Source organism: Panthera pardus, unplaced genomic scaffold (genome assembly GCF_024362965.1).
Source record: "Panthera pardus isolate Hobbes unplaced genomic scaffold, ASM2436296v1 HiC_scaffold_15, whole genome shotgun sequence".
Taxonomy (NCBI): Eukaryota; Metazoa; Chordata; class Mammalia; order Carnivora; family Felidae; genus Panthera; species Panthera pardus.
In genome coordinates, this window is record NW_026526710.1 from 72,919,040 (window position 1) to 73,063,218 (window position 144,179).

The following is a 144,179-nucleotide window of genomic DNA, read 5'->3' on the forward strand; positions in this document are numbered from 1 at the left end:
ACTTTCAGGATAGAGCTGCTGCCTCTCTTTGCAAGTTGAAGCCGTGGACTTGGAAATTGTTTCTGAGTCTGAGCACCAGGGAACATTTTCTACGAGGCTGCATGTATTTGAATGTGCGCTTTCCCTTGGAGACTTAGGCTGCTTTGCTGCTGTTTACATCTGGATAATTTTGCAGGGAGATGAAAGGCAGGGTAACAAAACTAGACTTGTTGTGAGACTAGGATTTGAATATAGAAACAGGCTTTGGAGGTACACGGTTTCACATAATGTCTCCTGTAACACACTGCTGCGCTGGGTAGGAATTTTATTTGGGAGTTTGACACTTGTCATGTCAGGGTATATGGTCAGTCTGAACACGTGGCAGCTATCTCCTCGGCCGGGTCCTCCCCCCTGAGAAAGCAATCATTGGTGCCCAATAAAGGGATGGGTTCCCAGGGAACCATGAAATCATGTCTTTTTTACAAGCACGGATACTTGGGAATGGTAAAGGTGGAGGGTACACACAGTTTGGCTTTTGCAACTAGAATTGAAATGTGCTGTAGTCTTTTTTTTTTTTTTTTTGAGATAATAAAAAAGGTCTTTGTTTTCTTATTTCGAAATGCTTTCCGTGGCTTCACACTTCATTTATATCAATCTGGAATAGCAGTAACCATCAACTCATACAATCAGAAAGTGATTTTGCAGCAGGTAAATGATTCCTGCTTTTGTTTCTGTTATCTCTGTCCTTATCATTTACTTCTCCATTCATTGGACAAAAACGGAGATCACAGGTGCCACCAAGACTGAGAGAAAGGAGTAATTCAGAGAGATTGACAGGGATGATCATCCATGGATTTAGTTTCTTCCCATAGGCAACAAGGGATGTTTTAGCAAAGTACAAAAAGAAAGTTATTTTATATTATTTATTAATAACTTCTTTCTTCCACAAAGTATTTGAGGCAGCATACACAAGAACACACACGCTAAAAACATACCAGCCACAAATTTCATATGGCTAGTGCAGTGAACTTCACACTTATTTTTGAAGAAATGGAGACATTTTTATTTAAATAATTCTCATTAGCTTAGAGGAAGGAACTTACCAATCATCGGATGCTACAAATTATTGTAAGAGTAACTCTGAGTCACTGAAAAAATAAACAAACCAACCAAAAAAACATTAAGCCTCTGGCAGAATGTTGGATTCACAAGATAACCGCATGCACAGTACAGGAACATGTGGGAATTAACAACTCGAGGGTTTTGTCATTAGGCTGGTACAAAAGCCAGGGCAAATTTTTCACAAATATCACTGACGCATTTTGGTCTTGGTCTTTAATGAACATGGGCAATAACACCATCACCACCAATAGGCTCTTTGTAGCAATTAGTATTCTAATACATTTTTCTAAGCACTATATATATATATATATATATATATATATATATATATATATATTAAGCACTATATATATATATACACTATATATATATACTAATACATTTTTCTAAGCACTATATATATATATATTTTTTTTTTAATGTTTATTTTGAGAGAGAGAGACAGACTATGAGTGGGGGAGGGGCAGAGAGAGAGAGGGAGACACAGAATCTGAAGCAGGCTCCAGGCTCTGAGCCATCAGCACAGAGCCCGACGTGGGGCTCAGACTCACAAACCATGAGATCATGACCTGAGCCACAGTCAGACGCTGAACCGACTGAGCCACCCAGGCACCCTGCACTTTATATTTTTAAAATGCATTAAATTCTCTAGTAACTCTATGATGTAAGTATTGTTAGAGTTCCCATTTTATAGAAGAAAATGGAGGCACAGAGAAGTTGAATATCCTGCAGGAGAGATCATGCAGTAAGTGACAGAGCGGAGATCTCAGATAGTATTTATTATGTCCATAATCTACAAAAGATGTTTGACTTTTACAGAGTGGGATGAAAGAGAAGATGAAAATGCATATTATCGTTTACACTATTTCTCACTACTTTGTAAAACAAAGTCTGAGGGAAGAAAGGAAAGTCAGTATCTGTTGTTCGGTATCGACACCAGGGGGCACAGCTGGTTAAAGCCACACCTTGAAAATGAAGGTCGAGGTTGTAGCATTTATATTTGTTTGGACCAGTCAGCTTTGTTTTACTTTCCAAACTGCCCAGGAAGAGGACTGTACAGAGTTAGTAAATACCGGTGTGGATAGAACCATCCCCAGCAAAGGAAAAGTAACTCAACCACACGCCTTTCTGTAAGTACGCGGCATATTCCCCAAGGACAAGGCAGTGCATCCTATCAATGACTGTCCTTAGTGTAGTAGTGCCCGGTCGTGCCCAGTCTTTCATCCACAGGTGAGCATCAGATCCATTACAACAGTGCTGAGACAATGGGCTATATGAAAATTGTAATGGGACAAGAAGGTGTGTTTTTAATAGAATATTGAGGGTCCTTCTGTTAACTAACTTCCAGGTGGCTCTTTATTTTTTTTTAATTTTTTTAATATGAAATTTATTGTCAAATTGGTTTCCATACAACACCCAGTGCTCCTTCCAACAGGTGCCCTCCTCAATGCCCATCCCCTCCCCTCCCCTCGTCCCACTCCCCATCAACCCTCAGTTTGTTCTCAGTTTTTAAGAGTCTCTTATGCTTTGGCTCCCTCTCTCTCGCTTTTATTTTCCCCTTCCCCTCCCCCATGGTCTTCTGTTAAGTTTCTCAGGATCCACATAAGAGTGAAAACCTATGGTATCTGTCTTTCTCTATGTGACTTATTTCACTTAGCATCACACTCTCCAGTTCCATCCACGTTGCTACAGAAGGCCAGATTTCATTCTTTCTGATTGCCCAGTAGTATTCCATTGTGTATATAAGCCACAATTTCTTTATCCATTCATCAGTTGATGGCCATTTAGGCTCTTTCTGTAATTTGGCTATTGTTGAGAGTGCTGCTATAAACATTGGGGTACAAGTGCCCCTATGTATCAGCACTCCTGTATCCCTTGGATGAATTCCTAGCAGTGCTATTGCTGGGTCATAGGGTAGATCTATTTTTAATTATTTGAGGAACCTCCACACTGTTTTCCAGAACAGCTGCACCAGCTTGCATTCCCACCAACAGTGCAAGAGGGTTCCCGCTTCTCCACATCCTCTCCAGCATCTATAGTCTCCTGATTTGTTCATTTTAGCCACTCTGACCAGGTGGCTCTTTAAAATGAAGTGAGATCTATAATAAAGAGCATTAAGATTTCTGTTTCATTAAGTCAATAGATTTGCCCTTAGAGAAATGAGGTCGTGGGTCACTTTCCTTACTACTCTGCCACTAAACAGATGATATAAATTATACATAATGCCCCACACTTAGTCAACTTTCTCTTTTTTTGTCTTTGAATACTCTTGTATTTAGAATATGCATGTGTTTATGGGATATAATATCCCTACTAAACACTCCTGATTTTGTCTTTTTCATCCTCTAATTTTAAAACAAGTTTTAAAAATCAAGTAGCAACTGATGTGAAATTCTATAAATTGTATTTATTAGTGCAATGCTTTGTCTAATATGAGGAATTAAAAAGTATAAAACAGATAAAGTAATATTGGTGTGGGAAGGAAGGAACAAGTATTGCTCTGGTAAATGTTAATGTTATTGCTGTAAACGAGCATACAGTTCAGCTCTTATCTCCTGTAGCTAAGGCAAAAAAAAATGAAAATGTAATTACTTATAGAACTTATCTTCTTGTTCCCATAGCAACTATATATATCTCTAACATTGAACTTATGCATTGTTTTGAAATTAACTTTCTTAGAGTCTGTCTCCCACTGGACCGTGTTCCTTGAAGTCAGACTCTGCTTCCGTAAAATAGTTTCTCAAAACACCCTAAATTCCCTCCCGCCCGCCACCCTGCGAAACTGGGACTCATTGTCCAGAAAGACAGAAATAATCCAAGTTCTTGCAGCAATACAGGTTTTCCATTTACTAAATCTGAAGGGGAATTTCTTGCTTGGGATCTTCTGAAGGGTCCATTGGGTGATACCTCAGCCACTGTTCTCAACATGTTTTATAGTGAATCCAAATGTCCGTTTCCTGTGGTGAAATCTGATATAATTTCAAGTTTTAGTATTATAGCACCCCTCATAGCAGCGTTCTTACAGGGAGCACTCTAGGAACTGCACACATGTAAGCTTCCGGTAGTTTCCACTAATTCGTAGGTGACAGAGTCTATGCCCAAGGAATTGTGGGTTACGAACTGACACTCGTATTCTATGCACCCTGGTTTTCTGCAGGGCCCAAGAATTGACTGAGGAGGAGGGAAGAGGAGGATGTGACTGGCTTGTTTGAATAATTCTACCCCTGGTTGAGAACTGAAACCCGCTACTCCGGGATTCAGCAGGAACTGCCCCATGTCCCTTGGATAAAGAGGGGCGTTAGCCAGGGGACCTCGTCCTCTGGAGCAGAGTGGGGAGGGGAACTTGAGTTTAAGGCCATCTGAGGCCCTCCCAATTTCGCCAAATATTACAAGGCAGCACTTAATATTGAACTTTACATCACATGATGATATAAAATATTATCAAAGAGTGAGCATTTTACATGTAGGACAATTGAAAAAAAATAAGAGGATAGAAAAGAGGGACTTTAAAGCAGTTGGATATGTTGGGCATTTATTTTACATGTTTGCAAATGAAGATAAACTGCAAAGTGACCTTCACTTGAATGGGAAACGGTACTTTTTCCTTCAAGCAAAGGTGAGGTGGAGGGAAATAAAATCCCCCCCCCGGAAAGCCTTTCCTTTTGGCACATTGTACCTGATGGACACAGCTGACATGCATGGGACTTGCAGAAGTATGTTAGTGGACCGAACGGGCAAGAGATTTCTCCTAGTGTTGTCCTTGACTGCTATGTCATCCCCTCTGTTCTCACACATAAGCGATCCCAACTGGAAGCGTGGCCGGCAACAAGAGTCCAGCTTTGTTTCGTCTCGAGGTTTAGACATTATCTGTAGGTCCAATCTCAGCAAAACAGAGAAGGAGGAGGAAGTAATCGTTACCTTTCTTCCATGTTCTGTCTCTGGGCCCCTTTGACCCTTGGCTATCTTCTTGAACACTTTTTATGCTGTCTTTCTGGTTTACTTTGACACTCTAGAAGGGCTAGCTTTCATCAGATGATTGTCCTTCCTCCAAATGATCTCTGTGCCCGTCAGAACTTGCATTTTCTCAGGGTCAGTATTTTCAATTTATGTGCCATGGTGTAAGGAGAGTTGGGTTTTGAACAAATGCATCTGGACTCAGGTACCGTCTCTGCTATGAAGTGTGTGACTGTAAGCAACTTCCTTCTCTAGCTATGAGTGCTGTTATTTGTTGAACTAGTTACACTGACGGTGATCTCTAAGTTACCTTTAGTTCTTTTGATTCGTGCCTCTGAATCTGCCTGTCACAAGTCTGGACCTTAGGCTTGGTTTAAAGTGAATGAATGAATGAATGAATGAATGAATAGAAAAATAAAGTTGGCTCTTTTTCTATTAGAGTGAGTATCAGAAGCTTTCCTGCTGAGAAGAGGCTTACTCCAGCTTTCAAGTCCATGTGGCTGGGGATAGATGGGCCTCTGCTGACTACCTGGCCCTCATCTTGGGTTTCATTTCTGATGTTCCATTCTGCCTTTGACAGACACCTGGCTTTGGGTTTTGTTCTGCAATTGTTCTTCTCCCCGACTCCTGTCCATTAATTTTTTTTTCTTGCCTCTTGGCTCAGATTTCTAATTCTGGAGTTTAATTGGAGCCCACCTTAGGAAGGGTGACTGTATCAACTGGTTTCAGGAAGAAAGGATCTAATTAAACCTTGGCGGGATTAATAGACCATGAATTGGATAAAATTTGGAGTAACATTACACAGGTGATTGCCTGCTTTCCACGCTAATAAATTCATTTGTACTGGTAATCATTGTGGGGAACCAATTTTCTTTCTTTTTCTGCACAATTACCATTCCTGAATGATTCCACTAAATATCCTTCTTGGACTTAGCGACAATCAACTTTGGTAACTGCTATCTTGGTAGCTGAGCGTTTCTCAGCCTTGGCTTCAGAGTAGATGGCTTTAAAGGGGTTTGTACAAGGAACTGGTCTTGTCTAATATTCCTTTTATATTTCATTTATTGAAACAGAAGGCCCAACAAGGGAAAAACTTGATGTGATTAAATAAATTCTCATAGGAAGCAATTTTTTAAGCCAACCATTCTTGATAAACTATTGAGATATAATGGATGTTTATTTTAATATTAGCCCATTTTTAATGGTACATTGGGATTGTCAATGGAGTGTAAATTATTTACTTTAAGATTTATCTCCATTATTTTTCATCATTATTGAGTAATTTAATAACATTTTCATAAAATTAATGAAATAACATAATGATTTCATAATCACTTTCATAATTATTTAAGCCCCCAATAGAAAAATTAATCCTTTACCTTAAATTTTTGGTAAGGGCTTTCTGTAAAATTTAAAGCTAAGGAAAAGAGCTAAGTTTTGGCTTTGCAAGGGCAGTGAACAGCTTAGGAAATACAGATTATTATCCTGATCCAGTGTAACTCACAATTTCCTGTTCTGGGAGGAATCCCAAAGCAGCATGACTTGCGTAGTTTGAGGATTTGTTAGGACTTTCCAGCAGGTGGCATTACAAGTATTAAAGTCATTCAGGGGTTTCCCATTAGACTCCAGTTTGCCTCTCTGACTTTGGACTGGATTGTGGAAAATGTACATATTCTAATTTCAGAACAGTTGGGAATAATAAGACATGCTTTTCAAGGGAAGGGCTTGACTCTGCGCATACTTCAGAGTTCCATTGTGGGTCTGCATCCCTGCTGAGCTTGTCTCAGAAGCTTGGGGCCTTCCTGTGTGCTGTTTTTCCCAGGCTCCTGACTCTGAATATCAACACCTCCATTCCAAGGCACCAGCACAATAACATAATGTATGGGCTTAGCAGTTGAACACATGGGTGGGAATTCTGCCTTCTCTATCTCCCACATGCCTTTGGGAACACCACTTGACCTTTTCGAGTTCTAGCTATCTCGAGAAAAAAACAGGGATAATAACACATCACTGTACCATAAGACCTGCCATGTGTGATAAGAAGATAAAATGCAGTGTCTAGAATCTTTTTGGGCTGATACAAATGGTACTTTATATTATTTTATTCATAGACATTCTGACTATGGTACTCCTCTACATGGAAAACTCAGTCTAATTATCTTATATTATGAGGATGATCCTGGCCTGCTGTGCAACAGTAATCTGAGCATGAAACCCAGCAGAGTTAATCATCACTGCTACTCTGTTTTCTCCCTTATTAGAAATTCAATCCCCAGGATCGCCTGGGAGACATCTGAAACAAAACCTGGAGTTAGAGACTTAAAAGTTAGTTTGATTTTGAAAATGGTCAGGTTATAAATTATAACTTTACAAATTTGGAAAGACCAGGAAACTAAACAAATTTTACAGCACAACTATGTTTACTCCCTTGGCCTTTAAACATTTTTTTATTATAATTCAACAAACCATGCCATTAACAACAAAACAAACGCTGCTTTCATATAGGGTGCTTGTTAAATTACTTTTATTTTTTTTTTAAGTAGTACAATGATTAGTGTAATATTAGGAGGTGGACAAAGCCATAAGAAAAAATAAATATTCGTATCAATTTAAGCACACCATGATAAGAGCCATTGCCTCATTAGGCCACTTCTTAAGTTAGTATTTTATAGAATAAAATCGTTTCTGGAAAGTTGGAAACCTCTTTAAATTAAATGATATCCATAGGTTAAAGCATCTACAATTGACTTCCCATAAAAATATTAAGGTAATGACCCAGGTTGTTCACCCCAGTATCCCATTCACCAAAATTTAGAAAAGACACAAACATACTGGAATGCTAAATAAAGTATAACAGAATAATTCAAAGAAACACTATTGGTCATTTGAAGTATGAAGTAGCTGTACATTATTGACAAAAATGCTCACTGTATATTTTCATGTTAAAAAATAGGTTGTAAGATAGTGCGTAACACGATCCCATTAAAAATATTATCACACTACTGTGGTAATACATGGAGTGACAACATATCTCTTTGTGGTGAGGTTGGCCATGGAAGATGGTAAGAGTTATGTATAGTGAGAAACACTCTAATCCCTATATTGGATGACATACGTCTCTATCACTCATGACTGATCTCACTTAACATTCATAACCTCCCCTAAATATGCTCTGCAATCCTACTTGAGTTTCTCAGTCAATTCACTCTCCAACTTCCCTATGGACTATGCATACTGCCTCTTTCCCACTGAACCTTCAATAGCTCCTCTTTCCTTTCCACCATTGTCTGCGGATAGCCTTTCTTAGTTTGCTGGAAAATGTAAGCAACTGGATAAGAACCCTTACTCCCTCCTCCAAGTTCACCATCCTTTCTACATCTGTACCTGCACACTCTGCCTTGCCTCCTATTTCAGTGGCTAAGCTGTGTGTGTTGCTGTCCAAAGCAACTTTTTGAGGGTCTGTTTTGTAGTTGTGAGAAAGTCTTCTCTCGTTCTCTCCAACATCGAATTTTCCTTTGGGATTTCAACATGCTGTAATCGTTCATTGATCACACATCACTTCGTAGCTACCATTCACTTCTCTCATCACTCTTTACAGTGAAAGTTTTCAAACATCATCTCTACTCACTGTCCCCTCTTCTCCTCCTCCTCTACTCTCTGGAGCCCTCTTTAATCAGGCTTTTATCTCCATAGCCATTCTCACCAAGGTCACCAATGGCTGTTCTGGCCCCATTTCTCAGGCTTCATCTTACTTTTTCTCTTAGCAGTATTTGATATATAGATCATTACCTTTATCTTGAAATACTTTCTTCATTTGATGTCCTGGATACTGCTCTCTTTTTGGGTTCCCTCCTATTCCATGGACTGCCCTTTCTTTGTCACTTACTATTGGATCCTTCTCATCTTCTTACCCTTGACATTTTGTAATTCTACAATTTTTTGTAGGGTCAGCACTCATTTTTTCTTCTTGTCTCTGGCCACACTTATTCTTAGGTGATCTCACTCCCATGAAATTTAATTCCAGGTATAAATTTCATTTTGTGTGAATATGTGTATACTCAAAGTAGCTCCCTCCTCCTCCATTTCTCACTTAATGCCAGACTAATAGGTCTTACTTTCCATTGGAATATCTGTAGACGTGTCAAATTTGACACGTCTCGCACTGAACCCTTGTTTGAATTTTCGTCACCTCACCCCACCCCCCGCACACATTCCACACCTTGTCCTCATGCAATCTGATAAGTGGAAATTCCGACTCATCTGTGGTCCTAGCTAAAAACCAGACAAACAAAAGCAATTGTATCTGACTCTTCACCTTCTCTTATATCTCACATCAACTCCTGGAGGAATTTCTGCTGGCTGTACGCTAAAAATGCTTCCCTGATCTGACGTCTTCCTACTACTACCGCTGTTGAGTCTAAGTGCCACCATTTCTGCTGAATCACTGCAAAAGAAGCCTACCTGGCATTTTGTTTCTGCCTTTGCCTATAATCTTCTCTTAACATGGCAATCAGTTGATCCTTTTAAAACATCAGCCATTCATCTCACTTCTCCACCTGGATGCCTCCCATGGCTCCATCTATCTTACTCAAGGTAAAAGCCAAAAGCCTTCAAGTGGCCCATAGGGTTCTATACTGTCTAGCTTCCTGTTAACCTCATTGGCTCATCAACCCCAACCTCATCTCCTACTCTCCCCCCGGCTCTCTCCGGTCACCTCATGCCGGCCTCCTTGCAGTTCCTTGAGCACATCAAACAAGCCTGGACGTCAGGGCTTTGGGTGTTTGCTCCCCTAGAGATCTCTCACCCCACTCTTTTCCCGACAGCCGCACCACTTACTTCCTCACTTCATTCTGGTCTCAGCTCTAATAACATCTTATTAGAAAAGACGCTCTTGACCATCCTCTGTAAGCTGGCAGTACTCTCCCCCATCACAGTCTTCCTTATCTCACTAAAACTTCACAGCTTCATAGCCTGCCATCACCTGCTATAGTTTGTTTGTTTATTTATTTATTTACTTACTTATTTAATTTGTTTATTTATCTATCTTTTCCAGCTAGCATGAAGGCTACATGATGGCAGGAACTTGGCATATTTGGTTATTGCTCTCTGCCCCATTGCAAAGTTCCAATCTTGCTTCTCCATCCTTGGGGCCAGATCACCTGGAACTTGCTCTGAATCAAGAGCTCTGCATAGACAAGCTCTGCCTGAGCCCACTAGCAGGACCTCTCGGCCAAAACTGACCCTGAGTCTGGTCCCTGTTAGGCTGGGCCACCAGCCTAAAAGTCCCCTGATTTTTAGGGGCCCACATCTAGTCTACAGGGTATCCTCTCCCCAATCCTCATCCACAGACCTTGGCTGAATTAAAGTTTCTGAGTAATTATGATTTTAAATGTGCCCAGAACGTGAGTAGAAATTTGGTAGGTGCTCAGTGATGATTTTTAAGCAAAATTGAATAATGCCTTTAACTAAACATTTGGAAAAAATCGTATTAAATTACACTATCAAAGCTAAAGAGCTGTGATAACAAGTGGTCTTGGAACTGTCCAGAAGACAAAATTGGGAAATAACTGTTAAGTTGCATGGTGTATTTTGAGCAGGGATCACGCTTAGAAGACCCTAGATGTGGGTCTTAGAAGACCCTAGATTCTCCATCTTTCTGGGGAGCTGAGGTTTGTAAATTCAATGATTCCTTGGAAGAAGTTTGGATCATAAAGTCATAAATTTATATACTTTAATATGAAAAAACAAAGTTTTTTTTTTCATTTTTCTGTGTAACTCACTGTTGTCATTTTGAAACTATTTATGGTAATTTTGGCCACAGAATCAACATAATGCCTTCATCAAAAAGCTTTTAGTAAGTAAATGCTGCCTCACTAAATCATACATTTGTGGACGTGTTTAGCATTGAACTAGGAAGAATGTGAAGGGTTTATGATCCAGGTTGATTGTCCGATGATTGATACTTTTGTTTGGGTGGAAATACAAACTTTTAAGCATAAATAAAAACCAATGTTGCCGCAATACATCAATTTGAAAAGCCGAAAGTACTTGGAGGAGTATGTAAACCATGGCAACTTAAATGTAAAAGTATATTTGTTGAGAAGATACAATTGCGTGGAAAATTATATTCATCATTGTCGGTTAAAATTCATGTAAGATAGTGAAATAGGGAGAGAGCCTATGTAGTGTCAGCTATATCCCGACTACTCATTTTACATATTCCTCAGGGACTAAGGGACTTCTAAGTTAAAAGCAGTCTGGGAAGGATTTTGTAAATTATTATTAAAAAAATGTTTTACTATTGAAATATTGTTGGCAACAATGTTGTATTACTTTCGGGTGTGCAACATAGTGATCTGACAATTCTATGCTTTATACGGTTGCTCACCATGATAAATGTAGCCACCATGTGGCACCCTATAAAATTATCATAGAATTATTGACTATATTCCCTATGCTGTTCTTTTCATCCCCGTGATGTATTTGTTTTATAACTATAGGTTTGTACTTCTTAGTCCTCTTTCCCCATTCCACCCACCCTCCTCCCCCTTCTGCTCTGGCAACCACCAGTTTGCTCTCTGTATTTATGAGTCTGTCTACGGTTTTGTTTGATTGCTCATTTGTTTTGTTTTTTTATAGTCCACATATAAGTGAAATCCTATGGTATTTTTTGTCTTTCTCTGCCGGATTTATTTCACTTAGCATTCTACTCTCTGAATCCATCCTGCAAGTGGCAGGATTTCATCTTTTTTATGCCTGAGTTATATCCCTGTGTGTGTGTGTGTGTGTGTGTGTGTGTGTGTGGGTGTGGGTGTGGGTGTGTGTGGGGGGTGTGCATGTATACCACATCTTCTTTATCCATTCATCTATGAAAGGACATTTACGTTGCTTCTCTACCTTGGCTATTATAAATAATGTTGTAATAAATATAGGGGTGCATATATCTTTTTGAATCAGTGGTTTTATTTTCGTTGGGTAAAGGCCTAGCAGTGGAATTATTAGATCCCATGGTATTTCAGTTTTTTGTTTTTTGTTTTTTGTTTTTTTGAGGAATCTCTATACTCTTTTCCACACTGGCTGTACCAATATGCATTCCCATCAACAGTGCATGAGAATTCCTTTTTCTTTACATCCTCACCAACACTTGTTATTTCTTGTGTCTTGTTTGTTTGGTGGAGTGTGTGGCTGTTTTGTTGTTGTGGTGGTTCATTTTGTTTTTTGTTTTTTGTTTTTGTGTTTTATTACTAGTGATTCTGACTGGTATATGGTGATATCTTGTGGTTTTGATCTGTATTTCCCTAATGATGAATGATGTTGAACATCTTTTCATGTATCTGTTGGCCATCTGTATGTCTTTGGGAAAATGCCTATTCAGATCCTCTGTCCATTTTTTGACTCTATCATTTGTTTTGTTGGTGTTTAGTTGTATGAGTTCTTTATATATTTTGGATACTAATCCTTTATTGAGGTGTCCTTTACAAATATCTTCTCCCATTCAGTAGATTGCATTTTTGTTTTGTTGATGGTTTCCTTCACTGTGCAAAAGGTTTTTATCTTAATGCAGTCTCAATTGTTCATTTTTGCTTTTGTTTCCCTTGCCTGGGAAGACATATTCAGAAAAATCTTGCTAAGGCCGATTACTGCTTATGCTTTCTTTTAGGAGTTTTATGGTTTCAGGTCTTACATTTAGGTCTTGAATCAGTTTTGAGGTTTTTTGTTTTTGTTTTTGTTTTTGTATGGTGTGAAAAAGTGGTCCAGTTTCATTCTTTCGCACATAGCTGTTCAGTTTTCCCAGCACCATTTACTGAAGACACCGTCTTTTGCCCATTGTATAATATTGATTCTTTTGTCATAGATTAGTTGATCATATAATTGTAGGTTTATTTCTAGGCTCTTTATTGTGTTCCACTGATCTACGTGTCTATTTTTGTGCCCATACCGTACCATTTAAAAATTTTTAATTTAATTTTAATTAAAGTATAGTTGACATACAGTGTTATATTAGTTTTACATGTACAATATAGTGATTCAACTATTCTATACATCACTCAGTGCTCATCATGACAAATGCCCCCTCTTAATTCCCATCGCCTACATCACCCATCCCCCCCTTACCCACTACCCTGGTACCATACTGTTTTGATCACTAGAGCTTCATATATACTTCAAATCTGGATCATGATACCTCCAGCTTTGTTCTTCTTTCTCAAGATCGCTCTGACTATTCAGGTTCTTTTGTGGTGGTTCTATACAAATTTTAGAATTATTTGTTCTAGTTCTGTGAAAAATACTATTGGTGTTTTGATAGGAATTACATTAAATCCGTAGATTGCTTTGGTGAGCATGGACATTTTAACAATATTAAATGCTCAGCTTTACCTTCTAATAGCAACAGATGAAATTCATAGGAACATAAAACTCATATGAACAAAAACTTTCGGGGATCCTCAAGATTTTTAAGATTATAAAAGTTGTAGATACCAAAACTTTTGAGAACTGTTGGTAGATGGGTTTTCTGAATTGACCCCATTTACTGTTAGGAATGACAAGCCCAAAACTTATATCCAAGCTCAAAACTATCAATGGAAATCATGTAAATATTTTTGTGACACATAAAATGAAGCATATCCAAAGTTCTTAGAGAAGATAAAAATCTACAATAAGAGGGCTTAAGAGATCAAAAAAAATGCAGCACATTGTATCAAGAAAAGAGATTAAAACAACCCATCACCTCTATTTAAATCAGATGAATGAACACACATAAAATGATAACATATCCTAGTTTTATACTTTGCTGCTAAAGAGAGTTCACTGTAGTTCACTACAAACTTCAGCAAATGAGAAGATTCAATCAAGTATAAATTTTATTTTGTTTTCCTTTTACAAATGGAAGTGTTCAGAACTGAACTTTCGGTTCCTCATATACTATACTAACACTCTTCAGTGCTTCCTCTGTGCACTTTATTTAACTAATGGGCAACCCTAATATTTATTAGCCCCCATATAAATTTCATATAAAAAAATTTTAGGGGCGCCTTGGTGGCTCAGTCGGTTTAAGCGTCTGACTTCAGCTCAGGTCATGATCTCCTGGTTTGTGAGTTCGAGCCCCGCGTCGGACTCTGTGCTGACAGCTTGGAGCCTGGAGCCTGCTTTGGATTCTGTGTCTCCCTCTCTCTCTGCCCCTCCCCCATTCATGCTCTCTCTCTGTCTGAAAAATAAATAAGCATTAAAAAAAATTTTTTTTAATTTTAGCCTTCTAGGCTAACATTGAATAAATTTCTACATTTTTAAATGAAAGGCTTAAAGTAAATTTTGATAGAGTGAAAGATTCCAAAGGGAAAAAAGTGCAAAGAAATGCATTGACTAAGATTTTCTTGGTTTTCTTAGCTTTTTTTTTCTTTTTCTTCTCTCTTTTGTTTTATATGTTAACAATGATTCAGTTTAACAGTGAAAATACCAATGACGATGGACAGCATGGCTCAGTATTGCCCTCCTTTAGGTTATTACAATTTCTTACAATCCTCTGAGAGAGAGAATCTATCCATATATGACCATGGACTTTGGCCAGGAGGACCCTCGGTGCCGTGGCATCACAGAGAGCCCATTGGTTATGAAACAGTTGCTCTTACTATATAGATCACTCACTGTCCTTCTGGATCAGGAACAATATGGCACCTTTAACACCTTACAGGGGACTTTTTCATGGCAGGGCTGGCAAATGGACTTGTCATTGACTCTCACTTGCGGTTTCTTAGCCGTAACAGCCACAGTCAAAACAACCAAAGTATTTCTCCTGCCAGGTGTGGTCTTCTGCCTGCATATCATCACTGCCAGTACTTTGAAGTTCCTCACCGTCTCAGTATAGACTACCCCACCATTCACTTCTATTATTTCAGAACTGAATCATGGCAGTGTAGAGTTCTCAGCAGGCGTTATGGATGAAACAAGATCGGTGACAGTTTGTCATACCCAGTCGCCTCAGCATAGACGGTGAGATCAGCTCTCCTTATGCCCACTTTATTGCAAAGCAGGAGTGCTGACTTGTTCTGAGATTTGCAGATTTATCCGCTCTGCTCTCAGCAGCTCCCATGCTCCTCTCCTCACCGCAAGATGGATTCCATTAGTGGCTTGTTCATCCACTTCACTGGGAAATTTCACATTTCCTCTCAGAGTCTCCTTTGGTGTTTTACACGTTAAGCTCAGGGGAGGGCAGACACGAGCACAGCTTCTTGTAGGGTCTTGATCATGAGCAGCGAGCTGCCTTCCGAGCCGCTCCCCACAAGGCTAGGCCCTTCTGAGGTAGCTGCGGCAGCTTCTCAGAAAGGCCTGGAACATATTGCCCAATTTGTGCAGATGACCGCCCTGTAAAAACCAACACTTTGACAACAAAAACAGCAAATGAAACAGAAGCAAACATTCTAAAATTAATACATTTGCCTGTATGGAAGATTCAGAGGCCTACTCATAGATGTATCTGGGAGGTTGGTTGTTTTTTTGTTTGTTTTGAGCATAAAAAGGAACTGCCAGAAGGAAAACAGACAGAAACACCTAAGTACACACGAACACAGACCGGTTGCAAAGGAAGAAATATCAGACTATTAAATTACAAAACTAATGGATACATATAAAGATGCAATCGACAGTTTTTATAGGACATAATGTGACTCAAAACATCTCTAGCTCATCAAGTTGGGATTATTGTGCGATGTAACATAAAGACATTTTCAGTTATTAAAAGATTTAGATAATGTATTACTCTTATTGACTTCATGAAAACAACAGCAGCCACAACAGTAAACACAACACTCATGGATTGGGTAAAGACAGACACATAGAAAATGCAGACACAGACAGAGACATAGAGGTAAGCAAGATGGAGGCATAGACATTGGCACAGGCCAACAGTACAGGACTATGTAAAGGTCAAGTACAACATTGTACAAAGCTATGTACAATAGCTGTCTGCGACATGAAAAGCTTACTGCTGTCCAAGAGTTAAAACACACATGTGCACACACATGCATACAGCTCACACAGTAAAGGCAGGAAGAATAGAAAATAAGGAAGCATGAAATACCAAAACATAGAACAAAGCATAAGACAATGAAATGAGATGAGAAAGACCAAATGTATTACTTTCAAACTTAAAAAAAAAAAACAAAACAAACTTAAGTGTAAAAAAGATAAAAATTTCCTGTTAAAAGATAAATGTTATTAGTGTCAAATAACAAAACCCAGATATTTGAATGTTTGCCATTTCCTTAAATGAAACACTACAGAAAGTTAACATGAAACATGTCTTTGGAATGTAAGATGTTGATAATAGAAGAAGCTGGCATTTGGTGGAGAGGAGCTCCTTGTATTATGCTTGTAATTTTTCTGTACATCCAAAATGGGTCTAAAATTATAAGTTTGTTAAAAAAATAGAATTCTATATACTCCATTGCAATTTGCTATTGTTTTGTATATCAACATGCCGTAGAATGTTTTCTGGTATTAACACTTACAGAGTTACACGATCATTTGTAACACTTGCCGTAATTCCTTATGTGACGTAGCTACACTTATTAAAAACCCTTTCTTGAGGCGCCTGGGTGGCTCAGTCGGTTAGGCGTCCGACTTCGGCTCAGGTCACGATCTCGCGGTCCGTGAGTTCGAGCCCCGTGTCGGGCTCTGGGTTGATGGCTCGGAGCCTGGAGCCTGCTTCCGATTCTGTGTCTCCCTCTCTCTCTGACCCTCCCCCGTTCATGCTCTGTCTCTCTCTGTCTCAAAAATAAATAAACGTTAAAAACAAAAAAACAAAAAAACAAAAAAAAAACCTTTCTTGAATCTTGTGCCTCTGCAACAGCGTTGTGAGGAAATATCTGGCACAAGCATTTTCTGCTCTGGTAGTTTGAAACGACGCACATCAAAATGTCATAAGCAGCTACCAAAGGATGGAAAAGTGAAAGTAGTGCTTATTTTCATGTTTTTAATTCCGTGTAGTTTCTCAATTTTTGTGTATTATTTTTTTACCATCAAAAGAGTACATGATAAATTCTTTTTTACAAACATACATACATGTGAGTTGTTTTGGTTAGGAGGTGAAATATATAATAAAAGTGGTTATATTTATGTTGAAAAAGTAAAATAGGCAAGTGCTTGAGTCTCATAGAACATTGCACCAAATGTATTAAATAAACACTATGAGGAAGGTGACCTATACCTGTCAATCATTATGTGTCAATTAACTCTGTGGGCCTCCATGTAGTGGGCTTGGCAAGCCATAACTACCTGAAAAGGCTGCAAAATGTATTTCATATCATTGATTTAATAAATACACACTGACATCGTTCTTTCAAGTGCTAAGAACATTCGTTACATTTGATGACATATGAAACCATATATATAAAACACTTATAAAAACTCGAAAAGCTGAAATCATAAAGGCCAAACTTAGACACATCAATAATAGCACTTTAACTGTTTTCCTATCCCATATGTAATTCATATTGTTTGTTTATAAATGGGTTCAGAAGGTTTTTTAATTTTTTTTTAACACTTATTCATTTTCGAGAGACGGAGTGCAAGTGGGGGAGGGGCAGAGAGAGAGGGAGACACAGAATCCGAAGCAGGTTCCAGACTCTGAGCTGTCAGCACAGAGCCCAACTTGGGGCTTGAACCCACGAACTGTGACAGCATGACCTGAGCCGAAGTCGGATGCTTAACCCAACTGAGCCACTCAGGTGCCCCTGCAATACAGTATTGTTAACCATCGCCCCCATGCTGTGCATCAGATCTCAAGAACTTACCTTCCATGATAGAAACTTTGTACCCTTTGACCGACATCACCCTATTTCTCCTTCCTCCAGGTTCCTGGCAACCATTGTTCCATTCTCTGCCTCTGTAAGTTTGACTATTTTAGATTTCATATCTAAGTGAGATCATGCAGTATTTGTCTTAATAGACAAATGCCGTTAAATATAGATATGAAGTTAAATATAGATATGACCACAGTAGAACATATATTGTCACAAGGGAAATTTTGAATGATTAACGAAGTTTATTTTCTTCTACCCCTCAAATTTCAATCGGCTCCAATTCCACACCTTCTCAGGTGACAGGAATGTCAATCTCAACACCCCAATATTTCCAACCCCAAATATTGTATTGCGGGTCCCTAGGAGATGGATGGAGCTGTGTAGTGAGGGATCTTATATGGCTTCTACTATTTTCTAGTAGTGTATTATTTCAATATTTTCATAACCTGTATAATATTTCAGAACTAGTTGAATACAAGCCCTGATTATTACCAGTCCTGTCCCTTAGGGAACTATATGAATTTGGAATAAGCAGCAGGAAAGACAGTGAGGTTAAAATTTGTTCAAAAAACCCTCAAAGACATGGTAAAATAATATACAAGAAAGCTAAATGAGCAGCAAATGAGGGAAAATAAAATATCTATCCTGATGAACAACATCTTCTCTGATTGCCATTTGGAACCTACAAGACATATTTATATTTTCTAAAGTTTGGTTTTTATAAACTTTCTGAGAAGCCAACACATGTTTTTCAGTAGAAGATTTTTATTTATTGCACAAGAACACAGAAAACCCTGACCTATGCAATCGTGCTCTTTATCTGTCTGGAACCCAAACTGACCAAGTGCTTAGCATACAGAACTCAGGCAACTAAAGGAAGGAAAAGCTGGAGAGTCCAGTAAAAAAAGGTGGTGCTCATAAGAGAAGTTACTCTTGATTTGCCATCATTAATTCAGACATTTTTCTTTTGAAAGTTAGAAGCAACTTTAAGAAGTCAGAAAGAAGAGTAGAAAAAGTCATGAAGTGGAAAATAATGGATGGCATTATCAAGAATAAGATTTACAATTGCCCATTTTTATACCGTCAGATCAGATTGCTGAGACTCAGAAAGCTGATTCATACGAAAGTAACCCATAAATGACACCTCTCTAACAGTGAAAACCATCAGTCTCCCTGCTTTTTTTTAATGTTTATTTATTTTTGGGAGAGAGAGAGAGACACAGTGTGAGCGGGAGAGGGGCAGAGGAAAAGGGAGACACAGAATCTGAAGCAGACTCCAGGCTCTGAGCTATCAGCACAGAGCCCCATGCGGGGCTCAAACCCACGAACTGTGGGGCCTGAACCCACCAACTGTGAGATCATGACCTGAGCGGAAGTCAGACACTCAACCGACTGAGCTACCCAGGTGCCCCTCCCTGCTTCTAATATTCAGATACTGCCCTTTGACACAACCGAAGATTCTTGTAAGTCAATAAAAAATAAGCAACTTATCTATGAGGTCTCCACTATATACTTCAGTGGGGGTGAGCTAAAGTCCATTTTGTCACTGACATAAAGCTACCAATAAATCATGTACCCAGAAATACAGGGGACATTTCAAATAATGCTATCTATCACATACATTGTGTCGGAAGTCAGGATTCATAGCAGCAGATGAAAATGTCAGCAGGCAGTCAGCAAAAGGGGATGTGTTCAGAATAGAATATTACCCTCACGCACTGCACTATTCACTCAGACACACTATTTCTCAGAACGGTGTAAATGCTATATATTTGCTGCTTTGTGGATGTGGCTTTGTGAGGTGTCATCTCATGGTGTACCCTGAAAGTCAGTCTTAGAGCCCGCCATCAGTTTCACCACATTAGAGTGATGAAATCGTTCCTGTGACTTCTCCCCCTGCTTTATCCAAGCGCATCACCAAAGGGTGATGTGCCCCATTTGCAAATATGCCCACTCACACCAACCATTAGCCGTGGAGAAAAAATGGTTAGAATCTGAGTGCAGCCCCATTCGTTCGCTTCATGGATTTTTAGGTCCCCGCAAACATCAGAATGTTTTCCTTATAAAAATAATTGTAAAGTTTATAGAGGCAAGCCTTTTTGTTATCACGGACACTTTCACGGAGTTGTCAATTTCTTTAAACTTCCAGGGTGCTCCTACCTTAAGGGTAAACAACTGAGGCGTTCAGAGTGGCTTAAAAGAGTGAATGGCTGACTTCATGAGTCCCAGCTCTGACCCCTCAGGCGCCTGTGTGGCTCAGTAGGTTAACTGTCCGACTTCAGCTCAGGTCATGATCTGGCGGTTTGTGAGTTCGAGCCCCATATAGGGCTCTGTGCTGACAGTTGGGAGCCTGGAGCCTGCTTTGGATTCTGCTCTCTGCCCCTCCCCTGGACTCTCTCTCTCAAAAATAAATAAACATAGATTTTTTTTTAAGGGAAAAAAAAATTCTGACCACTCATTCCTATGTATGTAAACTTTTCTCTCTCATGACACTTCCATGGGACAAGAATATTGATATATGTTCCCCCTTAAAAATGCGGACATTATAATGCTTTGGAATGAAGCACTGGGATTTTAATCCAAGTTCCATCACTTATTTACATAAATAGCTACATCCCGGGACCTCGTCTTTAAAGTGGAGAAAATAGGGGCCTCTGGGTGGCTATTGGTTGAGTGGCCGACTCTTGGTTTTGGCTCAAGTCATGATCTTGCGGCTCATGGGTTTGAGCCCCATGTCAGGCTCTGTGCTGACAGTGCAAATCCTGTTTGGAATTCTCTTTCTCCTTCTCTCTCTGCCCCTCCCCTGCTCGTGATCTCTCTCTCTCCCTCCCTCTCTCTCAAATTAAACAAGTTAATTTAAAAAAAGTTTAAAGTGGAGAATAAACATGTAATTGGAAGAAGGGTGGTGGGTTTTTTTTGTTTTGTTTTGTTTTTTTGCAGCTCTGAGGAATCAGTTTAAAATCTAAATGAATTGACTAAAAGAAGTTCTTATTGTCTTAAAATTCGCCTAAAATACTGAAAAACAAAATGTCTTTAAAATAGCAATGCCTAGGGGCGCCTGGGTGGCTCAATTGGTTAAGCGTCTGACTTTAGCTCAGGTCATGATCTTGCAGTTTGTGGGTTCGAGCCCCACATCGGGCTCTGTGCTAACAGCTCAGAGCCTGGAGCCTGTTTCAGATTCTGTGTCTCCTTCTCTCTCTGCCCCTCAATCACGTGTGCTCACTCTCTCTCAAAAATAAATAAACATTAAAATAGCAATCTCTAGGGGATGCCTGGCTGGCTCTGTCAGTAGAACATGGGATTCTCAGTCTCAGGGTTGTAAGTTCGAACCCCACTTTGGGCAAGGAGCTTACTTAAAAAAATTAAATAGCAATGTGTAAAATAATATTTATCTGTTATTAATGTATGTATGGTTTAATTTCAAATTTACCCCTTTTCTACATCTGTGGCTTTCAATTTATGAAGTCAAGATCATCATTTTATACTTTGTATCTACTAGAAAATGTCTATGTCTTTAGGATGCATGGATAAGCATTATAGGGAAATAAACTGGCAATTATAAATAGCTTCGTGATTAGCATTGCTATTTATAGAATGAGTACTATTTATTAGTAATTCAATAGCTGATAAACTAACGCTAAGGAATTTTTTTAAACAACAATACCCACAACAATTAGAATAGTGAATAGCACAAAATAATTATTCACTAATTTTCTATCAAATGAAGGAGTGAATGAGTGAATATGGGCATATTATTTCATTAGATCTCCAGAATGATGTTTAAGGAGTACATTAATCTGCGATGTTAATGAAGTTTTCTAAGTGACCCAAATTCACACTGTAAGTCACCGGGTTTTTTTTGTTTGTTTGTTTTTTGTTTTTTTTTGCAGTTGCCTATTGAACCATTCTCAAACAAGGGTTCCCTTCCCTGAGGAAGAGGGTTGCTGTTGATGGGTCTGCAGTAGAATCCCTGATTTGGGGCTGTTTCTCTAAGGTAGAGACATGCACTCTACAGGGTACTGGAAGTAGGTTCTCCCACATCCCTGTGAATTATTGGCCGTCTTTAAAGACTTTGTCTTTGAACACAGTCTGTACTCATGTCTGGTTTTCTTCTCAGTTAGCAGAGAACACAACACAAAGTTACTTTGCTTCTATTTGCCATTGTTTCACAGGAATATACATCCCTCAGGAACTCACATGGGGGGCAAGTGAGGCCCTGTAATTTGAGCCAAGGACCTCTCTCAAGCTCACTTCTGGATGTCAGGTTAACTGATTCTGTTAAATGAGATTCAGTTTCTTAATGCAACTTTCAAGCATGTTTATGCAGTTAGGTTGGGCAATCGTTCTTCCTGTCCGTATTTCCTGTCGTGTCTAAAGTAAAAGTATCAGTCATAGATTTTACTTTTTTTTTTTTTTAAATTTTTTTTTTAACGTTTATTTATTTATTTTTGAGACAGAGAGAGACAGAGCGTGAACGGGGGAGGGTCAGAGAGAGGGAGACACAGAATCTGAAACAGGCTCCAGGCTCTGAGCTGTCAGCACAGAGCCCGACGCGGGGCTCGAACTCACGGACCGCGAGATCATGACCTGAGCCGAAGTCGGCCGCTTAACCGACTGAGCCATCCAGGCGCCCCAGATTTTACTTTTTTCATTTGTGGTTCACCTAAAGGGGAAAGAACAAATTTGTGAAGCCATTTAATCTCATTACACAGAGTTGTTTTAAATTTGCAAATGGAAGATGATTTCATGCTATGCCAAGAGGCATAAATTGGAATTCTTGTAAAGAGAAGATAAGAATTTCTACAAGCTCATGAAAATAGCTTTGCCATATTCCATCATTTTAACCAAGATAAGGATGGGCTGAGCAGCAATGCAAGGCTTTGTCTCATCCACCATTCATGAGAGAGCTCCAGATGATTTATACGCATCATTATTGTTTGCGCTTGGCAGAGGAAGAAACGTATATTCAGCAAGTCCAAATAGGTATCCGAAGAATTTAAGGGAGAAATCTAAACTAAAATGTTGTACTCTTTTATTCCAATTGGGATTCTCATCAAATTATTTCACTTTTAAACTTTCTGTTATCTCTGACTCTGACACGTTTATCCTAAAATGCAAATTTTATTATCTCTCCTGCTGAACAACATCCGATGCTCTACTTTGTTGTTGTTGTTGTTTTTTTAAGCACTCACACCAAGGCTGTCTACAGTCTGACCACGACTTTTGTGATAAAACTAATGTCCCACTAAGCAATTTCTGGCTTGTTTCCCCCACACTTTGCATAGCTTTGCCTTCCTAAATGCTATTCTCCTTGATTCTTTCACTTTTGTTCCCCTCCTACTACATCATTAAAAATAACATTGGGCTCGAAGTCTTGATGCCTTTCAATTTTAGTTTCACAGTTTGCAAAATGAAGTTGAAATTAACCTTTCCAAGTTGTTAATAAGATCCAATGAGGCAGCGTGGAGGCAAGCACTTTATAAGTAATAAAGCCCTCTTGAACTGTAAGTTACATTTACTGGCTGTTACTCACATCACAGCAGAAACCTTCCTTGTGGGTGGTTTCTCTGTTTGCTTTAGGTCACACTGACAACAGTAATAATGAACGCTTCTGAATCACTTACTACATCCCTGACTAATGCTATGCCAGGCACCATTCTAACTGCTTCAGATATTTTAACTTGTTTATTCTTCACAACAGTCCTAAGAGGCAGGTTGTATTATCATCCTCTAACTTATAAGCGAAGAATCTGAGCCACAAAGAAGTCAAAAGTTTTATACATCTACTAAATGGTGGACTTGAAATTTGAATTCAAGCCACCTAACGAGAATGCCTTATTCAGGACTGTAATGTTAGTATGATCTGTGCGCCTCCCCCCCCGCCGCCCCACTTTGCACATAAACACATGAGATTATTAATAGGACGCTGCAATTATACTGTTTGTCTACCCAGAAAGTTTATACATCCTTGAGAAGAAAAAACACATATTTCTTGTATATTACCCATATGGCAGAGTGTGTAATATATGCACATCGGTTACTTCATAAAATTAACTAATCAGAGGAAGACACTGTCTGAGGATGAGTTCCCTGGGAAACTGGTTATGAGACAGAAATCTGAGTGTGGGAGGTTTATTGGGGAGCACAGTGGGGAACCTCTGTGGAGCGAAGGAAGAGAACTGGGTGGACGGAGAAGATTAATTGTAGTGCAATAACAACAAAGACTTTAGCAAATGCCAAAGAGGACTCCGGGTTGCTCCAATTGAGGCAACGGGGCTAGGACTTCGTAACCCTGCACCCATCAGTCATTAGAGATGGGCTTCCTGTGCCCGTTTTCTTGGGAAGTCTGTAACACGAAGCGAGGAAGTTTTCTCTGGCCAAAGGCAAGTGACTCAGCTCTAAGCCATCGGCTGCCAAGGCTCCCGGCAGCTGGGGTAGTTAGTGTTTCCGATGGGGGCGGTGTGCCACAGTGTCCATTCCAGTTCATCTCTTGCACTCAGGGTGTTTTGTAAAATAAGTTTGCACCATCCAGAAATAGCTTCTTTAGAATTCTGGTTGGTCTCGTGGCTGGGAATCTCTCAAGAGTGATGGTAGAATGTTCTGCTACTCTAAGCACTGAAACTGGTCTGGGGACTGCAACTGCCACTTACCCCCTTCTCCCATTCTACGTGCCTTTCACCCACAGTGGGCACGTCTTCCTCCCTGATACGGTGGCCCAAGTGCTCACAGCTGAAGGCTCTGACACTGACCACAATGCTCTTAGCAGACTCCAGATGCTGCGTTTGTTCTCTTAACCCTCAAAATCGAGCCCGGTTAGAGAGGACAGTGGATTACCTAGGCGTTAAACCTATTCCCTCCCCCGACTGTGCCACAACAGACTTAGCTGAACGTGATGATCAAGGTCAATTACCACGGCCAGGGCAGTGACTCCTTTCTTTGCCTGCAGGTTTCATGGCACAAGAAGCCTGAAGGAACCAGGGGGCAGCTGTAGTTGAATGGCATCTTGCTGTGTTGTTCCTTGGTTGAAGCATTCTCGGTCTGGGAGGTAGAACTTCTGAACCTGCAAAGAGTTGCAGGGTAGGAAGTATGACATCCCCAAATGGCTCACTGGAAGGGATGATAATCTGGCCCTTCTGCTTCTACCTGTGTTTCAGAACTTGTGTATTCTAATTATTGGTGACACAATATCATAAGAGGGGTGTTGATTTATGTTGGACACGTTTTCCCAAAGGAGAGCACCTTATCCTCACAGGGTATAATCTCCTAGCTACCCATCAGGCGGACCTTCAACAAGCTGTTGCTTTGCTTTCAGAGGCTAGAAGCTGATGGCTGATGTAGTGTGTGATAAGAGTGGGGGATCTCCTGGTTGTATGCTCCTGCTGCCCCTCCTTTGCTACATAAAGTGGGTTCTTTGGTCTGCTGAGATGTTTTATGGAATCCCACGACGATAGAGAAGACACCTGGACCAGTAGTGCTGATTGAATCCCTGTGATCAGGAAAGGAAAACGCTATATCTCTCCCAAACAAAATAAGTCACTGCCCCTTTGAGGTTGGAAGGAGGTCCAAACTGATCTACTTGCCATAAAGAGACTTTTTTTTTAAATTTTTTAAATGTTTATTTGGTTTTGAGAGAGAGAGAGAGAGAGAGAGCGAGCATGAGTGGGGAAGGGGAAGAGAGACAGAGATACAGAATCTGAAGCAGGCTCCAGGCTCTGAGCTGTCAGCACAGAGCCCGATGTGAGGCTTGAACTCAAGAGCTGTGAGATCATGACCTGAGCCGAAGTCAGAGGCTCAGCCGACTGCGCCACCCAGGCTCCCCATGAAAAGATTTTTTTAAATCTCTAAAAGTTCTGGAAATATAATAAAGGAGTAGTCATGAAAATTAAAAACTGTAAGACATTGTGACTGGTGAACGAAGTTCATGTAAGGAAGAAATTATCACTTGGGTTTGAAGATTGAGAAAAGTAGAGGTTTATGAGATGGGAAATTTAATTGGTCAGTACTCTTGATGGAATGAACATTTATGCTGGGAAAATTAAGTCTCTTACATTTTCATACCTGACTTTGGGAATCCATCAGTACTAAAGGTTCTAGAATGTAAACATACTTAAATTAGTGCCAGGCACGTAGCTGAAGCCAATACAAACAGCCTCCATTTTCTTGGCTATTTCTGCAATACATTCCACTAACAAATTCCTAGTATTAACTAGATTCACTAACAAAAGTGATATCAAATTATTGTTCCCCAAATTGAAAATAATGCATTCTTAAGGTTGGAAATATGATTTGAGGGAAGCTGGTAATGAGAAGGGGCCAAGAAAGTCAACCTACTGAAGTAGAAATTTACTTTTGGCCCAGGATCATATTCTGTGTTGAGAAAATAATTTTTTTAATTTAATTTTGAACTTAAGATTTTGTTTTCTAATGTTTTGGTCTGAACTGGAATTTTTAAGATTCTATAGTAGTTGTAGGTGCTGAGTGCAATATGTTATCATGAGTATCCACCTCAGAAAAGGAGAATTATATATCCAGAAATTTTAAGAAATACATAAAGCAAATTTAACAAACAAGAAAGAGAAAGACCAAGAACAAAAGAAAACAAAAAAAATAGAAATCATCTTTTTTTTTTTTTTTCAGTTTCTTATGTTCAATGAGATGTGTACATTTTTGTGTTCTTAAAAAATCGATCTATCCATTCATCAGTCGATCGACACTTGGGCTGTTTTCATAATATGGCCATTGTAGAAAAGGCTGCCACCAACATCAGGGTGCATGTATCCCTTTGAACTAGTATTTTTGTATCGTTTCTGTAAATAACCTAGTAGTGCAATTGTTACATCATAAGGTAGTTCTAGTGATGAGCAGGGGTGTTGCATGGATGTGTTGAATCGCTATATTGTATACCTGGAACTAATATTACACTGAATGTTAACCAACTGGAATTTAAATGAAAACTTAAAAATACATATAAAAATTGATTTATAATATCTGTTAGAATAAGGTGTTAAAAATGCTTAATTAAATAATATATTGAAGCAGAAAGTATTGAGGAAAAATGAAACATAGGATCTCAAATAATACCAAATAAATGCTTTAAGGTTATGTATATTATAATTTTTAGAATACATAAATTTAATTTTCAATGGCAAATTTTGAATAGGCAAGCTAAATTGCCATATTTTTAATTTATTGTTTAATTCAACATGGATGAAATTAAATACACATACTTGAAAATGGGGTGCCTGGGTGGCTCAGTCAGTTAAGTGTCAGACAGGGCATGATGCCATGGTTTGTGGGTTCAAGCCCCGCATCGGGCTCTGTGCTGAGCTAACAGCATTAGCCTGCTTCAGATTCTCTGTTTCCCTCTCTCTCTGCCTCTCCCCCACTCACACACTCTCTCTCTCTCAAAAACAAGTAAATAAACATTGAAAAAAATACTTGAAAACGTAAAAATCAGATAATAGTGCATTTATAAGATTTTATATTGAAAATTAAACTTTATAAATAAAATACAGTTTTTACGTATGGACTTTTTGTTCATTTAATTTTTAAAATTATACAAGTAACACATGCTTGTTTCTGTAACTTGAAATTCCATATTCAGCAAATATGGAAATATACAAAAATAGTAATCTCTAATTCTATCTCATTGGAGTTAACTGTTTAATTAATATCTGCAAGATTTTCTCTATTTTCATGAACATGTACTTATTTTCTTTTTCTTTCTGTTTAACTTTTCTGTTAAACTTTTCTGTTTAACTGTTTCTGTGAACTTTATTTTGTCCTTTCAGACATGTATATGTAATAATCAGAGTGCTGCACATGATGTATTTTTTAAGTCATGCCTTTTAAAAAACTACATAATATTCAGTAATATGAAACTACTACTAATTATTTAACCAATTCCAAACTGATGGAAACTTGGGCTGTGTCTCATTTCCTGCCACTAGAAAAATTCATAATAAACACCTTTATAGATTGTGTAAAGTGAAAAGGCATTGAGTCTGTAGACATTCTTACCTACAAATACTCCTTAGTACAAAGAGTGAAAGAACAGAGAAGCTTCGTTTTGACTATTAATACCAGAATAGACATGAACAAGAACAATCTCTCCTTTGACAATCTAAAAGTATCTGCAGAATAGAAATATAACCATAGTAATTATATACATTTGAGTGCACAGGGCCAGGTACTAGCCTGTTTTCCTAAAATCGTAAATATGGATAACACCGAGAAAGAAAAATCTGTTTAATTGGAGGTAAAAATTGTGGCAGGAAAAGGAAAACAGGAAAGGGCACAAAATCTTATTTTATGACTGTTATTTATGCACCAGACACATTCCCATGTGAAGTTAGACTTCACAGCGACCTAGACAGGGTGGCCTCATCCATATTTGGGAGACGGGAAAACCCCCCCGAGCACAGTTTCCAGTTATCACACGGGTTGTGAGTAGTAGAGGTAAGGTAGGAACCCAGTTCTGTCTGCCTCCTGAGCCTTCCTCTTCCACCGATTCTAAGACATCATTTGTGAAGGCCGATAAGGTTGTATTTAAGATTTATAGTTTCACATTAAGATGGGATGAACTTACATCCCATTGCCCAGGGCAGTTCTGATTTATTCCTATGGTAATGTTTAATAATATCCTTTCCATTCTCAGAGTGTTGAAATGAAAAATGATCTATTTGCTTTACATAAGGAGGACCACCCCAGGTAAAATCCCAAAGTGAGAGCACTCACCTAATGGGAGAGGAAAGAGAAGCCTCTGGCTGCGATCACAAGGGGAGAGTCAGGGGTGCTGAAAATGGAAGATGGTCAAATTCTGTTCCCCTTCAGCAAACACGGGCCCTGCCTGGGCCTTCGGTTGAGAAGGGCTCTTACCTAAGCCCAAGAAGGACCAATTGCAGATTTTGGTTCTGGAGTCTCTAGACTGAGGCCGTGCGAGGGTGGCTCTCAGGAGCCTAGTGAGAGGGTGATAAATTCACAAATAACTGTAAACCACAATAGACATGCTTTGTGAGAGAGAAATAAAGAGAATGTGTGCAAAAAGAGAATTTGTACACCACAGGTACCAAAAAACTTGGGAATTAAGATGAAATATTTGGTGAATATTAATGGTTTGGCAGGATTTTGAAGTAAGGAAAGGGAATGGGGGGTTCAGTCAGTTGAGCATCCAACTTCGACTCAGGTCATAACCTCCCAGTTTGTGAGTTCAAGCCCCGCATTGGGCTCTGTGTGACAGCTCAGAGCCTGGAGCCTGCTTCAGATTCTGTGTCTCCTCCTCTCTGCCCCTCCCATGCTCATGCTCTGTCTCTCTCTGTCTCTGTCTCTCAATAATAAATAAATGTTAAAAAAAAATTAAAAAAAAAAAAGGGGAATGGGATAAAGCACATTCATCTCCATCAAAGCGGGGTTGGGGGGAGATTACATTTCTAGCACCTACATCACAAAATGAATGTTATGAACAAACTGAAGATTTTACTGGGTATGGATAAAAAAAGGATTTATCTCACTGTGGGAATCCTGGACCAATCATATTTGCTTCTCCCTCAATTTGACTTTTCTGAGCTAGTACGTATCTTCCCCAGAATTGAAATCCAGTACCAACTGCCTCAGGATAAATCTCACCACCTCATTTAATTAATAATGTTGCCAACGATTTCGCTGTGTTGTCAGAAAATTCCTGTATAAGTAATACAGCAATCTGATTTTCTGAATACACTGGAAGAAGTAAAAGCATAATTTGACTACCAAGTAGTTAAAAATACTTTTGTTTTTTGTTCTGGTAAACAAAGTGAAAGGAGCTGCTCCTGCTCAATTAATTCCTTGAATTTCATCCTGCATGGGCTTCCCAGGTCTGATTGTAAGTACAACAGTGCCCTCTATGCCCCGTTCTCTGTACAGAATTCTAGAGTTCGAAAACAACACCTAATGATCAAGGGAACAAAACTCTAGTCTTGGATTTATGATTTCTGTCCTCTATACGAAGAATAATAAGAAAATTTCAGTTATGTAGGCTTTAATCCAAAATACATATTCTCAATATTTTCTTTTAAAATAGCAGTATCTTCAGCGGTTTTCTAAGAAAGGACAGATGTCCGGCATAGCCGGACATATTTGCCTATTACTTAAGGTTTTTCCAAAGGCGTATCTGAACTATGAGAGATCTTGGAATTTCTTTCTTTAACGATATGATCTCTAAAATATGTCACTGCTGTGGAATGAATGTCTCGGGAATAAAAGGCACAGCGTAAGGAATGCAGTCAATGATATCGCAGTAACATTGTATGATGACAGATGTTAGCAACACTTGTGAGCGCAGCACAGGATAGAGAAGTTGAATCACTACTTGTACTCATGTTACCTGAAACTAATGTTACATGCTGTGTCAACTGTACCCAAATAAAAAAGATTATTAAGTTTGTCACTGCTAAGAACTAATGGAGCTGGATTTTCAGAAGTTCGTAAATTTGAAATGAGGATGTAAACAAACAAACAAACAAACAATAACAATCAGACTCTTTTTTTGGATGTGGCATTTCAACTTACTATTTAGTTCTAATCTCTGGTAGATTGAGGGAAAGTGATTTTAATTTTCGATCTGATAGTTCACTCATTAAAAAAAAAAACAACCCACAACAACCTGTTTTTAGCTTTTCAGTTGATAAGTATCCATGTTGTTGGGTGGAAGGAGTTGAAAGGCGATGTAGAAGGTGCAGTTTGCAAAACTATCTTCCAGTTGTAACAACTTGATCTTGACTGATAGTAGCAAGGACACTGGCTTATTTCAGCAAGATGTTTTGTGTGAGGCTTAATGCATGATCATCAGAGCAGTTGGATCTATACAGTGAAGGTTCTGAACTGCTAAAATACCATTTGGTCAAGTTTTATTTGCATAGCGACTGGTTTCGAGATAAAATTTCTAATTGTGATTGATCTGAAAGGCCCAAGTGGGGGTAGGAGGAGATAATGCATAAAGAATTTGATATCTCCCATGGATTTTATAAAAGTTTGGAATTCAAATATTTTAGCAATCTTTCAATTATCCTTTTTGGGGGTGTGAAATAATTCTTAACTGGATTATTAGAACCACATATAAATGGTTTACCTCAGGTCTTTGATTTGTATTAAATTAGTGTGTTTTTTAAAATTTTTTAATGTTTATTTATTTTTGAGAGAGAGAGAGAGAGAGAGATAGAGTGCTAGTAGGGGAGGGGCAGAGAGAGGGAGACACAGAATCTGAAGCAGGCTCCAGGCTCTGAGCTGTCAGCACGGAGCCAGATGTGGGGCTTGAACTCACAAACCATGAGATCACGACCTGAGCTGAAGTCGGACGCCTAACTGACTGAGCCACCCAGGCACCCCAAAATTAGTGTGTTTTAACTAAAGTCTGATAACATACCATAGGTAAAGTTGGTAAATTTAGATAATCTAAGTAAATAATCAAATATCTACTATTCATTCTTGCTTTAATTATCTCGTATTTAGTTTCAAAATAGTCTGTTATTTTTTAAAAGAATGTTTGAGTGTAAAAACCAAATTGACATTATTTGATGTTAACCACACCTGCCCACTGATAAGGTTGTAAGGAAGGTTCTACTGCTCACCTGTAGACATTGTGCTTGATGTCAGCAAAGTTTCTAAGTAAAACAAATGGCGATTTACAAGTGCAAATTTGCAACTTTCGTTGTAAAACGATCCACGGTTTACCTCATAAAGCCAAAGGCACTTACATTTTTAATACATGTTGAAACTGAAGGTTTATAAAAATCAAACTACAATCCCTCATGAAAACCAATAATTTAGTCTATATTTTTCTAGGCTGATAAAAAACATTGTAGCTGTTCTCCAAAATAGCTGTAATCCATCATGTGGAAATTGAAAGTTTCCAAGGGAAGATTGATTCAGCATTTTCACTTCTGCACAGAGGATGAAGTGATTTGGATACTAGAGAAACTAACAAGAAGGCAGCTTCTGGTGTAAGAGAAAATCATGCATTATTTGACGTATTTCAGAAGAGATACTCTAACTTTGACAGAATAATTCAATGAGACTTGATCTCATGACCAAATGTATTTCTAACATATTTATACTAAAGATATTTGCTATAAAATTTTAAGCTGAAAAACTTGATGAAGTTGATGTAGATGATCTCGTCAAAGTGTTTCAAGTTTATTCTGTTCTATTATTCTCTCTCTCTCTCTCTCTTTTTTTCTGAGATTGGGCTTCAGAAAGTAATGGAATATAAGGCTAATTATAATCACAGGATAATAATGTCAATTATATCTCTCAACTGGAAGACACTTTATTTCCTTTCCATTTGTTAAATTTTACAAAAGAACAAACTTGTATAGTTCAAACAATACTTGAATGAACAATAATTGAATTTCATGCCCCATCAGCCAGTCAAATTTAAGAATATTCCCTATTATTATCCCAGAGCACAAAGCATGGATCTCATTATATTCAACATAGAACAATGTCCTTTAGGGCTGCTAACCTTCTGAGTTCTGAGAGACTGCCTAAGGACAATTGCCTTTTAGAATAAAGCAAGTCTTCTGACCTTTCATCTAACAGTAGCCACTCTGAGAATTAAACTCCACCTCAACATTCATCCTTTTGATGAGGAAAAACTTAAGATAAATACCTGTGTATTTTTAGCGTTGGCCATAATTTGAAGATAAAATAGTTAAGTTCTAACTCTCTGGCCTTCCAGGCACTCACTGGCTTTCTCTCTGCTGTGTGTGTGTGTGTGTGTGTGTGTGTGTGTGTGTGTGTGTGTGTGTTAGAGGTCCTTTCAGCTTTGGTCTTCTTCTCTGTTCTCATGGTAAGAAAAATGATTACTTTGGCTCTAACAAACAGCCTGCTGGACATCCCACTGTACAGCAGGGAGGGAGCGAGTCAAAGTCAAAGGGAAATGAAGGCTCTTGAATCAGAGGAATTAGAGACCACTAGCTGAAATTTGCAGGCTGGGTCCTGTAGATAGAAGAGTTTAAATGACAAGGGGGTATTACATGTGCCCGCTCCCCATGCAGACAAGCTTCTGTAACTGAATACACGGGGCAAGGTATGTCTTAGAGCCAAAAGCATGCAAATAGCTCAATCCACATTCCCATCTCCAAACAAGTGCACTTATCACACTGGTGTCTCCATGATTTCTTCGTAACTAGGGCCTTCAAACCTCCGTATGTTTTGATCCAGTCTCCTTTGCTTGAAATACTCTTCTGTTGTTACCCATCCCTGTGAAAGCTTTTCCAGCTCTCGCAAGCAGGGTAGGCCATTCTCTCTCCCCGTTCCCATACTACTTAATATTTATTGCTTTTCTAACTACAGGCTTCCCTCAGAGATATTGTGGGTTTTGTTTAGAGCATCACAATAAAGCACATACAACAAGAAAGTGTGTCACATGAATTTGTTGGTTTCCCAATGCAGATAGAAAATCTGTTTCCACTATACTACAGTCAATTACACGTGCAGTAGTATTATGTCTAAAAAACAATGTGCATACCTTAATTACAAAATACTTTATTGCTAAAAAATGCTAAGCATCATCCGAGATTTCAGCAAGTCATAATGTTTCTGCTGGTGGTGGCGGAGGGCTGCTGACTGATCGGGGTGGTAGTTGCTGAAGGTTGGAGTGACCGTGGCAATTTCTTAAAATAAGGCAACAGTGACGTTTGCTACATTGATTGACTCTTCCTTTCATGAATGATTTCTCTATTGCATGTGATGCTGTTGATAGCATTTGACTCACAGCTGCCTTCTTTCAAAATCGGAGTCAATCTCAACCCCTGCGGCTGCTTTATCAACTAAGATTATGTAAGATTCTAAATCTTTGTTGTCGTTTCAGCAGTCTTCACCAGGAGTAGGTGCCATTTCCAGAAACCACTTTTTTGCCTCATCCATAAGAAGCAACTCCTCCTCTGTCCAAGTTTTATCATGAGATGGCAACAGTTCAGTCCCATCTTCAGGCTCTAGTTCCAATTCTAGTTCTCTTGCTATTCCCACCACATCTGTGGTGCTACCTGCACTGAAGTCTTGAACCCTCAATTGGTAAAAAAAAGAATAATGCATTATCTGCAAAGTGCAGTAAAGCTAAATGCAAAATAATGAGGTATGCCTATATTCCACTTTGAATATTGGATTCAAATTATTTGAAAATATAAGTAGAATGATCTACAAGTCAAGGAGAATCACTCTTAAGGAGAAGAAAGACATTGTGTGATAAAAGTGGTTCAAAATAGAGGAGTTTTTGAAGTTGGAAAACCTTTGCATTTCTATAGAGCCCAGTGAAATCTATATTAGTCTATTATCATAGACTGAGTAGCCTAAGAGTAGAAATTTATTTTCTATCAGTTCTAGACGCTAGAAGTCTGAGACCAAGATATGGATAAAATTTGTTTCTTCTGAGACCCCTCTCCTTGACTTATAAATGACAGTGTTTCTCTGGGTCTTTGCTGTTTCTCTATGTGTTTTTGTGTCCTAATCTTCTTATAAGGACACCAATCATACTGGATTAAGATCCACCCTAGTGATCCTATTTTAATTTAATCACCTCTTTAAAGACCTACTTCCAAATTCAATTCTAACAGGGGTTAGAACTTCAACATGAGTTTTATGGGGACACAATTCAACCCACAACACTTTCCGTTGGAACTCTGTTTCCAGTAAAGGGGAAGAAGTTGAAGTCATAAGACAAATAGGGGACTCATGAGGGAATGAGGTCCCTAAAGAACATCGGCTGGAACATGATGCAGAGGACGATGAGCCATAGAGGAGAGATATTGCTTTAGATAATAATGATTGAAAAGTAGATAAATGAAGATGAATTTATGCTTCTAGAGAAATTGGAGCCTGAAGGCTTGTATCATTTTTGGGAGAGGAAGTATGGTAGCGGTCGAGGTAAACTTTTGAGGAAGATTTGCTGAGTGGGAGAGGCTAGAAAACAATAACAAGAAGTTGAGACCATAGGCAAGAAATGAAGTCATGAGCCCCTGGGGCCTATGCTGTCTGGGGAAGGGACAGAAAATGGAAAGAAGTTAATGAAAGGTAGTGACAAAAGTGTTGAGGGCCGAGAGATCTCAGGATTTAGGATTAATTTGAAAAATAAAAACTGAAGGATGATATTTCTTCTAACTTTTATTGTTAGCTAAATATATCAGTTTTTTGTCTTCTCCAGACATCACTAAACTTTCTATATTAAAAAGTTGCTTGTTCTTTCATAGAGGTCAATACAATCACCCAGGACACGCTTTTATACCAGGTATGGTTCATTTATGATATGAAGCGTGTTTTCTCAGTATGTTAGGATGCTTTGAAAGATGTTGCCCTTGGGTAAAAGAATATAATACTTATTTTGAAGGAATAGAACCAAGGGTTAAAACGTTCATAATAAAACGAAATTGTTGCTAAAAATAGATTGCAGCTAGAAGTGGAGGGCAGAAAAATAATTTTGGGAGAAATGTCTGGAAAAGAAAAGAATGGTGTGTGGGGGTGAACCTCACCGACAAGGGCTCCAAAGTATATCAAATGAGAACTGAAGAGTGATCACAATTATGTCCGGGTTATAAAGGTCTGTTTTAAGTTCATGCGGTTTAAAATGTTTATCAGTTCCCTCTGCCATAAATTAGTACTGCACTATTATTAAAGTCTGCTAAAGTTCATATCCTTTAAAGCAAGAGAAGTAACAGGTGAACTTATTAAATATTCAAATGTCAAATGATGCATTCTGTAAAAAAAGAAAAGCCTTTATTTTCCAAAAGTATAGCTAAAATGTCCTGAGATAAAAAAAAATAAACAACTCACCCTGATTATTCATCACTCCTACTATCTTCACCTATTACTCACCACTGCTTTACATGTGATATAAATCCACAAAACTCTGGAATGAATTATGGATCCTTCCTCAATCTATTGCTTCAGCAGCTCCCCTCCTGCTTCAGCTACTCTACAGTGAAAAAGAGGAAATAAATTATTTTGATGATTTGAAATGGAATAAATAAATTGTACACGTTCATGCTCATTCCAGTCTTTCTATCTCAAAGAGTGTCATTCTTTTTTTTTTAAATAGAAAGTGAGCTACACTGTATTGAATTTACACAGGAAAAACCAAGCAGCTTGTAACTCTGATCATTCTCAAAGAGCATCATATTTTCCACCTTCTTTCAAATCCCTTCCTCTTTGTCTTTTCTTTTAATGTTTGTTTATTTATTTTTTTTTTTTTTGAGAGATGGAGAGAGACAGAGCATGAGTGGGGGAGGGGCAGAGAGAGAGGGAGACCCAGAATCCGAACCAGGCTCCAGGCTCTGAGCTGTCAGCGCAGAGCGCACCGCGGGGCTCAGACTCATGAACCATGAGATCATGACCTGAGACTAAGTCGGATGCTTAACCAACTGAGCCACCCAGGCACTCCTCCTTGCCTTTTCTTGGACACCTTTCTTCTGCCTTCCTTAGGCACAAGGGTACTGCAGATCTGACTGTGGAGATAGACACAGGTGGAATCTGAGCCTCAGAGTTAAGTAGCTTTTGAGGGCCAATGTTAGTTTTAAAACATGCGTTTAGGATTTAGGGCCAGATCAGTCTGGACACATCCACATTTGCATTATGGTGGCCAGTTTGAGCAGAGGGGAAGTTTGCCTTGGGATAGATGGAGAAAGCCAGGTAAGACTCATCTCAATAAAAATAGGATGACATAGGGATCCTCCTAACAGCTTCTTTGAAGGGACGAGATTCTCACTGTCAGAGATTCAGTTCTGAGGCTAAGATCATTTTTTTATTCATTTTGAAAGACTCTTAGTTGAACACTTACTATGTGCAAGGCATACACTAGAGGCATGAAATACAGAATAAAATAAGCACCATTCCTAACCCTGGAAAGATCATAGTCTGGTTAGAGATATTACTTGGTTTATGCTTTTTGTTTGGCTTGACTCAATCAGTTATGCGATCGTAGTGGTTCAAAAGTCTCTTGGGAGAAGTGGGGAAGATACAAGTTAACTGTGAGAGAGGTCGGGAATCTTCACAAACGTGACACGATTATGCTTTTGGATATGAGTAAGTTGGCTCAATATGTAAAAGGGAGAGAGTATTCCAGGCCAATGGAATAATATGAATAAAAACACAGGGAAGTGTTTAACTGCTTAGACATAATTCACATCTGCTCTAAATAGAGAAGATTTCCCCCCCCCCAATGGTTTTTCTCCAGAGAGAAATCACTAATCCTTATGTGACTGTTTAAATACATTAAAAAAAAAAAACTTCAAGATGATTCAGTTTTAAACATAGCAGGGAGGGCAAACTGATGGGGACACTATGCCAGACTGGTGAAAACTAAGCTAGAATAAACTCACGCTGATGAGTGCTCTTCTAGAATAAATTACAACTTTATCCCATGTGTACATAAAATACTATCCATATATAGAAATTTATCTCTCCAAAATATAAGGGAAAAAGTACAGCACAATCACTTAAATAATATTTATTACAATTATTTTGTATGTTTTATAATAAAACTTGGCTGTCAATAAAAGCCACAATTAATCTAAAAGTAATATGGGTGGGAAAGTCCAGATTCCATGATTGCGTGAGGGAGGTAATCAAAGAAAATCAGTGTAAATGTAACTTTCACCATTTCACTGATTACAGTGCCTCTGGTTTACAGTAGCAGCAAAGAATTCTATATATTTTATGTTATTTACTTGAAGATTTTGGGAAATCAAAAAGCAAATCACTGTTTTTTGCAAATCTATAGCTTGTTAGGAGGAAAATAACTGCTCCACTTTGCATAAACTCCAGGTCAGTTTCTCATCTGAAGTGCTGATCACTGCTTTCTGTCAAAGTGAGAAATTTGCTCAGGAAGTTTGTCAACAGGATAGTACCAGAGTAGGAAAGCTTTCCAGTGGGAGGATGTGGACGATAAGACAGAACAATAATTGCAGGATGACAAAAGTAAAAACAAACAAAAATTCCATATTTTTTGGTTGCAAAAGAATGGTCGTAATAGTAGATTGGAAGCAATTTTACAATCAGTGCTCTCAGATCCCAAGAGTTCCAATGTGAAATTAAACAGGAAGACAAGTCCACCTAAATTAAAAAAAAAGTTTTTACTGTTTATTTTTGAGAGAGAGAGAGAGAGAGAGAGAGAGAGAGAGAGAGAGAATAGGGGAGGGGCAGAGAGAGAGGGAGACACAGAATCCAAAGCAGGCTCGGGGCTTGAACTCATGAACATGAGATCAAGACCTGAGCTGAAGTCGGACACTTAACTGACTGAGCCACCCAGGTGCCCCCACCTTTATTTTTTTAAAAGATAATGACATAAGGTAAAGAGGAAGAGAATTCATTGATTTCGCATTGTAATAACAGACTATTTCCTTTAACCGTTTTTGAGAACAGAGTGTTTTCCCTATCAATTTCTTTTCATCTTGTTCTGTAATACATCTGATAAATTGAAGACATGTTTCCATTTAATGATCTCATTGCAGATTCCAGCTCAGTTTCATTTGGTGCCATTCACAGTAATCAGGAGAATGTTCCATCACAACTTTTAAAATCCTATCTATAAGTTTAATCCTGACTCTCATGAATCAATTTGTTTAGGATTAGCATCTTCAGAACTTGGGAGAATATAGAATAAGAATTCTAGAACTGAATATGGAATTGGTTCATAATTTTCCATCCTTCCACAGTGTCCTCAGTTTGTTTCCTTCTGACTCACATGTCTGACAAGATCAGTCTCCAGAAGCTTTAATATTCTTGGTTTGCAGGGAACTGTGGAAGGTTGATTGTTCCCCTCCTAAGCCAAACTGACCATGACCCACTTTATGGTTAATATTAATATGGAGGCTATTTTGAATTAAAACCTCCTACAAGTGTCTACAGAAATATAGTATGACCTGGAAAGTCAACATCCAAAGACTGTTGAGGAAATGGAGGGATTGTTCTGAATATTTAATTCTCTTCTTACAATAAACTTGTATTGAGTACACTATGTATATTTACATAGTGGTTCTAATAACTGAGTGGTATATACTTTTGGTTTGTTGGTTTGTTTTTTCCTCCTTTGCAGTATAACAAAATCTCAGGGCATACGGGATTGACATTTTCACCATAAATCCACAGGATTTCCACCATTAGTGTTTAAATTCTGGGAAAGAGGCTCTGTCTAAATTTTGTGGCCTCATATTCATGTATATTCACTTGAGGAAAGTAATTTTAAAATTACAGACTGCTTCAAATGTATGGAAAAATACAGACTATAAGAAACATCCATGTATCCACTGCTAGTCTTAACATCCATCCTGTTTGTTTAATGTCTTTTCACAAGTTTGACATACAATATCTGATACACTAAGGGGATATGTGTAACACAAATGTAAGCTAAGAAACAAAATGATTAAACAAACACCTGTTAACACCTGTTAACCTGTTTTCTCCTTCACTGGCTCATTTCCCTGCCTCTGCTCTTTCATCCTGAAAACTAAAGTGTTTCCAAGTTTGTTGCTACCCCCCATATGTTTCTCTCCATTCCCAATCTGTCATTCTGCACTGCCTTGAATTTGTTGTGTATAATTCTCATGCCGACTCTTTCTTTAACCCTTTTATAACAAATGTATGAAAACTAAGCAATGTGTACTTATTTTGCAAAAGATTTATTAATTTGATACTTGGAGCTCCAGTTAATTTTATCTATATATTAAATTAAGATACCAATATTATTTATCCCCTTTTCCATGGATAGTGTTTGGATAGTGATATATAGATATGGATATATTTTTTTCCTGTATGTGTCAATGCTTTGGTGAACATTCTTATGCAAGTTGTACACAAATGTTGACATTCTTCTAAGGTGGAGGGTCTTAACTTTGATGCACGTTGAAATCAGCTGGGGAGTAGTCAAAAACTCTGATGCCTAAATCCCACCCCCAGAAATTGTAGCTTAATGGATCTGCAGAGTGTTTTGGGTATCACGATTATATTCAAGCTCCTCATGGTGAACCGATTTGACACAGATTTACCTATCTAGAAGAATTACGAGGTTGTAGGAAATGTGTATAAATATCTTCAACTTCACCATATATTAATACACTGTGCCTCTGGGTGGGGGGTACCATTTTACACTTCCAGCAAAAGTGTGTGAATATTCTGATGAGTGGATAAAGAAGTTGTGGTTTATATATACAATGGAATACTACTTGCAACGAGAAAGAATGAAATATGGCCCTTTGTAGCAACGTGGATGGAACTGGAGAGTTATGCTAAGTGAAATAAGTCAGGCAGAGAAAGACAGATACCATATGTTTTCACTCATATGTGGATTCTGAGAAACTCAACAGAAGACCAGAGGGGAGCAGAAGAGGGGGGGAAAAGTTACAGAGAGGGAAGGAGGCAAACCATAAGAGACGCTTAAATACTGAGAACAAACTGAGGGTTGATGGGGGTCTTTAACATTGCCTTGTCCATGTTTGATTTTTTTTTTCTTCCTTACTAATTTTAGAATTAGCTGGTCAAGTTAAGCTTTTGATGGTAATTCCCATGAATGTGTAGATAAATTTGAGAAGACTTGCCATCATCATGGGACTGGGTCATCTTAAGATGGGGCAAATAATTCTATAAATTTAGATCTTTTCTTATGGCTTCCACTAAATTTTTATTGTACTCTCTCTAGACTAATTGCATCATTTCATTGGATTTCTTCTTTTGTTCTTAAATTTTTTTAAATGTTTTTACTTATTTTTGAGAGAGAGAGAGAGCGCAAGCAGGGGGAGGGGCAGAGAGAGAGGGAGACAATCAGAAGCAGACTCCAGGCTCTGAGCTGTCAGCACAAAGCCCGATGCAGGGCTCAAACCCATGAACTATGAGATCGTGACCTGAGCCAAAATCAGGAGTCAGACGCTCAACCTACTGAGCAAACCTGGCGCCCCCATTGGATTTCTTCTTAGGTAGCATGTAATTTTGTTGCTATTATAAATGTTTTCTTAAAAAATATAATTTTTAGTAGTCATTTATAGTCTATAGGAACATAACTGATTCCTGTAGATTGATTTCAAATCCAATAAACTTGAACTCTCTTATTAGCTCTAACAGTTTACCTATATATATTTGATTGGATTTTCTGTATTGACAATGATGTTGTTTGTAACCAGTGGAGGTTTTAATCTTTATAACTTATTTATTCTGTTTGACTATGTGATCTAGGACTTGAAGAAAATTTTGAACACAAGAGTGATAAAATTCATCCTAGAAACATCCTTGATTACATTTACCTTACTCTACAGCTTATTTTGTGTGATATTAATTTAACTACACAGCTTACTTTTAAATGTTCTGCCCTAGTTTTGTTTTGTTCTTTTACTTTTAATCTTTGGTGTCCTTGTATCCTTACATGTGTTTTTTGTTAATAATACATATCTGGATTATGTTTATTATCCAATTTGATTAACCACTGTCTTTTTTAAAAAAGGGTTTCATTGAGATATAATTTATAGAACCACAAAATGCGCCTATTTAGGTGTGCTCTTCATTTCTTGTAGTGAAATTATAGAATTGTGTAGCCATCACCAAAATCTAGTTCTTTTCCCCTAGAAGATCACTTTCAGCTACTATGGGTAGTGCTGCAATGCACATTCACAGACAGATCTTGTGTGGACATAGCTTTTATTCCTTTAGGAAAATGCCAAGCAGTACGGTTGCTGGGGCTGATGGCAAGTGGATGTTTAACTTTTCGAGAAACTTCAAGTTGTTTTGCAAGGTGACTGCACTGTTACATTCCCACCAGAGATATGGCAGGCGCCTTGTTTCTTCACACCCTCCATTTGTCTTTTTGTCTCCATCTGTCTTTTGGAATACAGCCAGTCAAGTACTTGGGGAATAATATGTCATTGTGGTTTTAACTGGAATTTCTCAAATGACTCATGATACCAAACATCTTTTCATGTGTTTATTCACCATTCATATACCTCTGGTGAAATGTCTATTCAAATATGTTCCCCATTTACAAAATTGGGTTGTTGTCTTCTTACTGAATTGTTAGTGTTCTTTCTATGCTTTTAAATAAGTCCTTTGTAAATTATATGATTTGCAAGTCTTTTCTCAGAGAAGGTGGATTTTTTTTTCATCTTAATGGTGCCTTTTGAAGACTATTATACTTTTAATGTTATATATTCAAGAGCCCTTTGAGTAACTGAAGTTTACACAGCAGATCCCGGAAGGTCCTATGTTTTCTAATCTCTCTCTTTGGCTGATGACTTCAGTCCATCTGTTTTTGTTTTTTTCCTGTCAGAGTAGTTTTTAGATCTATCTTTTATTTTTTTTTTTCATTCTTTAGTGTCACTTGTCAACAGTGAGAGGGTTCATGAGTTGAAAGGATATTTGTAATAATATAAGAGATGCCTTTCATTCTGTCACAGTGGGTGCTTAGGTTTTTCAGAGGCCACATGACGGATATTGAGACAGGTAGAAGGCAGAGGTTATCTTCTCTTAAGTTGTAATTAAGGAGATTTGCAAAAATGTGAAACAATGGCACTCTTCTTAGTAGTTTTGGAAAACGTAGTTATTTTTCATGTAAATATTTATGTTAATATGTTTTATTTTTTCCAGTGAATTATCACACTGGAGGGGGTACTGAGACCAAAGTGTTTGAGAATTGCCACACTGCATCATGTTCAGTGCACTGTGGGCTTTGTTTGTGTGTTTATTTGTTTGAGTCCTGCTCAGGACTGCATGTTCTTTGCTTGTGAGGGCCCAGAGCTTTCTTTCATTTCTGAAACATCAGCCATGATCTCTTCTAGCAGAGTCTTTGCCTTTCTCTTTATTCTAGTCTTCTGGCTTATTTACTGGACTTAACTTATTTTTAAGTTTATTTATTTATTTATCGAGAGAGAGAGTCCACACATGCATGTGTGCAGGGGAGGAGCAGAGAGAGAGAGGGAGAGAGACAATCCCAGGCAGGCTCCACACTGTCAGCACAGAGCTGGACACAGGGCTCAATCTCACCAATGGTGAGATCATGACCTGAGCCCAAACCAAGAGTTGGATGCTTAACCGACTGAGCCACCCAGGTGCCCCTTTACTAGACATACTTAAACCCTCAGTGTGCTGTCTTCTCTATCTCTATTGTAGTTTCATTTCTGTGTCTCTGTAATGTATCCACAGTGATTCTTCACACTGTTTTGAAGTTTGTTAATTCATCATTTGTTTTATTTTAATATTTTCTATCTTCGTCGAGATGTAATTGACAATTTTAAAATGTGTACATTTACGGTGTATGCAGGATGGTTTGATATACACATACATTGTGAAATAATGACCACAATCTAGCTAATTCATCCATTACCCCGCATACTTACCTTTTGTGTGTGTGTGGGGAGAAGAATTCATCATTAGCTGAGCTTTATCAAATATACTCTTTAATTTTTCCACTTGATATTTAATGACTGGGGATTCATTTTTAGAAATAATATTTGGTTCTTATGAAAAACTGGTTGTTTTGGTAGTTTTTTTTTTGCCCGTCAAAAAAATCTTCTATTTAGTGAATGTGATCCCTTTAAAATAAACTTTAATAACTTAATTGTTACAGTTCTCAGAATATAATCTTCTCGAATATTGTGTCTATGGGTTTCCACTCATGGTGGGCTCTTCCCTCATATTTGTTGCAGGTTGAGACTGGGAATCATCGTCTCCGGGATTTAACTTGGGAATGCTGCGTGGCTGGAGTGAGGAGACTGTGTGGCTCTAAGTGAGCCCATCTCCAATTTCCATCTTGAGGAGTTTTGCATTGGCTTCAGCCAAATCCTCTCCAGTTACATCCGTGTCCAGGGTTTACTATTGCATAAAGCGTTTTCATTGTTATTGCTGTCAAGTGAATTCAAATCCTAAACTAAAACGTAGTCAGGCCTGTGGTTCTGAATTCTCAAAGGAGACTCCCCCCCCCCCCCAAAAAAAGAGCCCAGGATGAAAAAAAAAAAAACATTTCTTCTTCTGAAGCTGGTGGACAAATAGTCTCTAGTTCGTCTTTTACTGAGGGTGAAAGCTTCCCGGGGTCTCAGTTTTAACTTGCAGCCTTAAGAAGATTCTATCCCTCCCAGTGTATTGACATCCAAACTCTTGGTTCCTGAGATGAGCAAAGGCCACTTCCTTTAAACTTCCTTCCTAGTGATACAACAGTGTCCACTCATGTGCTTGTCACAATTCTTCCCAGACCTGCAAAGATTTCCCCAGTTCTTTGAAAGGGCTCATGAGACTCCAAAGAGCATACTTGTGCAAGTCCTTTACTTAAAGGCAGAGAATGTGGTAGGATAAAAGAAAGAGAATGTAGCAAACATTTTGAAGCGATAGACATCTCAAGGGCAAGATGTCCAAGGGTCCTGTTCACTCCAACATGGACTGCGCTGTGTCTCCAAGCTGAACCTCAGGGTCAGTGGGAGAAATCATGACTTTGTGAAAGCTCAAAGAGAAGCTTCCAAGGAGGCCCTTCAGGTAATCGAGTCAAGCTTATCAAAGCAGGTAGGCCGATTGCAAAATTTAGATAAAGAAGCTGACCCTGGGAGCCACCAGGGAACTTAAAACAGGATATCCTAAGCAGTGAATCTTAAATTCTGCTGCCTTGATCTTTGCTCAGAGTAAAAGCCAGACGTGCACACTTCTCTCGAGGTAAGGGACAAAGCGTTTCCATTCCATCTGAAAATCAACTTTATTTCTCTTTTGTTGGTTCCTGGAAGTTTCTCTTACTTTCATGTGAGCTCAGTCATACAATTAAATGTACGATTGTTGTATTTTATTGAGAATTTGTAGGTGATTTTTCATAGGGGACTTTCCAAGTTGTCTCAGTGTTACTTAAATCAGTAGTCCTTCATTATTTTTAACGATGGGAGTGACATAATTCATTGGGTTTACTATGTCCCAGTGGGCTAGAACCCTTTCCTGGGTCTGCACACTTTTTTGTTTCAAGATTTTATTTTTAAGTAATCTCTACACCCAACGTGGGGCTTGAACTCACAACCCCGAGATCAGGAATCATATGCTTTGACTGACTGAGCCAGCCAAGCCAGGTGTCCCTAAACTGCACTCTTTATTGTGTGTCTGATCTTCTCTCCAAGGTTACTAGATCCTGTTTCTTATACTTCAGGCCACTGGCTGGATTGCTGTATAAAAGAACCGTTTGCCATTTTACTCAACTTCCTGTTATTAGAACTTGGTCTCAGTTATGCTTGTTTCCTCTTTTTTTTTCTTTTTCTTTTTCTTTTTTTTTTTTTCAGTCCTTGTAACTAGGACAGCTCCCTCATGCTACCTCTTGGCCTCAGAAGCCTCTTGCTTTCATAGATCACCACTGCTGATATTTGATTGATTGAGCATACATTATAACAGCGAGTTTAAAAACTAAAGTTTCAACAGAAGAAAAAGCATACTTCGATCTACATTTTTTCCTGTATGAAACAAATGTTTTTCTTCAGTCATTTATCTTGCTGGGAATTGAAAATTATACTAACAAAGAGAGATCCCTCCACATAAATATGGAACATGCATGTAGGATAAAGACTATAGAGCCAGGATAAAATTCTACACAATTTATATAGCAAAGCAGGTACAAAGTACACTTGCGAATTGAGGGAGCTATTTGTTTACTTAATTGACCTTCTCCCAAAGAATAATAAAACTTTTTTTATCTTCCCAAGAAACTGATGGTTACACATGGCACTGTGCACCTAAAGATCAGAGGAGGGAATGAATGGAAATATTTTTTCATACATTTCATTATTATGCATGAGCCTCATGATTACTGAGTAAAGGAGGAAATAGACCCATTTCACGGACTGCAAAGACCCCAAAAAGTTGAAGTGACTTGCTCAAGAACATGCAGTCAGCTGATGGAGTGTTATGACTCCTCTCACTTCCTTCCTCCCTTCCAACCAAACTTCCTTCCTTCCTACCTTGCTTTTTAAATAGTAAGTTGGAATTTATTTTTTTCTTATCAAAGTAGCACACAGGGATGTAAGATTGTCAAAATACTGCGTTTGGGGGGCGCCTGGGTGGCTCAGTCGGTTAAGTGTCCGACTTCAGCTCAGGTCACGATCTCGCGGTCCGTGAGTTCGAGCCCCACGTCGGGCTCTGGGCTGATGGCTCAGAGCCTGGAGCCTGCTTCCAGTTCTGTGTCTCCCTCTCTCTCTGCCCCTCCCCCGTTCATGCTCTGTCTCTCTCTGTCCCAAAAATAAATAAACGTTAAAAAAAAAAAAATTAAAAAAAAAAAACTGCGTTTGGCCACTCTTCCACTCTTTAGTTTTCTTTTATATCTTTTTTCCTCATTTTTATTCTATTTAGTTAAGTTCATTATAACTTTCTATACATGACTAAGCTTTTAAATTACTGCAGCATTTTCAAGGGTCTTTCTTATTATTGGGGAAATGGAATTTTCCCTGAGGGGAAATCATTATTAACTTGATTACCTTTTATCTGGAAAATAAAAGAAAATAATAAAGAATTATTTTCTAAGTCAGCTTTTTAAAGAAAGCTTGCCCACAACTGATTGAAGTAAGTAAAATGTTAAGTATGCTTTGAGCTCTATATTATTGTTATAAATATTCAAAATTATTTTCTTTATAGTTTTATCAGGAATTTTTTTTGGTGCTCATTGATTCTTTATATCTTCTATTTTATCCATTTTATATATATATATATATATATTATCTGCATTATATATATTATATATATATAATTATATATTTATATATAAATGCAGATTATAATGCAGATTATATATGTAATGCAGATAATATATGCAGATAATATATATATAATTATATATATATAATTATATATATTTATATATAATTATATATAATATATTAATATATATAATATATAATACATTATTAATTATACATATATAATTTTATAATATATTATATTATATTATATTATAATATTATATATATATATTATCTGCATATATTATCTGCATTACATATACATATTATCTAGAATATGCCAAGCAGAGATTTTGAGTGATAAGTCTATAGCAATACATAAAGGAAAGTCTCAGCTTTCAAAGAACTTATACTTCTGTGGAGAAGAGAGATACAATTAAATATTTAATATCTTAGGTAAAATGCTCTGCAGTGGTAACAAACAGGAGGGAATTACTGCTGTGCTGCAATTTAAAAATAATAGGAATTTAGATAAATTTTCAAGTTTATGCAACATTGCTGCCAGCATATTGGTTTATCAGTCCTTTTAAAATTTTTTTTTAATGTTTATTTTTGAGAGAGGGAGAGGGAGACACAGAATCCGAAGCAGGCTCCAGGCTCTGTGCTGTCAGCATAGAGCCCAACGTGGGGCTCGAACTCCTGAACTGTGGGATCATGACCTGAGCTGAAGTCAGACACTCAACCGACTGAGCCACCCAGGCGCCCCGGTTTATCACTCTTAAGAGAAGCTGCAAAGGAGTCCAGTACCCTCTCTATTAACAGCAATTATCAAGTGCTTTTTCTTATTACTATACACAAGTGCAACTCTGTGAACTCTGAAACACAAATCTGATAATGTCATTTCCATGATAAACTTCGCAATGGCTTCTTGTATCCTATAACACTTTTCTCAAGCTTTTCCACTTGTACCAAAGGAACCAAAGCTTTTGCACAGGTACCAGAGTACCTCAGTGAGAGTAAAAGATACAATAAAGGGTATGATGACCAAAGCTCAAATGATTGTCTCAGATTGTGAAAGTACTTAAATGTTGTGTTTTGATATAAATATACCAGCAGATTTGCACCCTACACATAATATGCTTACTTTAAAGTAATATTTTATTTATAATGATGTATTATAAGGAGAAAACCTACTGTCCTTTCTTTGATTATCAGCGCAGTCCCGGTGCATTTTGCCTATTAGTTTTAGAAAATTGAATTGAGAATTGACATTTTATTTTCATTTCAGTTTAAATTTTGATTCTCAGATTTCATATTGCAATGTTGCATTAATCTTTATTACCAAAATTGGGTAACATTCATGACACAGGAATGTATATGTGACATAACGCTCCTTCCAAATACCAAGATTTTACTTTATCCTCTTTTTAGCTTTGCAGCTGTTAGAAAAAAGACCTTCAAGATAATTTATAATTCTTTAGCATAGCAGTTGTTTGAACTACCTTTGTAATAAAAATACAAAGAAGGAAGGGGTGTTGGAAGAGTATTGGAATGGTTCACAGAAGGAAGCATTCCAGAAAACAGGGCCACTCTCTTGCTGGGTGAAGTGGGGAGATACCAGGGCCCTGGGGCCTCGACCCAGCCAGATGCAAAGGAGTTGCCAAAGGTTGTTGGTCTTGTCATGAGAAGGAATTCAAGCTTTTGGGAAAGCTTATTAAAGCTTAGGGGAAGTTTATTAAAGCAAAAAGAATACTCTCGAAGTTTGACAGTAAGTAAACCCGAGAGAGAGAGAGAGAGAGAGAGAGAGAGAGAGAGAGAGAGAGATGCACACCCTGGGAGTTGGATTTCTATCTTTTATTGACAGTTGTCAACTAGGCAGTGGAATATTCATTACTTGGGGTGACATAATGACAGAGTTTCATGCTATTTCTTCCCAATTTGGTCAGGGATTTCCTGTCATGGCACCTGCCATCCTGGACCTGTCAGGTTTGATCTGGCTTATTATGCAGCGTAACCAAGATAGGCCTTGGATTTTCCCCAATAGCTGGCCATGATTTCCTCATTGCTGACCTCCAGGTCTTATTAGAACCTAACTACCTGCCTCCTCTAACAACTCTAGATTCCTTCAAGAAACGGAACCAGAGGTTGGTTGGATACAGAATTCGCTTTCTCTGCCTCTTTTTTTTTTTTTTTTTTTTTTTTTTTTAATGTTGTTCTCTGATAATCAGCTTCATTCACTCTGGCTGATTCATGTGGCAGAGAACACAATTACCAGCCGTCTGGGGTCAGACACTGATATTTTAGTGAAGTAAAGAGGTCTTTAGCACCTATTTCAATTAAAAAATTCTTGGGGAAGGGCTCTGACTGTTCTAGCTCGGGTTATATGCTCAACCCTGGATGAAGGACAATAGTCATAGGGTATGTGATTGATCAGGTCTTGGGAGGTATGTTTGGTCCTCCAGGACCTGTGTGTTTGACATGAAGTGGAACAAAATATACCACCCCAAAATATGCCTCTCTAGTATACTGACCTTTTGAGGATGAGTATTTTTAAGAAAGGGCAGATCCAAGAGAAGCTCTGAAAAATGTGTGGAAATTATTTTTCTATGAAACATTTACACATTTATTGGATATCTCCATTTATGAAGGTGTCTCCATCTCTCTACCAGAAAGAGGAAGGTGACTAAATCTTTTGAAACTCTTATCGATAGAGAAGGCAATGGCTTACACTACATAACCACCATACCTTTGTGTGTTGTGCCTTCCTGACGACTTCCCATAACTGGTCTCTGCTCCCTGCACCCCCAACATTTTCTTTTGTCTTTAGCTGGGTTGGGCCATCTGGATATCTTCCATTGTATATAGGAGGTGTGCATGCTATATAGGAGGTGCTATATATAGGAGGTGTTCATTTTTCTCCTACTAATCTGTCTTTTGGTATGGGGGTCTCAGCCAAGAACCTAGAAGAGTGGAGGGGAAATTATTTTCCCTCCTTGACAGACACATCAATAAATGTCCTTTGACTAAACCAAGGTAGAAATGTAAGAAACACTCACTCAGCTATGGTTTGTAGGATTAGAAGAAAACATGAGTACAGAGAAGAAATTCAGTTAGGAAGCTATTGAGATATTGTTGGCAGCTTAGAAGACGAATGAGGCAAAGATGTGATTAAAAGTTGACTCTTCAAAGTGGAACCTTGATGTGGCAGCTGCTGTCGATATCTCACCTCTCTAATAGTTCGTGTCTCTGTATAACCTAATATTTAGTAATTACGGCTTAAATATAATTCAGAGGGAAAAAACAAAAGGCTATATATGTAGCATTTATCTCAAGATTTAAGAACAGAGATTTTATATTTTTTCTTTTACAGCAGGAAATATTCTTTAATTCTTATTCAATAATAATACAAAATATGAAGATGGTACTCTTGATACTTGACTTTCCCTGGGTAAAGTTTATTTCTTTGGTCCTCACACCAGGACATTTGAACTGAGCTGATAGAACTTGCTGAAGTTTAACTCACTGTAGTTAATACAAAATAACCATCTACTACATTCTCAGCTGTGCACCAGATCAAGACAGACAAAGCCCAGTCAGACACAAAGCTGAATAAGACACAGTGCTAGGGTGGGACCCCTGGGTGCCTCAATTGGTTGAGTGTACTCTTGATTTCTGCTCAGGTCATGATCCCAGGGGGTGGGATTGAGCCCTGCTTCGGGCTCCACACTGAGTGTGGAGCCTGCTTAAGATTCTTTCTCCCTCTGTCCCTCTTCCCCACTCTCTCTGTCTCTCTAAAATTAAAAAAAGTAAATAAATAAAGACACAATGCTAGTTTACCTCAAGGAGCTGATAATGTAGTCAGTGATGTAAAATGTATATCAATAATTATAGTGCAAGATATTTTATAAGCACTCTAAGGTAAAAACACAGAATAAAACTTAAAATACTCTGTGTTAATACTGAGGAAGCAAAAGATTATTTCATCTCAAGATAGTAAGAAGGACTTAAGGGAGTCCCGTAGGAAAAAGTTGGACTCAAATAATAAAGGACATTTTGGGAAGACATGCAAAGCTGAGTTAACAATTTAACAAAGCTTAATCTCTAATTCATGCGAGGATACTTTCACAAGGAAATAAATATACTTTGGACCCTATCATCTTGGATATATAGATCACCCAGGAGACTAAGTGAATGAGTGTTAATGGGTGGATAGAAATCTACCTCGCACCCTAAAAACTAGAGAGATGAGGGATAAATGTACTATCCTCTGCTCTTTCCTAGTTAATCATCATCTCTGACAGTTTTCAAGTTTTCTAATGTATAAATAAGACTCCAACTAATACCTCCTTTTCAAATGGTGTTCAATTATGCAAATCTCTACCTTCCATCTTTGCTTTCATTAGCATAGCAGGGCCCAGTGATTATAATGAGAGAGCACTTTTTTTCAACTATTCAAATGTCATTTATTTAAAGAGCAAAAATTTTGCATAATGAACCTTCTACAAAGGATCAAATAGATCAATAATTCAGGTAATGTTTATGAGTTTATTCCTTTGTTTTGCAAGCCTTGCTTCTCAGTAGGTGAATTAATATGCAAATTAAATATTCATGAGCCAATCTGTGTTATTGGTATATTTTGTGATATCCAGATGTTATTTTTTTCCTTCTCTGTATTCAGTAATGATCACTTGAGATTCAAATGCAAACCCTAGGTGCCGTCGTCACACCTAGACATCATTAAAAATGAATAATAAGGTGCCATATGTGAAAGCATTAAACTTATTGCTTCCTTTTAAATAAGACCAAACCATTAGGAATCTTATTTTCTACTTCAGAATAATTTTGTCTCTACAACATTAAAGCTCATGAGGTCAGCATTTTATAATGCAGTAGCTCTAAAACTTTTTGGTCTGAGAATCTCTTTATATGCCTAAGAATTATTGAAAACCTCAAAGAAACCTCAAAGAATTTGTGTTATCTGGGGTCTAACCAATAATTTTAGCTGTATTATAAATATTATAAATTAAAATGGGTAAATTTTTAAATATTTATCAATTTATTTTAAAATAACAGTTATATTGGGATGTCTGGGTGGCTCAGTTGGTTAAGTGTCTGACTCCTGGTTTTGGCTCAAGATCTCACAGTTCTGTGAGCCGAGTCCTGCATTGAGCTCCACACTCATGGTGCGGAGCCTGCTTGGATTCGCTCTCTCTCCCTCTCTCTGCCCACCTTCCTCAAATAAATAAATAAACTTCAAAAATAAAATAAAATTGTATAATATATAGTCATATATTATATTAACAATCACATATATTAACATTAATAACATCATTTTATAAAAATAATCCTGTTTTCCAAAACCAAAATAAAAATAGTGCCACCATTCACTTGTCAACCACCAGACTGGCTTCTGGTCTCATATTTCTTTTTTTCTTCTTTAATTTTTTTAGTGTTTATTTATTTTTGAGCGGGGGGAGGGGCAGAGAGAGGGAGACACAGAAAGCAGGCTTCAGGCTCCAAGCTGTCAGCACAGAGCCCGACACGGGGCTCGAACTCATGGACGGTGAGATCATGACCTGAGCTGAACCAACTAAGCCACCCAGGTGCCCCTCTGGTCTTATATTTCATTGCAACTTGTTTTGGCAAGGACAACCAATATTCTCTCTACTGCCAAATCCAAGTCCTTGCCCTTACAGTCTTATATGATTGGTTTTGGTTTTCTCTATATTTGCTTTAAACAATGAATTATTTTTTAGAAAAAAAAAAAAACTTAAAAAGAAGAAAACTACCTTTACTCACATGTTTATCATTTCTAACACTCTTCATTCTTTTGCATAGAGCCAAGTTTTTTAAAAAAAATCTTTTTATCATGTATATATAACCTGAAGAACATCCTTAATGTATCTTGCAGGACTATCAACAAATTCCTCTGTGATGGAGAATGTGACATACAATTCTAGGTTTTAGTGCCTGCTTGTTTTCTTTCCGTACTTTAAAGAAACCTTTTCAAAAAAAAATAAATAAAATAAATAAATAAATAAATAAATAAATAAGAAGTCTTTTCATTGCTTTCTGACTTACACGATTTTCTGATGAGAAGTCTAGTAGTGATTAACATCAGTCCCCTGTACATAACGAATCTTTACTTGGCTGTTGTAAATTTTTTAAATAACTGCTTTTAACAATTTGATATATGTTTTCTGGCATGGTTTTCTTTCTGTTTGTTCACCTTGGGGTTTGTTGAGCATTCTGGGATCTGTGGGTTTATAATGTTCATCGAATTTGGAATTTTTATAGCCATTATCTCTTCAAATATTTTCCTGTATCTCTTCTTTCTGGAACTCCAGTTAAGGATATGTTAAATTGCATTATTTTGCTGCACATATCATTAGAATTTAGGTCATCTTTTCTTCAGCATTTTTTATCCTTTTGATTCAGCTTGGATAGTTTTGATTGCCCTTTCTTCAAATTCATTAGTCTCGTCTTTTTTTCCCTATAAGCTCTAATCTTCTATTAGGCTGAGCTAGTGAACTTTTTATTCCAGATATTTTCGTTTTTCAGCCCTAGAAGTTCTGTTTAACTTAGTTTTATTATTTCCATTTAGCTTTTTGTTATGTGCATGTCTTCTTTAAATTCTTGAATGTATTTGTAGCAGATACGTTTTAAAGTCCTTACCTGCTAATTTCATTATCTCTGTCATTTCTGGTTCTACTTGTTGATTTTTTTTCTAGGTGGCAAGTCACATTTTTTTAATACTTCTTTGTATATTTTGTCATTTTTATTGAATGCTGGACATTGTGAATTTTTTAGTTTGAATATAGATGTCATCCTTCAAAGAGTGTCAAGTTTTGGTAAGTAGTTAACCTACCTGTGGGTCAGAGTTACTTTCAGGTCTTGTTTTTAAGCATTGTTAGGTCTCGAGTAGCCTCTTATTCTGGGGCTATTTTTTAAAGTAAGTAAGTCACACTCTGTCCAATCTAATAGGCAACAATTTTATAATTTTAATTATTAAAATACTGATAATGTATTATCAATTAATTTGTCAATTATTAAAATTTAAAGAATGTATTAAAGGCACATTTATGTGCCATTCCTTGATTTCTTTTGAGATTGACAATTTTTTTTTCATTTGCCTAATGTCCATTTTTTATTTTTTCCTTTTGTTTCTTGTTTGCAATCTTCCTCACATCTTCATTTCCAACTTTGGTGATTTGACCTGGCTGGGAGGGACAGATTGATTCCAGGTCATATAACCTGATAAATACTGATAACCCTCAGTTCCTAAAAATACCGAAAAATTAATTGCTTTAATTATCAATTGTTCTATATATTTTTCATTCAGTTACTGGATTAAGTTGTCTCTAAATCACAATTATTTGTAATGAAGTAGATACTATTTAGCTGTTTTTTGGTTTACATCATTGGGATAACTTGAGATTTGCCTTGATTTTCCAAGACTCCTGTGAGTCAATTAGCACAGATGTTATTTATAGATCTGGTTCAAGCTAGGTTGTACTAAAACCTGTGAAATTCAACTTGGAATTATTTGTCCCTATTAAGTCCATATCCTAACGGCATTCTTCATAATGCAGGCTTTGAGAAAATGTGGGAAATTTTGAGGAAAAAAATACAAATTACATGTATCGACAAATAGAATGTAGAGATACAAATGGCAATTCATTCCCTCAATGTAGAGAGACATTTAGAAATGCCTCAACTAAGGCAGATAATTGAAAGAATTAACGTTGAAAGCAAAGAATGAATACTGCTTTACATATTAATATTTTACATTTAGGGAAAAACATACATTACCTGAAAACAATTTCAGATTCTGATAACAACACACGGTCTATTTAGAAAGCCACCAGGTGGAAAGGAATAGTACGTTATGTTGTTTTAGAGAAATGAAGACATTAAGGCTGGAAGATCTAGTTTTGGCCTAGGGCCAAAACTCTGCCATGACGGTTGTTGGTTGTACTTTGTTGGGCAAACCCTTTTAAGTTTTCCATAGGTTTCTATGCTGTGGATATTTTGCTAGAATTATACATCTGTATAAAGCAAATGGTGATTTGCAAAAACGAAACAAAACTCTTTTTTTCAACTTTAAAGATACGCTAATAAAGGAAAGCTATCCTGTAGTCTAGACACAATAACTACAAAGGAAAATGTATGGTTTCAAGTATGTTCTGTGATTTTTATCGTTTCTCCTTTCGATGTGTACAAACAAGAAGTTTGCAAGTGCTTGTGGGAAAATTAAGCTGAAATGGGAGATCAAAGAATCACATGAATGTAAAGACCAGATAATGCATGAGTGATTTTCTCTCTATACTTTGTGTATTTAGAATATCATGCTTCATAGTATTGTCAGAAACAATTTCCCAAAGATGAAAAGAAATTTTCCCAGAAGAGAGCAGTGACTTATGAAAACACATGAAGTTAAACCTGACAAAGTAAACACATATCAATATGTCTCCGGGTGTTTATCGAGTTATCATGTCTTTGTGTTCCGTGGCTTTAGCTGTTTACTGTATCTTCAAATTTATCTCTACTTTTGAACCCATATAAACCAGAAATTGTGTGGAAAGAAAGGCTAATACATATGATCTAGGTGAAAGTAACAAATTAACCCTTCTTTGGATTTTTATAAATGTGTAAATAATTGAATGATATTAAGCACTGTGGAGGCATATAAGGAATTGAATGCTACTTTTTCTCATCTTCAAAGTTCACACAGTCTAAGAACTAGAGTATCCACATAGGTAAAGTTAAAAAAATAATAAAACACTAGATAACAATTGTCACAATCTTCTATGTTTTACATGTTGAAATTCCAAACATTTTTTTATATCATCATCCAAATATATTTTTTTTAATTTTAGTAGTTAATAAATGCATAAATGTGGGCGAGGCATGTAGCTTTTTTGTGCTTCCGTTTCCTTATCTGAAAAATAGTGCTACAGTATCTGCACATGACCTAGATTGTTAATTCTCCCCAACATCCATCTCATCTTTGTTTTCGTAATGGTCAACGTCCTATTCTCTGCTCACCTCTTTCCTGCCTTATGTACAAAGTGTTAACAAGGAAGATGTCCATCCAGCAGGAGACTATAATTTCTACCCTAACTTCCATCTTTATAGGGCCATGTCAGCTCTCTGGTCACATGACTAAGTTCTGACCAATAGGACCTACACAAGTTCTACATTACACCTCAAGTGACAGTCTAATTTCTCTTACTCCCCTTCTCCAATCCCTTGGTGTAGAATTCAGATACAGTGCTAGCAAGCTAACTTTGTGGATGAAAAGTGGGCAAAAGCAATAATTTTCCCCTGTGCTGTCCAGTTAAGTGGCAACCAGCCACAGGTGGCTGTTCAGCACTTAAAATGTGATGGAAGAAATGAATTTTTAATTTTGTTTGGCCTTAATTAAATTGAAAAATTGATACTCTAGTTATTGAAGAACTTTTAAGTATGTTTGAAAACATATGTAAATTAATCTACCGTTTTCAACTGAAACTTTCATGAAATCTAAGAATAGACCAAGTATTTCCCAATTAACATGTAATTAAAACACCCATTTAACATCTGATTGAGATTCGATGCATGTTTGAATTATAGTAATTTGGATATAGTAGGTTAAGCTGAATGAATTTTTAAAGTTAATTTCACCTGTTTCTTTTTATTTTTTAAAACTATGATTAACAGAAAATTAAAAATTATACATGTGCCTCACATATGTTTCTATGAGAGAGCACTGATCTAGGCAATGGAAAAACCGCAAGATAGAAGGAAGTCAGGCCTTTGGACAACTTCATGGACAGAGTAAAACAATAGCTCTGAGCCATTTACCCATTTGGACTTCTAGCAATAAATCTTCTAATTGGCTTAAGTCACTACTATTTTGGTTTCTATGAAAGCAGCCATATACTGTTTTAATTAATAAACTACTTCATAGAGTTTGGGGAGGATTAAATGAGCTAATCCTCATTAGAGGCTTAGAACAGATCATGCCACATATTAAAGGTTCAATGCCTATAAATTATTACCGTTATTATATCTCTCAATTTCAATGAAATTTTCCACCCCCTTATAACTCTATATCATTTTATGTATTTATACAATATAGTGCCATCATCATTCAAATTCATGCATTTAAATTAGAATTCATATTGAAAAATTTGTCAGAAGGCCTATGCCTCTGCTCTATAATCTGTTCATCTCAAAGATGATAAATAGCTCTTACTCAAAGTTTTACTAATATACTTAATAGTTCAACCACCAACCCGTCACCATTGTTTCTACAACCATAAGGAAGTCACAGTCATGTCACGGTACATCTCAAACCATTCTCTGGTTTTCTATTGCTCTAAGGATAAGCACTAAACACATTCATGTGCCCTTCCCACCTCCCCCAGGATTACTTCTCCCTGTCCATTTTTTGGGCCGTCCCATACTCTGGTTTTGCCTTATTTCTTCAGTTGGCATCTCAACATCTTGTGCATTTGTTTGACGCTTCCTTGAATGTGTTCTCTTCCCTCATCACCTAGTTACATGATTCTTTCCCTTCATATTTCAGCTCACATATCATCCTCTTTAGAGAGTCTTAGATGGCCTTCTAGACTGGGTTAGTCTTCTGCTAAATATGCACAGAGCACCTTGGCGGCACCTTCCTGTACCACCCTGTCCCATGCCTCTTCTAGAATCTATGATTATAATCTTTACCATAAATGTAGCACTTTTCCCATTATTAAAATATGATACTATTTTCTGTCCATTACCCACTTTTCTCTTAAGTTGTAACTTCCTTAAGGGCAATACTGAATGTACATTTTGTACTTCCCCTCCCACATCAAGACAGAACTTTTTAATTATTATTATTATTATTATTTTAAATATAAGCTCTATGCCCAATGTAGGGCTTGAACGCACGACTCTGAGATCAAGAGTCGCATGCTCCACCCACTGAGTCAGCCAGGTTCCCCAAGATAAAACTCCTGATAAACACATTAAACTGCCAGATAAACTATACAAAGTTGACCAATATTTGGTGTGATGATTCAGATGAAAATAAAGATCACTTCAGCTCAATGGTGGAGATAAGAAAATATATTTTTTTAGTGTTTATTTGTTTATTGAGAGAGAGAGAGAGAGAGAGAGAGAGAGGGAGAGGGAGGGAGGGAGCATATGCACAAGCAGGGGAGGGGCAGAGAGAAAGGGAGAGAATCCCAAGCAGGCTCTGTGCTGTCCATGGAGTTAGAAGCAGGGCTCCATCCCATGAACCATGAGATCATGACCTGAGCCGAAATCAAGAGTCAGATGTTTAACCAACTGAGCCACCAGGTGCCCCAAGAAAATATTTATGGAGCTACTAAGATGTGAGTGGGACTTGCTAAGGTAGAATTCAGGATAGGGGTTAAGAGAGTATATTTAGAACAAGAATGACTGGGATTGAATCCCAGCTCTGCCAGTTAGCTGTGTGATTCTTGGCAAATAATGTGACTTATCGGTGCTTTAGGTTCTTCATCTGTAAAATGGAGAAAGGAAACAGCAGCGGTATCTTATAAGGTTTCAGGAAGAATTAGATGAGTCAATACAAACTTAGCTTAGAAGAGAGTATCAAGTACATACTAAGTACTTGATAAATATGTGTTAAATGTGACCTTTGGATTAGAAGAAAGGGAGAAGGAAGCCATTTAAAACAGGTGAAATTTCACAAACTATAATGCAGGGGATTAAGAAAAGAGACTGACCTTCCTTTTGAGGTGCAGACAATTTCTGTAAATGAATAGTAGGAGGTAAGGCAAAGAAAGGGTCAGTGAAGGACTTGATAATATAATGGTTGGGAGGTCAGTGCACATTTCTGATCAGAGCAGTGGCATTCTTAAAATTGTTTCCTGTTTGTTTTTGCCTGTCAGCATTGCCAGAGAAGAGAGACATAAATAATTGTTGGAAGCACTTAAGAGGCCTTATCTCTTTTGATATCTTAAAGCCATGAGTAGGTATTAGTACGATGCCCACTTTATTGACGGTGAAATGGAAGCAAGGAGAGGCGTGAAACAGAGCAAGACAATAATAACGTCAAAATCACAGGACTTCTATGAGGATTCAACGTATGAAAAATATTTAGCTCCATACAAAATACGGCAAGGGTCTGGTGAAAGAAATCTATAGGCTTTAATATTAGGATTGCTGTCAGAAGAGGGGAGTATCGCCCTCCTTTTCCTCTTTTTAGTCCTGTATCCTGTCGTGTAATATAAGAAAGCTTTCACATGCTTTGTCAAGAAAAATTGTGAGTTTTAATTTCAATGTGCCTGTGTTGTACAGACATATAAAATTAGGGGGAGGTGAAACAAACAACAACATGAATTTCCCATGTTGGGGAGGGCCAGTTCTATGCTCCTATGCTCAGCAGATCTATAAACGAAGACCTAATTGCCAACAGCGAGGACATGAAAGGGAAAAAAATGAGTGATAGCTAGAGAGCACTTCATGGCTCGAAACCCATTTCCTCACAACAGGGATTGTTTGAGTCTTTTTGAACATAGCGTACTGGTGGTTATTATGTGCGAGAGAGGACGGAGAAGGTGGCGAACTTCGGCGGGTGACCTTGGACTATGAGGGCAGTCCCACGGTGCGACCACTGGGGCGAGCGTGGGTGGGTTTATTGACAGAGATGAGTGCGAGTTCAGGAGTCATGAGAAGGGTTCGTCTTTACAAGATGATGCGACAATCTTCCTTAGTGGATGCCGCAACCCCATCAGAGCCAAGAAACTCTGCAGATGGTTGAAAGAAATGGAAGAGCAGCTCCTTGGGATTTATTTATTTTTTTTTTTTCCCACTTCTATGCCACCTCTACAATCATCAGTTGATTCCTCTGGAAAGCAATGAAAGGAGGAAATGGTTTTCAAATCATCACACGTCTATATTCTTGTTTGTTACAGCCTCTAAGTGAACGTCTTAATGAGGCAAAGGTTACAATAACTGGTTCAAGTTGGATTGGAAGTTGTAAATGGCTTTTGATAAGCCACAGTGTTTGTTTCTATTATTAGAATAAATTAAGTGTTACTACTCTTTTTATAAATTGCACCCAAATGCCTAGGATAGAAACCAAGGTATCCCAGGTGATTTTCTTATGTGAATCATCAGCGTTTTCCTGCTTTTTCCTTAACATGCTCAAACGTGCTTAACAATGAAAAATAATGTTGACCAGCACATTATTCAAGAGCTGTAAATCCCACGGGATAATTGAACATTTGATAAATTCTGGAGGAAATGTGTCCTTGGAAATGGGGCTCAGAAGTGATGATCATTATGTATTTTTGGATTGTTTAAAATGTTAAAAGTTTTGGGGGGACCTGGTGGCTCAGTCAGTTAAGTGCCGACTTCAGCTCAGGTCATGATCTCGTGGTTCATGAGTTCAAGCCCCACAACAGGCTCTGTGCTGACAGCTCAGAGCCTGGAGCCTGTTTCAGATTCTGTGTCTCCCTCTCTCTCTGCCCCTCCCTTGCTCACTCTGTCTCTCTCTCTCTCTCTCTCTCTCTCTGAAAAATAAACATTAAAAAAGTTTTTTTAATGAAATACAATGTTAACATTTTCAATCCAAAGGCAAAAAGTAACACCTGTGTTAAAAGGGTGTGAATTGTATCATTAATATGACCATGCATATTTTTCATTTTCTACCCTGTAATGTTGAGTACCTAATACTTCACCCTGAAGATAAAAGTTGTAATTGTCAAAAGGGAAGTTGAAACCCATTCCTTCTTTGACATGAAATCATACTTTAAAAAAGCCATAATGTTTAAACACAAATACACTACCATCATCTTTCATTTAATTCTCTAAACAAAAAAGAGCATTGTATCCCTGCCCTTTTTACAAATAATGAAATTGCCTCAGATTTCTGTGCCATCAATAAAAAGACTTTAAAAGAGTCTATATTATAAATTACAGCAGCTACACAACTTTAATGGTCAAGTTCTTTTCCATCAGCTAAAAGCACCCTCTGGCTCCACGTATTCTTTTAAAGCAGATACTATTTTTTTTCAAACAACATGGAGTGTGGAGATACCCTGGCAAGTAAGTTAAAATTTTGTGAGAAGAAATGGGGATTCAACGGGAATTATTATTAACTGAAAGAGTGGGATTGGGGTGTTACTTACCAAAAACTGCAGACTGTCAAACAAGTCTTACTTAAGACTTATCTTATATGACTATTAATCATGCATATTAATCATATACACATATTTTGACAAAAATACATTAGCAATCTTTGTCTTACTTAAATATTTAAAACATTCTGTTTTGTTGAAATTTTGTTATTTTTGTTATTAAATATAAATTTAACCGAGTTTTAGGTTGTAGATTCAATGTGTGTTGAGCTATAATGGAGTCTAATTCTTCTGTCAAATCTTTTGGTTTTTACATAGTTTCTTTATAAACATTTGTAATACTATCCCATGTGTAGAATCTTTTTAACTTCACTTTTTCTTGTGGTTTATGTTTCCTCTAATTATTTGAAAGGAGTTATGTTTCTAAAACTTTAATTACTTTAGAATTTATTTATATTAATATGTATTATTCACTGTGTATAGCAGTGAACCTTTCGAAAAGCAATTTTCCTCTAGAAAAAATATTTTACAAACAATTAACCTAATATATGTCTACCGGGCCAACATGTAAAATGAAATTTGTTTTTAGGTACACTGCATGCTTTGCAAATTGTCTCACGTTTCTGTCATTGCTGTCTCATACAGTTTTTTCATGATCAGGATTTTATTCTTTATGGAAAAAGCTATAATAGAACATTTTTATCTATCATACATAAACACATAAAAATGTTTAAACATTATATCAATGCTTAAAAACTAAACTGAATTATTTTTGCTGCAGTATTCAAAAATTCAGTCTGAAATATTTGGGGAGAGCTTATTTTATTTTAAGAAAAATCCATTAGAACTGGAAGAAATTAATACTACTAAGCTTATAAAAGCAAAACTATAAAATTTAGCTAGAAACCATTTTCTGATTACTTCATGTTTTCTCCATGTCTAGCTACAAGTAAACAGCTTGATATTATGAATTCTAGTCTATACTTTCTTTTCTCTTCCAGTTGTCCAGAACATTAAAAGATACCTAAGAATGGCTTGTTTGCTTGATTGGATGTTTGGTTCAATATTTTTATTGAAGAGGACCTCAGGACATACTGTTTTTAAATTTAATTTTTAAAGTATAACTTAATGGTCTTTGGATTCAAACATCTGTCTATCAATTCTAGTCCCACCAGATAAGCTCTTTTTTTTGTTGTTAATCATAATAGCATTTCTATCATAACTATGTTATGAGGATTGAAGAGAATAATATATGTGAGATTTCTGGGCCATCATATGAGTTCAAAAAGTATCAATTATTACTATTACTTAACTTCTTTAAATCTGTTTATCTGTGGGGCCCCTGGGTGGCTCAGTGGGTTAAGCATCCAACTTCGGCTCAGGTCATGATCTCGCGGTCCGTGAGTTCGAGCCCCGCGTCGGGCTCTGTGCTGACAGCTCAGAACCTGGAGCCTGTTTCAGATTCTGTGTCTCCCTCTCTCTGACCCTCCCCTGTTCATGCTCTCTCTCTGTCTCATAAATAAACGTTAAAAAAAATTTTTAAGACAGCTTTTTTTTTTTTTAACATTTATTTATTTTTGAGACAGAGAGAGACAGAGCATGAACGGGGGAGGGTCAGAGAGAGGGAGACACAGAATCTGAAACAGGCTCCAGGCTCTGAGCTGTCAGCACAGAGCCCGACGCGGGGCTCGAACTCACGGACCGCGAGATCATGACCTGAGCCGAAGTCGGCCGCTTAACCGACTGAGCCACCCAGGCGCCCCAAAAAAAAATTTTTAAAAATGCTAATAGCAGGATCTTATTATGAAATAAGAATCATTACTTACAACTAAGCCATGAGAGGTCTTAATTACTAAATTCCTAATCCTGTACACTAAATTGATATGAAACTAACAATCACAAATTGTATCATTGGTTCTCTATATGGTTATAAAAGAGCCTTACATGATTTCAGTAGTATTTCTGCTTCTCCCCAGTTTATAGCTACCCACCAGAGATCATGTGTGAATATAAATAAGAATTTCAATCGTTAAGCATTTCTTGGAAGCGTCTGTGTGGCTACAGATAAAAGCAGTAAATACATATTTTCAGCATGTTTTAATAATCAAAAACTATTTAATTTTTTAACTTAGATAAAGAACAGCTGAGAAAAAAATCTGGTCATGCTTTTCAATCAACTGAGAAAAATGTGACAGAAGGGGCTCACACTGAGGAAGTAATGATTAATTTATCAAATGCTTATGCTTCAGGTATGGATGTCATTAACAAACGTTTCATTTTTTAATAAAAATGTTATGTCATTTACATATTTATTGAAGCCATTGTAAGGTCCTTAAGATTTGATGCTTTAACTTACTTTTAAAAGTGCAACTACCTGGGGCACCTGGGTGGCTCAGTCAGTTGAGTGACCGACTTCGGCTCAGGTCATGATCCTGAGGCTCCTAAGTTCAAGCCCCGCGAGGGGCTGCTCCGAGCCTGGAGCCTGCTTCAGATTCTGTGTCCGCATCTCTCTCTGCCCCTCCCCTGCTCTCTCCCTCTCAAAAATAAATTAACATTAAACAAAATTCAAAAAGTGCAATTACCAGTTCATTTGTTTGACAAGGCAACGATAAGGTCCATCTAGGGGATCTTGAAGGTTCAATTACTCCAATGGTGTGCATCTAAAATGGCTTTTTTTTTTTTTTTTTTTTTTTTTTTTTGGTGAAAATTGTTATCCAGTGAAACTTTGAATGAAGATTCTGAGTAAGATTTGAACACATGCTACTTGTTACTTCACATGGCCTTTTAATATCTTTAATGTCCAATGATCAAAACTCTACGCCCATGGGGATTTTCCTTGCCATTCTAGTTACTGACCTGGCTTTTTATCTCTTTTTTTGCTCTAGATTTGTTGCCATCCAAGGATGGTAAAGATTTAACTAAATGTTTTCTGCTGCAAGTGGTAAATATTCTTCTGCATTACATCAAAAAAATGTTTGATGTTAAGAGTAAAATACTAGACTTTCATCATCCTCACCAACTTCTTGAAGGTTTGGATGGGTTTAACCTAGAGCTGTCTGACCACCCTGAATCTTTGGAGCAGTTACTTGTTGACTGCACGGATACCTTAAAATATGGTGTTAAAACGGGTAATTTTCAAATCAATGCACCTGAACTGCAGACTGAATGAATGGCCTTGAGGTTTTGTGTGTGTTGGAAAACGGTCCCATTTTATTCATTTTTACTTAAAACATTCGTCTAGTTTGTTTTCAAATTGGTGTTATCACATATAAACTGTTTAGTAGTTAACAAAGAAAAGTAAATACAGTGGTTTGGGCTTGAAGCATTATATTCCAATGGCAATTAAACATACAATTTTAACTTACTTCTTTTCATTTGCCCATATTCATTATTAATGCTCAATTGACTATCCTTCTACATCAATAAAATATATAGCAATAAAATTATATATATATATATCTACATCCTATATGTTAGATATATATGTAGATATATATATCTGTATCCTATATGTTAGAAATTATGTTTTCTGATTAATTTATTGTAACTTTATTCTTAACCACTTAAAGCAATGATATGTCCCGGGGCTAACAATGTTTGACTAGGCTCTATGGGCCCCTTTTTCTAAAATCTTAAATGTATACTAAATAATGTATTTGAAACAACATAATCTTTGGAAAGAGGCACACACAAAAAAGTGTCCAAATACAACCTGTATCCCTGGGTTTATTACTCATTTCTTATTATGTGATCTTTGAAAATACTTCATGTGCTAATAATTGAAAGTTATTTGTGTATGCCGACTTGCCTCGTATTTGATAGACATTAAACAGACACTTAAAATAATGTATTTTTGACATCACAGAAACTTTAAGCATCATGCATATTTTATCTTCAGACCAAACTGATCAAGCATGCCAAGAAACAAAAATAATTTCTATTTGAGAATGCTCATTTCTGCATTAATTTTAATAACAAAAATAAAAAAGTGCCTCATTTTCACATTTATCTTGTATAACCTGGATTTTCTTTGACAGAACACTATGCAATATTGCCATTTAAAGTCCTGGGAGGGGCACCTTGGTGTCAGTCAGTTAAGCTTCTGGCTCTTGATCTTGGCTCAGGTCATGATCTCATGGTTGTTAGATCAAGCCCTGCATCTGGTTCTGTGCTGGGCATGGAACCTGCATAAGATTCTCTCTCTCTCTCTTCCTCGCCCCTCCCTGATTCGTGCGCATACATGTGCTCTCTCTCTCAAAAAAATTAATTAACAATTTTAAAACCTATACAAAAAAAAAATCCTAAGAAAGTCATTGATGATTTCTCACAGAATTTTAGTTATTACAAAAAGACATACCACATGGGGAGCCTTGGTGGCTCAGTCAGTTAAGCGGTTGACTTTGGCTCAGGCCATGATCTTGTGGTGTACAAGTTCAAGCCCCGCATGGGGCTCTGAGCTGTCAGCACAGAGCCTGGAGCCTGCTTCGGATTCTGTGTCTCCTTCTCTCCCTGCCCTCCCCTGCTTGCGCTCTGTCTCTCTCTCTCTCTCTCTCAAAATTAAATAAAAACATTTTAAAAAATGCAAAAATAATAAAAAGACATAACACAAAATAATATGCTCAATATGATTTCAATTATATTTAATTGTATTTTAAACTGTGTGAAACTGAACATATATACATGCACATGTATAAAACTACCTGTTCATAATAAATACATTCTTGACTTATATCTTCCAAGTGTTATAAATATTGTAAGCGTTTGGATAGCTAAGTAGATATTTTCTCTACATATATGCATAAAAATTACTGTCCTGTATGTAATGTTTTCTGGTCTATGCATTTCTGTAACGTGTAATATATTTACAACTGGAAAAATATTATTAAATAAGACAAAAAGAAAGCTTCCTAGGATCGTGAAATAAAAGGCATGTGTCAAGACTGAGTTCAACTGTGTAAATGTGAAGTTGAAATAATTTTTAGTTAGAAATAAACATAGCAAAAGGAAGTTCTGAAAAATAGCAGGGCAATTGAAGCACCGTGACAGCTTTAAATCAAGTTCTTCATCCTTCCCTTACCCAGCAAGGCAAAGGCAGAGGAATCTCCAGGGACCCATTCTCCCCACGTTTGCATTTCCCAGTATCAAGCACAGAAGGAAAAGCAAAGATACTAAAAAAGGGAAAAGTCAATAGTAAAAAGAAACATTTCGTAACACAGCCCCAACTTCCAAACCTTCCATTCCTTCCAATTTAATGAACATTTATTAAGGCCCTACTTTTAGAATTAACTACGCGGGCATAGGGGCTCCGCAAGTAGGGGTAAGTGAGTGGAGGGGAAGGTGACTCACAAAGAGTTGTGATGCTGGTCATTGTTAAGACATGTTGTCAAAGAAGTGCAAAGAACAATCTATTTTGGAGCTCAGGAGGAGATTAATTTGTTTTAATGTGTATTTATTTTGCGGGAGAGAAAAAGAGAAAGAGTGAGTCGGGGGAGGTCAGGGAGAGAGGGAGAGAGAGAATCCCAAGCACACTCCACACTGTCAGCACAGAGTCCAACGTGGGGCTCAATCCCACGAACCGTGAGATCATGACCTGAGTTGAAATCTAGAGTCCCATGAGTAACTGACTGAGCCACCCAGGTTCCCCAGGAAGAGATTAAGTTAAACTGAGTTGAATATAGAATGTTCAATTTGGTATCTAATGTTTGATGCTCTTTTTTTTTTTTTAAGTTTGTTTTCGAGAGAGACAGAGACAGCACGAGTGGGGGGTTGTGCAGACAGAGAGGGAGAAAGAGAGAACCCCAAGCAGGCTCCGCCCTGTCAGCACAGAGCCCAATGTGGGGCTCGAACTCATGAAACTGTGAGACCATGACCTGAGCTGAAAACAAGAGTCAGGTGCTTGCTTAACCGACTCAGGCACCCAGGCGCCCCTTGATGTTCTTCATTAATACAAATCTTCAAAAATTCTTTGTAAAAAGGACCTGATATTTTGTCCAAAAACACTGAAGCAGCTTTTGAGAAAAAAATTATTTAATCTTTCGGGTGGTGACTTCCCCATTCACTGGGGTAGTTTTATGCATCCCGCCCTTGGTCTTTCTACTTCAGACACAGGATGGGTTCCTCACCCTCAAGCTTACGAGCTCGTTCTCAACTCAGCGACTTGACTTCTCCCAAGCTGCTCTTCATACCCATATTGGGTCTCCTTCACTCTTTGTCTGGAAGCAAACTTTTGATCTGACCTGAAAGATCACTTCCTCCAAGAAGCCTGCCCTAGAGATTAGCTCGCCGGCTCTCCTGATTGTCTTAGGCTCCCTGGGAATGGTCTTAAAACATCCTGATCTTTTCTTCTGTGCTTTCTACAATCGCAGTTAAACACATTTGTGTCATTATTTATTTGATGAATACCTTTTTCTTCCACTGGTCAGTAAGATCCACACGGTAGTGCCTTGTTTACTACTGTGTCCCCAAAGCTGAGCACTGTCCCTGCACGTGATAGTTCTCAGCAATATTTACTGAATGAAATAATCCGTTTATGTGTGCTCGATCGATGAATACTTGTTAACTGAGAAACTGCTCTGAAATTGAACCACTCTTTAGCCCTATGTTTTTATTTTGGCTCATTTGTAATTTTGTCTTTTATCTAGGACATCCTCGCTTTTTTAACCAGCTGTCCAGTGGGCTAGATGTGGTCGGACTTGCCGGGGCATGGTTGACAGCCACTGCCAATACCAACACGTGAGTATTCTCCAGGGCCTAAGGAGTGTGAGAGCCGGAGACGTGCGTAAGGAAGAGTGAAGATCGAGGTTGTACATTTTGCTGGATACGATGCTTGCCGTAACAAATACAAATAGTTGGTACCCTGAGGGAAACGCAAAGAAGCCGCTGCCTGTTCCCCGGGTAACGTGTTTGAGACTTGCTCAGTCCTCTGGACAGCCTCTAGAAACTCTCAGGATCTGAGTTCCCTGGTAAGTAGTACAGGTCAGTTGGTCAGCCTGGGTTACTAGTGTGCAGACCATGAATGAGTCCAGTTCTGGGGTTGGAATCATTGAAACGCTACCCCAAACAGCCCATAGCACACGTAGCCAGATACATACCCAAGTATTTGGGAAGTTGCCTGAATATAAATTAGAACCTGAATCTGATCAAAGCCTGAAGAAAGTAAACTTTTAAAGGAAATCTAAATCCAGCTCCAACGTGATTCATTAAAAATTCGATCTTTGGGGGACCTGGGTGGCTCAGTTGGTTAGGCGTCCGGCTTCGGTTCAGGTCATAGTGTCACAGTCCATGGGTTCGCGCACCACATCTGGCTCTGTGCTGACAGCTCAGAGCCTGGAGTCTGCATTGCATTCTGTGTCTCCCTCTCTCTCTGTCCCTCCCCCACTGGCACTGTCTCTCTTTCTCTCAAAGATAAGCGTTAAAAATAATTGGACCTTTGCCACAATAAAACTATTGTCCATACAAAAATTAGATCTACTGCTAATGTGTTCTGAAGGAAAGTTAATTTTAGGGGAATATTTTTCAAGGTTAAAAGGACAGGGAAATGATTGGGTATGAAATTGAAAGGAATAGTCTGTGTCAAATGTTAATATAATTTAACTAGCAATCAAAAGGGAGAGCTGGTAGGAATTTAAACTTTAAAACCAAGAACTAAATGTTTATGAGGAGAGACTGCTTCAGAATGTGGAACAACTAAGGCTTGCTTTAACTGTTTAGTTATCATTTGGGTCTTAATGGTGCATAGTTCATGGTAGTAGTCAGAATTTTGTAGATATGAAATGCAAACATAAATGGCTTACACAAATGACTGCTATTTTTAATTTTCATTGCTTGATTATGGTCCTTAAAACATGCATAAGGTAATATGCTACTTAAAAAAAATTTATTGCTTGGGGCGCCTGGGTGGCTCAGTTGGTTAAGCGTCTGACTCTTGATTTTGACTCAGGTCATGATTTCACCATTTGTGAGTTCGAGCTCCACATCAGGCTCTGTGCTGACAGCACTGAGCCTGCTTGGGATTCTCTCTCTCTCTCTCTCTCTCTCTCTCTCTGCTCCTCCCCCTCTCGTATGTGTGCACACTCTCTCTCAGAATAAATAAACTTTAAAAAGAGCAACTTTATCTTTTGAGAGAATGTTTCTTTGTTATGTAGATTATTACATAAACTCAATTTATACATTTTCCTCCATTGTTTAGAATCCCATTGTTGTGAGACTTAATCATTCTCTAAGTGAAGAAAATAGAGATTCTTGATGGAAGCAGAAAAAGAGTAGAAAGAACACATGAGAGGTGGAAGGAGAGAGGTTAATAATAAAGGGAGAGAAAGGATTTCAGACAGCCTTCTTTACCTTCAGGGTGTCTTCATTTTTAATGAATGAAGATCTCTTACCCTAATCTGGGATAGCATAAAGCCTGTGAGGTGGAAATAAGGAGAACCTGATTCCAGTCCCTAATTCTACCACCTACAGTGCTGGGAGGTTTAGTGCATCTCTGTTGTCTGAAAATAATAATGCCCTACTCCATTGAGCTGAGGTAGGATCAGAAAGGCAATGTGCGTGTGTGTTGAGATTGGCATAGCAAATGCTGGCAGAAATGAAGCCTTGTTGAAATACCAGTGTGTGAGATTTGCTTCTTGTTTCTTTTGGAACTAGAATCTTAATTCCCATAGGCAATGGGTTTCCTTCCTGGGTCTCTGTGCACAGCCCCTGGGCAAGAGCTTGTGTGTTACTACTTTTTTTTTAGGCCGGGCCATCTGAGAAGAGGGGTTGAGGGAAGATGAAGGGAGTCAGCACGGGACTGAAGAGCAACATGAGGGAAATTATAGACCTGGCTACCCCTTAAGTATCAGCAGAAGCGAATGCTTCATCTCCTGGGGGGTAGTGCCCTTATAAATGGCTGCTTCAAAGGGCAGTCCATCTGTAGGGAACAGAGGAAAGAAAAGATTGTCATCCAGGTCTCTTATGGCCAAAGGACTGCACTGTGGGATGTTAACTTCCCCATGGTTGGGCATTCTTGGGACTCCCAGAAGATTCCATGACTTGTCATGCATGCCTGGATGCAAAAAGAGACCCTGGGGCTGGAAGTCAGTGCCTGCCTTGCAGGTGGGAGGCGATTCTCTGTTGGGCTGTGGGTGTATCTGAGTGAAAGTGGTCACAGCAATGGCTGGGCCTGAATATTCTCCAAAGGCTTTAGAGACAGAGCAAGCTGAGACCATCTGAAATGGCACATAAATGGAGTCTGAGACTGGTAGCTCTATATAAGAACACCTACAAGGGTCTTTAAAAGGTGTTTGAGGACAAAGAAAAGAATTCCTTGAAAATAACTGAAGCTACTCTTTGATTTCAGAACCAACATAAGTACCTCATTGCTTACTGTATATGGTATGTATAGAGAAAAACTTACAGCTTTCTTTTTGATCTTAGCTGCTGCTTTTTGTGGAAGGGACTCTAATATCAGTGTGACTCAGAGGAGAGTCCCCATCGTCATGCTCTCTGACTTCTTGTTCATGGGGCCATATTGTTCTTGCCTTGAACTATCTACTTGCTTCGAGCTGTTACTGAAAACAGAATAGTTTTTAGCCCCCCCCCCTTTTTTTTGGTGTGCTTGCCCAAAGTACAATTCTTAGGTAGAAAATATTTTCCCAGAAAAGATTTCCCCAGAAAATCTTTTTGAGAAAAGGCTTTTTTCTATCTATTTCATGTTCTGCAAAACACTGTAGCTCTAGATCTCTTTTTAACTTGCCATATCTATCTATCTATCTATCTATCTATCTATCTATCTATCTATAAGTGGGCATTTTCTGGCTCTAACAGTAATGTATATATTCAAAATTCCTTTTAGTGGGAGAGAAATTCCCAGCTACTGCACAATACAATGGAATCCATGATCCTTTCTTTGTAGCACTAATATACTCTTAATCTGGAAGGGGTGATTTGAAGCATACAAATTGTAACTATTTCTTGTACAGTCTGCTATAGAATACAAAAAATTGTATATAACCTTATCTAGCACATGACTTTATTTATCCTTTTCCATTTTATATAATTCACAGTCGAATTTCTATATATGTAATATAGGTTTACATATGAAATAGCTCCGGTATTTACTATCATGGAGACGATTCTTCTTAAGAAAATGTATGGAATTATCGGCTGGGGAGAAACAGAAGCAGACGGAATATTTGCACCTGGTAAGAAAAAGCAAGACATCATTTTTCTGAGCTAAATGAAACATATATTCAGAGACGCTCAAAGTATATTTGAACTAATGCTATTATTTTTAAGAGATTCATAAGTCATTGTGTTAGCTACAGTTGCCAGCAAAATTTCCACAAATCTAAAAGTTATGAATTGTGTGATATTTCTCTCAACACGTTTAAGGAAAGATATTCTTGAAATCACGTTAGTGATTTGGCAACACTTTAGTTTCAGAAAGCACTCAAGTTGTCATGATTTTAGTAACCATTTCTGATTTTTGAAATTGGGTTAACAATCACTATTTCTCTTCTAGGAGGAAGTATCTCTAACCTCTATGGTATATTAGTAGCTCGTTATAAGCAATATCCAGAGATAAAAAGACAAGGCATGACCGCACTTCCGTGTTGTGTGTTATTTGTTTCTGAACAAGTAAGTATCAAGTCTAGATTCTTCCATCTTTTAAGAATCTTCTGAGGTAAACTGTAAAGTTACTGAAAGATGGAGAATATTAGCTTCGCTCTAACATTATAGAGATTCAGTAATCTCTGTATCTGTGTCTGCCTATTGATATTGGAAAGACTAAAAAACAACTTTCTGTCAACATGGGCTCTAGCCTATAATGGTGCAGATAATTCAAGATTAAAATTTAATTTCAAAATATGAGAAACTAACAAAAATGTGATTATAAATATAAAGCATTCTGCTATCTTTACCAAGAAAAAAATCAAACTATGAAAATTTTAAAGACTTGATTTAGTGATTCCCTTTATCATTGAATGAAGAGAACAAGAATGTGATTGATATCTTATTTTTCCAGTGAGGGTCAAAGGAATTAGTAAAAAAGAAAGGCTCATTTTTGTAGACCAGGACCTCAGCCAAATGTTTCAGATATTGACAATGTATCCACTGATGTCTCCTTTGGTTTTAATGTTCCAATCTTGTGCTCCTTTAAAAACAAATTGATTCATCCCTTTAATAAATCTGGTTGCTTTTTTCTTTTCTGCCTAGCAACAGTTGTGAGATTAAAATGTAATAGTAGTCCCACTTTGAGAATTCTACCTAAAAGTACCTGGAAACACAGGGTTTTCTTTGAAATGTTTCTGTGTTTGCAATATGCTTCTATGACCAAATTCAAACTGGCATTGTATATATGCATATTATCAAGTTGGAGACCACTGATGCATATTTAATGATATTACTATAAAACTTAATGTAACTTAAGATGCTTGTTTGCAAATGCCTTTTTCATCATTTGACATAATTTTTATATATAATGAGTAAATATGCCGAAACTCCATAATGTAGATGTAAAAAACATCATTTCCTATTTAATTGGTGCATTCTCTGTTGAAATGAAACTGAGTTAGGGTTTTACGTTTGCGCATTTTTTTCCTTTCATATATCTAGTCTTTTCCTGGCAGCTAAAAACAACCAGGTCCAAGTTTGTATCTGAGCTGCTGATACCTTACATCAGGCAGAATGATGCAGGGAAATAGCAGTTACCTAGAAGGCAAGAAATTATAAAGTTGGTGGCAAAGTCAAAATCAAGAGTTCCAGGCATCAGAAGAATCAAGGCATTTCTCCAAGCCTCACGCCTTAAAAAAAGGTCTGCAATGCAACAGGTACAGCTATCTGGAACACGTAAGGTTTTTATTACTGGAGAATATTAACACTAGATCTGTATCGGACATGATTTTTTATGTATATGGAGAACTAGCATATTCAAACTCCCACTGCCTGTAAAGTGTGTTCTGTGCTCGTGCCTTCTCAAAGAGGCGTCACAACCTTCTTCACCTGAAAAACTGTCAAGACCAGGGTCTGGAAATACGCCTTGAGACCTGTACGTGTGTATATACGTGTATATATGCACAAACTCATTCAAAGCTATGTGTATAAGCCCCCAAATGCTCTAGTGTAAATGATCATTTAATGCAGAGAAGTTAATACCTTTCCTATTTCCATTTTTGCCCAAGGGTCATTATTCAGTAAAAAAAGCTGCAGCTATTCTTGGTATTGGAACTGACAACGTAATTGAAGTAAAATGTGATGAAAGGTATGTTTCTAACACGTTCTCAAAAATTTATTATTGTCATTATGCTTCACAGATTAAAGAATAATCTATAGGTTTCCTATTCCAATTTTTAGCAAGAATACTCCCCCAGGTTAGTTTCCACCCCCCCCCCAGGTTAGTTTTAATAAATTTTAACTGCAGCAATTATGAAAGAAGCACCAAAGTCATCTTATCCTACTCTTAAAATTTCTTTACTAAATATAGTCTATACAAGTGGGACTGTCACATATCTTCCCTGTTTTAAGTATATTGAATTATGTGTACTATAAATAAACATAAAAATATAGTAATGTTTGTAGATAAAAATTCAACTGCCTTAGCAATCTACAAAGCAAAAATACATTTACATTTTCTTTGAATACCACCTTAAAACATAAATAATATTACAAATATTGCATATATTCTGGAAGATCATTTTTATGGATGTCAAACTTATTCATACATCAATTCTATGTTGTGTTCTGTAACTTGCTTTAATTTTTTTTTTTTTTTTTTTGGTTTGGGAATGTGTTATAAATCTTAAAAAAATTTTTTTTAATGTTTATATATTTTTGAGAGAGAGAGAGAAAGAGAGAGCGAGCGAGCGAGCACAAGTGGGGAGGGACACAGAGAGAAGGAGACACAGAATCCGAAGCAGGCTTCAGGCTCTCAGCTGTCAGCACAGAGCCCGATGCGGGGCTCGAGCTCACAAACCATGAGACCATGACCTGAACTGAAGTCGGACACTTAAATAACTGAGCCACCCAGGTGCCCCTGTCTTAGAAATCTAATCCCTTTCCTTATTCTCTTTTCAATAACTTTGGAGTTTTCCATTTTATGTATGTAAAATAATTTTATAAATCTTATTTTTAAAGAAATTTAAGGGTTTCCCCCTAGATTTTAATATGTAAGAACAATGATTAAATTAATATGATTATATAAATATATTTGAGAGTCTGTGTTTGAATATCTCACATGAATTCCTAGAAACTGAATTATTGGTTCAAAGAACATCTGCATTTACAATTTCATAAAATTTTTCATTTGCTTTTCAAACATTTTAGAGTCAATTGATACTCTTATCTGCATATTATCAATGTGAATATTATCAATACCTTTATAATTGAAAATTCTGATAGACAAAAATGTTTTGTTGTTTGGAACAATGGCTATTTTTTTTTTAATTTAATGTTTATTTATTTTTTGAGAGAGACAGAGACAGAGTGCAAGCAGGGGAGGGGCAGAGAGAGAGGGGAGGGCAGAGGATCCAAATCAGGCCCTGTGCTAACAGCAGAGAGCCCGATGTAGGGCTTGAACCCACAAGCATGAGATCATGACATGAGCTGAAGTCAGATGCCCAACCAACTGAGTCACCCGGGTGCCCCGCCAAGCATTCTTTAATTCAACATGATATTTAACATTGGTTTTTTGGGACTGAACATTTACCGAATATCTGTTTACTCACATATAAATACCTCACTAAAAACTAATTATTTTAGCCTTGCATATCATTTATTCTTCTCATTGGTAGAATTGGTTTATTTGCTCATAATAAATCGACATATATTTGTATGTTTAAGGGGAAAGATGATTCCAGCTGAGTTAGAGAAAAATATAGTACAAGCTAAGAAAAAGGTAGGTTCTATCTACAGCTCCATACTTAACGTGCAAATGCATTTTTATTTTCTTTACCTATTTTCATTAGCAGAAAACAACTGGTAAGGTAATCGCTGAAAGAAGTAAATAATCCCTAAATGAAGGAAATTAAAAAAAAAATTTTTTTTAATGTTTATTTATTTTTGAGAGAGATAGAGCATGAGTGGTAGAGGGGCAGAGAGAGATTGGGAGACACAGAATCTGAAGCAGGTGCCAGGCTCTGAGCTGTCAGCACTGGGCCCGACCGAACCATGAGATCATGAGCTGAGCCAGGGTCAGACGCTTGACTGACTGAGCCACCCAGGTGCCCAGGAAATTCTTTTTTTTTTTTTTTTTTTAATGTTTATTTATTTTGAGAGCGAGAACATGAGCAGAGGAGGAGGCAGAGAGAGAGGGTGGGAGAGAATCCAAAGCAGGCTCTGTGCTGTCAGCACAGAGCCCAATGAGGGGCTCAATCCCACAAACAAAGGGACCATGACCTGAGTCAAAATCAAGAGTCAGAGGCTTAACTGACTGAGCCACCCAGACACCCTAGGGAATTCTTTATAAAATTAAAGTGAAACAAGTAACATGGCAATATTTCTCTAATAGTTTTCTGTCAAATATCAAATGAAAAGTTATCAGGACTAAGTAAAGGAATTGGGTCACGTCTATTTTTGTGGTATTATTTTGTGAAGACAAATTTGGAGAGAAATAATAGTAAATGACACTCAGAGGCAGTGATCTGAGTTCATCTCACAGTTTCACTACTTTCCCCAGTACTGGAAGTACCTCGGGGTGTTTGAAATGATTAGATACTTAGTGTTTCGGTCCAAGCCATCCCGCTTCCTGATGCCCTGATGGTGATGTAATGGTAGGATTTCTGTGGACCTCCTGAGACCAAGGATTCAGCTTCTGTCATCACCAGGGCCACATTCCCTTTTGTGTCACCGCCTCCGCTGGCAGCACAGTGTTCGGGGCCTTTGACCCTCTCCACGGATATTTGCGAGGCGCACAGACTCTGGATGCACATGGATGTAAGTCCCTTCCTTCCGTCTGGCCCATAATTTCCCCTTGAGAAAATGTATCCTATGAACAATCCTTAAAATCGTTTAATTAGCATTGCAGGTAAGATGAAAACTTCTCTGGAAACTAATTTTTATAATGATTCAAAGAGACTTAATACCTAAGTATGGAAAGACCACAAATGTATCAAGTGTTTGAAAAGAGTCCAGACCCCTATCAATATTCAACCTACAATTTAAAACATTGTTTTGAAGAAATAGTTAAACCTGATTAAAAATTTGTTTTTAACGTTTATTTATCATTGACAGACAGAGAGACACAGAGCGTGAGCAGGGGAGGGGTAGAGAGAGGGAGAGACACAGAATCTGAGGTCGGCTCTAGGCTCTGAGCTGTCAGCACAGAGCCCGACATGGGGCTCAAACTCACGAACTGTGAGATCACGACCTGAGACGAAGTCAGTTGCTCAACCGAGTGAGCCACCCAGGCACCCCTAAAGCTGACTTCAAATCAAAAGAAGGTTTAGCCCATTACTCTGAATAAACATTTTTAAATTAATACCTACTAAGGAAATCACAATTTTTTAAAAGTTTACTTATTTATTTTTGAGAGAACAAGTGGGGGAGGGGCAGAGAGAGAGAGAGAGGGAGACAGAGAATCCCAAGCAGGCTCCCCACTGACAGCAAAGAACCTGACACAGGGCTCCAACTCATCAACTGTGAGATCATGACCTGAGCAAAAATCAAGATTTGGATTCTTAAACAACTGACCCACCTAGGCATCCTAAGGAAATCACAATTTTTGATGCTGTTGACTTCGTTCAATGATTTGGGGCAAACCTTTCTTTGGCTTTGATGAGAGGTGGACAAATTTAAAGTGACACAGTATGGTAGATTTGTTCATTTTTCTGTGGTCTTGCCAAATTCGATGCCAACTTTTCTTATCTGTCTCTGGAAATTATACAGAAGGTGTTGGAACTCATTAGAAACCTCAAACTTTCCTATGTCACGAATAGACAACGATAATTCATAAGAGGAAATTTTAAAGTGCATTGTTCTTATAAGTAACATAATGATAGCCAAGTTTATAATTATCTAACATAGCAATTAGAGCTTCATCAACCTTTGAAATAAATTTAACATGGGAAAAAGCCACTGATGCTATTTAAAAAGAAATAAGTAATATAAGAACACATATCCTTTGTATCTGTAGGCAGCTTGGGGGGGGGGTGGGGTGGATTGCTGTTGTCCAGAAACCACTCCCATAAACTCAGTGGCATTGAAAGGTGAGACCCGCACCATTTTTTGTGAAAATCAAAATAACATATGCAGGATTCTGTTCTCTTTCATTAGACTCTAAGCACTAATTGGAGCTGTTTTATCACCTAGGGCCCACTCTGTGACCTGGAATCCACATAAACTCATGGGCGTCCCCCTTCAGCGCTCTGCTATCCTGATCCGGGGAAAAAGTAAATGCTTTCTATTTTTAAGTAGAGCTATCATGGATATCTTGGTAATGACTAGCTTCGCTGTGAATGTTTAAAACCAAAATAATTATGGCCTCACCGAATTAACACAGTGCAGCACAATTTGCCCTACTACAGAAAACGGATCCTTCCCCCTTAATCTTTAAGTAGCAGCCAGCGGGTAATGGAGGTGCCACAAAACCAGAGTTGTAAACACAGGTGGTAACCCAGTGTGTGGATAAGATCCGGGCCGACACAATGGACAGTGATGAGGTCTATAGAAGACTTGATCATTCATGCCCCGCTTATTAAAAATGCCTTGAACAAACAAAATATCTCTTAGGGATCAAATTTGGCCCACTGGCCCATTTGGCGTCTCGGATTATAGGGCCAGAAATATGGCTCATTTTAAATGTAGAGAACGATGAGTAACTGCAATACATTTTCAGCATAGAAATTTATGGGTTGCATGACATGATTTTCTGCTAATATGTTTTTGCATTTTATCTCCATCAATAGTAAATGCAAGGCAACACAAAGAGATAAGCCCATGATCTCCTCCAAGGAGAGATACAATTATAAAATTCAACCTGGGAATCCTTATCTCCATGTAGTTGTCAGAAATGCAAATGCATTTTATGTAGTTTCATTTATAACTTTGTTTTCTTTCGCCCTGACTCACAAGCAATTCAAAGAGTTTGGATTAAAAAACAAAAAAAAGTGTCTGTGTTCCTATTACAAACCGCCTTCACTAGCACGCTTCACTTTTTATTTTTTTTAATTTATTTTTATTTGGTTTTCAAAAGTATTTAAATTCCAGTGAGTTAACATACAGTGTAATATTAGTTTCAATTAGTGTGCAATATAGTGATTCAACACTTCATACAACAGCCGGCGCTTATCACAAATGTGGCCCATCACCTATTTAACCCGTCCCTCCCCCCCACTTCCTCTCTGGTAACCGTCAGTTTTTCTCTATAGTTAAGTCTGTTTCTTGGTTTGCCTCTCTCTCAAGCATAAAGAAGGATGAAATCTTGCCATTTGCAACGACAGAGACGGAACTAGAGAGTATTATGCTAAGCAAAGAAGTCAGAGAAAGACAAATTTCACTCATAAGTGGAATTTAAGAAACTCACTCACCCTTGAGTACTCAGCGCCCACTTTGTCTCTTCGGAGAGAATCTTCACTGTCTCCTAGCCTAGAAGGTTCTCAGCAACGCAGACTGGAACTTTTAGCTCTGCTTTAGATTCTGTTCAGCTGGCCACATGGCAAGAATATTCCTTCAATATCCCATCAATAAAATGGCAGCTCACCCATGTTTGAAGCCTGCAGATTAACAGGCTACTCCTTCCTGTCCACTCCTGAGTGTCCAGTACCTGGAAATTCTAGTTTGCCTTGCATATGTCTTCTTTAAGACGTGTCTGAGTTTGCTCCCCCTTCCTACCGCTAACAGGTATGTTTTCAACGTTCAGATTTCTGATACCTTTATGTTTAGGACTCAAATACCAATATTTTTCAGTCTTCCCTGATTTCTCCACCCATAGTGAGTATGTTGAAATAATCCATTTTATTCTATTATTACATGTTGTGTGTTCCTCAGAGAAGTTAAGTTGTTGTTTTCTTGTTTTATACTTCTTTTTTGTCTTTTCCTGAAGATAGATAGATGGTCGCTAGAGGTAGAGCAGAACCCCCAAACTACTCAGCTTTTACTGTTTTTAAGGTCATTGCTGGAAAATAAGCCTATTTTAGTGTAGCTTTAAATTAAGAGGGGCATTTGATTTTTATCTTTTAAACCATTTGAGTGTCTCAGGTTGTACGTAACGCCATTTTGACTCATGCCTTAGTGAGCAGTGTAAACCAAGTATATTCAATATTAATGAATACATTTTCTGATGCTGAAAAGGCACCTACAGACACTATAAGTATATATATTTTGCTGTAATTGTACATAAAATACAATTAAAACTAATTTCCAATATCTTTTACTTCATTGTTGAAGGGGAAGGCAATGCCATTTGTTTAGAAATGAAGTGCTAATCATGTCAGTCTCTTTCATTCATAAGGACATTTTCACGGTGCAAAATTGAAACTCATTCAGTGGCTTCTCATTGCTTTTTGGATGGGATTAAAATCCCTGACATGATCCCCAAGGCCTGGGTGGTACATACCCTTCTCTGCTCTCCCATTCACCTTCTGCTTTCCTCTGCTTTTTGCCCTTGAGATCCTTTGACTTGCCCTTACTTCCAAGAAGGAGTCATGCAGCCATGCAGCTTCTCACATATGACCTTGGCATGAGTTTTTCCTTCTGTCTATCAGGGTCTGGCTCTGCTTATGTCTCCCACACCCTCCCCCAACATCTTTCTTGTTTAGCTCTTACTGAACTCAAAAATGACTTTTACCCTAAAGACTTCACTTCCTAGACCTTCAGACTAAGTGAAATCCTTGATCCGTAGAATATTAGAATATTCTCTTGTAACACCCTGAAACTCCTCCATAGCATTTATCCTGGGTACAACTTCACATTCACATATGCCCCATTGTGTTTAGTACCTAACTCTGCCCTTACCCCACCCAACCTCCTGCAACCCAGATTGTAAAGTCAGCGGGGTAGAGGATTTTCACCCTTGCTTACCTCACACCCACTGACCTGGCAGCGCGTGTCAGATTGTAGGTAAATATGACTAACTATAGCTTAATCGTCACATCAGAATAGATAAAACTTAAATATTGATTATACGGTTTTAAAGTTTTTTTAAAATTTTTTCCCATATTGTTCATATAAATCTATAAAGTATTTTAAATAGTTTCCAACTCTTGCCAAACATAACATTGAAAGGGGAGTTTGAAGTAGACTAGAGAGAAAATATTTACATGCGTAAGTAGGACACTTAGGATATAAAAACACAATGTACTCTTTTTTAAGGTATCATTTCTATTCCTTTTCCCCCAAATACTTCAATTTTTACCATCACATTGTGCTCCTTTCCCTAGATCCACAAGCCTATTCTAAGGAAAGAGAAAAACAACAAAAAAAGTGTGAGAGTTCTCCTTTGAAGTTGGGTTTCCACCAACTTCCAGAGAAATTGCCCTTTTGTCAGATCCCAGATTCATCACTATTTGGATATATGACCTTAAAAATTGCTTAATATGTTAAAGTATCAGTTTCCTCGATCTATAAAATTGATACAACAATAGGACCCATGCTATGAGTTTTCTGTGAGGCTCAAATGATGTGATATTTGTGAAGTGCCCAGTATGTAACAAACACATAATAAATCTATTGTTATTTGCTTCTTACACAGAAGTTACGCTTGATGTACCTTTAAACGGTCCCCTGTCAGTGCACACAGATTTAGCCTCGCTTGTGCTGTTCCAACACATACCCTTTGAGCAAAGCCTCTCTTTGCTGGGTGACGGGAAACATTTCTTTGCTCTAGTGATTACTTCTTAGCCATCCGCAGCAAATGTTTCTCCATCCTTCAACACCAAAGAGGAACATTTTCAACATCTTTTATGTGAGAAGCACAAAATTAAGTGAGTGGATTACTTTATTCTCTACCTACTGAGACTAACAGGGCAGTGTGCTGACTGACACCTATCGGCTGATTCATGGGATAGTTTCGTTCAAGTGAACGAGGCCCTCAATTCTCATTAAGACGTAATAATAGGAAATAATCTCAAAAGAGCAAAACATCGAGGCCTTTGAGAAAAGTTAAAGAAAAATGGATAAATTTTGTGTTAATCCAATTATACCACTTGTTCCAGATAAACCCAAAGAACAACAGGATATACCAAAATCCTAGAACAGTAACATATTTTTTTTATATAAAATAGACAAAATCCTATTTAAAAGTGCACACACTGAGTAATGTATAGAATTGTTGGGTCACTGTCTTCTACACCTGAAACCAATAGAACACTGTATGTTAAGTATACTGGAGTCAAGACACAAAAACTTTATACAATTTAAAAAATAAAATTAAAAAAACGAAGGTAACACAAAGTGCATGTAATTGAAATAAATAATGGTGGTTTCTTACTGAGAGGTATATAACCTACATGTAGACATATTACTCCTTTTTTAGGGTCTTCTGGAAGCATGCAACGAGATGCACGCTGCTTATCTTTTCCAGCCAGATAAACTCTACAATGTTGACTTTGACACTGGGGATAAAACTATTCAGCGTGGCCGACATGTTGATGTCTTTAAGCTATGGTTGATGTGGAAAGCAAAGGTAGGAGTTTGTCATACCTTGTATTAGGTCCTGTTCATTTGGATGAAGAGTATAGACTATTCCTTTTTTTTTTTTTAGAGTTCTATTTGGGTGTCTTTTCCAAAGTTTTGTATTTTTCCACACATCTCTCAAGAAAAGCGCTGTATTTCTAACTGCAGATGACAAGCTTGGCTTCTCAGGTATAAATTCTAATGGGGGTGGAAAAAAATTTGGTATGTTCCATCATTATTATACGCTCTACCAAACCATGGGAATAAAAATCTATCAGGAATATAAACTTGTCCACAACTTTAAAAAAAAAAACAAACTTTTTTCCCCCTCTACTAATTGGAAGTGTTAATAGTCAAGTGAACTTGAAGTCAATATAGATTCTTAGAGGTGAACCCTTATTTATCACACAGACGTACAATCTACCTTATAGTCAAGGTCAGCAGATAGTCTCTCCAAAGATGATAACAACAGCAGGACGTGTTCTGTGCCTTTCTCCTGCCCTTTGTTTATAAGCTTTAATTTAAATAATTGGCATGCTTTTAGAAGCTATTTCTATCATTCCAGTCCCAGTGCCCCATAGAAAGATGGACACTGGGTTCTTTGTAGGTGAAAGCTTTGACGTGAACTACCATCACCTATAATATCTTACCAACCCCTTCTACTTAATTTGAAGGTGTTGTTTTGGTTTTGGTTTTGGTTTTCGGTCAGAAATATACTACCACAAAACCAGAGACACCACTTTTTGTACAAGTCACCCAGCAATGACCTGACGTCTAGTCAACACTCTGACTCAAGATTACCAGTAACTCAGGGAGACACTCAGTCATTAGTTCGTCTTGGGAGTTTCACCAGTAATTTTTATTATTCAAAGATATGCATTCTGTAAGTTCTTTTCCTGAAGATTTTTAAATAGCCAATTTGGAAATTTTGTTAAACTTGCTTTAAAAAATATTCCAAGGTCAAATTTTAACAAACACAAAGCTCCAAATTTTGTGTCGATCTCCCAGGCACCGATAATCCAAATATCCCTCAATCTGATTCGGTAAAGATTTTATTTATATAAATATTTTCATGAACTTCCTGAACTCTGTAAGAGGTTGCCAGTTCTTCCATAGCTTAGCTGTCCATCACAGCATATACGGTGGCTTAGCTTAAATGGGCACATACACGTAGATATTTGCTATCAGGTCTATTCTTGAAGTCACAAATGCTCAATATGTATCACAACTTTTAAAAAATGATATATTTAAGGGATTATGCAAAGGATCATATAGTGTATCTATTCCTTTATAAAGTAAAGAAGTGGCATTCAAACTTTTTAACACAATCCACGCTAAGAAATACATTTTATGTTGTGGCCCAATAACATGTTCACAGACACATAATTAAAACAAGTTTCGGAAAAACACCTTCTCATATATGATATCCTCTAATGTTTTCTATTTCACTCTATCTCGTTGAAAGAAAAGCTGGTGTGACCCACTTAACTGGTTCTATTACCCACAAATGGCCTAAGACATGCAGTTCAAGAGGCACAGATAAGCTCCTTTGGCCTGGATTGAGCCAGACCATCGGAGAATTGTGTACTTGAACCATCTCCTTTGGCCCTCTATAAAATAGACATGACCAATGAATTTTTAGTATTCGTATTTATTTCCTTCATCCTTCCTGTAAACACAAGGTTTCCCAGTCAGAGGGAGATCAACTGTTTACTTAGAGAATATCTCAGTGTCAGGTTCCCACACCCTGTTTCCACCTCAGGACAACATGGTGAGGCCATGGCACATCACCCTACATGTGCAAAGGAGATTTACTTCCCAGGAGAGGGATCCTGCAGTCAGGCAACTGGAATCTTACACGTGAGCTGGCATACCCACTCTGAGAGAGAGGAAGGGAGGGAGAGAGAGAAAGGAAAGGAAAGAGAGTTTATGTCTACTCCTGAATGTTATGGAATCTTCTTTCGGTGTTGGAAAGAGTCTATGCCATTCAGCCCCAGAATGAGAGCATTTGACTCCTGGAGAGATAAGAAAGCTTTTATTACCCTTTCAATGGGAGCAGATGATTACATAAAACTCAGTATACACTGGAATGGACATGCTTTTCCAACAAGAAAACATGTCTCACACTGGTAATCAAGTTCGGGAAATATCCATGGCAGGTTTGAAAGGGACGAGTTGACTTGCAAGTCTGAAAAATTCTGTTTTGTCCTCCTTTGCTCTAATTACACAATGGATACTTCATTGGTGGTAGAAAGAGGAACCATAGTTCATGAAATTCATATTTTGTGTAAGTAAAATTAATTACATAAAACTCTGTGATAATTTATAAAAATAAGAAGAAAATCATATAATAAGATTCTACAGACGTTGACTATATGTGCAAAAGCAAACATAATGTGAAAGCTTCTTTTTACATGGATTTTCTACATGGGTTGGTCTGGTTTTGGATTCATAAAATCAATGTGTTTTGGCCAGGAGAATGCTATCGGGAGATTAATTGTCCAAAAGCCCCATCTGCTTCTCTTAAATTCATAATTACATCTGCCCTGGGGCTGTTTTCCAAAGTTTTCTCCCAGCCAGTGACAGCATGTCAGGGATTCTAAGGCATTCATTCCATTCCTGAGAAGCACAAGACTCTTCCGACAGCTAACTTAGTGCAAGGCCTCCCGGTGCCCTTTCTGAATTTTCCTACTGTCTTCCACACAGGTATTTTCACTAGTCAAATCCTGGCACCTTTAATCTCTTCATGATGTCTGCATTTTGGAGAACGTGGGCTAACAGAATCCAATCAAACTTAAACTAGAAGTGCCATTGTCTTTTATTATTATTATTATTATTATTATTATTATTATTTTAATGTTTATTCACTTTTTGAGAGACAGAGACATAGTGTGAGCAGGGCAGGGGCAGAGAGAGAGAGGGAGACACAGAATCCCAAGCAGGCTCCAGGCTCTGTGCTGACAGCAGAGAGCCCGACATGGGGCTTGAACTCACAAACCATGAGACCATGACCTGAGCCAAAGTCAGATACTTAACCAACTGAGCCACCCAGGCGCCCCTGCCATTGTCTTTAATATTCAATCTTTGCAGATTTTTTTTTACAGAACTTAAAGATGCATTTGCAATATGGACACATACCATGATATTTTTTAATGTCCATTCAATATGCATGATTGCCACCAAAAGTTCTAAATGGAAAATTCTTGGAGATTAGTAAACACTATGGCAACCACTTCAGTGATCCTGGGCCCATTTCTTCAGAATCAAAAGTAGGAGGGGCACCTGGGTGACTCAGTCAGTTGAGCATCTGACTTCGGCTTGGGTCATGATCTCATGGCTCATGGGTTCGCACCCTGCGTCAGGCTCAGAGCCTGGAGTCTGCTTCCGATTCTGTGTGTGTGTCTCTCTCTGCCCATCCCCTGCTCATGCTCTTCCTCTCTCTCTCCAAAATAATAAGCAAACATAAAAAACAATTTTAGGGGCGCCTGGGTGGCTCAGTGGGTTAAGCGTCCGACTTCGGCTCAGGTCATGATCTCACGGTTCGTGAGTTCCAGCCCCGCATCGGGCTCTGTGCTGACAGCTGGAACCTGGAGCTTGCTTCGGATTCTGTCTCCCTCTCTCTCTGCCCCTCCTCTGCTTATGCTCTGTCTCTATCTCTCTCAAAAATAAACATTAAAAAATTTTTAATTTTTTTGAGAAGTAGGAACATTCTTCATCAATAATTTCTATTAACTTTTCTGCAAGGTTTTCTTCTCTCCTTTTGAACTGTTTATAGCTTTCCCCTGAACCAAACGGCCCTCCGCGAAAAATCTCTTGCATAATATCAGATGATGAAGTGGTTATCACAAGAAATTAGCCCATTGATACTTAATCATTCCTATTCTTACACGTTTCAAATGCTAACAATGTCTTTTCCAAATGAATCTTTGCTTAAAATTGTGAGAGTTGTTGGTTCTAACTACATATTCATATAATTAAATTTGTTACATATATGTGTATATATAAATATACATATTATACATATGTACATATTACACACAATATACATATATATTTGCTGTAGAGAAAGGCACTGAAGGCATCGAAAAGGACAAGGAGTGAAAGAAACAAATTCTGCGGGAAGCAAGTTTTGGTTTCAACATAAAGTGTGGCCTCTTGGGGCTCTTAGCACCCCCTTTTACTCAGTTGTGTTTACCTTGTACTTGCATCGAGAGTCCCAGAGCTCCCACATACCATAGGACCAGTGGGGTTCTGTGCTCATGGAACATTGCAAATGCTGTGCGTGAAGGGGATGGCAGACAGGGAAGTTCCATGTATCTCCTTAGCTTACATGCACGACCCATTGTCTCCTTAGGGACCCTTGACTTACTTTACTTACAAATACAAGTCCAAGGTAAAATGTTAAAGAATTTCAGGACAGCAATAGCGGAGAATTAAATTAAACGCCAAACCCTTCTGGAGTGTAGAGCCTGGGTGACTGCACAGGTTGTAAGCCCATGAAGCCAGCTCTGATTCCAAAGGCTTATGTATTGAGAATCCGCTAGAATAACTGTGAATGCATCTCCACTTGGGCAGTAGGTGTAAAGACCAAAGCAAAGAGATGAGTGAGGGAGCAATTTGAATAATGTGGGAGAGAATGACTGGGCCGGCAGAGCGGCAGTGGGTAGGTTAAGGTTTATTAGATTCTAATTACATTTTGAAGGTAAACATAATGAAATTTGCCAAAACATTAGATGTGGGGTATGAGAAAAAGGGGATGATCAAAGATATGAGAGCTTTAATGTTTTGGGTCTTAGTAACTAGAAGATCAAATTGACATATTATTGAGACTGGGAAGACTTTGGGAGAAACAAAATTGCGTAGAAAGATCAGGAGTTGACATGTCATTTTGAGAAGTTCATTAGTCATCTCAGTGGAGATTTGAATAAGCAGTTGAATATATATGTCTGAGGCTCAGAGATAAGGTCTCAGATGAAAATAAGTGGGAGAGTCACCCCCTGTATAGTGCTTAGTGCCACGAGACAAGCAGAAGTAACCACAGGCAAGCAGGTGGATGGAGACACAGACTTAGCAAGGTTTCTGTGCCTCGATTGCTCACTATATAGGGTTCTTCTAAGAGTAAGTTAAAACAAGTGTATAAAGCACTAAACTACATGCCTGGGATAGAGCAGAAGTTCAACAGCTGTTGACTTTTTTTGAGTTTGTTTATTCTGAGAGAGAGAAAAAGAGAGAGAAAGAGAAAGAGAGAGAATGAGCAGAGGAGGGGCAGAGAGAGAGAGAGGATCCCAAGCAGGCTCCACAATGTCAGCACAGAGCCAGATGAGGGGCTTTGTCTCACGAACGTGAGATCATGACCTGAGCCGAAGTCAGATGCTTAACCGACTGAGCCACCCAGGTGCCCCTGTTAATTTTTAAATACATTCTGCCTGTAAGTATGCCAAGGGCTTTATTTGTAGTATTTTCCCATTCTTTATTACATTACATATCATTTTTTAAAATTTGTTCTACATAGTAGACAGATGAAAATTACATGTCAAAATATTTAGAGAACACTTGTAGATCTAGGCAACTGAAGTGTAGAAAGCTAAGTAACTGGCCTTAAGTTCATGGACAGTAGGGCATCAAAGTGGGATGATGATCTGGAAATAAAAAGGAAGTGATAATGGAGGACACCTACTGGTAGGAAGATGATAATCACATTATTTATTTCAATAAGTACATTTAATTAATGTAAATCAATTTCAATGTAACTTAAAGGAATTTACATGAATGGAAACTTTATTTTGATTTTTTTTAATTACAGGGAACCTGTGGCTTTGAGGCACAGATCAGCTGACACATGGAACTTGCAAGGTTTTAAAGAAAAAAGATAACTTTAAGCTCGTGTTTGATGCAGAGGTAAAGATGCCTTTTTTTAAAGTTTTTGATAGTTTAATGGATTTATACTTTTCTTGCTGAGTATTCTTACCTGAATCTTACCTGAGATCATTTTAAAAGTATACTTAACGATTATCATAAGTATGTTGTTTTATCTAAATGGAAATCATTTAGGTTTTAAAACCTTTTTCATATAAGTTCTATGTCTTACAAGCCAAAGGTCCAAAAGACTTATCTGGTGATTATATTCAATATTTTCATTTTTAGGACAATTAAAACTATTTGGTTATAATTGCTTTTCTGATTTCTCTGGCACAGAATAAGAGTTATGTAATTGTTCCTAGCTTTTTTCTTGTATGTTACAATATGCAGTTGGGTTTCTGGACAATAGATGATATGAGAGAAAGTGGACTTTAAATTATGATAATCTTTGGTAGATCATTATTATCAATACACTAAGGGGACGTTAATGAAAAAACAGATTTTTGCCAGCATTATGGCCATTTTCCTCTCTAAGTCCTAGTCAACCATCCATTGGCTTGAAGCCATGCGAGTAAGAGCAAATGTTTAGAAACAAACGTGCTTGGTCTGTCTTCAAAATTGTCTCCCTCTGACAAAACTATGATCTTAATTTCTGTGAGTCTCTTGCAGTCTTAAGTGGAAATTGGAAGCAAAGAAGTCTGTTTGTTTTCAATACTACACATCCTCTAATAGTTTATTTCCTCTCCAAAATGAGCTTAAATTTAAGTCAAGTATTCTTATATTTTTAATCTATGTGAAAGGCGTCCAGACATTGAAGCCGGAAAACTTGAATTCATCTTGAAGGGCTAGCAGAGGTTAATTACATCTGTTAAAGATTTTGGAAACGAAAAGCCTCCTATCTGTCCCCACAGCCACTGCTTTAGCGAAGTCTTCTCCATTCTCTCCTGACTTACTATAACAGTTTAGGATTCTAATATCTAATATTCCTTTCTCTTCACTTGTTCTCTCCTCTAATCCACTGTCCACATCTCAACCCAAAGGATCTTTCTCAAATATGAAACTGGAACTATCATTGTTTAGTTAAAATATTTTGAGGAATGATCATGGAACAGATGACTGAAGATCTCTGAGAGAACTGATAGACCAGGTGAGAATGATCTAAATCGGAAAATCATCTAGAATTGTGGTATGAGGGCTTTTTGAGAAAGAGAGCAAGGATCTGAGAGAGACTGGGCACTCTGTGAGGACAGTGATGATTTCTGTTGTCTCTGTCTAGTGCCTGATGTCTACTGGGCCCTTAAAAACTATTTTTAAATATATTAACAATGAAATTCATTAAAATACCCCTGAAATACTTAAGGAATTAAGTAGAATTTTAAGGATATTTATAAAATCTTTATGTTTGGTTTAGCCTGAGGTTCACCAGTGTCTGCTTCTGGTATTTCCCACCAGGACTTAAACACATCCCACATCCCAGAAGGTTTTGAAAGAGATCAAGAACTCCAAAAGGTACATGCGCATGCGTGTGTGTGTGTTGTTTTTAATTTTAATAATGCCTTTTAAATACTGTGTCTGCATCCTTAGTTTGATTGGTTAGTATAAGTGGTCATGTGGTCCCAAGCCACTGATTTAATACTTGTATGGAGATGAGCTTAATCTCAACATATCAGCCATTTTGCAAATTAATCCAGTCATAATTTATATAATTGAAAAATATTAATTAAGTTCTCAATATGCAACAGGCTGAGTTTCCTACCCTTTGCTTAATCCATTCATCGGTTAATGTATGTCAGGTGTTCTAATAGGAGTTAGAGGTATAAAACGAAATGGACAGAATCCCCGTCCTAAATTGGCTAGAAAGCTTAGTAGGAGAAAAGACAAGAATAAAAATAATAACAATTCCTAACAGCAACAGAAGAGGTAGTTGGAGAAGTATTATAAAATTTGAGATACTTATCATAAGGTCATCTGAGCAAGAATAAGATTTTAGTAGAGAACAATGAACGATAATAGCTGAAAAAACAAATCCAAACAAACATCATAACAAGGGGGATTTTGTTCTTTACTTTAGTGATATATGTTAAAATGAAGAAGATCACCATTATATGTAACTTACCACATATATTTGTTGTAAGTTTTCAACCCATCTTAAGCAGACATCACATAAGCATGTTTTATTTTGAGTTATACTAACATCACAACCACTTCTCCTGGGTTAATGTGAGGTGCCCTAGGATAAACTGAACACTATCTGATATCAGGGTTTAAGGGCTTCAACTTTAAAAAAAAGATGCTTATTTCTGTTCGGAGAGAAAGCACGTGCAAGTGGGGGAAGGGCAGAGAGAGAGGGAGAGAGATCATCTTCTAAAGATTTTTCTTTAATGTTTATTTATTTTTGAGAAAGAGACAAAGCACGAGTGGGAGTGGGGCAGAGAGGGAGGGAGACACGGAATCTGAAGCAGGCTCCAGCTCTGAGCTGTCAGCGCAGAGCCCGACGTAGGGCTCGAACTCACGAAGCGCGGGATCGTGACCTGAGCTGAAGTCGGACACTTAACAGACTGAGCCCCCCCAGGCACGCAGAGAGAGAGAGAATCTTAAACAGGCCCCGTGCTCATCTTGGAGCCCAACGTGGGGCTCAAACCCATGACCACGAGATCCTGACCTGAGCTGAAATCAAGTCTGGTGCTCAATAGACTGAGCCACCCAGGCACCCCAAGACCTTCAACTTTTTATATCATCAAAATTCCCCTGGGTTTGTGGGTTGTCAATTAAGCATCTGACTTTGGTTAAGGTCATGATCTCACTGTTCATGGGCTTGAACCCTGCGTCGGGCTCTCCGCTGTCATCAGGGAACCCTATTCAGATCCTCTGTCTCCCTCTCTGTCTGCCCCTCTCCTTCTCCCTATCTCTCAAAATTAAATATTTAAAAAGAGCACTCACGGGGCTTGTAAGCCCTAAGTGAAAATAAATATTTTTTTGGTTTTTTTTTTTTTTTTTTTTTTTTTTTTGCTTCTCATATACCCCTTATTTAAATATTTTAGTTTGAGACAGGTATTAAGTGAAGCTCTTCATTCTTTCTTTTCTAGATATGTGTGATCTTCCACTCGGGCAATTACTACCGATTGAGAACTAGTGAGGCACGTATTTATACAGACTTGCAAGTGGGCTCCTGAGGTACACACAGCTCGTTTAGCAGACAGCTGACCCTCCTAGGGCTCTGTACATGCTCCTGGATGGAAGGCAAGGAGGAGACCATGAGACGATTCTTTAAATTATTGTCTGCAATCACTAATATCTATTATTTTATGATCATCTTGCTTGATTAAAATATTAAATAGGGAAGGACATTACATGAACATTATATATATGTTTGCCTCTGCACTGCCAGTGTATTAGACTTATGGGGAAGTTAAGTCACGGATGGCATCTGTAGCATTTCAAAAGTAAACTGTGTGCGGAAGCCGAAGTTACCAGCAGAAGAGCAGGTTAAGTAGTTAGAGAATGCCCTCTTCTGGCTTTCCCGACTGTCAGTGCTACTTTGCCCTATAATAACAACGCAAGAGTGTATTAATGTGGTCCACCGCCACACGCATGCTGTCGTCTGAGGAGCCATACAAGACAATGACACTGACAGAATTTGTTTCTGTGCAATTTACAAAGAAACTATGCTTTGCTGCAAAACAGTGACCTTGCAGAAAAACTCAAGACGTGGTATAATCCTTCAAATGATGAAAGTCATAATACCAAAATATGCTACTATTTTTCCGTTTCCTACTTCATCTCACCTCTTTCTCAGGTACTTCTATTCGAATTGCCATATAAATGTAAGCAAAAATGTCACACCACCTTTTTTTAATGCATTCTAGCACACATCATTTTATGAGTTTGGTCATTGTCAATCACGGAGTAATGAGAGCCACAATATGAATATAGAACATGTTAGAGTTTTTTTTTTTTTTTTCCTGTGCTAAGCCTCTTCTTAAAAATTATCCCTGATAGTTTAAATTGCCTGCAGTTTACTTGGAACTGATGATAGTCATGTAGCCATCTAGAATGTGGGAGGGCATATACTTATAAAACCACCTTTTAATAATATTTACATTTACACACAGATTGCTCCAAAGACGGTTGATAGAGAAAGCCACAGCCATGATAAGCTACCAGCCATGCGGAGACAAAGTAAATTTTTTTCGAATGGTCTTTTCCAACCCTGCCACCAGACGAGCAGATGTTGACTATCTTATTGATGCCATTGAAAGGCTTGGAAAGGATTTATGAGACTTCAGTGTGAGCTTGAATACAAGTGTGAATAGCCACTTTAAAAAAATCTTTTGCTGAAGATAACAAGAAAGGAATACCACAAATGTATCCTCTCTTTTAGAACTTTTGATTCTCTTTTATCCTTTGCTACTAAGATGATGAAAGGAAAGCCGGTTCACTGAAGATCACAGATGATTGATAGATAGATAGATAGATAGATAGATAGATAGATTCAAGTTTGTTGATATATTTGTTATTTTCATTAGTTCAATCAAAACTATTGAAAATCTGTCAAATATCAGCTACTTCTCTTGGGGTGTTTACAGCACACTAGTAAGTAAGAAAGACAAAAGAAATCCCTCCTCTTGTAAAGAAAGACATTCCATTGTGGACATTCCGTACCTTAGCATATATTTACATGCTTGAATTGATTGGATAAAGACTTCCTGAATGGAAGTCATTTTCAATATCATGTGGTAGTATTCTGTCTCTGTAAAAAATAAAATGAAACACACCATGTTTCTTTCCCCTTTTCAAACAAATCAGGTGAATAAAATGGTCTCTATTTTGGAGCCAAGAGTCAGGAATGACAGAGGCTGAGATATCTCCCTTTTGATCCTTGCCTTTTTATTTAGAAGGGACTGTGGGTCTACCAGGTTTCTGTGCAATAATTTAATTCATTTTTTTACGCAACACCATTTTAAGAAATATATTTATTTTTGAGAGAGTGCAAAGAGGGGAGGGGCAGAGAGAGGGGGGCAGAGGATCTGAAGAGGGCTCTGCGCTGACAAGCTGAGAGCAGCCAGCTAATGTGGGGCTTGAACTCACGAACTGAGAGATCATGACCTGAGCTGAAGTCGGACGCTCAACCAACTGAGCCACCCAGGTGTCCCTCTGCGACACCATTTTTAATGTCTTTAAAGATCAATTGCAGCTCATCTTTTACAGTTCTCCAAAAGTGTATCAGCCATATTTCATAAAATGGAATCAGGCAGCTCCATATTGATGATATCATTAGCGTTTTTCAGCTCCATTTTTGAGATAATAATAGCTAACATTAATTGAGCACTTACTGTATATCAGATGGTATGCTACGCATTTCAACTTGCCCAGTCTCATTTAGTTCTCCATTAATGCTATGGTTTAAGTGATTTATTATCTCCAATTCACAAATGAGAAGACAGAGATTTAAAGAGTTTAAATAATGTGTTTAACATCATGCTGCTGCTAAGTAATGAAACCAAAATTTGAAGCTAGGTAGTAGGTCTCTTCTCAAGTGTGCGTGACGAAGAATCTGGCAAATGCCTTGCTGCAATTAACATTCACTACCGACCAGTCGAACGCTTTGTCAAATCACTTGACTTAAGCAGTTCTCTTTGCTCTTCTCTGAAGGAATAATAATGATGCCCATGCTACAGGTTTTCATCAGAATAAAATGGTTATGTTAAATATTTTTTAAAATCGTGTTAGATTTTTTCTTTTACAAAGTGTACATGTATCAAACCACCGTGATGTACACTTTAAATATCTTATGATTTTGTCAATCATACCACAATAAAGCTGAAAAAATAAAAAGATTTTCTCAATATAGAAAGAAAAATCAAAAGATTCTGTAACTTCAAAGGAAGCTGAAAACTTAAAACTTAATATCACGTACTGGGAAAAGTAGAGGGAAATACAGGGTTGAATCTGGAGAAAAATATAAAGAGGGAAAAAGCTTAATGTTGTATACATGTAACTCCTTCTTTATAGCCTGTTGACAGTTTGCTTTCCTCCAGTAGACAAAGAAGAAGCTGGACCCAGTAAGAGACCCACAGCCTTGGTTGTGTATAGGCTCGGTGCATAATTAATGTTTGCATGGCATATCTGATTTTTTACTATGTCAAATAGAACCAGAGATTTAAAAATATATACTAAGTAAAAATAAAGTTCCATAACATTGTTTGTCTCTTCATTAATCATTCAGGGTTTCAATCAAATACTGTCACGTTTCTTTATTACAGAGGACATTGTACCCTTCTGGTTTCCAAGCTGTGTAGTGTTCATGCAAGTGAAATGTGTAAGAACTTCTATATTTTAGAAATAAAAACACATGAATTGAGATAGATATTCTTTTCAATTGTTTTTCTACCAAATAAATAAGACATTTCAGTCCAAAGTTTTTCTCAGAGGAAACATAAAATTGATTATGCTACAGACTTTGATAGGCTGTGTCTTTGTGAAGTATAGGGGATGGCAGTTTAATTATCTAAGTGCAATGTATCCCTTGATAAGAATTACTGCTCTAGACAGGAGGGTTTGTTCCAAATGTGATCTGGTTTGTCAGGCTTGGAAACATAAATCTGCTTCTTCCCTATGCATTATGCATGATTGCCTATCATTACATAAAGGTTATCAAAGAGAGATTCAACTTTTCCTTATCCAAAGTGTGCCTCAACTTTCTTTGTCCCTGTATTCACGATTGTAGACACTGGTTTTGTTTCTTTTTAATTTTTTTAAATGTTTATTATTTATTTTTGAGAGAGAGAGAGAGAGTAAGCTGAGGAGCTGTCAGCACAGAGCCTGACGTGGGGCTGGAACTCACAAACTGTGAGATCATGACCTGAGCCGAAGTCGGATGCTTAACTGACTAAGCCACCCAAATGCCCCTGGTTTTATTTCTTAATAAACACTTGAAAATAAGAACATAGTAAATCATAATACTATTTCAATATAATATGCACATCGTGTGGGTTATATGAAAAGTTACAACAGTGCTTTCTTCCAATAGCAATTCTATGAATTAAGAAATATCTTTTGTAGAGTTTCGAGAAATCTACAGTCTGATTTATTCAGTAGTGCCCTGTTAATAACAACTAACCTAGTAAGAATTGTTCTATCTATTATTTTGAGGTATGCAGCATTTTTGATGATTTGGGTATCTATTTTACACCGTGTTGAAAACTTGTGACATTTAAATTAAAGAAAGGATAACATTCATTAACCTATGTCACCCCCAACCTCCTTGACCTCTGATTATTTTTTATTTTATGGCCAATCAAAATTATTTTAGTCATAGAACACTTAACCATTTTTCCCACAGCTATGTTCCCTCAAACAAGCATCTGGCATTAGCCTTGAATTACATGAAATAATGTGTGACTTTGCCTTCCATAACTTACAGAAATTTTATAGAAAGAGCCCCTTTCTTGCTGCTAAGAGATTTAGTTTAACATGAAATTTGTTTTTTTATTTATTTATTATTTATTTATTTATTTATTTAATGTTTATTTTTGAGAGAGAGAGAGACAGAGAGACAGAGAGGCAGAGACAGAGACAGAGTGCGAGCAGGGGAGGTGCAGAGACAGAGGGAGACACAGAATCCAAAGCAGGCTCCAGGCTCTAAGCTGTCAGCATAGAGCTGGACACAGGGCTTGAACTCAGGGACCATGAAATTATGACCTGAGCCAAAGTCTGACACTCAACCGACTGAGCCACCCAGGAAACCCTAACATGAAATCCTTAAAGGAATATTACCAAGTTGATTTTTTGAACTTTTACCAAACATAATATATTTTCAACACAATGAATGACATTCATTTAACCAACAGAGATGCCTACCAGAGAGCCTGTTTCTCTAGAATTTAGGGTACAGTGGGGTAGACCAAAAAAAGAAGTTACTGTATTTCTTACAATTGCATTTTCAATTCAAAGTGCTGCTATAGACTTGTGCATAACATATAGGCATTTATTCTGATGACAGTTTCAAGGATGTGTTAGAGGAGGCACAAGCCTTGAGCTCAGAACCCTAAAGACTATTGCAATAATCTAAGGAAGGGTAAGGGCCTATCAGTGCCAACCAATAGGGAATTAAGAGCTATTTAGGAAGTAAAATGGCCAAAATGCGTTGGGAACAGAAAAGTTCAAAGAGCCTGAAAGGTTCAAACGTTCAAAGAAAAGCTCAAAGTTCAAAAGTTTAATTTCTAGCTTGAGAGACAGCTTAGATCTTAGTAGCACAGAAATCCAGAAGGGAGAGCCTTATTAGTGTGATGTCAGTGGTCTATTTATCTTGCATACCGTAAACAAACCAGAACTTACCGATTTAGAGAGCTTAGCTCTCTAGAAAATACCACAGAAACTGTGTACCTGAGTATAAAGTGGAGATGGTTCACGACTGAACAAGCTCCCTTCTGTGTAATTAATGTAGAAGCATACATTACTTAGAGACTTGGTATGTTAGTGTACGTCACAAAGCATCCTGAACCAGCATGAAGGGATCTAGGGAACCATCTGACAATTCCATACCTCTTCCTACTTTGTGCTTCACAATTACTTCCGTCCTCAAGATTCTTAGCACAGCTTCACACTGGACAAGATCTCGGGTTCCTCTGAGTCTCATTTGACAGTCGGATCCCTTGATTTATCTCGGTGATGATCTGGACCAGGAAACTGAGAAGGAATATTTGAAGACTCTGGTCTAGTTAACTCTTACCTATTTCCAGGCAAGGCCCGCAGGTGTGGGCCTGGAACAGGGAAAAAGCACGGAAGCCCTAGGTTAAGTATGAACAATCTCTGTTGCTGAATCAGGTTGCTCGATACCCTTGCCTTCTTCCGCTTTCTGTCCGCCCTTGGTTTCAGCCCAGTTGGTCCTTTAATGACCCTTGATGAAGGGCCAAGGCTTTGGAATGTTTTTCCCCCTCTCCCCCTCAAATGTTTGAGTTTGACATTAGTCCTCCATCTAGGACTCAGCTTTTAGTGTTCATTCTTATCAACCAGTCCCTTGCTTTTCCTCATGGGCTGTTGTCAGACCCTTACCCCCCAGCCCATGATGTGGAGTGAGGAGGGTGGAGGACCAACCCCAGCCAGTATCTGTGCCTCATCTGTCGCCTTCATCGTTCGCTTTCATTTGGATGGTGCCTGACGCTTTCCCTCAAAAGTGCACCTATCCTGCAAGATTCAACCCAAGGTACTTCCTCCTAAGTCTTGCCCCTAGTCCAAAGCCCAGTATGGAATGTGACTACAAACTCAACAAATATTTTACAAGAATATCGGAACTTATTCCTCCAATCCCATGTGAGAGGTCGTATCTCTAGCTCCCCATTATAGTTTTCCTTTCACAAATAAAGTAGTTAATGGACATTAAATCTTTTTGATCTTCACTCCCATGTGGGATGTCTTCTCACCTAGAAAACAATTTTGCAAGAAGCTTCCTTGATATGGTGATGATAGCAGCTATGCCAATGTTGTTTAAATTACAAATAGGAATAATGGATATCCCATTAAGACATACCTATATATTCTCAAATCAGTGAACCATTTCTAAAGAACACAGATATGCCTTAAATTCTGCACCTCATTGGGTATCACAGTCTTATGATCTCTTGACTTCCACCCAGCATTCTAACATTTCTTGTTAACAGTACCTTTTAATTTTCTTTAAAATTAAGTTTGGTACAACTAACTGCAAACCTTGCCATGTTTTTAATTATAAAATAATGAAATTAGCTTTGGTAAATAAAGTATAACAGAACTGTAGGCTACAGTTCCTTGAGAAGCTGTGTATATTTTTGCTATTTTTACTTTTATTTTTTTCTTAATCTAATTGAGTTCTACAACTGCCTGTTTAAATCACTGGTAAATTACATTATGCAAATCCTATGAGACTACATCGAAATAAAAAGGTTTTGTATAGCAAAGGAAAACAGCAAAATACAAAGGCAACCTACTGAATGGGAGAAGATACCTGCAAATGATGTATCTGATAAGAAGTTACTATTCAAAACATATAAAGAACTTGTGCAACTCAACACCAAAAAACCTAAACAATCTGATTAAAAAATTGGCAGAGGACCTGAATAGACATTTTTCCAAAGAAGACACACAGATGGCCAGCAGACACATGAAAAGATGCTCAACATCACTCATGATCAGGGAAGCGCAAATCAAAACCACAATGAAATATCACCTTACACCTGTAAGAACAGCTAAAATAAAAAATGCAAGCAACAACAAGTGTTGGCAAGGATGTGGAGAAAAAGGAACCCTTGTGCATTGTTGGTGGGAATGTAAATTGGTATAACCACTGTTGAAAACAGTATGGAGGCTACTTAAAAAAAATTAAAAATAGAAATACCATATGATCCTGTAAATCCACTTTTGGGTAGTTACCTAAATAAAATGGAAACACTAATTCAAAAAGATACATGCACCCCTATATTTACTGTAGCATTATTGATAATAGCCAAGATATGGAAGCAACCTGAGGGTCTGTCGATAGATGAATGGATAAGGAAGATGTGGTGTGTATAATCGCGCCCAGGTGGTTCATCTCGTTAAGCATCTGACTCTTGATCCCAACTTGGGTCTTGATCTCAGGGTTGTGAGTTCAAGCCCCACATCAGGCTTCACATCCATCTTAAGTGGGCCTGAAGCCTACTTAAAAAAACAAAAAACAAAGATGAGATCATGCCATTTGAAACAGCATCGATTGACCTGGAGGGTATTATGCTAAGTGAAGTAAGTCAGACCGAGAAAGTCAAATACCATGTGATTTCACTAATATGTGGAGACTATAAAAACAGAACACCAAATGAATAAAACAAAAAGCAGAATCAGACCCATAAATACAAAGAACAAACTGGTAGTTGCTGCAAAGAAGGAGGCTGAGGGTTGGGCAAAATTGGTGAAGGAGAGTGAGAGATACAGGCTTCCGGTTAGGGAATGAATAAGTCATGGGGATAAAAGGCACAGCAAAAGGAATATAGTCAAGGATATTGAAATAGCAATGTATGATGTATGGGGACAGACGGTAGCAACACTTGCGGAGAACAGAGCATAACATGAACTTACGGAATCACTGAGTTTTACACCAGGAACTAATGTAACATTGTGTGTCAACTATATGCAAATTTAAAAAAATCCTTTGTGACCATTTGATGAAAATGTGATAAGGGCTAACAGTAACACCTAATCTTTGATAGCTGTTTTCCAGTTTAAAATCACCTTGGCATAATTTATTGTATTGCAGCTGATCCTGTTTTCTAAAGAAGGCACGGTCGCAGACTCTAAAGAGGTTAAGAGCATGGATGCCGAAACCAGATTTCCTGGGACCAAATCCTAGCTCTGCCCCTTATGAGCAAGGCAAATCAGGCAAGTTCCCTGCTGTTCACTTTCCCCATCTCTATACTAAGTACTGAGGGTACTTCCTCACAGGTTGTATGAGAATTAAATTAATCAGTTTGCATATGTTGCATTCTTTAAATACTTCCTGGAATGTCATAAGCCCTCAAAACATGTTAATATTATTGATACCACAAACACAGGCTTTACAGGTGGTTTTTTTTGTTTGTTCTTTTAGGTAGGTTTCACACTCACTATTTTGCTTCAAATCTCATAGTCTTTCTAGTTCGCCATTCTGCCTTTCTGTGTGCAAAGATTTGGGTTAAAGGCATGATGTGGAACAAATAGTCTATAGTTGGGCTTGGAAGCCTAGTGGAAACTTGACAGATGGCAATGTCAGGAAAGGTATGACCTGGAACAGTCTAAAGAAGAAAGATGTAAAGATTATAAATCTGTTACTTAAGTGAAAGGTAGTTCAAATAATTCAACAGCACCCCTAAAATTGAAACACTTCTCATCGTACTCTGGTGCAAAGAACACCACCTTTCTGATAAAACGACCTGACTTTATCAGAAAATGTAACATTAATCTAGAAGGAAGACCTATATCCTTATCTGGGGAAGAAATTTTACATGGATTTCAGCCTGAACTATCCTTGATCCATGGTCGGTTTGCCTGTCTGTCTCTTACATTAGCATGCATCATGAGCTTAGTGTCTAACAGTCTGAGATAACAGCAAGAAGAAAGGCTAGTTTTGAGGATTCTACTCCCGACGTGTACCAATATAAAGAGATGTATGAGATAATTTATGAGAGATTCAGGGATTTTTGAGACAGCAGGCAAAACACTTGGATCAAAACAATCAATGCTACATTGGCTGAGGTTGGTCCTCTATTCCCAGGCAGGCTATATAATCTCAGCTACAGAGACTTCGTATGTATTTGGAGCTTGTACTTGGAACCGACCCGTGATTTCAAATTTTCTCTTGGCAACCCTGTAGTCCTGTCTGAGAGCGTTTTGCCACCGCGGTCCCTTGGGAGTATTTCATGCCAGAGTTAATCTTTCACAGATAGTAAACACAGTATTTCCAAGTCTCAGCTCCCTTATTGACATTCCTCAAGCCATTTAAAGGTAAATAGGAATAGAAGTGAAGTCATCTCCAAATTACCCTTGGCTTAGTCAAGAGCTAGAGGTATGACACAATTCATAGTTTATGTTAATTCCCTTTGCCCAGATCACATATCTCAGGAAATAATTGGCATAATTAGAAGTGCAACAACCTCATTCAACACAGTTAACTTTAGCATATGCACTCTATTTCAGTGATTTATGGGTAACTTTGAAAATCAACATTACTCAGCCCCTCTCAAATCCTCTGGATTGATTTTTGTATAATTATAGCAAATGCATTCAGTAATTGTGTGATAAATTAAAATTTCCTCGGAACAGATGACTTATGATAATTCAACAGTTCCGGATTTTTGTTACAAGGACTGTATTGAAAATGTAAATGCCCCCAGGAAATAAGATGACAAAACTGTGAAAATGCTATATAGAGTTGTTTTATAGCTTTGTTAAATGTGGTCTCTACTTTTTCCCTCGATTTCCAAAATGAAGAACATTTCTGTGGTTTGGTTTTTCTCTTATGTGAGAGGAATAGTTTTGTATCCTTTTTCTTTTCATTTTGTGCTCACCTTTCACCTCCTAACTCCAAGACCATTAAAGATAGAGACTTCCTGGTTGAGTATTGTGAGACAGGGTTCAGGCTAGAGCAAGTTTTCCTTCTGCTTTGATTTGTTCTGGGGTGGTCTTAGTTAGGCGTAAGAAATATTATAATAGGCTGCTATGGGGGAATAGTTGACTCCAGGCTCCCCTCATTCATTCGATCTGGCTTCCTCTGTCTTGCATTGTCAGTGAGGTAAGGTTAATGCTCTCACCTTGACATGACTTCATTTATTGGTAAATCCATAATTCTGTATTCTTGCATTCATTCAGCCCTTACACACGTCTCTTGGAACTTCAGAAATTTCAGGGGCTTTCCCCACACCATGTTAGTGATGCTGGACTCTCTCAGAGAATTGAAACATAATAAGATATGCCACAACTTTTGTGTGTGTGTGTGTGTGTGTGTGTGTGTGTGTGTGTGCGTGCTTTGGCCTTTCCCTACACCGGTTTGGGATTTTTCTGCTCTCTGCATTCACCATCCTACTTTTGCAAGAGAAGAATGTAGACATTGTTCTGGGAATGCAAAATAGTGCAGGCATGTTGGAAAACACTTTGGCATTTTTGTAGAAAGTGAAGCATGGACTTACCGTAAGACCTAGCAAATGCCACTCCTAGGTATTTATCGCACAGGCATAAAAACTTATATTCTTATAAATCCCGCATGCAAATATTTCTTTACAACAGCTTTATTTCTTTAGTTCACCAAAAATTAGAAACAACCCAAATTCCCTTCAACCAGTAGAGGGGCAAACATACTCCATTGTCCATTCTCAGCAAGAAAGAGGAACCAACTAGTGACTCCATTCATAACACAGTTGACTCTCAAATCCATTTTGCTAAGCGAAAGGAGTTATATACGAATTGTAGAAAAAGGCAGAATTACAGAGACAGAGGTCAGATGTACGGTTCCCAGAGCAGAAGGTTGGGGGAGGGCTTGTCGCTAAAGAGGCAGCAGCTTGAAGGAATTTGGGGGTGATGGCACTATTCTGTATCAGGACTATAGTGGTGGACACATTACTCCATGCCTTTGTCAAAACCCATAGAACTGTATACCACAAAAAGTAAAATTTAAAAGAGCCTATATTTTACAACCAGAGCCACATGAATAATTTCTACTTTGGCAGAAGATCTGAACATCTACTTTGACAGATGATCTGAATATGAAAATAACAGTGAGCCACAAGAATTTAGGAGAAATCGGTGTTGAAAAGGATCCCATTTAATGGGCTTCTGAGTGATTCTACTCAGGCAAAGGAAAATGGAGAAGCTTATATCAAGTTTCTCTCCTTAATTTCAAATGACTGATCCCTCACTGGGTCTTTTACATTTGTTGCCATGACAACAGAGATGTGGAAAAAGAGAAAATGCTAACCATGGTCCTTTAGAAATTACATATTTGATAGGATGATGTAACTAAGAAAGCATGATAGTGCAACATATTGCTTCATAGGCTCAGCCTGGGTTTTCTTTTGATGCAAGCTGTCTTCCTAACCATCCCATCAATTTTTATGATCTCAAACCCTGGTGAATCACTTGCCCTTGATCCAGTGATCCTCACAGGCTATGGTTTCTTTAGACCACATAAGTCCCTGCAGTCTCTTCCACTAAAGAAGCTACCCTGGTCCCCTGTACACAATACACAATTTTTACTGGTTTGATAGTTTTCCTGAAGCTTCTTCATCTGCAGCAGAAGAGAAAGTCATTGCCCGACTGGCCTGTGGAGACAGACAATCCACAGCGTTATGACTTCTTAACTCTGTCTTCATAGATCTATCCCCACTTTGGGTGTTGATAACACATAGGAAATCTTTTCCCAATAATGTCTCATTTAATAAAGAGATTTCTTATGTTTAGCCAGACTATTAGCTCCACAAGGACAGGGACTATCTCTCAAAGACCACTTTGTAACCAGCGCTGATGACATGAATGCCAAGAATACAACTGATACATGTTTTACTGACTGCTAAAACTGAATACATTACATTGAAATGGTATGTTTGGCAAACTGGCTCTCTCACTGGACAGCAAACTCTTCTGGGTCAGGGATGATATCCTATTCTAGTCCTGGAAAATAATGGGACTACATTGACGCCTAGTATATCAATGAGTGTCAGGCACTCAGATGGGCACAGATAATACTTCAAGATTTTGAGAGCACTATAGGGCGGTGGAATTTGGGATTGTTTTCCATATTTGTTTGTACCACATTTGTAATGTCTCATCCCCTGTTCACAGTAGAGAAGTGATAGAGGAGTGTAGAATAATTTAACACAAAGAGCATATAAACCACAGACGTATAAAAACTGCATTAAAACCAGGAGTTATTTCTTTCATTAACCATCAGATATGGCCCTAAACAAGTCATGGAATGTCCTGAATTCCAAGGTCTTGGGTGGGTGTATCATAGGGAAGCAAAATCAGAATTTGTAAATATAATGACTTTATCTGATTATTTGCTACACATTATCTTGCCAAGGTTGTTGTGGCATTCTCCTCGATCATAAAGCAGTTTTCTTCAGTGCGCTGTTAGAGAAAGATTACTTGCCTGAAATTTAGTGCTTTGGGTGTTTGAACCTTGTTTTATTTCTGGGAGTTCTTTTACTCAGGGTCATGGCCCCTACATGTTGGCCCCATCCAGGGATTCTCCAGGGGAGCTTTTTAAAATAATAAAAAAATGCATGAATCTACCCGAGACAAAATAAATCAGAATTTCTGAGGTTGCGATCAGAATATTGGTCATCGTTGTTGTTTTTTAAGCATTTCTAGTGATTCTAAAAGTTAGAGTGGAATCACTAGTTTATAAGCCAATAAAGTTAAATAGAAAAGTCTGACCTCCCTGATTTCTATCTCCAGAACAGCCACCAAGAAATTGGCTAGTTGCTTGAGAGAATGAATTTACACATTTATCAGATACAGTATCTTGCCCTACCATATTTGATGAGAGATCAAATATTTACTCTGAGCCTAAATAAAGTACCCAATTGCCCAATAGAGCTCATTATCTAAGCATTGAATATGTTAACACTATGATCTGTGATGTTTGGATACAGGTTTTAAGCAGAAAAATATATGTTTGTTCAAGAAAGTCTTATGAGATTGAGAGAAACAGTTATTCACCCTGGAATGCAAATTGTGAAATCTTATTTCACCCATCTCTTTTCTCTAAATTAAACAGAAGCATGTCTTTTGTAAAACTATAGAATTCAAGCAAAAAATTTTTTAACGATACCTAAAGGTTTCAAAAAAATGACTTCTAGGTCAGTTAAAGGGATGGCAGATGGCCTATTTTGTTTCTCCCTCATCTACTCATGTGTATCAAGTAAACTGAGAAAACTTAGAACCAGCTGCTTAATAAGAAATAAAAAAAAAGACTGATTTAATTAAGTGCAGGAAAAGAGTAAGAATGCGACAACACCCCTCATCCTCTCTGTAAGGCCATTCGCCAGGTAACAGAAGATCATGGGGGAGGGGAAGGGGGAAAAAAAGTTAGAGAGGGAGGGAGGCAAACCATAAGAAACTCTTAAAAACTGAGAATAAACTGAGGGTTGATGGGGGGTGGGAGGGAGGGGAAAGTGGGTGATGGGCATTGAGGAGGGCACCAAAAAAACCACATCCTAAAGTTAAAAAAAAAAAAAAAAAAAAGGTGCCTCAGGGTTGTTTTTCTCTCCTGCCAGAGGAAGAGCAAACAATAAAAGAAAATGATGCCTCCTAGACTACAGCTCAGCTTTAAATCTGGGAAGAGCTGAAGGAATGGTGTGCGATCTCCTGGGATTATCCAACAGAAAATATGGCATCACTACCTAGAGCACTTGATGTTCTGGCTAAGACTGAAAACATTATTTATTTATTTGTGTTTTTTTAATGTTTATTCTTTTTATTTATTTTTTTTTTAAGAGAGAGAAAGAGACAGAGTGTGAGCAGGGGAGGGGCAGAAAGAGAGGGAAACACAGAATCCGAAGCAGGTTCCAGGCTCTGAGCTGTCAGCACAGAGCCCGACGCGGGGCTCGAACCCATGAACTGGGGGATCATGACTTGACCTGAAGTTGTACACTTAACCAACTGAGCCATCCAGGCACTTTTGCAAACATTTTTTAAATGGTCCTCACATTAATTTCTCCTTTGAGAAACAACAGCAGCTTGTTACTCATGGACTCATTTTATCCATTAGGTGTCACTGGCTGTATGTGGCAGGGTGGGAGTGACAGCTATTTTCAGGGGCTTACATTACCTTTGGATCAACTCCTTTACTGCACTTAGAAAAATAACAGTATAATTTTTTTTTAATTTTTAAAATTTATTTATTTATTAACATTTATTTATTTTTGAGACAGAGAGAGACAGAGCATGAACGGGGGAGGGTCAGAGAGAGGGAGACACAGAATCTGAAACAGGCTCCAGGCTCTGAGCTGTCAGCACAGAGCCCAACGTGGGGCTCGAACTCACGGACTGCGAGATCATGACCTGAGCCGAAGTCGGCCGCTTAACCGACTGAGCCACCCAGGCGCCCCTGAAAGTTATTTATTTTGTGAGAGATAAAGAGAGAGGGCACAAGCAAAGGAAGGGGCAGAGAGAGAGAGGGAGAGAGAGAGAATCCCAAGCAGGCTTCGCACCGTCAGCACGGAGCCCGATGTGGGGCTCAACTCACGAACTGGGAGATCGTGACCTGAGCTGAAACCAAGAGTTGGATGCTTAACCGACTGAGCCACCGAGGAGCCCAAAAATAACAGTATAATTTAAAAGAACACATTTTTTTGTGGATTTTTTATTCTGACCCATATAAATTAATATGAGTCTCTAAATAGCTTGAATAAAAACATACTTAATATCTTACTGTAAATATTTTCATTTTACTAGTTTTGGACTATTTGCCTTTACCGTTCATCTGGAAATTTCCTTCATATAGGCTAAAAGCTGTTCTTCTCATCTTTCATGGCAGGAGGCTTTGCAGTGTCTCCATAAGTATGTTAGTAAGCAAGTAATTTAATTTTCATAAACTCAGGTTTTGGATGTACACTAAAGAACAGGTAACATTTTAAGAGTTTAAGCATTTGAGTTTCAATTTGTCCTTTTCTGAACTTACTTCTCACAAAGTGCTGATTCTTGGAGTTTTATGTCTTCAATCCTTAAAGCTTTATATTTTGCCAAATTCTCCCCTGTATCCATTGGGATAGGTAACAAACAATCTCAAAGCCTTCGTGGCTTATTATAACAAAGTTTTATTTCTTGTTTATACCACATGACCATTGCAGATCATCAGGGTGCTTGGTCTCCAATGTCTTATTCTAGGCCCTGGGCTGACAGAATAACCATTGTCTCTAATGTTGTTGGTCACCATGGTAGCAGAAAAGAGACAAATCACACATGGGCTCTTAAAGTTCCCTGGCAGAGTTGTCCATCACTTCTGTTCAGATTTGTGGGCCAAAACAAGTTACGTAGCTATGCCTCATCTCAAAAAGGGCAGATCAACACAAAATTAACATCTGTCTGGAAAGCAAAGACCTGGAAATATTTGGTCAATGGCACTAATTGCTATCCCATCTTACTTTCTCATTACCTGATTGGACTCTATTTCCTTTCTATGGACAAAATATGCTCACCCTATCTCCAGGATGTTAAGTCAAACAACAACAGCAACAACAACAGCAGCAGCAGAAGCAGCAACAACAACCTCCAGTTTCATTACGGGATCAAGATCAAAGTTCAGGATTTGTTGGGTAAAGTGTGATAATTTCTACTTGAAGGAGTGATAAGCCCAAGCCTGTAAACAAGAACCAGATGTGGCATGTCTTAATTCAAAGACTAATAAAATCCAAAGACCCGTCATCTGTCCTGAACAAACCCAATCCACATTGGCTGGAATAAAGATAGGATTACCACTGTGACACTCCCTTTCTGAAACAGGAAAAGGACACACTTAGCTGTATTAGTACGTAGCAATTCTAAAATTTCACTGTGAAAACGTCTGAAGCACCTTCCATCATGAGGGCAGGGAATATCCCTAAATTAGGTCCCCATTAGATTCATTTCCCTGACTCCTCCCCCTACTGTTCTCAAGACTCCTTGGCTCTGCCATTTGGTGGCTTTTATTTTTCCATTCCCCACCTTACTGCACCTGAACTGCAAATTGCAGAATATGACCTCCTTGCAGATGAGTGGTTTTCTCAGCCCACTTCCTGTCTATAGATGCTTGACAACCCAGGGCTAATGTAATTGCCAGGTAATCACATTTCATCTATAATGCAAGTAGTGTCTCTCTCTCGAAAACGTACTAGGCTTCCTGAATGTTCGATTCCCACAGTTCACAGTGTGAGCAGCTTCATCCACTTATCTTCTCCAGACCTCCAGAGATGTGATCTATTCCTCTGTATTCTCACCTCAGTACTTCCTCTATATCTATGTGTCTCTATCTCTCTTTTGACTTAGTTGTAAGCACCTGAGAGCTGTCTGTCCTCCATGGGAAAGCTGTCTCATTAGTCTCTTTCCCCTGAACTATTTTGACCAGTTTAAAGAATTTACCAGAAACTACTTTATTCCATTCTTTGATTTCAACTAAATACTATTAGAGGAAACTTGCTAGAAAAACGTCCTTCTGTTTTCAAACCATAAAGAATGAGTGAATTTCCGGAGAAACCTGGAATGTGCATAACCCGTCTCCATTGAAAGGCCAAAACTCTAAAATCAGAGTTTGATAAAAGAAATATTTATATGAAAACTCCAATCTCCAAAACAACTCAATTTCTATGTTGCTGACATGTTCAATATTTATTTTAAAAAATGAAATTCTCTCGTCAAATGAAGTATCCTCCAGATATAAATAAGTAAAACAAACCTCTAGCAAAATGATCAATAAAACCATAGAAGTACAAGTCAACACCGGACACGAAACAGGGCCTCAAACATAGATTCTACAGAGATTTTCAAAATCATAAAGAACAAGAAAAACGATGCTAGTAATTTTGGAAGTTATATTACCACCATTTCCTCAAGAAGAAATGGAATAATAGAAGAAAGTGAAAACATTAAGGACTTGATTTAGTAGCTCTTTTGCACTGTGAATAGAGATACATCAGGCCCTGGTGGCTTTATGGATGGGTTTCACACCCTTCAAGGAACAGATAATCCCAACTTTATACAAACTACTTTATCATAGAGTGAGAAAAGTAGGGCAGTTCTCAGTTCACTTTACACGTGTATTCTAATTATTTTAATAAAACCAGGCGGGAGTAGTATAATAAAATCACATCTTCTCCCAAACATCTATGTGAACACTGACGTGTATGTCCTAAACCAAATGCCATCAAATCATATTTGGCAGTGTATGCACATTTATTTATTTATTTGACCTTTTTATTTCATTTTTTTGAGAGACAAAGACAGAGCGCTAGTTGGGGAGGGGCAGAGAGAGAGGAAGACACAGAATCTGAAGCAGGCTCCAGGCTCTGAGCTGTCAGCACAGAGCCCGACGCGGGGCTCGAACCCACCAACTGTGAGATTGTGACCTGAGCTGAAGTCAGCCACTTAACTGACTGAGCCACCCAGGTGCCCTCGCAGTGTATGTACATCTAAAAAAGAAGACTCGGTATCTTAAAACAGAATGCTCTGTTAATCTTTAAATTCAAAGCAATTTTGATCAACGTCTTACAGGTGTTTGTGTGTTTTTCAAAACGTCACAGCCTGATCTCAAACTTCTTATAGGAATAAAGAGCCAAGAATAATTGAAGTCAGTTTGAAGTACAAAGAAGAACTTGCCCTACAAAACTAGCTGCAAAACTGTAGTAATTCAGACACTGGAGTAATGGATCAGGGGTAGATCAATAAATCGCCAGATGAGTAGAACTGAAATTGAGAATTCATACAGGATGGGCAAGAGGATGCACACCAATTCAGGGCAGCAGGATGGGCAAGCAGGATGCACACCAATTCAGCATTGATACTTTCCTTCTTGAGGAGAGTGAGTAGTGAGATGGGAAATAGTTCAAACGGCAGTTCAACAAGATACGGGCAGTTATGTTTCTTTAAGTATTCTTAAGCAAATATGAACAAAATAGTAAGTTTGCTTATCTACAGGATGGGTGAGTGGATATTTGTTAAATCATCTTTTATGGGATTGAAATATTTCATAACTGGGGCGCTGGGTGACTCAGTCAGTTAAGCATCCGACTCTTGGTTTGGGCTCAGGTCATGATCTCGCCATTTCGTGGGTTCGAACCCCGGGTCAGGCTCCACATTGACGGTGTGTAGAGCCTGCTTGGGATTCTCTCTTTCCTTCTCTCTCTGCGCCTCCCCGACTCATGCTGTCTCTGTCTCTCTCAAAATAAATAAATAAATAAACCTTTAAAAACATGGAAAAAAAGTATTTCATAACTTAAAAATTCATTTTGATATAGTTGACAGCATTAAGTTGACAGAAAACTTGACACCCAGTCCCTCCTCAGCCTTTAACTGTCTCTACAACTTACCTGTCTAAATATTAGGTTTCTCATTTATAAAGCCACCAGGATAGATATGTGGTTTAAGGTCAGGCACACGGTCCGTGCCCTTGACTGCCAAATGGTAACATCCCTGGCTGCTCGAACCCATGTTACTCCCAGGAATTTCAACGTGCTTTAAATTTTAGCGGGATTTATCAGTCAGTCTGCATTTGTCAAGGAGGTGACAGCAGTGGTGAACCCCTCCTTAGCCTCCTCCCCCCGCCCTCCCCCCCAAGGCGATTATGATGATATCACCAGTGTAATGTGCTAACTGGCTCCCAATGTTTATCATTTCCAATCCAACCTCACTTGCTTATGGCAAATGCCCATAAATTCAAATATCCCTGTGGGAAAACAGTACATGTATCCTGGGTTCCATCCAACAGAAGGTAAACAGAGCCTGGAAAGACTCCAGTTTTGACCTGAAAAGGCGTCGGTGAGTTTTTCAGGGCACACGCGTCCCTGCGGATCTCTCCTACCTCCGGGACACAAGCCTTCCTTATCTGATACAGAAGATGCAGACACAGAAAGAGATAACCCTACTTAATCCCCTCTGGTCTTCACCTCCAGAGTTTGCTTGACTGACTCACCTGCAGGACTGCTAAGCGGGACTTGAAGGTAAGAAACAAAACTCCTTCAGTGACTTCCTTGATAAGAGTGGTGATCGCTTGCTTAGAACCCGCAGGCGGTTCTAAAAGCTGTCAATTAGCATTATCTGGAAAAAGGGGGCGCAAAGCAGACTGAGACGGTATCTCCATGGAAAGGGTGAGGACAACACGACCATTCTCTTCTTACATCCTTCCCACTAATGCATTCCGGCAATGGGACTTCAGAATAATCTTTCCGGTTACACTTTCCAGTTTGTACCCCGACCCACGCCTTGATAGCCTCTGGCCTGCACAGGACCCCTCCACCTTGAGCCCCCACACCCCACAGAAGTCAGGGGTCCTGCACAAACCACTCCCGGTTGGCTTCGCTCACAGTGTTACCTGAGGCCTAAATCGGCCTCACCGGGGCTGGTGCTCAGGTGAGCCCATTCTATGCGCTCACTGCGATGGTAAACTCAGCCCTGATTCAAATGTTGCATTCAAACCGCAGTCCTCATACGTGAATTTGAATTCCTCAAGGCCTTGCAGGTATGAGAAAAATGGATTATGTCATCCTCATTTAAAGAGGGCTGAGTTTTGTTTGGACAGGCACTGAGTTACCAGAGTTGCGTTTGTTTGATCCTGTCAGGCTTGGTTTTACTCAGCATCGTGGAAGATGCAAGGCCCTTCCTGCGCCTGGAGCTCCAGTCCTGGTTAGTCCCAGGGCAGTTCCTCTGCCGAGACTCTGGGCGCCTTCCCAGCTCCTGCAGAGCAGGTGGGAGCCCAGGCGCACCCACACTCGGGCTTCTAGACCTTTCTGCGGGGCGGCCCCTTCCCCGATACACTGCCCGATGCCTCCCAGCAACTCCAGAACTTCAGCTGACTCTCTCAGTTCACAGAGACCTTGTCCATTTGGGCTCTGCCTCGGGCCCCATTGCGGCCACCAGCTCCTTGCAGCAAGGGTCACGGCTGTTCCTGGTTCTCGTCTCTCAAGGATCAGGTCTGGTGCTGCCTTTGTTCCGCGCCAGGGGACCGCTGCCCCAGACTGTTGCTGTCCCGTTTTATAGTTAACTTGTGACCGGAGGACGAGCTCAGTACTCGTTACTCCGTCAGGCCTGAGAGCAGAGACGCCTGTCTTTTTTTTTCTGGGATGATCTTTAAAAATGGCCAAATCAGTATATTTTCATGAAAGTGCCAGCAGATGTCAGCAAAAGGCAAGGCAGTGATATATGAATTTTGTATTGGGATGTCAAAAATTTCAGTATCAAAAGTCAGGGTTTAGTCCAACATCTCAATTTTTTAAACCTAGTGATGCCACCTATAATTTCCTCTTGTTGGGCAGGGGCATGGGATGGAGAGGTGTGGAGAGAGGAAGAATCTGAGCTCCCAGGGTAGCTGTGGTTCTGCCAGTCATTCAGGTTCTGAACTATCCCGTGACCCCGGGAAGACAAACACAGAACGTCTTCCCCAAGAAACCTTACACCTTGAAGGAGCCCCTCTGACCAGCGTTTCCCTCAGCTTGACTAAACTTTGCACACGTTTCTTCCTGACTTGTGGCCCTGACCTTCCTTTCTTAGACCACTTACTTTGGAAAACTTGTAAATGTAAATTCCTTCTCCGGTCCCTTTGAGATGTAAATCTTGCCAGTTTTAGAGCCCAAGAATGTCTTTCTCAAGGGCTTGGAAGCCATGTCTTGGAAATGTACACATCAAGAATGATCACGTCCCTACCTCCCAGTTTCTGTGGGGTGGGGGGAAGGCTAACTTTGGGGGGCTCTTTGCTCCGAGTTTTAAAACGACTTCCTATCATGAAGACATGAGAATATTTATTTTTCCTGTAGGTGAGGCCAGTTAGCAAACACAGATGCCCTGTCATCTTCTCATTCCAATTCTTAAAGAACTTGGTTTCAGTGGAGAGGGGTTCAGACACTTCTGGCCTCTCCTCGCTATTGGAATAACCTTGAATAATGTCTTCCTTCTGTGTTTATCTTTGTCTGGTGCAATTTTTGCCTTGACCTTCCAAACCAGAATTTATTTAAAACTCTCTAAGCTATGCTTTGCAGTTTTAAAAAGTATGTTCTTCAGTATACTTACTATTATACAAATAATAGACCTTCGAATATAGGCTCAGGGTTTTTTAAATGTGAAGTACGTACGTGTGAGGGAACGCATGAGTTTTTTGTTCTGACAAAAATAATTCGTATGACTGTAATGACAGTTACACATATCTGTGAATATACTAAGAATCATTGAATTGTACATGTTAAAAGAGTGAATTGTAGGGTATGTGAATTATACCTCAATAAAGCTGTCATAAAAATAAAGAATGGCAGGAAGCTTCTAGGGAGTATGGTACTTGTCGGCTAAATTGACGTCAAAAAGAAAGACAAAATAAGAATTCTCCCGGTGTTAAGAAGGTCACAGTTTGTTTCTCTTTCACACATTACAGAATTCCTTTGTCTTTTAGATGTTTCCTATGTTGTAGAAACAGTGTTCAGCTAATTGTGCCATCCATAAAACACAGATTATGGTGAAATCTGAGGATAACTAAACTTGATCATGCTAAGGAGGTCAGCTTACAAAGCATTCCAAAATACACTGTATTTTTAAAAATGACAAAAAAAAAAATCATAGCTTTAAGCAGTTTTCTAAAAGGTCCTCAAACTCCCAAGAACTACTGATCCACCGGAACAAAAATCATATTTCCCTTAGTAATTGCTCTATGTATATGACTTAAAAACATGTATTTGCTAAAATCTAGCTAAGTGAATTTTGTTGACTCCGTGCAGGAAAGCAGTATTAATACATACTGTGAATCTAGCGGTATAAATCACTTGTTAGATAACCCAAGACTTTGTAATAACCACTTTATAAAATAAGATTCTTTCACGTATGAAAAAGTCAAAATGTAGCTCTTTTCTAGAATATATTTGTTAAAAGCAAACTGGAAAAAAGAGCTAAAGTTATGCAGGGTAGCCCATGCAAATAGTTGTTCCTTTAAATTTTCACTTTGGAATCAACGTTTTAATAGTTGGTTATACATCAGTTTTCACTAGACCCTGCATACAGCGAAAGGTAATGTTTGTGTGACTTTATTTGATTTTGAGCTTGATAGCATTCTAAAATAATTTAAGTACCTTAAATCGTATCGTACTTATGTTATAACTGTAAGTGAAGACACTGTTCCTGCCATCTTTTTAAATTACAAGTTTTATATACACGTATGTATATACGTATATACATATACACGTATGTATATACGTATATACATATACACATATATACATATGTATGTACACACAGATATATAGTCTAAATTAGATACATATTTCTATTAAAACTTGAAAAAAAATTTTTAACGTTTATTTATTTTTGAGAGAGAGAGAGAGAGAGACAGAGCGCAAGCCGGGGAGGGGCAGAGAGAGAGGGAAACACAGAATCCGAAGCAGGTTCCAGGCTCTGAGCTGTCAGCATAGAGCCCGATGTAGGGCTCAAACCCACAAACTGGGGGATCATGACTTGAGCCAAAGTCGGACACTTAACTGACTGAGCCACCCAGGTGCCCCATATTTCTATGAAAACTTTTCATGGACTCATTAGTCTGTGATATGATCATGAGGAATAAAAGGTGGCTAAATTGTTCTTTAGACAATTTTCTGTTTAAAATTTTTGAAAAATAATTATTAAAGTAATGTTTTATTGCAGAATGTTGAAGTGTAAAAACATTATATATACATATATAATTATAAAGTCATTATTTTGTATACAGGATACTCCTGTAATAAATATAAAATCTCAGATTTTAAGATTTTAACTTCTCTCTATAAATGCCTCAGCAACACATAAAATCATACCTGATAACAATAAAAAAGAACTTCCTTAATAATTCAAGAAAGCTTAATGTTCATCTGGTACCAGAGTTTGATTCTGAACACATTTTTTTTAATTAGTTAAAAATTATTTAACATCCTGTTTAAAGAAATAAAACTAAAGTGTTCTCTTTTTACAGTGCTGAGTTCTATTCTAAATGTCATGGAAAGACAAGATACTTGTGCTCGAGAGCTGTTAACCAGGTTAGTGGGTAGTTACGACTAAAAAATTGGTGCTTAATTCCACTTGGATGAAAATGACCTTCTATTAATATAAAGCAAACCATTTTGTAAATATATCAAAATAATGCTTGTGGGAATAAAAACATCAAGTAATGGGTTATTATTTAAATTTTTGATATGGGCTATTATTTGAATTTTTAATAGTCATTCAGTATAACCAGCTTTTAAAAGCATCATTTATTTAAAATTTCAACAGCTATAATAAGATTTCAAAATTTCAAAAGTTCATTCAATTAGAGAAAAATTTTTTTAATTTTTTGATGTTGTACCAGACGACTGAAGTTTTCAGAGCAGGTGGTAAGTAACTCTTTAAGCAAATGGAGAGAATTCAACTCCCTCATAAACACTGAAAATCTAGAGGGTTTTTTTTTGTAATGCTTATTCATTTTTGAGAGAGAGAGTGAGAGGCAGAGAGGGGCAACGAGAGAGGGGAAGAGAGAGGGGGGACAGAAGATCTAAAGCAGACTCTGCTGTCAGCACAGAGCTCAAAATGGGTCTCGAACTCATAAACCGTGAGATCATGACCTGAGTTGAAGTTGGACGCTTAGCCATCTGAACCACCCAGACACCCCTAAAAATCTAGATTTAACTGACTTCCAAAAGTTATTTTACACTATGTGCTAAAATATGAAATATGTATAATATTAAATATGAGAGTAAGGTTGTTATTTATATAGAAAGGAAGAACAAAAAGAATTAAGGAATGCTATGTAAGCTTAGATTTGTGGATGTTTCTACTATTAGCTTGTGCTTTTTCATATAAAACTGAAAATAATCTGTTAAGTTATTTAAAAATTCTGATTTCTGTGTAAGTTGGAATGATATGTAAAAAATAGTTTGCACTCATACTTTCAGGTGTGATAACGACACTCAACTGTAACAAGTTGAATTGTTCCCCATAGTTGGGCATTATATCCAGCCACTCTTTCTATTTATGTTTACCCAGACTGGTTTTAACCTGACTGTTGAATATCAGCATGGCTAAAATTTACATGGAACACTAAAGTCTGGAATACTCCAAATGCCGCATTAGTGCGTTTCAGATTTTGTTTTTGTTGTTTGAAATGCGTGTATGCTAATTTCAGTTTCAAAGAAATTTGGAATTCAGTTTGACTCACAAATAATCCAACATGCTTATTACCAAGTATCTCTACTCCTCCTCTGTCAAGTCTCTCGTGTAGCCTGATCAATCATAGGCACGGTTTCGGTTGCTAGAACCCTCACAGACAGAGAAACCTAGAAATATCTAGGTTAAATATCCGTTAAATTCATTAAACAAGGAGGCCATTAGACTGAGCTGGCTAAATGCTGCCGTGGTCTATGTAAGCAAACCAAAATCTAAACTGTAAACGCCTCAGGGCTACAAATTCAAAACCCAAGGACAACCAATCACAAATAGCCAACTAGGCTTTAAGCCATAGGCAATCAATGACTTCCTTACTTTGCTTCTGCCTTTTCTCTATAAAAGTCTCTCTGTGAAAGTTCTCTCTAGAAGTCTCCCCTGGGTGGAGTGCTCCTAACCACTTCTGGTTTGGCATTCCCCAATTGTAATGGAATTTTGCTCAAATAAACTCTTAAATTTTTTTTTACCATTCGTCTTTTAACAAATCCTAACATCCAGTTTTAATCAAAGCCCTCCCTGTCAGCATCTAGAGATTCTGGCTATCTTGGTCTCTGGCTTTGTTAGTATCACTGGTTTGTTTGAACAAAGCCTGTATTCTATTTTATTCTTGGTTACTCTTTGTTCACTCATTCATTTTCATTTATCAGTTTGGGGAGCAAATCCTCTTTCGTTTCTTGGATTTTTAGATTATCAGACCCTCGAAGCTTTCGCTGTTCTTCCATTTGAAACACATTTCCTTCTTTGGCATTCTTCAGCATCAACACCAACACCTCCAATCATTATCTGCGTGTATATAGGACAAAGCTTTAAATGAGGTACAATCTGCTTTCCAAATTTTGCACTGAGGAAAATGGCAACCTCTGCCTCAATTACAGGTAAATTTAGTTTTGCAATCTTTCGTGTATATTAAATAGATTTCAAAGTAACATCTGCAAATTTTCAAATTTCTCAGTGCTGATTTCTCTCATGAAGAAAGCACACTGCACTGTTCTCAGAAGTATTTTTCTGCCTCTAAGTTAATTAAAAGGTTTGGGTGAGGACAATCCTTGCAATGACCGTGACGTTTGGAGAAACTTTATGAAATTCGTTGGTGGCATAGAGGTGGACACCCACTGAACAAAGGGTCCAGTTTAATTTATACTAACACTCATTCGTTGTATGTCACTTTGCCTAAATGTCTCTGGTGTTTCTATAGAGCACAGGATAAGCATTCTTACTGAGAGCATTTTGTTATCTCAGCCTCCATTGACCTGTCCCCACGAGGGGCTATGACTTGCTTTTTAATCTTATACTTTTATTTTTCCTACCCAAATGGTACAAATTTCTTGAGCATTTCACTTAAAAGTACTCAATAACGAACTGTTAAAATGCCACAAGATCTATTTCTTCACATGGAGGGTAGCTATAAGCTTGTGTTCTATCCGTGGAAATTTAGTGAACTGTATACTTACACTGTGTGCACTTTTTTGTATGTCTGTTTACCTCTATTTTTAAAAAGTTAAAGAAAAAACACCACCACTCTAGGTTACTATGTGGTAGTTTATACCAGACTAATACTCCTGTGCACCTAACAAAAACAATTAGAAGCCGTGAGTAAAAGACAAAGAAAATGCCATCTCTTTGAAGGCTTTGCAGAGCCACCGAAGCAGCCAGACCTCGAGGAATCTTGTTACGTTAGAGTAAAATTAGGATTCCACTTGTGTCCCAGGAGCATTTGGTGACTCTTGAAGTAGATGGGAGCAGCTAAGAAGTCATCAGGGTTTTGAGCAATCACACTGAGCTAACGTGCAAGAGCTGGCATTCGGGATTGGCGCGGCTTCTGTCCATGTTGGGGGAGTCGAGCTTCTGGAGCAAAGGGAGGCCACAAAGACGTGCCCCTGACACTTGGAGGTTTTCCCCTCGGGGCCATTGCTCTTCAGACAATAGGTTAAAAAACCAAACTGATGGTGGGGAAACGGCAAGATACATACGTGTATTTCTACTCTGTCTGCCAAGAAGGTCTGGAAAGTGATAACCCAGTAGCACTGGGTACACCTAATACCCAGATCTTGATATCTAAATACCATTCTCCAATACGAGGAAGCAGGGATTCTTGGAAAAGCGGCCAGTTCTAGGGTTAGGGCAGGGAAAATACAACAGGAAGCTGGTACATCTTGTGGTGCCGGAAACGAAGCAAATAGATTAAAAAACAAAACAAAACAAAAAAGCCATGTCTGTTGAAAGGGCACAGAGACACGGTAACTCACTTGAAGGGCCTCCCGGTGGCCAAAACTGAGGTAATTTGAATATTAAATAATGATAGCATTAAATTTTAGCCTATAGAATAAAATAGATCTGCATGAACCTCTTCTGATATAAATGGATAACCGAATAACAATTAAATGGGGAAAGAAAAGACTTTTACTTACATTTGAACAAAAATGAAGAAAATAGAAAGTCATTATTAAACAAACACCACAAGAGCTCCTGCAGACGACGTCAGTGGATGCTGAAATTAGTGGACAAAAGTATGATGAAAAAACAGAATATTTCCACAGTCTCGAAATATTTTCCCCATGTACTTATTAATTACAAAGAAAAAAATGTGAAGAAACCTGGCACATACCACCTTAATCACGTGATCAAGGTGAACCTCACCCAGTAATAAGATATACCAACAACACATGATGTGCTGAAAAGGCACATCACACATTATTCAAATGTGCCCAGGAGATGAAAAATGATGAAGGACTGAACATCTGCCAGATATTGAAAGAAACCGAGGAAACATGACACTCAAGCGCATTGAGGGTTCCTGGACATTACTGAAAAAGTGGGAAAATCCTATTCAGGTCTGAAGGTTAGTTAACAGTTTTGTACCAATGTTAATTTCATGGTTTTGCTAATTACACGATGTTTATGTAAGATATTAACGCTGGGGGCGCTTCAGGAAAGAGGAGAACTCTGTATGAGTTTTGTAAGCTTTCTATAAGTCCAAAACTATTTCTAAATAAAAAATTAAAAAAATTAACGTCCCAGGATGTTTTGTCAAGCAATTTATTCATGAGAGTTTTGACTCTTTTGTTTAGAAATATCTGGGGGCGCCTGGGTGGCTCAGTCCGTTAGGCGTCCAACTTTGGCTCAGGTCATGATCTCACGGTGTCAGAGTTCCAGCCCCACATCAGGCTCTGTGCTGACAGCTCAGAGCCTAGAGCCTGCTTTGGATTCGGATTCTGTGATTCTGTCTCTCTCTGTCCCTCCCCCATTTACTCTCTGTCTCTCTCAAAGCAAAATAAGCAAACATTAAAAAAAAGAATATTTAGAAACATCTTACGCTCTAGTGTTCTAAAGCAAAGGTCAGTCAACCTGTGCTAGATGGTAGGTATTTCGGTAAAACAAGAAATTTGATATGTACTTTAATATAGTTAAATAATGAATTCTCTATTCCTTCCAACTGGCTTCCTACTTTATATTATGCTATTTTATACCCTATTTACCTTATTTAAATTACACTGCTTAATATTGTAATCCCTTATGTTCTTTCATAGTAAATTAAATTACAGCCTGAGACATAAATTGGATTATGGTTGTTTATCCTTAGAAAAGTGGGAAGTGTGACACATTTTATTATATTTTAATATTATAATAACAAAAACATTAATTTAGTTTATGTTGCTTTTCCTTCCAAGAAAATGAAAATAAAAAGTGTATCAATTATTTACAAGAGAGGATTTATTTAGAGTGCCTAAGGGTACTATAATAAGGGTATTTAATTTATATTTTAACAGTTTTGAAGAATGATCTAAAGATCTGAGAAGACCCATGTTTGAACTACACAAGCATGAATGTTTTTCAAGCCATTCAGGCAGTGCTAGGCAGCATATAATTTTTGCAGGTCCAGAAACAGATGCTTAGCATGTGCTGAGTCTGCCTGGGAGGTGGGGGGAAGAACCTGGAGGGATGTGCAGAGGCGGCCAACAAAGGGCACGAGCCGGCCACCACTGTGAGTGAACAGACTTGAATCCCACTGGGATGCCATGAAGGTCCACAATTATTGGTTGTGGGCCGCTCTGAAGAATGGTCATTCCCCAGAACTCTGGCTCACTGTATGCACAGCAAAGCAGGCTCCAACAGCAGGATAAAGCCCACATGCAAAGAGATGCGGGTGCCGGCAATAAAGAGTCAGGCCAGGGCGTGCCGAAGTATGAGGGGGCGTAGGTAGGACACGGACAACATCTACCGCCATTTATTTAACTGATGAGCCTACACCAGCTTTTGATGCCTGGGAAATTGTCGATGCTATTTTTCCTCCTCTTTTGCTCTTTGGGGCAGGGTAGAGAGCAGAATATTTCTATTTCCTTCTCCTTCTTCCCCTTTTTCCTCTCCTCCTCCTTCTTTTGCCTCTTCCTCTTCCCCTTCTCCTTCTCCTTCTTCCTCTTCTCTTCCCTTTTCTATTCCTTCTCCTCCCCTTCCTCCTCCTGCTCCTCCTTTTCCTCCTCTTCCTCCTTCTCCACTTTGTCCTCTTCCTCCTCTTCCCCTTCTTTTTAGTTCCTGTAAATTTAATTATCAAAAAAGGTGATCACACAGCAGCGAGGAGACACGTTTTCCATCGCACATGACATTGCTGTGCACTTGCAGCTTATCTCTAAAGCTTCATTATATCTTTCCTTAGTCAAGAAAGTGCTTGTTTGTTGGAGTGGACTGCCCACGTTAGCTACGAGGCTATCCATTTATGGCAGCACAACGCTGAGGAATGCTTCAGGGCTGTCCTGCAGAGAACACATCTTGCAGGAATCTGAGAGATGGCAGACGTGATCTTTAGCCGCACAGTCTCCAGGCTGGGCTTGAACCTGAACCTACACACCTTGCTCCCTGGAGCTCATTACTGTTTCTCGTTGCGAGTGATATGGTGGAACACAGTTTGTTCCAGATGCTGCTGGTGTCTGTAGGTCCAATTTAGTTCTTCACCGTATTTAACCTATGAGTACACCAGGAAGACGATACATCACAGGCTAACTCACTTTGAACCATTAACCTAGATGGATGGCAGAAAAGAGAATTCCTTCTTTGTTTCAGAAAACAACGTAATAACTGTCTGACCACTGAATATAGGGCCCCATGATATTGAACTTAGATAAGGTAGGCTTAGATAAAGCGTGAGTTTTCCTCTGAAATAAAGGAAAAGAGACTTTGGAGCTGTGTTGTGTTTCTGCCTCTAGAAGACGAAAGAGGGGAGGAAAGGGAGAGAGGAGAAAAGAGAGAAGGGTCCAAGAGAATGGGGGAACCGGTAACCTAACAGCAGGCTGCAGCCTCAGGAAGAGCATATCCCCTGAGAAGTTCCTTGTGGTGGAGACTAACCAATGACTTTACGGGTGTAGTAATATTTTACATGCAATTTAAAACTGTCTTCATCTGTGATGCAATTATTCACTCTGACCCAAAGTACGTTCCGTAAAAAATCTAACACAGACAAAAACTCTGGCCCGTAGAATTTGGGACATGAAGACAAAATAATCACAGTTCTGTATTTCCAGGAAAAATTCCGCTTAATAACATAAATGTCAAATATTCTATGAAATAACTGGTGTAGACTCTTTTAAAGGTCAATGTTGTTGGGCGCCTGGGTGGCTCAACTGGGTAGGTGTCCAACTCTTAATTTTGGCTCAGGTCATGATCCCATGAATCATGGGATTGAGCCCTGCGTCCAGCTCTGTGCCGACAGCGCAGGGCCTGCTTGGGATCCTCTCTCTCCTTCCCTTTCTGCCCCTTTCCCTCTCTCTCTCTCTCTCTCTCTCTCAAAATAAATAAATAAACTTAAAAAAAGTCAATGTTAAAATAAGAAGGGAGATCAGAAGGAGAGGAGGACTTCTTTTCATTATTTCTCCACAGGAGGGAAACACCTCCAAAAGCATGCTTTGAGGCAATTGTGTTAGCAAAGGATTTTATAAATTTGGGGGGAGGGAGCGATTGTGGCAGCAAATGACTGAGACATTGGGGACAAGACCCAGAGCAAGTTTCCAAGCACTCTGACCTGTACATTTTCAAAACAGGATATCTGGTTGACATGAGCAAGAAAAAAAGATTCCTCTCGTTTCCCCAAGAAAAAATGAGTGGTCATTCTCAGTGACTGGCGTTATCTTAGGGCCATGTAGAATTCCCCAGTTGGGGTATCTAGGTAAAATTCTATTAGGTTAGGGGGCATTCCGGATAGTTCCGGAGCATGCGGTATTTCAATGGCACGAGAGACTAAATAAATCAATGTGTTGTAAACTCTCTGTCCTACATTTAGAAATGAAATAACTAAATATATTGTGCAAATCTTAATTGGATCTTTAAATAAATAAAACAACTAAAAAAGACATTTTGGGGGCAATCAGGGTGTGTTTAATATAGCCTCCATGTTATATGATGTCACTGAACTAACATCAATTTTATTAGGTGTGATAACAGTATTGTAGTTATGTAAGAAAATGTTTTTATCATCAAGAGATGTGCGTGCTGAAATATTTAGGAGTAAAAAATAGCTTTACCAGAAGATGTGTGTGTGTGTGTGTGTGTTGTGATAAAGGAAATATGGAAAAAGGACAACAATTGGTCATTCTAGGTAAGGGTGTCATGTATTCATAATACTATACTTTCTTCTTGACTGTAGGTTTGAAAATTTTCTTTTTTTTTTTCATGTTTATTTTTGAGGCGGGGAGGGGCAGAGAGGGAGAATCTGAAGCAGGCTCTAGGCTCTGAGCTGTCAGCACAGAGCCCAATATGGAACTCGAACTCACTAACTGCATGATCATGACCTGAGCCAAAATTGGACATTTAACTGACTAAGCCACCCAAGCTCAAACCCCAGTTTAAAAATTTCAAAATGAAAGTGAGTGTGGAGAAAAGAGTCTTGAACTGATTCTTGTTTTTTAAAAAAAAACTGATTCTTCGGTGGCTCAGTTGGTTGAGCAGCCGACTTCAGCTCAGGTCATGATCTCACAGTCTGTGGGTTCGAGCCCCGTGTCAGGCTCTGCTTCTGATTCTGTGTCTCCCTCTCTCTCTGCCCCTCCCCTGCTCTCTCTCTCTCTCTCTCTCAAATAATAAACATTAAAAAATAATACATACATACATACATACAAACTGATTCTTGATTACTTCAAACATCAAAGACCAGATGAAGTCTGAGCCAGCAGAAAATGAGAAATAGCTTGGAAGGTATAGAGGAAAGTGGACAAGTATGGGGTCATTGTTGCCAAGAGGGAAGAAAAGAACGAGTCTAGAACAAGGGACCAGTACAAGTGTTCAGAGCTCCCAAGAGATCATGTAAGGCGTGGGCTGAGGAATAGGCATTGGATTAAGTGACATGGCAGTCACTGCTCATAACATATAGCTCAAAACTCAGTTTCTTTGAAAGAGGAAAAAAGGGAGATACAGTGAATTAAGTTTTTAAAAATGGAAATAACGTCATGATGGAAGCGAAGGAGAGACAAAGATGACTTAAGATCAGGACAACTGGTGTCCCTACGGAGAAGCACAGAATTGAAAAAGCCCAGAGAGGAGGAACTAAAAAATTCTGCTGAAATGTGTGATTACTTTATCAGCAACTTCCTAGTTGCATTCAAATGAACAAGCTCATCCCTGGTTGAAGTTCTGTCTTCAAAAGAAGACAGAAGGGCAAGGAAGGCTGTTGTCAAGGTTTTGTAGATCAGGGGCACCAAGCTCAGAGGCTTAGGCTGTGAAGTAAGAGAGGAGTCATCCAAAGGATGTGGCATTAAGTAGAGGTATCCATGGACTGGATAAAGAGAGAGAGGTTTGTGTTGAAGGGCTGTTTCTTTTGTTGTTGCTGCCGTGAAGTTCATTTATTTACTTTGAGAGAGAGAGCACAAGCAGGGAAGGAACAGAGAGAGAGGGAGAGAGAGAGAATCCCAAGCAGGTTCTGCAAGGCCAGCCCAGAGCCCAATACAGGGCTCGAACTCCTGAACCCTGAGATCATGACCTGAGCAGAAATCAAGAGTCGAACGCTCAAACGACTGAGCCGCCCAGGTACCCTAGAAATGCTGTTTCTTGAATTAGTGATTTGAAGGCGGAACAGTTTTCAATGATAATAAAAAAGGAAGATGTGTAGAGTAGATATGAACTTAGATGAACAAAGGAATTTCAGAATTGAGGCACTTCTGTGATTGTGGCTCTAGCAGTCACTCCCAATGGCTGAGAAAGCAGTCAGCTTAGGAGTGAATTGTGTGACAAAGGCATTGTATTTTGTAGGGATTTAGGAAAATATTTCTGAATAAATGTAATTCGAAATTTGGGGAAGGGGTGGGAAAACATGAAATAAAAGGATATGTTTTGATCAACTGAAAAATATTTATCCAATTCTTATCTAAGTATGCAACTTTCAAAACTCTTTCTCATTAAATGTACTGTAGTTTTGACTACACTTTATTTTTAAAAAAAAAAAATTAATGTTTATATTTATTTTTGAGACAGAGAGAGACAGAGCATGAGCAGGGGAGGGGCAGAGAGAGAGGGAGACACAGAATCCAAAGCAGGATCCAGGCTCTGAGCTGTCAGCACAGAGCCTGACACAGAGCTCGAACCCATGAACCATGAGATCATGACCTGAGCCGAAGTCGGACCCTCAGCCGACTGAGCCACCCAGGCTTCCCCTGACTACATTTTAAAAGTCAATGTTTATCCATTCTTTTCTATGAACATATAATAGTTATTAGATATACTCACATTAAGAAACATTTTAAATTTTTTTTAACGTTTATTTATTTTCGAGACAGAGAGAGACAGAGCATGAACGGGGGAGGGTCAGAGAGAGGGAGACACAGAATCTGAAACAGGCTCCAGGCTCTGAGCTGTCAGCACAGAAGGAAGCATTTTAAGAACTAGTATGTGCCCACATAAACATCTTAAAAGTTCTTACAGAAATTTCGAAACAGATTATTATAATTCCAGTAAAATTTTTCCTTGGGTTGATTCCTAATTATAAACAGAATATTTGTTTTGAGGAAAGAGATAATTTATATTAAATCCATTATCTATGAAGAGCAAGTTGGGAAAATGTATTGGCATGTTGAAAATACAGGGTATATTTCTACATGTAAAAAATACAAAAAAACCCCACTTTAAACATAAAAGGAAATGTTCGAGTAAAAGCAATCTTTTTTTTTAAGGGAAGGCAATTTTCTGTTAATTAAATTACTTGTAATTTAACTTTCACGTATAAGTAATTAGCAAAACGGGAGTGTCACGTCAAGTTAAAATTAGCAATATTTAAATTTATGTATTTATGGTGTTTCATTTTAAAATTCTTTTAACCTTGGATTTATTCTCTGACCACATACAATCTATAGCAATATCCACAATGTACTTTATACATCTAAAAAGTACCTATTTTAAAAAATTTAATCTTCCCATCTTACTGATTAAATTTGCTCTCTAATCTACAAAAGCACAAAATGTATTTATTTTTGAAGCTCTAGATCATTTGGCTGATTCAATATCTGAAAACCAATTAATGTAATCCATCATATCAGCAGACTAAAGAAGAAAAATCATATGCCCATATCGATAGATATAGAAAGGACATTTGATAAAAGCCAACATTTATTCAGGATGGAAACATTTAGCAAACTATGAATACAGGGGAAATTTCTCAACTTGATAAGGAACTTTTACAAAAAAACTACAGCTTAATAGAATGCGTAGATAAGCCACAGACTGGAAAATAAATGAAGAAGACATAGCTGATAAATGACTGTTATCCAAAATATACAAAGAACTACCTTAAATCTCAACAGTAAGAAAATGAACAACCCAATTTACAAAATGGGCAAAATACCTGAACAGACACCTTACCAAGAAAGATACACAAATGGCAATTAAGCATATGAAAAGAAGCTTGACATCACATGTTATTAGGGAAATGCAAATTAAAACAACAAGATACACATCTATTAGAATGGACAAAATCCAAAATTCAAAAATTAAAAATACCAAAAAATACTGGCAATATCAAATGCTAGTGAAGATGTGAACTAATAGGAGCTCTCATTCATTGTTAGTGGGAATGCAAAATGGTAAAGCTACAGTCTTTGGCAGCTGCTTACAAAAGTAAATGTATTCTTACCATATGATCTAGCAATCATACTCATTGGTACTTACCCAAATGAGTTGAAAACCTATGTTCACCCCAAATCCTGCACATAGATATTTATAGCAGCTTTATGTGTAATTGTCAAAATTTGGAAGCAACCAAGATGTTGTTCAGCAGGTGAATGGATGAATAAACTGTGGTACGTCCGATTTAGGGCTAAAAAGAAATGAGCTATCAATCCATGAAAAGATAGGAAGGAACCTTAAATACATATGAATAGGTGAAAGACGTCAGTCTGGAAGGCGATATATTGTATGATTCCAACTACATGACATTCTGGAAAAGGCAAAACTATGCAGATAGTAAAAAGATCGGGGATTTCCAGGGGTTGGGATGGCGAGGAATGAAGAATAAGCAGAGCTTGGAGAATCTTAAGGGCAGTGAAAATCCTCTGTATGATATTATAATAATGTTTACCTGCCATCATATATTTGTGCAGTCTCACGGAATGTACAACATCCAGATGAATCACGACATAAACTATGAACTTTGGGTGGTATTGATGTCAATATAGATTCATTGATTGTGAGACATGTACCATTCTTGTGGGGGATGCTGATAGTGGGGGAGAATGTGCATATGTGGAAGCACTGAATATATGGGAACTCTGTACGCTTTCTACTCGATTTTTCTGTGTGAACCTAAAACTGTTTTTAAAAAATCGGTTTAAAAATAGACAGCTAACAAGGGTGCCTGGGTGGCTTAGTCTGTTGAGCGTCCAGCTCTTAATTTCAGCTCAGGTTATGATCCCGGTGTTGTGGTATTGAGACCCGCATCGGGGTCCATGCTGAGCATGGAGCCTGCTTGGAATTCTCTCTTTCCCTCCCTCTACCCCTCTCCCCCGCTCATGCTTTCTCTCTAGAAAAATAAAATAAAATAAAATAAAATAAAATAAAATAAAATAAAATAAAATAAAATAATAGCTAACATTATACTTAATTGTGAGAAACAAGATGCTTTCTTCCTAAGATGGGGGAAAGGACAGGATACCTCCTCTCACCACTCCTATTCACCATCGGACTATTAAATCCTAGCTAGTGCGTAAGATAAGAAACGGAAATAAAATGTATAATGATTGGGAAGGAAGAAATACAGCTGTCTTTATTTGCAGATGACATGATTGTCTATGTAGAAAATTCTAAATGATTGACAAGAAAAATATCCCGAAAAAGTCCTGCAGCTAATTGGTGATTGTAATAAGATTGCAGGATCCAATCCGATGATACTAACGTCAACTGTTTTCCTATGTACCAGTAAAGAACTCTTGGGATTTGGAAAGAAAAAAAAAAATACTATTTATATTAGCACCAAAAAATGAAATACTTAGGTGTAAATATAACAAAATATATATAGCATGTATATGAGGAAATCTATATAACTCTGATGAAAGAAATCAAAGATCTAAGTAAGTGGAGAGATACTCCATCTTCATGGATAGAAAGATTCAATAGCTAATATGTCAGTTCTCTCCAATTTGGTCTACATATTCAGTCCAAATCCCACCAAAATTCTGGCAATTTGTTTTGCAGATATCAAAAAACCTGATTCTAACATGTTTTGGAAAGACAAAAAACATAGAATAGCCAACATATTACTGAAGAAGTACAGAGTCAGAGGGTAGTCACTAAAAAAAGATTTATGTTGTAAACCCTGATGTAACCACTAAAAAATAAATAAAGACGTAAAACTAATGAACTATTGAGGGAGATAAGTGGAATTTTTTAAACTACCCACAATCCTTAACTCAAAAGAAAGAAGGGCCTGGTAAGAAATAAGTGGGGGCTGGGGGGCAGGCAATAGAGAAAATGGAGAAAATAGAAAAATGATTAGCAAGATCGCAGCTTTAAACACAACTACATAAATAATTACATTAAATGCCAACATTCTCAATGCCTCAACTAAAAGACGGAGATTTTGATATTGACTTAAAGATGTGTGCTAGTTAAGTATAGGTTGAAAGTTAAAGGGGGGGGAGGAAAGGAGTAAAGAAACGACAAAAGGGGTCAATTCACCAAGAAAACATAATTTTCCTCTATGTATATTTACCTAATAGAAGAGCTTCAATATACAATAAAAATGATAAAAATTTAAAGGAGAATTAAATCCATATACAATTAGCATTTAAGACTTAAATTTTCTCTCAGTAATTTATACCACAAGGAGACAGATGATCAATAAGGGTAAAGAAAACCTAAAACCAATATAACCAATTTGATCTAATTGACATTAGAGGAACCTCCATGACAAAACAAGATACAGGGCTGGCAGATGGACACATGAAAAGCTCATCACCATCTTTAGTCATTAGGAAAATGAAAAACAAACCATAGTGGAAAACCACTACAAATTAGAATAACACACACACAAAATTGACAATACCCAATGCAGATGAAAATGTCAAGGAAGGGGAACTCTCGAAATTGCTAATGGGGATACCAAGTTGAATGATCACTTTGGCAAGCAGTTTGGTAGATGTTTATATTTTTACATATTGACTATGATTTAGCAGCCGCACCTGTCGATTTCTACCCAAATCAAATCAAAGTGTATGTCTGCAAAAAGCATCTTTGCAAATGTTTATAGCAGCTTTTATCCAATAATAGTCCCAATGAGCTGCTCACCAAGTGATGACTGAATAAATAAATTGCGATGCATCCATACAATGGAATACTATTCAACAATAAACATAAAAACCACTGATACATGTGGTGATACAAATGAACCCCTTAAGCGTTATTGTAAGTGAAAGAATCCAGACACCGAAGGCTACATGCTGTTTGATCCTCTTTATATGACATTTTGGAAAAGACAAAATGATAGGAACAAAAAGTATAGCGGGGGTGAGTTGCCAGGGCTGAGGGTTGTGTAGAGGGGACTATCAGGGGGACAAGGAAAATTTGGGATAATGGAAATCCTCTACCTCTCCGTCGTGATGGTGGCTGTGTGGTTGCACATATTTGTGAAACAGATAGAAATCCACACCTGACAGAGTAAGCTGTGCTTTGTGTCAATTATACTGCAAAAAAAAACCCTGAATTAAAGAAATAAGGAAAAATGCTAAGGAAGAGCAGGAGCTACCCCTCCTCCATGGCTGAGTCTTCATGCAGGGTTGGAAGGATGATGCATAGCAAGCAGCCGGGCAGCACACCCTGAGGGATGAAGGAGAAACCTTCACCCTCAACACAGTTCGACTCACTCCCAGGGTCTCAAAAGCCCTGGCAGTTCAGAGCAAAGAGCAATTTGCCACCCTCCCTTCCTTTTCTTTCTTTACTTTTTCTTTTCGACATATGCCATCTTTCTCTAGAGACCACAATACAGGCTTCATATTCTAGTCTATGTCCAATGGAGGTGGTATCTGATTTGGTGATGTCTTTGTTGACACAAGCTTTGTATATGTAAAACCAAATGAAACAGAAATCATTTTCTATGTGTGAAAATTTCTGAGGAAACAGGAGACTGTGGGTTTTTGTGTGCCATTTAATCAAAATTCTAATGCATGAATCATATTCAAAGGGTTGATAAGCTGGGAGGATTACCTGCTGTAGAAGGCCTAATTTGTTTCAAGCCACAGAATTTGATTTCTCATTAAAAAAAAAAAAGAATATTAATATACTCCATGCAGTGTTCTCTTGTGAGAATTAACTGATATTATGGATGTAAATTATCTGAGACTCAGAGAAATTAAGCAATTTGCTTAAGTTTACCCTGCATAAATGACAGATGAGGGATCTGGCATTAATTACTAGTAAACCTTGTTAAATATATGTGGGAAGAAGTTGAATATCACGGCTCGTAGGAACTGATTTTTTTATAGGTTCAATTGAATATGCTTTACTGTGACTTCACACAAGAAAATTCACTATAATCCCTTTACTACACACACACACACACACACACACACACACACACACACACACCGCGCACGCTCACCTGGAAACCTTGCTTGCATTTAATTTGTCCACCAGGTGGCACTATCGGTCCACAGGCGGTCAGATAGTCCTGTAAAAAAGGTTCTTGTAAAACTTACCGCCTGTATTTGTTCTGAGTTAGGGAAACCTGTGCTTTCGCCATACTTGTTCCCACACATGTTGACATTCCGTTTACCATTCTCAAATGAAACATTACTGAGAAATCCAATATGTTCAGTTGTTTTACCTGCGTTGCGGTGGCGATGCATGGTGAGGCTGGTGGAAGTTCAAGAGAGCCACCAGAGAGCGTGCTACACGTGGATAACTCCAGGCTCCCCGGGGAGAACACAGAACACCAGCGCGGGACCACTCAGACACCACCAAACTGGGGCACCAGACAGAGGGAAGGCAAGTGAGCTGTGAATAAGCACAGTTATGGTAGTTTGGGTGGAAAAGAAAGTGGAGACAGGGTGAGCATGTTTGGGATTGGCTAATTTGAGTAACATCAGTAGGCTCTGGGGATGAGGGCTGTCCCTGGCTGTCTGGTACCTGGCCCTGGGGCCATAAGGGAGTTGGTTGGGGTGTGGACTGAATGTAATGGTCAAGAAGAAGAACTGACTGATTTCTCAGCTGATGTCAAACCTGGGTCAAGACGACACACACACACTCACACACACACACACACACACACACACACACACCACGAGTGATATAAGTATCCATTAAGTGTTGTGGTAAGTCTATTCATACTTCATGTAAGTGATAACCATTTGGATCTATCTTGTTAAAAACTTGAGACTCCATTTATTCCTAAATTCCTGAGGAATTCTGGCAGAGAATGTCTGTGGAGCAGGAATGGAACAGAGCAGGAACAGGACACGTAAGCCTCGGAGTTTCCATTCTCTGAGGCTGCCTTTGGATCCACTTAATGTGAGGTTTTACCTGGGTGTCTTACATTCCTTGTGTACAAAATTAAAAATGTTGAACTAAATAGCGAAGGCATGGTGTTTGATACATAGGACTTTAAAGAAAGAGCCTGAAAGAATAGTGGTGAAAGCTAGACAGGTTCTGGTAGTGGGGGTCAATTAAATAGCCATGTATTACACAGTAAAAAGCAAATATTGGGTAGCTCAGTTGGTTGAGTGTCTGACTCTTAATTTTGGCTCGTGGGATCAGGTCATGATCCCAGGGTCTTGAGATGAAGCCCAGTGACAGGCTGGGAGCCTGCTTAAGATTCTCTTTCTCCCCCACCCCGCCCCTCCCTCATTCTCTCTCTCTCTCAAATAAAAAAAAATTAAAAAGCAAATATTGTGGATTCCAGTGGCAAAATGACTACAAAACTGGGGCCAGGGCATAAAATTCAAACCTAAAACATAAGTTCAGGCAAAGGGGGCACAGATAGTAAAATGTACAAATCGAAAGCCCAGGAGTAGCAGCCCAAGTCTGTAACAACCCCCAGACCTTCCTCTCCACCTCCAAAACCAGAAAGTACTACTTTCTACTCCCATGCAGAAGTAAAGAATCTCCTGGAAAGAAGGCCCTTGCTGAAGGTTCTCCACTCCAGCCATCACCATGATGTTGACAGGTGCTGGGGGGTTGGTGGGTGGACATTCAAATTTATACCACCTCTGAACCAAGCCAGGCAAGTTCTCTCAGGGCTTATGACCAAAGAAGCCCTTTCTACAGCAGCTCTCAAGAACAGTGCTCATGGATTTGCCTGAAGCTTATCCATCAGGCAGACTGGCCTGTTCGATATGAGATGAAAAGAAAGAATAGAAACAGTATCTGGTTGGCTTTTAAACACTGTGGGGGTTAGGGGCTCTGACCCCTGATGCATTTGAAAATCCAAGTATAACTTTTGACATCCCCAACACTGAATTACTAATAGCCTACTGTTGACCAGAAGCCCTACCGAGACCCATATTTTATATGTCACATGTTTGATCTACTGTGTTCTTACAATAAAGTAAGCTAGAGAGAAGAGAAGGTTATTAAGGAAATCATTTATATACATAAATGTGTATGTATAAATATGTATAAATGATAAATGTACATATGTACATTTATGTATTTATCTAAATCATTTATGTACATTTATAGTACAGTACTATTTATATATAAAAACATCCATGTATAAGTGGACCTGGATAGTCCAATCCTGTCTTGTTCAAAGGTCAGCTGCATTTCAAGATAGTATTGTTCTGGGAGATATTAGCAAATTAGGATAGCGCTGTCACAGCTTACAAAGAGGAAGGTGGCCCACAAGCAGCAAGATAAACCCAAGTAGAGTGACTGGATGGTCAGTTCCAGGAGATACGTTAACGAGAAACGTGTGGAACATCTTAAAATATACAAAATGGCCAGCTTTTCTAGTGTTATGATAACATTCTAGTGTTATGATAACATTTCTAGTGTTATAACAATCTGAATGTTCCTTTTTAACCGGTTTGGGGCAAAGATGAAATTGGATTCATTTTTCTCTATATTAAGCATCTCACGTTTTACAAGTCGAATGACAGGTTGGAGGATAAATTGTGTAGATTTGTGTGAACAGCATCTATTTACAGCCCTCCCAAGCTTTCAAATAGAGCTAATTGAAATAGTTTTGAAGCCCTCGTATTGTTAGCTAGCCCCTCTTTCATTCTTCATCTTGACTCTAAAACCACTTGTCCACAACTTTCAACCCTTTACCTCATTAAAATTTATTACATTTTATTATAAATTCATACCTTTATGACTATGGTCTCCACTAGGCTATCAACTCCTAAAAAGAAAATGTTCATTATTTTATATTTCCCAAAGCCTAGGATATTAGATGGCATGCAATACAATGGATAATTAAAATAGGCTGAGGGAATAACAGAATATACAGATTTTGATTTTCTAGGGAAAGAAATGGGAAGTGGATAAAATATCAACACTGAATTATCACTGAAAAAAGAAAAGGACCCTGCTTAATGTTGTGTCCTGGAGAATTGCACAGCCAATTTTTAGTAGGGAACAGAATGCTCACCGGTGAAGAAAAAATGAGAAAAGGTAGTTATAAATATCAAAAAAGGAGAGGTTCTATTTATTTAAATTTTGGGTACAGTAAAAGCATTGCACTAAGAACAAAGTATAAATAGTTGTCTTGTAAGAGATAAGCATAAGAGAAATCTTACTGGAGTGCCCAACACTCCAGGAGGAAAAGACATAAAGAATACGTAGAGAAGAATCCAATGGTGGCGTCTTTTTGCATATTTAATTTTAAGCATAGATTTCTACCTTATCCTAATATGTTCCCACCTTCATTTTTTAATCATGTCTCACAACGTGCTGTCAAATATTGAAGTTTTAAAGACATTTAAAATAGTTCGCCATGATTACATTTATAGGTTTTGGTTGGGTTAAGATTTTTATTTTACCTTTTATATTTAGTTATTTTGTGATCACATAGATTGTATTTTCCTGGCATGGCCCAGTCTATACTGATGCTTTTTTAAAAATTTTATAATGTTTATTTTTGAGAGAGAGAGAGCGAGAGAGAGAGAGACAGAGCATAAGCAGGGGAGGGGCAGAGAGACAGAGAAACACAGAATCTGAAGCAGACTCCAGGCTCTGAGCTGTCAGCACAGAGCCTGATGCGGGGCTCGAACTCGTGAACTGCGAGATCATGACCTGAGCCTGAAGTTGGACGCTTAACCGACTGAGCCACCCAGGTGCCCCCTCCCTTTTCTAAAATTTTTTTTAATGTTATTTATTTTTGAGAGAGAGAGTGAGCAGCTGACAATGTTTTCTTAATGAGCATGGGGGATTTTCTAGACACAGGCACACCATCCTGTTGCAGTCGTATTTACTCAAATGCCAAAGAAAACTGTATATACATAATAAACAATATGTAAGCTTTTTGAGGCAAGGATGCTTGTTTATTTTGTTCATTTCTTATCTGCACTGTTCAGAATTGTGAATGGCCCTGTTAGATCATCAACACATTTATTTCACTGAGTGCATTAGAATCAATTTCTTTTGTCTACAGATTACTGTTTGGAAGGAAGCAAAAAAAAATTAAGGTTGAGTCACTGGAAATTCACGAGAGGAAAACGTATGCAGCTTGAAATCACACACAAAAATTGTGTTCGGAGAGTGGAAACTGTAGACTTTGGAAATGGCAGTGTAAAAGAAGAACGCTTCTCAGATTCTGAGACGAATGGTCAGCTCTGATAAAGACAGCTCAACTGGTGCAAAATTTGACAAAAGATTTGAATTTAGATGAGATTCAGGTTTGCTAAAAGAGCTGAATTTGGAAGAGAATCTTAAATGTTTGGTTTCTTTTTGTTTCCCCAGTGTTTGGAACAGTGCAGAGTATGTGGCACATACACAGAAATAATGAGTTTAAAGGAGATTAAAGATGAGAGGTTGCATATATATTGCATATATATTGGCCCTTATCCTTGAAATCTTATGCTAATGAGAGATAGGAGACTATCCTGAAAACAAATGATTGAGTTCATGGTTGGAAACTCAATGGCAAAGTAGCAAGAGAAGGAGCCCAGTAATGAAAGGGGGTAGGGAAAGTCTGGTTGTCTGTGAGCATATTTTTTTAATAACAAAGGGTCCATCAAGGACATCAGTCAATTGGGAATATCCAAGAAAGACTGGATGGATTGTTTGTATTTCTAATATAACATCGTAAGTTCCTTGGGTTTCTTAAATCACTCTGGGATGATATTTTGTACTTCATTCAGTATATCTTACACATCTGTTTTTCCCATTTCTTCTAGATCTAGATATTTCTGTACTAGTAGATCTTTTTCTGAACATTGTGACTGCTCTTTTCTGAGGCCAAGGCCAAATTATACATGCATCTTTTAAAAGACAATAGCTCTGTGGTTGAAGAGTAATTACTTTTCCAACTTTCATAGTAAATTTTCTTTTAAAACACTATCTGCAGTGTGAAATTGAGTAGACATCTGATGGAGCTCAACCCATTTATTTCTCCCCTCAAAAAATCATTAAGTTTGAGTCACATTGAAAGCTGTACTGACATTAAATAATGCATTCTATTGCTTTAAATTGCTTTTCTACCTACATATTATCCAGGTACAAAAACACCTCACAGTCTTCCACATTTTGAGCTTGTGTGCTTTAAATACACACACACACACACACACACACACACACACACACACACTTACACCACTTCATTATTAATAGATAATAGCAACACAAAGAAAACAACTTGACATAAAGTTTTGGTTTTTGGGGTATAATCAGTAATTTTTGTGATCAGGGATGTTATTGCCATTGGCTTTTTTGAGTGTTATTTAATTTGGTACTAATTTTCCAACAAAAGTGCTTGCTGTGTTATAATTTGTTTTGCCTTTTATGAAGTTATCTTAATTATGCAGAAAATGTTAGCACTATGGTTGACTTTAATTAGCATATTCCAAGAAGAGAATTTAATCCAAGCAAGGATATAAGGGTATTGATTTTCTGTCTTCCATGTTACAGGGTCAAGTATAATGTGGATGCTGTTTGTATTAATATAAATTCCTAGCAATAGCATTGAAATCTGTCACTATTATTGATTCCTGTTTTAAATGGCCAATGCCCATTGATCTGAGCAGAAAAAATATTGGGATGGATTTAGCACTTGCTTGCTTTGACTTGTAGTCAATACATGACTTATTGAACAGACATTCATAATATTGCACTTTATGCATACCCATCAAAAAGCATGCAAAAAGATACAGTGGATGGGTATATTCGAAGTGGCTTGTAGACCACATGTCCTTGCTGGTTATTTTCTGATGGATTTCCAGGGAGAATGGAGAGAAATTGTGCATAGATGTGGGTATCTTGTAGAGTGCATATAGCAGAAGCTATGGTATCTGATATATTATCATGGAAGTATCTGGAATTTGTGAGAAAATCCGAAGACACTAAGAGTATTAGAACATAAGAGACTTTCTGGATACCTATAGACAATCACAGAAGTAATGACAATATAGGCAGTAATGAATATGTGGCTAAGTTTGAAATTCAACATTTGTAGATCTAGGAGCTTATGGGGTGAAATAGTCTATTTCCTATTTCTTAACAAATGATAATTTTATCAATTATCTCCGAACTACCCCATGTCCAGGGGAGTTCAGATCTAGAAAGCAGAGGTACCACCACATGACCTATCAAAGAGTTATCCCTGTTTTAACTAGGCCTTTATATTCATTTAATACCAACCCAACCTCAGACTTTTTGATTTAGCCCTTTGTCTTGTCTCGCTATTGTACTGCATTCTGTGGTCTTGAAGCTCATATTTTTTGGTTTGTCCCCATTTTCTGTTGTTAACTCTTCTGGTTTTACACAACTTCTCCTGGCTATGGTCTGTCTGATGCCTATGTGAGCCTGATTTTTACAACTTCTCATAATTTTCCAAAGGGTAGAGAAAAAAACATACATTCTATCTTCAAGAAAAGCACCTACAGATGATCCTGGGACCTGAGCTAACTTTGAATGTCATGCCTTCATTTCCATAGCTCCTGTGATGTTTCTTGTTTCTTGAAACAAGTGTAATTGGGAAAGAGACTCAGGTAACCTTGAGCAAGTCACTTCATCTCCTAAGATCCACCTCACTAATTTGTATAATGATGATCTTGATTTTAATTTTCTGAGTGATACTGATCTGTAGAACCTCTATTTAACAACAGTAGTAGTTCAATCAAATTTCATCGTGAACTGAGATTTCTTGTGGTTATAGCTTGGTATCTGCAAAGGACTTAGGTAACTGGTTGATAAGTATTTGAGTTTGGCTGAATCTTAAGGCATTATGTTCTCAAATATTTAAGAATGTTGAATTTGGTTGCTCTTGGATGAATTACACTCTACACATTCCCCAATGCAATAATCTTCCTGGTTTCACCCTTTAAAAAAAAGACCCATCCTTTAAAAGAAATCACAAAATCGTGGGGGCATCGATCCAAAGCCAGTCTCTGGCGTTAGGCAACCTTGATCTAACACTGGATTCCACCACCTAGTGACTGTGAAATTCACCAAGTCACTCAATTTTCCTACGGATATTTCCTCATCTGTTAAACGAGGATAAATAAAAAAAAGTGAGGCTTAAATAAAAATGTGTACATACTTAAATGTGACATATTTGTTTGCTGTTATGCCATTACTATTATCAGTATTATTTTCATCACTATTATTATTAGCTACCTAGTTTCATCAAACCATGATTTGACACTAGTAAGCTGACCACAAATCATTTACAGTTTGATGGGTATGTTTTAACTCCAAAGTACATTCATGTCCCAAATGACTGCCTTACTTTCACAGTGGGAAGGGATAAAATCTGTACAAGGCATGAGATTGAGCACATCTCTGTAAGTTCAACGGGGCAAAAATGAGGCCTAGAAAACAACTGTAAAATTTTGTAGGAGTCAGAATATAAGAATGTTGCTTGCAGAATCCAGTTCCTTGTGGTGCAGAACTAAGGTCTGTGTTTTCTCAATGGATGTGAGCAGAGCCCCAGCCGGATCGGACCTGAGGCAGACCCCGTGGAGCCCTGCAGACACAGTTCACAAGGCTGTGCTTTCTCCCAGGCCCGAGAGTGTGTCTGCTGCCATGTCTTCTGCTTTTCAGGACCCATTTGATTAGGTCCTACCCAAGATAATCTCTTTTGATTAACTCAAAGCCAACTGATGAGGGACCTCAATTCCATCTGCAAAATCTCTTTGGCCCTAGAACAGACCATAATCCAGGGAGTGATGTCTCGTCAGATTCGCAGGCTCTGTCTGAACCCAAGAGGAGGGGAATATGCAGGCAGTGACAATCTTGGGGGCTACCATGGAGTTTTGCCAACCGGAATTCTCCTTGAGTGACAAAGGCATTAATAAAAGGACTACTATTGGCTGGACCTGTCAATAACCTTTTCATGGAAGCAAATTATTATATGCAAGAGGTTGAGATAAACCCGGCTTTGGATTATAGAGAAGCTGGCGATCCACGAGGGCATATAGAGCAAAGATTTGAAACAGGTGGAGAAAAACAGCAGAGGACCAGAGATGAGACTAGTCTGCCTGGAGAAAGGCTTAAGGAAAAGTAAAGTTCAAAACCAAGATGGAACCAGCTGATAAGGAGGTCTATAGATTTGTAGAGCAGAGAAGTTTATGTTTCCTATAAACTTTCAAGCACAAAAAGGCAATATTTATAAATAAAGATATTCCCTAAGATACATAAAGAGAAGCTAACAGGATGATTTATTTGTTTTTCCTCCAAAATGAGGTAAAGACTTTAGGAGAGCGTATGAGTTCAAAATGTATCATTTATAATTAAAAAAATTAAATATTTAGCAAACCTCAGGGAGTGAGATACAAAATTTTTTAAGGTTAAAATACCAGATGAAAAGATAAAACAAGTAAAGTTAACTACATATATATAAATAATCTGTATAAAACTAAAGTTCATGTTTGATAAACATTTATAGTAAAGGAGATCGAAGGTTAGTAGTTTTACACAAACTCATCATCTAGTAAGTGAAAGATAGTCTTTCAGAAAACAGTGTTAAATACCTGAGGGGTATAAATTGACCGTACCTACCATTTTCTGAATGTTTATCATATGCTGCTGAGCTCAGTGATTTATATCCATTCTCCTAATTTTAATGTTTAGTTTGATATTGGTACTAGAGTTTTCAGAATGAATATGATGATTTATAGAGGTTGACTGCCTTAAGTCCCCAAGACAAGATGACAGAGCCCTCCCCAGTCAGTGCCAGGGCTGACTTCAAAGCTTCCTCTTTCATTTTTCTGCCTCCCCCCATTCTAGTACCCCAAATATAAGTAGTTAAGAAGCAGGAAGTTTAGGTAGGCCTCAAATATGCAGAGTACAATGCTTAATCTCTTTACTAGTGAAGGAGTTTTTAAAATCAGATGTCATTTTCATTTATCAAACTATAAAGATCTTTTTTTCCCTCATTTGTAAAGAAGTTTATTTATTTATTTTGAGAGAGAGAGTGGGGAGGGGCAGAAAGAGAGGGAGAGAGAAAATCCAAAGCAGGCCCCAGGCTGGTAGCAGAGAACTCCAGAGCCCCAAGCCAGGCTTGATCTCACAAACTGTGAGATCAAGACCTGAGCTGAAACCAAGATTCAGATGCTTAACCGACCGAGCCACCCAGGCGCCCCTTTTTCCCCCTCATTTTAATTGCCACTTATCAAGTTGGCTGGTCCTCAAATGACAATAGATTCAAAACTTCATTTAATAGCCTTGGTTCATATCTGAAATCACTGTGAGAGTATCATGCAATAAACATTCTAAAACCTAGCATTCTGTTCATTGTCTTTAGCCACCGAGGAACCTGAGAACATTTTCCTTAAAAATTTTACAGGCCTAATTCTTGGGTCAGTGCTGTAAAGATTAGGACATGGGGGTTGCAGATTGTCTAGTCACCCTCATGATAGGCTGAAACAAAATTTAGTCCTTTAGTGCACCCTACATATTTGGGAGGTAGCCCCCAGAAATGCTGGTAAGAGAGTAAGAGAGTCAGGGAAGAGGAAGGAGCCAGTGAAGACAATATTCTACACCAGCTGCCACTGGGGACTCTGGAGGCGGAGTAGACCATGAGCTGGGAAGAGTAGATAAAGGGCAAGGGAACAGTGGTATTTATCACCAACTCCCGCCAGTCAATGTGTGAGTACTGTTCCTACAGCATGTTAACGTGCTGATGACACTTTGGACAACTTAACAAATAGTTGAGTAGGTTCTGGACACTGGAGAATGCCCTCAGACAAAGAGATGTGGGACCCAACCTCCCAGTACATGACAAATACTATAATAGTAAGGCTAAGGGCTATGCGTGGGTTCTTGAGACATGTTTTTATCAATATTTATTTGTGCCTTAACTTTAGGTAGCTTCTGTACTATGACTAAATAATGATATGTAGAGAATGGCACATCAAACATATTAATATTCATGAAGAAAATGTGTTAATATGATAATGTTTATTATATAAAAATTTTATTTTATGTTATTAAAAAAATTTTAATATTTATTTATTTTGGAAAGAGACAGAGACAGAGTGCGAACAAGGGAGAGGCAGAGAGGAAGGAGACACAGAATCCAAAGCAGGCTCCAGGATCTGAGTTGTCAGCACAGAACCCTATGCGGGACTCTAACCCATGAACGGTGAGATCATGACCATGAACGGTGAGATCATAACACAGAATCCAAAGCAGGTTCCAGGATCTGAGTTGTCAGCACAGAACCCTATGCGGGACTCTAGCCCATGAACGGTGAGATCATGACCTGGGCCAAAGGTAGATGCTTAACCAACTGAGCCAGCCAGGTGCCCCTATTATATACAAATTTTGTTTGTAAAAATATTGTTTAATGTTTATTTTATTTTTGAGAGAGAAAAAGAGAGTGTATGGGAGTAGGGGAAGGGCAAAGAGAGAGGGAGACACAGAATCTGAAGCAGTCTCCAGGCTTTGAGCTGTCAGCACAGAGCCTGACCTGGGCTTGAACCCACACATTGTGAGATCATGATCTGAGCTGAAGTCGTATGCTTAACCGACTGAGCCACCCAGGCACCCCTATATAAAAACTTTAAAATAGAATCCAAATTGTATATTTTATCATTTAATGCAGTAGGTTTGCAATGATGTTAAAATACCAATAGGAAAATCTAAGAAGAAAATTCAACAAAAGACATAGCTGTTATCTTTAGGTATTAATTTTTCTCCATATTTAATTACTATATTTTTATATATCCTTAAATATGTAGGCATTCTTTTTATATTAAAAATGAATAATTACATTCTTATTTTTAAAAACTGGTTTAGAAATAAATTGTGATTAAATAGTTTTGAGAGATATGTGATTATTTTCATAGTGATGAGTTCTTTTTTTTTTTTTTTTGTAAAGTAGGCTCCACGCCCGGAGCAGAACTTGAATTCATGACCTCAAGACCAAGACTTGCATGCGTTACTGACTGAGCCAGCCAGAAGCCCCCATAGTGATAAGGTCTGATCATTTTCTCTCACAGGCTGATACCTATCTATACCACTTACAATATCTGGGGTAAGCATACAACGGAGGACCACATATAACAGATCTAAATTTTAAAAGTTGTAAATCGAGAGCAAGATGATGGAATAGAAGCTTCCAGTCCTCACACCGCCCATAGAAACATCAATTTTAACAACCGTTCATGGACAAGAATACCATTATGGGAGCCCAAGAATACAACTGAGAGATTCCCAAACTGAAATGGAGCAAAAAATCTGAGAAGAACTTCATTTTATGAGGCCAGCATTACTCTGACACCGAAGCCAGGTACAGCAATTTTGTTTGCAATATACAAGCAAAGTGTAGATTGTGTGAACACGCACATTCACATACATGTACACACACACACACACACACACACACAATCTCTTCTGTATGATCAGATTGCATAAATCGCTAATTAGACATTTGGATGGATAAAATGCCCAATGTGTAATTCTTGTTGTGCTGCTGGTCTCTGCCAGACACAGAGGATTGGTCCCCAGTTCCATCAAGCTAATAAAAAGCCAGTCCTCTGCTTCACTCAACATGCAATAATCATCCTGTGTAGACCTATCTTCTCTCCTCTAGGTCTCAATGAAATTTGATAATTGTGTTACTTTGTGTGTGTGGGGGGGGGGGGAGGGGGGAGAAAGCCATTTCACAGCATTGTGCAAAGGGAAGCAGTGCATCAACACTTTTGGATGCTGAGCATTTGGCAACATTTTTCTCTTGGGCTGTGAGGCATGTATCCTGGAAAACCGATGTACTTATTATGGGTTTTCCAATTGCACTGCATCGTTAGACATAAGGTTTTATACAAGACATCAGGTCAGAGATGTCCCTTTCTGTGCTTTGGCTGCTTTACCTTTTTTCAAGACCATTCACATAATAAGAAGTTATTTCGAAGCAGCATTTTACAAGAAAAAAAATACAAATGCATTGTAAATAGCATTTAATTTCCTGCAGGAGAATAGCTCAAAAATGGTAATTATCTAAAGCACTGAAAAAAAAAAAATCCAGCAATCATTAAACAGGTTTCAATCTTTTGATAATAGATGCACAGGATCTAACTGGCATTAGAAATAATGAAACATTTCATAGTTGGCATAATATTTTTGTTGTATCAATATTTCAAAATATTACAAAAATCAAAATAACAAATTATGAACAATTGAGCTTGAAAAACATGAAAAGAATTACTGCATATCCACAATAATGGGGATGAAAAAGAAAGTTATTTTACATATTTTTCACACAACATTCTTTGTTGTCTGGGCTCTATCTGTCCTCAAAAGCAGAACAGAAAGGCAAGAATATTTCTGATCATTGTCAAGAATTGCTTTAGGATTTCCAGTTCTCTTATTGCTTTTAATCTCTTTTAACACTTACTCATTTTTGAGAGAGAGAGACAGAGTGCAAGTGGGGGTGGGGCAGGAGAGAGGGAGACACGGAATCCAAATCAGGCTCCAGGCTCTGAGCTGTCAGCACAGAGCCCAACGCGGGGCTTGAACTCACAAACTGGGAGATCATGACCGGAGTCGAAGTCAGATGCTTAACTGACTGAGCCAGTCAGGCACCCCTCTTATTGCTTTTATATTAAGCAAGTGAAATGAATCTGTTTTATTTCTCAAACTGTGAAAGTTGTTCCCAACTGCATCTACTCTATAGTGTTTATGACAAAACGTCTAGTCTCTTTATCAAATATGCAAATGTTTATTTTAATTTAATGTGATGTTTCCAATTCAGTTACGAGTTTCCTGCAAGGGTGAACGGCTTAATGAATTAATTCTGATGCCCGCCCATTTCTTACTATTTTGGGTCTCAATACGTACTACAAGGAAAGTCCTTTAAAGTCTGCAGTGTAATCATTCTGTAAAGAAACTTACGTTATGCATACTCGTAGGGTCACAGTAGTCTCATGGTTTCTAGTATCACAAAAATGCTTTGAGATTTTGATGAAATCTGTGTGGATCTATGGATCATTTCCTTTGATAACATACAAAAAATGACAAAAATAAATATGCAGTTTAGGTGGATCTCTGTCCTTTTAGAGTGTAAGGGTTTCATTTGAGGACCCCCACTTTATTTTTCTCCCCTATGTGTGGTGAATGGGAATTTAGAATAAGCAAAACGGGAAAAACAAGTGGGCTATTAAGTTTGAAGTGTGATGATGGCTTCACCTTTGTGCACCTCTGTCCCCTTTGGCAAAATGAGGCGATGGAATGAGATGATCTCAGAACCCATTCCACCTCTGACATTCTATAATTATATATAACAATTATAATGATGTTGATCATTTCTCTAGAATAGCCATCCTCAAACTGTGCTCTTCAAGCCATGGGGTATTAGGAGGTGCTTAAGAGTTATCACAAGTTTGTTAATCAATGCACTGCATCTAAGACTGGGTTTAAGTGCTCAGATACTAACTAGAGCAGTTCCTCTTGAACGTAATTAGGCATCTGTGTGTGAGTTCATTTATATATTTAAATGCTGTGCGGTATGCTAGCCACCGGTCACAGGAGGCTATTGAGCACTTGAAATGTGGTCAGTGAGACTTGAGGAACTGAATTTTTAGTTTCATTTAATTTTAACTTAAGCAGCACCTGTGGCTAGTTTCTAAGATGTTGGACAGGGCAATTCTAGGAATTTCTGAGCGAAATAACCTGCCTCAGTTTCTTATTATTAGAAATCTTTTTTTTTCTTAATTTCAGTCCCAAATCTTTGTATTTATGTCTGATTTACTTATTATTGTAAAATTGAGATATAATTGTCATACGTTATATGAATTTCAGGTGTCCAACATAAGGTTTCAATATTTGTATATATTGTGAAGCAATCACCATAATATAAAATAATTAAGTCATGGGGATGTGATGTACAGAATGGCGACTATACTTAATAATACTGTATTATATATTTGAAAGTTGCTAAAAGAGTAGATCTTGAAAGTTCTCATTATTAACAATCTTTAAACATCAGCTGATGACTAATTTAAAGAGTTATTTAGAGGCAATCCAAGCATCAAATGAATAATTGTACTGGGTGACTGAAGTTTTTGAGTTAAAATCTTTTGCTCAGATTATAAAGTAGGCACAGACTTTGACTCCTAAGATCCAGGGTGAATTCCACCTCTGCAGGGTAGTAGCGGAGTGTTCTGTCAAGCGAGTCACTGACATCTGTAACCCTCCCCTTCTCTGGTTAAAGCAAGTACAATGATTCCAATCTCACAGGATTGCTGTGAGGATTAAAGACAATCATTTGTATGTAGGTCCCAGTGAAGGGCGTGGCTCATGAAATTTACTTTCTACGAGTGCTATTTCACCTCTCCATGTAGTTATGTAACGTGTAAGCCAGGCATGTTTAATTCATCTTTTGAAATGTACAGGTAAATTACATCTTTAACTAGTGCCGAGGATGGACAAAATAAAACGATACAGATGCTGCTAAACCAGTTTTACTCTTCCAAATGTGACTTCTAATTTGATGGCTGACTGTCCTGGTATATCCCAAGACTGAATAAGGAGATTGAGGATGAAGATTTACAGTTATAGCTTAATGTAGACAGTACAGCTTTGCATCCAGCAAGTATATCCACTGACACTAGCAATAACATTATTGTCAACTCCAGAGTGGGCTTGTCAAGCAATAACATTATTGTCAACTCCAGAGTGGGCTTGTCAAGCAATAACATTATTGTCAACTCCAGAGTGGGCTTGTCACTGAGTCTTGAAAGACCTGTGCGTGTGCTGATGGGGCTATACATTTCTTCCTTGATTTGACTTCTCCAGAGGGACTAAGTCACCTGTAGTAGAGGCATGTTGATTTCCCAGGAAGACAGTTCAGGTGAATAGCATTGTGATCGCCTCTACCCTCGGGGAATTAACCTTAGGAGAATGATCCAACTTTCTCTTCATAAATCAAAAAGATATTTCTTGGGATGCCTGGATGGCTCGGTCGGTTGAGCATTGGACTCTTGATTTGGGCTCAGATCATGATCCCAGGATTATGGGATCAAGCTCCGTGTTGGGCTCCACACTGATCGTGGAGCCTGCTTAAGATTCTCTCTCTCTCCCTCTGCCCCTCTCCCCCACTCACATACCCTCTCTCTCTAAAATAAAAAAAATAAATAAATAAAGACGAAAAAATATTTCTTGGGCAAATTTCTGAGTGAGGAACACTGAAAGGAGACTCTATTTTCTGTTACTTAATAAATGTAGTGCTCCCAGCATGCCCTGACACCCACAAATGTGAGACGTGAACACAAATTTTCCAGTTATATGTATTTTCCACTTACGTTTTTCAGTAGCTTTTTAAAATTTGAGTATAGCTGACACACAATGTTACATTATTTTCAGGTGCACAACCTGATTCAACTTCTCTATATGTTATGCTATGCCTACCACAAGTGTGAGCTACCAACTGTCACCATGCACTATTACAGTATCATTGACAATATTCCCTGCACTGTGGCTTTTATTCCCATGACTTATTTATCCCGTAACTGTAAGCTTGTATCTCCCACTCCCCTTCACCCACTTTGCCCATCCCCTACCCTCTTCCCCATGGCAACCATCAGTTTGTTCTCTGTATTTTTAGGTCTGATTCTGCTTTTTGTTTTTTCATTTGTTTTGGTTTTTAGATTTCACAGATGAGTGAAATCATATGGCATTTGTCTTTGTCTGACATATTTCACTTAGCATAA

The 144,179-nt window shown here is 38.1% G+C and overlaps 1 pseudogene; it reads left to right on the plus strand.

Annotated features, from left to right (window-relative positions):
• The first annotated feature begins 24,442 nt into the window (after positions 1-24,442).
• On the plus strand, positions 24,443-91,317 carry LOC109275589 (glutamate decarboxylase 1-like; annotated as a pseudogene).
• Positions 91,318-144,179: the final 52,862 nt, after the last annotated feature.